We start from the raw sequence: 109,944 nt of genomic DNA on the forward strand, positions 1-109,944 counted from the left end.
GCCCGCATCGATTTGAAATCTGTTTCGTTTCCACCCTCAGGGAATCTCCGCAGCCATCCTTTCTAAGTGCACGCGAGACAAAGGATTTATACCTGTCAATATAAACCTTTGGTAAGTGCTTCCTGACCCTCTAAATCCAGCCACTTTTCCTCACAAAAGAAAGGATGAGTTTCCAGCAGGCACAAATCAAGGCCTGCTAAAACATGCGTTTACTTACCTTTAACGACAGATACGACTGTAAATAATCACCTCGGCTGTCAGGGAGTGTGAGTCAAGCCGGGCGATACATCCTCCGTCAAGATCACTCTTCTTTACAGCCAAGAGAAAAACAGGATTTTTTACACTCCCTCCCTACCCGCCATCGTGGCAGGAAAACTGTGCCTTCACTGGCACAATGTAAAAGGTTTTACCTGGAATCAAAAAAGGGTTCTCCTACAAGGACAGCTGAAGAACCCTTTATGGTTCTAGGTAGCTCCCCCTTTTCTAAGAGTGTAGAGTGACAATATGGGGTTCAGTGGACAATATCACTCTGGGAAAGTCACACAGAGCTCACTGTATTCCCACAGAGGAGATCCCATCGGATGCTATTTAATGAACATTTCAATCACTGTAATGATTTTGCATGAAAGTACGATAACAGCTACAGTATATACACTATGTGGACACCCCTTCAAATGAGTGGATTCAGCTATTTCAGGCACACCCGTTGCTGACAGGTGTATAAAATCGAGCACACAGCCATGCAATCGCCATAGACAAACATTGCCAGTAAAATGGCCCGTACTGAAGAGCTCAATGACTTTCAACGTTGCACCGTAATAGGATGCCACCTTTCCAACAAGTCAGTTCGTCAAATTTATGCCCTGCAAGAGCTGCCCCGGTCAACTGTACAGTAAGTGCTGCTATTGTGAAGTGGAAATGTCTCGGAGCAACAGCGACTCAGACGCAAAATAGTAGGCCACACAAGCTCACAGAACGGGACCACCGAGTGCTGAAGCGCCTAAAAATCGCCTGTCATCAGTTGCAACACTTACTAACGAGTTCCAAACTGCCTCTGGAAGCAACATCAGCACAAGAACTGTTCCTCGGGAGCTTCATGAAATGGATTTCCATGACCGCTCAGCCACACACAAGCCTAAAACCACCATGTGCAATGCCAAGAGGCGGCTGGAGTGGTGTAAAGCTCACTTCCATTGGTCTCTGGAGCGGTGAATCACATTTCACCATCTGGCAGTCTGACGAACGAATCTGGGTTTAGCGGATGCCAGGAGAACGCTAAAGGCCTGAATGCAAAGTGCCAACTGTAAAGTTTGGTGGAGGAGACATAATGGTCTGGGGGCTTTTTCATGGTTCGGTCTAGGCCCCTTAGTTCCAGTGAAGGGAAATCTTAGCGCTACAGCATACAATGACATTCTAGACGATTCTGTGCTTCCAACTTTGTGGCAACAGCTTGGGGAAGGCCCTTTCCTGTTTCAGCATAACAATTGAGTATGAGTCCCTGCCGGAATATCTCAAAGTAATTAACTCCCAGCCTTAGTGTATTTTTTTGGTCCTCCTTCAGATGAGATAAAAGATGCCTACTGCTGCTGCAAGGATTTGGGATGTGGCCATTTTACATTAGATGATATTACATCAAACATTCTTGCACTTAGGAACAGACAGGGACATGACTCGCTGGCATGGCTCCATGGGGCGCGTGCCAAGGATCCACTACTAACACTAATGCATCATAGTAGCCTACCATACTGTAGCTCAGCATCAGCAGCAAAATCTATTATTTATTTATCTGGCTGATCAGTGTTGTTTACGCTTTGTTGTTCGCACTTTGTACTGGTCATCCAAACTGTTAATCACAAGTGCCAAGCTTCCCCATGGAAAAGTGCACACATAGTGAACTCCTCATACATACAGTGGGTTCGGAAAGTATTCCGACCCATTGACTTTATCCACATTTTGTTATGTTATGGCCTCATTCTAAAATGGATTAAATCAAAAACATTCCTCGTCAATCTACACACAATACCCCTTAATGACAACATTAAAACATTATCTTTGGTCTCTTTGTTGCCTCTCTGATTAATGCCCTCCTTGCCTGGCCTGTGAGTTGTGGTGGGCGGCCCTATCTTGGCAGGTTTGTTGTGGTGCCATATTCTTCCCATGTTTTAATAATGGATTTAATGGTGCTCCGTGGGATGTTTAAAGTTTCTGATATTTTTTTATAACCCAACCCTGATCTTTACTTCTCCACAACTTTGTCCCAGACCTGTTTGGAGAGCTCCTTGGTCTTCATGGTGCCGCTTGCTTGGTGGTGCCCCTTGCTTAGTGGTGTTGCAGACTCCAGGGCCTTTCAGAACAGGTGTATATATACTGAGATCATGTGACAGATCATGTGACACTTAGATTGCACACAGTTGGACTTTATTTAACAAATTATGTGACTTCTGAAGTTAATTGGTTGCACCAGATCTTATTTAGGGGATTCATAGCAAAGGGGTGAATACATATACACACACCCCTTTTCCGTTTTTAATTTTTTTTAATTTTTGGGAATTTTTAAAAAAAAAAATTTCACTTCACCAATTTGGACTATTTTGCGTATGTCCGTTACATGAAACCCAAATAAAAATCCATTTAAATTACAGGTTGTAATGCAACAAAATAGCAAAAACGCCAAGGGGGATGAATACTTTTGCAAGGCACTGTATTCAAAACCTTTGCTATGAGACTCGAAAATGAGCTCAGGTGCATCCTGTTTCCATTGAGCATCCTTGAGATGTTAATACAACTTGATTGGAGTCTACCTGGGGAAAATTTAATTGATTGGACATGATTTGGAAATGCACACACCTGTCTATATAAAGTCCCACAGTTGACAGTGCATGTCAGAGCAAAAACCAAGCCATGAGATTGAAGGAATTGTCCGTATATGTCCAAGACAGCATTGTGTCGAGGCACAGATCTGGGGAAAGGTACCAAAAAATGTCTGCAGCATTGAAGATCCCCAAGAACATAGTGGCATCCATCATTCTTAAACGAAAGAAGTTTGGAAACACCAGGACTCTTCCTGGAGCTGGCCGTCTAGCCAAACTGAGCAATCGGGGGAGAAGGGCCTTGGCCAGGGAGGTGACCAACAACCCGAAGGTCACTCTGACAGAGCTCCAGAGTTCCTCTGTGAAGATGGGAGAACCTTCTAGGAGGATAACCATCTCTGCAACACTCCACCAATCAGCCCTTTATGGTAGAGTTTCCAGATGGAAGCCACTCCCCAGTAAAAGGCACATGACAGCTCGCTTGGAGTTTGCCAAAAGGCACCTAAAGGCACCTCTCTTGAAACCAAGATTGAACTCTCTCGCCTGAATGCCAAGCGTCACGTCTGGAGGAAACCTGGAACCATCCTTACAGTGAAGCATGGTGGTGGCAGCATCATGCTGTGGATGTTTTCAGTGGCAGGGACTTGGAGACTAGTTATGATCGAGGGAAAGATTAGCAGAGCAAATTACAGAGAGATCCTTGATGAAAACCTGCTCAGGACCTCGGACTGGGGCCGACGGTTCACCTTCCGACAGGACAACGACCCTAAGCACACAGCCAAGGCAACGCAGGAGTGGCTTCGGGACAAGTCTCTGAATGTACTTGAGTGAACCAGCCAGAGCCTGGACTTGAACCCGATCGAACATCTCTGGAGAGACCTGAAAATAGCTGTGCAGTGACGCTCCCCATCCAACCTGACAGAGCTTGAGAGGATCTGCAGAGAAGAATGTGAGAAACTCCCCAAGAACAGGTGTGCCAAGATTGTAGCGTCATACCCCAGAAGACTCGAGGCTGTAGTTGCTGCAAAAGGTGCTTCAACAAAGGGCTGAGTGTAGGGTTTGAATACTTATGTAAATGTTTGATTGTTTTTTTCAATGTATTTTTTATAAATTTGCAAAAAATATCTAAAAGCCTGTTTTTGCTTTGTCATTATGGGGTATTGTGTGTAGATTGATGAGGGGAGAATATTTTAGAATAAGGCTGCAATGTGACAAAAAGGGAAACTCTGAATGCCCTGTATACAGGTAACGGCCTAAATAAAGGAAACACCAACATGAAGTGTCTTTAATAAGGTGACCACGAGCCAGAACAGCTGCAATGAACCTTGGCATAGATTCTAATTAATTTGCTTTGATGCACCTGTACTGACCTCGCCTTCTGGATGATAGCAGGGTGAACAGGCAGTGGCTTGGGTGGTTGTTATCCTTGATGATCTTTTTGGCCTTCCTGTGACCTCGGGTGGTGCAGGTGTCCTGGAGGGCAGGTAGTTTGCCCCCGGTGATGCGTTGTGCAGACCTCACTACCCTCTGGAGAGCCTTAAGGCTGTGGGCGGAGCAGTTGCCGTACCAGGCGGTGATACAGCCCGACAGGATGCTCTCAATTGTGCATCTGTAAAAGTTGGTGAGTGTTTTTGGTGACAAGCCAAATTTCTTCAGCCTCCTGAGGTTGAAGAGGCCCTGCTGCACCTTCTTCACCACGCTGTCTGTGTGGGTGGACCATTTCAGTTTGTCCGTGATGTGTACGCCGAAGAACTTAAAACTTTCCACCTTCTCCACTTCTGTCCCGTCGATGTGGATAGGGGGCTGCTCCCTCTGCTGTTTCCTGAAGTCCACGATCATCTCCTTTGTTTTGTTGACATTGAGTGTGAGGTTATTTTCCTGACACCACACTCCGAGGGCCCTCACCTCCTCCCTGTAGGCCGTCTCGTCGTTGTTGGTAATCAAGCATACCACTGTAGTGTTGTCTGCAAACTTGATGATTGAGTTGGAGGCGTGCATGGCCACGCAGTCATGGGTGAACAGGGAGCACAGGAGAGGGCTGAGAACGCACCATTGTGGGGCCCCAGTGTTGAGGATCAGCGGGGTGGAGATGTTGTTACCTACCCTCACCACCTGGGGGCGGCCCTTCAGGAAGTCCAGGACCCAGTTGCACAGGGCGGGGTCGAGACCCAGGGTCTCGAGCTTAATGACGAGTTTGGAGGGTACTATGGTGTTACATGCTGAGCTGTAGTCGATGAACAGCATTCTTACATAGGTATTCCTCTTGTCCGATGACAAGCATGCCCATAACATGATGCAGCCACCACCATGCTTGAAAATACAGTTTGAAGAGTGGTACTCAGTGATATGTTGTGTTGGAGATGCCCCAAACATAATGCTTTGTATTCAGGACATTTTTTGCAGTTTTACTTTAGTGCCTTATTGCAAACAGGATGCATGTTTGGGAATATTTTTATTCTGTATAGTCTTCCTCCTTCAATCTGCAATTTATGATAGTATTGTGGAGTAACTACAATATTGTTGATAAATCCTCAGTTTTCTCTTTTCACAGACATTAAACTCTGTAACTGTTTTAAAGTGGAACTGACAGCGATTCAAGTACTTTGCAGATGTGAAACAAACAGACTATCATAATATCAGTCAAAAATATAAAATTCCCAGTTCATGCTACAAAACCAACTTTATAAGAGGATTTAAAAATAGGTTATATTTGCCTCAACATTCCATGATGCAAACTAAGGCATTGTTGGCAGAATAGATGGATGCAGTTCAATGCATGATTAACATAATTCACCAATACATCTCTTGGTAGTCCCAAAAATATTGGCGTACCAAGAAATGATTGTAAATAACAACTGGCTTGGTACATTGTTTGCTTTCTCCATTCGGGATGCACTGTTTCAGTTTCAATGGCTCAATATTTTGGACAAAAATTGACAAATGTAACTAAGACGGGGAATGTCAATACAATCAAACTAGCAAGGGCAATGATCACAACACGGAGTCTAAACACAGAGCCTAATGATAGCTAGCTAGCTTCTAGGAGGACGTCATGTCATGTCATTGGAGGAGTGGGTGAGTGACTGACTTTTTCTCCTCATATCGGAAGAGTAATGGGGATCCTTAATAAATAGCACAATAAAGTGAATTTGTGTTGTGCATTTATATCCAGTGACAGTGACAATTTTGTTGTTGTATTGGATCTGTACTCCAGTACTTTCGATGAGATTGAAGTGCAGTCTGTCAGCTTTAATTTGAGGGTATTTTCATTCCTGTCGGGTGAATTGTTTAGAAGTTACAGCACTTTTTGTACATAGTCCAAATGTATTGGAACAAATTCACTTAGTGTAAATCAAATCAAATTTCATTGGTCACATACACATGGTTAGCAGATGTTATTGCGAGTGTTGCGAAATGCTTATGCTTCTAGATCCAACAGTGCAGCAGTATCTAATAGGTAATATCTAACAATTCCACAACAAAACCTGATACATCCAATCTAGTAAAATATTAAAGTGTATTAAAGTAGTAAAAAGTTAAATATGTTGACCCATATTCATAGCACGCAATGACTACATCAAGCTTTTTTGTTGGAGGCTTCTGCTGTTTGTTTTAGTTGTGTTTCAGATTATTTTGTGCCCAATAGAAATGAACGATAATGTATTTTGTCATTATGGAGTCACTTCTATTGTAAATAACAATAGAATGTTTCTGAACACTACTAAATGAATGTGGATGCTGCCATGACTACGGATAATCCTGAATGAATCGTGAATAATGATGAGTGAGAAAGTTACAAAGGCATAAATATCATCCCCCGTTGGCCACTCTCTCCTGTGGTAGTACATCCCCTTCGGCTGGGAGACGCGCTTTACGGACAGCCACTGTGAGAGGCTGTTCCAGAAGCCTGTGGGCCACCTCTCTCTGGGTCACACTCCTGCTCTAGAGGAAGACGTTATTTCTCAAAATGTAACAGCACTACAATCCCCACTCATTTCATTCACTGTCTCCTTTCATTCTGAGCCATTGTTGTGGGAATTACTGCAAATGCTTGATTTATTGTTTTACTGTAAAGTGTGTTGCGATTTTAAATGAACGTTAAATCAAGTTTGATTTGACAGTGTATACGTGGATTATTATTTTATATGTGTAATGAATTAGATTGTGTTTAATGGTATATTGTGTATAGTAGACCTATGTGTATAACCACACAATAGTCTCTTCTTGATAATGGTATGAAATCTGGCCTATGCTACAGCTCAATTACTCAAAAAGGGAGTTGTATTGAAAGCAGATGTTTGATTTACTGTCTTGTATGGACACCCCGGGATGTTTTATTTGGTGTCAGTTGTGTTAGGCACTGAATATAGTGATTAAATCAAATATACTGAGGTGGTACTTAACAAATTAGAGCCAGCCATTCCCCTACACCAGGGTAGCTATTATGAGTCTGTTGCCATGGCCACTCCACCTCTCTTAGGTGGAGTGTGTGTACCATCTGCTCTCCAAGTGACAGCACTTTAATGGGGGTCAAGATTGACAGCTCACTAAGGAGTGGCATTATGACCAACACCTCTTGCACTCATATTAATGCAAAATCTGGGCAATAACACATCCACTCAATTTGCCCACTGATATCAAAGCTGCTCAAAATGTCCCAGAAAGAAAACTGTAATTTCAATTTGTATTTCAATACATTTCTGCAAAGTTGTTGGTTGTGGAGTTATATCCGTTGGCCCAGCACGAGCAAGAATTAAGCTTTTAGAACGAGGCCTACATTGTTCCAAGCACTCAGCAATAACTGTCTTGTAAGGGTCGGTTAGCTAAATAGAATTTGAATGATTGATTGATGTTGTCTTGTGGAATTCCTATGTTCCATCTCTGTGTTACTGAGATACTAAAGGGAATCTGTCATGATGTTAAGATTTAATCTCCCTTCCTGGGAGGACCGTTCTAAATCATCTCTGGGTAATTGCTCACTAAAACAATTATTTTACTATGTAAGTTTCTGTAAATGAACATGAAAAAGTACTACAATTATTTAATAAACATAATGTAATCATTTGCATCCTGAATAGCTGTTTATTTTCATTCTGTCATTTTCATATTTCAGTGTGTAAAGCATCATATTATCTTCTTGTAATGAAATAATGCAATATTTTCCATCTATGGGTAGTTGTGTAAGTTCTTTAATAACAGAAACGATATGGTGTAGTGGTTTTGGTCATTTGTGGTTGGTTCAAATCTCAGGAGGAGCATCCTGCCTTCTTGAACGAAGGACAACACTGTAATTTTCCGTGTAAAGTACACTACCTACCCACTGGGCACAGAAGTCAGTTCAACGTCTAGTTTTGATTTACATTTTGTTGAGTTGTCAACTAACGTGAATTCAATGCGTAGCTGTAGAAATGTAGTACCCGCAAAACACTAAATAGTACCAGCAAAACACCAGTCTCAACGTCAACAGTGAAAAGGCGACTCCGGCATGCTGGCCTTCTAGGCAGAGTTCCTCTGTCCAGTGTCTGTATTCTTTTTCCCCTTTTCATCTTTTATTTTTATTGGCCACTCTGAGATATGGCTTTTTCTTTGCAACTCTGCCTAGAAGGCCAGCATCCCGGAGTCGCCTCTTCACTGTTGACGTTGAGACTGGTGTTTTGTGGGTACTATTTCATGAAGCTGCCTATTGAGGGCTTGTGAGGCGTCTGTTTGTCAAACTAGATACTCTAATGTACTAGTCCTCTTGCTCAGTTGTGCACCGGGGCCTCCCACTACTCTTTCTATTCTGGTTAGAGCCAGTTTGCGCTGTTCTGTGAAGGGAGTAGTACACAGCGTTGTACGAGATCTTACATTTCTTGGCAATTTCTCACATGGAATAGCCTTCATTTCTCATGACAAGAATAGAGTGACGAGTTTCAGAAGAAAGGTCTTTGTTTCTGGCCATTTTGAGCCTGTAATCAAACCCACAAATGCTGATGCTCCAGATACTCAACCAGTCTAAAGAAGGCCAGTTTTATTGCTTCTTTAATCAGTGCAACAGTTTTCAGCTGTGCTAACATATTTGCAAAGGGGTTTTCTAATGATCAATTAGCCTTTTAAAATGATAAACTTGGATTAGCTAACACAACGTGATATTGGAACACAGGAGTGATGGTTGCTGATAATGGGCCTCTGTACGCCTATGTAGATATTGCATACAAAATCTGCTGTTTCCAGCTACAATCATCATTTACAACATTAACAATGTCTACACTGTATTTTTGATCAATTTTATGTTATTTTAATGGATTAAAAAAAAATGTTTTTCTTTCATAAACAAGGACATTTCTAAGTGACCCCAAACTTTTGAATGGTAGTGTTGTCACGATCGACCATGGGAGAGAGAGAGGACCAAGGCGCAGCGTGTAAAAAATACATCTTCTCTTTATTTAGGAGATGAACGAACGAAGCAAAACAACAAATAGACGACCGTGAAGCTATAACCGAACAAAATGCAAACATGCAACCTAGACACAGACACAGACCTAGACAATGACCCAACAAAAACATGATGCCTATGGCTGCCTAAAATATGGCTCCCAATCAGAGACAAATGAAAGACATCTGTCTCTAATTGAGAACCACTCAGGCAACCATAGACATACCTAGAACATTCACTCAACCATAGACATACCTAGAAACATTCACTCAACACAAACCCATACACTAAACCCAACACCCCTTTTTCCATATAACCACCCAAAACGAGACAAAACACAAACATTCCCCATGTCACACCCTGACCTAACTAAAATAATAAAGAAAACAAAGAATACTAAGGCCAGGGCGTGACATAAACCCCCCCCTTAAGGTGCGAACTCCGGGCGCACCAGCACAAAGTCTAGGGGAGGGTCTGGGTGGGCGTCCGTCCACGGCGGCGGCTCCGGCACTGGTCGTGGTCCCCACCCCACCATAGTCACTACCCGCTTTCGTTGCCTCCTCCAAATGGCCATCCTCCAACTTAACCCCACTGGATTAAGGGGCAGCACCGGACTAAGGGGCAGCACCGGACTAAGGGGCAGCACCGGACTAAGGGGCAGCACCGGACTAAGGGGCAGCACCGGACTAAGGGGCAGCACCGGACTAAGGGGCAGCACCGGACTAAGGGGCAGCACCGGACTAAGGGGCAGCACCGGACTAAGGGGCAGCACCAGGATAAGGGGCAGCACCAGGATAAGGGGCAGCACCAGGATAAGGGGCAGCACCAGGATAAGGGGCAGCACCAGGATAAGGGGCAGCACCAGGATAAGGGGCAGCACCAGGATAAAGGGCAGCACCAGGATAAAGGGCAGCACCAGGATAAGGGGCAGCACCAGGATAAACGGCAGCTCCGGACTGAGGGACGGCAGCTCCGGACTGAGGGACGGCAGCTCCGGACTGAGGGACGGCAGCTCCGGACTGAGGGACGGCAGCTCCGGACTGAGGGACGGATCCTGGCTGGATGACTCATGGTTGGTTTACGGATCTGACTGCTCATGGCTGACTGACGGATCCGGCTGGTCATGGCTGGCGGACGGCTCCGGCTGGTCATGGCTGGCGGACGGCTCCGGCTGGTCATGGCTGGCGGACGGCTCCGGCTGGTCATGGCTGGCGGACGGCTCCGGCTGGTCATGGCTGGCGGACGGCTCCGGCTGGTCATGGCTGGCGGACGGCTCCGGCTGGTCATGGCTGGCGGACGGCTCCGGCTGGTCATGGCTGGCGGAAGGCTCCGGCTGGTCATGGCTGGCGGAAGGCTCCGGCTGGTCATGGCTGGCGGAAGGCTCCGGCTGATCCGGGCTGGCGGAAGGCTCCGGCTGATCCGGGCTGGCGGAAGGCTCCGGCTGATCCGGGCTGGCGGAAGGCTCCGGCTGATCCGGGCTGGCGGAAGGCTCCGGCTGATCCGGGCTGGCGGAAGGCTCCGGCTGATCCGGGCTGGCGGAAGGCTCCGGCTGCTCATGGCTGGCGGAAGGCTCCGGCTGCTCATGGCTGGCGGGCGACTCTGGCTGGTCATGGCTGGCGGAAGGCTCTGGCTGGTCATGGCTGGCGGAAGGCTCTGGATGATCCGGTCTGGCGGAAGGCTCTGGCTGATCCGGTCTGGCGGAAGGCTCTGGCTGATCCGGTCTGGCGGAAGGCTCTGGCTGATCATGGCTGGCGGAAGGCTCGGGCTGCTCATGGCTGGCGGAAGGCTCGGGCTGCTCATGGCTGGCGGAAGGCTCGGGCTGCTCATGGCTGGCGGAAGGCTCGGGCTGCTCATGGCTGGCGGGCGGCTCGGGCTGCTCATGGCTGGCTGACGGCTCGGGCTGGTCATGGCTGGCTGACGGCTCGGGCTGGTCATGGCTGGCTGACGGCTCGGGCTGGTCATGGCTGGCTGACGGCTCAGATGGCACTGGGTAGACGGATGGCTCAGATGGCACTGGGTAGACGGATGGCTCAGATGGCACTGGGTAGACGGATGGCTCAGATGGCACTGGGTAGACGGATGGCTCAGATGGCACTGGGTAGACGGATGGCTCAGATGGCACTGGGTAGACGGATGGCTCAGATGGCACTGGGTAGACGGATGGCTCAGATGGCACTGGGTAGACGGATGGCTCAGATGGCACTGGGTAGACGGATGGCTCAGATGGCACTGGGTAGACGGATGGCTCAGATGGCACTGGGTAGACGGATGACTCAGATGGCACTGGGTAGACGGATGACTCAGATGGCACTGGGTAGACGGATGACTCAGATGGCACTGGGTAGACGGATGACTCAGATGGCACTGGGTAGACGGATGACTCAGATGGCACTGGGTAGACGGATGACTCAGATGGCACTGGGTAGACGGATGACTCAGATGGCACTGGGTAGACGGATGACTCAGATGGCACTGGGTAGACGGATGACTCAGATGGCACTGGGTAGACGGATGACTCAGATGGCACTGGGTAGACGGATGACTCAGATGGCACTGGGTAGACGGATGACTCAGATGGCACTGGGTAGACGGATGACTCAGATGGCACTGGGTAGACGGATGACTCAGATGGCACTGGGTAGACGGATGACTCAGATGGCACTGGGTAGACGGATGACTCAGATGGCACTGGGTAGACGGATGACTAGTGCGGGGAGAAGGAACAGGGCATACTGAACCCTGGATACGCACATTAGGCCTAGTGCGTGGTGCCGGAACTGGTGGTACCGGGCTGGGGACACACATCTCAGGGCTAGTGCGGGGAGCAGCAACAGGACACACTGGGCTCTCAAAGCGCACTATAGGCCTAGTGCGTGGTACCGGCACAGGTGGTACCGGGATGAGGACACGCACCTCAGGGCGAGTGCGGGGAGAAGCAACAATGCGAACAGGGCTCTGGAGACACCCTGGAATCCTGGGGCGTGGTGCCGGAACCTGTGGTACCGGGCTGGGGCGGTAAGGTGTTACAGGAGGTGTAGGACTAGGAAGGCACACAGGAGGCCTGGTTCGTGGGACTGTCATTCCCAGACGGTTAGCACGCAACTCAGGACGAGCATGAAGAGCTGACTCAGGTAACATCACATCCCGCACACGCTCTGTCGGGTGGATGTTGTGCCTCACGCACCAACACAGCAGCTCCCTCTTTTCACTCTCCTCCAAACTCCTCAATAAATCCTTAACAGTCTCTGTATCCTTCCCATTGCTCACCTCCAGTATCTGCACAACTGGCTCTGGCTCCCTCCTTTCACGCTGCTTGGTCCTGAGTGGTTGGGTCACTCTGTCACGATCGACCATGGGAGAGAGAGAGGACCAAGGCGCAGCGTATAAAAAATACATCTTCTCTTTATTTAGGAGATGAACGAACGAAGCAAAACAACAAATAGACGACCGTGAAGCTATAACCGAACAAAATGCAAACATGCAACCTAGACACAGACACAGACCTAGACAATGACCCAACAAAAACATGATGCCTATGGCTGCCTAAAATATGGCTCCCAATCAGAGACAAATGAAAGACATCTGTCTCTAATTGAGAACCACTCAGGCAACCATAGACATACCTAGAACATTCACTCAACCATAGACATACCTAGAAACATTCACTCAACACAAACCCATACACTAAACCCAACACCCCCTTTTCCATATAACCACCCAAAACGAGACAAAACACAAACATTCCCCATGTCACACCCTGACCTAACTAAAATAATAAAGAAAACAAATAATACTAAGGCCAGGGCGTGACAAGTGTAAACATACAGTATTGTACAAACGTCAACATCTCCTAAGGCACATGCCTTTCTATGAGACTGATCTGATGCTATACTAACTCTCCAGAAAGTAAAACCTCAGATAACGTTGTGGTTCCACATGTCATGCGATCGATGCCGCAGTTCCTTGTTTCCATATTGATTCACATCGACCATATGTCTCTGGATACCTATAGTCTGACATATGGTAACTTTAGCTTTGTTAATACGTTCTAATGGCATTGAGCCACATACGCTTCTATATAATTATTCCCTGATATAGTAATATTACCCTTTCTTTCTTTTAATTCTTTTTTTACACAACATTGTTTAGATGTATTTAAAGTAGTATTTGCGGTACAGGCTATATGGACAGGGATGGTGAACAGTTGTTTGGCTGAAAACCAGAGGTTACTGCAATGTTAGGGTGGGTGACACATTGCATGGGAAAGTTAACAGAAATACACTGTCAGAGAATTCCCAAAACACATCCGACACATCTCTGGTTCAACAAACAGACACTCTGAACCAACCGACATGATACATAAGACATGGACTTTATTCCCTGAACTGAGTGAGCTAGTCAGTTAATAAAAAAACACATAGGCCTGCAGCTAAAAAGCTTGTTATATAAAATCATATTTTTTGTATTTATTTATTTATATATATATATATAAGGTCCTTGTCATCTCCCGTCTGGACTACTGCGACTCGCTGTTGTCTGGGCTTCCCGCTTGTGCAATCAAACCCCTGCAATTTATCCAGAACACTGCAGCCCGCATGATTTTCAACCTTCCCATGTTTTCCCATGTCACCTCGCTCCTCCGCACACTTCACTGGCTTCCAGTTGTAGCTTTCATCCACTACAAGACCATTGTGCTTGTCTACAGAGCAGCAAGAGGAACTGCCCCTCCCTACTTTCCAGCTATAATCAAACCCTACACCCCAACCCAAGCACTCTGTTCTGCCACCTCTGGTTTCTTGGCCGTCCCACCCCAACAGGATAGCAGCTCCCACTAAGCACAGTCCAAGCTCTTCTCTGTCCTGTTCTTACCAAATCGGACTATCTTCTGTATAACACCCTTACCTTGTCACAACACAACTGATTGGCTCAAATGCATTAATAAGAAGGAAGCAAGGAAGCAAATTCCACAAATGAACTTTTAACAACAAATGTACAGTTGGCACCATACATTCAGGCAGGTAGCGTTCTCCTGAGATCCGCCAAACCCAGATTCGTCCGTCGGACTACCAGATGGTGAAGCGTGATTCATCACTCCGGAGTACGCATTTCCACTGCTCCAGAGATCAATGGCAGCAAACTTTACACCTCTCCAGCCGTTTGGCATTGCATATGGTGATCTTAGGCTTGTGTGCGGCTACTCGGCCATGGAAACCCATTTCATGAACCTCCCAACTAACAGTTATTTTGCTGATGTTGCTTCCAGGAACAGTTTTGGAACTCGGCGCTGCAGCACTCGGCAGTACCGTTCTGTGAGCTTGTGTGGCCTACCACTTCACGGATGAGCCATTGTTTATTCCAGACGTTGCCACTTCACAAAAACAGCACTTACAGTTAACCGGGGCAGCTCTAGCAGGGTAGAAATTTGACAAACTGACTTGTTGGAATCATCCTATGACGATGCCACGTTGAAAGGCACTGAGCTCTTCAGTAAGGCCATTCTATTGCCAATGTTTGTCTATGTAGATTCCATGGCTGTGTCCTCAATTTTATACACCTGTCAGCAACAGTTGAGGCTGAAATAGCCGAATCCACTAATTTGAAGGATGTCCACATACCATTGTATATATAGTGTATTACTAAGGTCAGGTTAATGTTTCATGCATGAGTTACTAGCCATTCATATACTGTATTGTGTAGCCTATAGCCAATTGGGTTATCAAATCAAATGTTATTAGTCAGATGCGCCGAATACAACAGGTATACATCTGACCTTAGTAATACACTATATTTACAATGGTATGTGGACACCCTTCAAATGAGTGGATTCGGCTATTTCAGCCTCAACTGTTGCTGACAGGTGTAAAAAATTGAGGACTGTTAGTTGGGAGCTTCATGAAATGGGTTTCCATGGCCGAGTAGCCGCACACAAGCCTAAGATCACCATATGCAATGCCAAACGGCTGGAGAGGTGTAAAGTTTGCTGCCATTGATCTCTGGAGCAGTGGAAATGCGTACTCCGGAGTGATGAATCACGCTTCACCATCTGGTAGTCCGACGGACGAATCTGGGTTTGGTGGATCTCAGGAGAACGCTACCTGCCTGAATGTATAGTGCCAACTGTACATTTTGGTGGAGTAGGAAAAATGGACTGGGGCTGTTTTTCATTGTCCGGGATAGAACCCTTACAGTGAAATGCTTACTTACAAGCCCCTAACCAACAATGCAGTTTAAAAAAAAATATGGATAAGAATAAGAGATAAAAATAACTAGTAGTTAAAGAGCAGCAGTAAAATAACAATAGTGAGACTATATACAGGGGGGTTCCAGTACAGAGTCAATGTGAGGGGGCACTGGTTAGTGAGGTAGTATGTACATACAGTGGGGAGAACAAGTATTTGATACACTGCCGATTTTGCAGGTTTTCCTACTTACAAAGCATGTAGAGGTCTGTAATTTTTATCATAGGTACACTTCAACTGTGAGAGACGGAATCTAAAACAAAAATCCAGAAAACACATTGTATGATTTTTAAGTAATTAATTTGCCTTTTATTGCATGACATAAGGATTTGATACATCAGAAAAGCAGAACTTAATATTTGGTACAGAAACCTTTGTTTGCAATTACAGAGATCATACGTTTCCTGCAGTTCTTGACCATGTTTGCACACACTGCAGCAGGGATTTTGGCCCACTCCTCCATACAGACCTTCTCCAGATCCTTCAGGTTTCGGGGCTGTCGCTGGGCAATATGGACTTTCAGCTCCCTCCAAAGATTTTCTATTGGGTTCAGGTCTTGGAGACTGGCTAGGCCACTCCGGCACCTTGAGATGCTTCTTACGGAGCCACTCCTTAGTTGCCCTGGCTGTGTGTTTCGGGTCGTTGTCATGCTGGAAGACCCAGCCACGACCCATCTTCAATGCTCTTACTGAGGGAAGGAGGTTGTTGGCCAAGATCTCGCGATACATGGCCCCATCCATCCTCCCCTCAATACGGTGCAGTCGTCCTGTCCCCTTTGCAGAAAAGCATCCCCAAAGAATGATGTTTCCATCTCCATGCTTCACAGTTGGGATGGTGTTCTTGGGGTTGTACTCATCCTTCTTCTTCCTCCAAACACAGCGAGTGGAGTTTAGACCAAAAAGCTCTATTTTTGTCTCATCAGACCACATGACCTTCTCCCATTCCTCCTCTGGATCATCCAGATGGTCATTGGCAAACTTCAGACGGGCCTGGACATGCGCTGGCTTGAGCAGGGGGACCTTGCGTGCGCTGCAGGATTTTAATCCATGACGGCGTAGTGTGTTACTAATGGTTTTCTTTGACACTCCGGTCCCAGCTCTCTTCAGGTCATTGACCAGGTCCTGCCGTGTAGTTCTGGGCTGATCCCTCACCTTCCTCATGATCATTGATGCCCCACGAGGTGAGATCTTGCATGGAGCCCCAGACCGAGGATGATTGACCGTCATCTTGAACTTCTTCCATTTTCTAATATTTGCGCCTTTTCACCAAGCTGCTTGCCTATTCTCCTGTAGCCCATCCCAGCCTTGTGCAGGTCTACAATTTTATCCCTGATGTCCTTACACAGCTCTCTGGTCTTGGCCATTGTGGAGAGGTTGGAGTCTTTTTGATTGAGTGTGTGGACAGGTGTCTTTTATACAGGTAACGAGTTCAAACAGGTGCAGTTAATACAAGTAATGAGCGGAGAATAGGAGGGCTTCTTAAAGAAAAACGAACAGGTCTGTGAGAGCCGGAATTCTTACTGGTTGGTAGGTGATCAAATACTTATGTCATGCAATAAAATGCAAATTAATTACTTAAAAATCATACAATGTGTTTTCTGGATTTTTGTTTTAGATTCCGTCTCTCACAGTTGAAGTGTACCTATGATAAAAATTACAGACTTCTACATGCTTTGTAAGTAGGAAAACCTGCAAAATCGTCAGTGTCTCAAATACTTGTTCTCCCCACTGTATAGGTAGAGTTATTAAAGTGACTATGCATAGATGATAACAGCTAGGGGGGTGGGGGCAATGCAAATAATCTGGTAGCCATTTGATTAGATGTTCAGGAGTCTTATGACTTGGGGTAGAAGCTGTTTAGAAGCCTCTTGGACCTAGACTTGGCGCTACGGTACAGCATGCCATGTGGTAGCAGAAAGAACAGTCTACGACTAAGGTGGCTGGAGCCTTTGACAATTTTTAGGGCCTTCCTCTGACACCACCTGGTATAGAGGTCCTAGATTTACAGGAAGCTTAGCCCCAGTGATGTACTGGGCCGTTCGCACTACCTTCTGTAGTGCCTTGCTGTCGGAGGCCGAGTAGTTGCCATTCAGGCAGTGATACAACAAGTTAGGATGCTCTCGATGGTGCAGCTGTAGAACCTTTTGAGGATCTGAGGACCCATGCCGAATCTTTTCTGTCTCCTGAGGGGAAATAGGTTTTGTCGTGCCCTCTTCACGACTCTCTTGGTGTGCTTGGACCATGTTAGTTTGTTGGTGATGTGGACGCCAAGGAACTTGAAGCTCTCAACCTGCTCCACTACAGCCCTGTCGATGAGAATGGGGGCGTGCTCGGTTCTCTTTTTCCTGTAGTCCACAATCATCTCCTTTGTCTTGATCACGTTGATGGAGAGGTTGTTGTCCTGGCACCACACGGCCAGGACTCTGACCTCCTCCCTATAGGCTGTCTCGTTATTGTCGGTGATCAGGCCTACCACTTTTGTTTCATCAGCAAATGTAATGATGGTGTTGGAGTCGTGCCTGGCCGTGCAGTCATGAGTGAACAGGGAGTACAGGAGGGGATTGAGCACGCACCCCTAAGGGGCCCCAGTGTTGAGGATCAGTGTGGCGGATGTGTTGTTACCTACCCTTACCACCTGGGGGCATCCGTCAGGAAGTCCAGGATATAGTTGCAGAGGGAGGTGTTTAGTCCCAGGGTCCTTAGCTTATTGATGAGCTTTGAGGGCACTATGGTGTTGAACGCTGAGCTGGAGTCAATGAATAGCATTCTCACATAGGTGTTCCTTTTGTCCAGGTGGGAAAGGGCCGTGTGGAGTGCAATAGAGATTGCATCATCTGTGGATCTTTTGGGGCGGTATGCAAATTAGAGTGGTTCTAGGGTTTCTGGGATAATGGTGTTGATGTGAGCCATGACCAGCCTTTCAAAGTACTTCATGGCTACTGACGTGAGTGCTACGGGTCGGTAGTGATTTTGGCAGGTTACCTTAGTGTTCTTGGGCACAGGCGCTATGGTAGTCTGCTTAAACATTGGTTGGTATTACAGACTCGGACAAGAAGAGGTTGAAAATGTCAGTGAAGACACTTGCCAGTTGGTCAGCGCATGCTCGCAGTACACATCCTGGCAATCCATCTGGCCCTGCAGCCTTGTGAATGTTGACCTGTTTAAAGGTCTTACTCACATCGGCTGCGGAGAGCGTGATCACACAGTTTTCCGGAACAGCTGGTGCTCTCATGCATGTTTCAGTGTTATTTGCCTCGAAGTGTGCATAGAAGTAGTTTAGCTTGTCTGATAGGCTCGTATCACTGGGCAGCTCTCGGCTATGCATCCCTTTGTAGTCTGTAATGGTAACTCTCTCGGTAGATAATGTGGTCTACAGCATATCATGAGATATTCTACCTCAGTCGAGCAATAGCTCGAGACTTCCTTAGATATCGTGCACCAGCTGTTATTTACAAAAATACAAAGTCCGCCGCCCATTGTCTTACCAGATGCCGCTGTTCTATCCTGCGTATAACCAGCCAGCTGTATGTTGATAGTGTCGTCGTTCAGCCACGACTCCGTGAAGCATAAGATGTTACAGTTTTTAATGTCCCGTTGGTAGTTTATTCTTCCATGTAGCTCATCGACTTTATTCTCCAAAGATTGCACATTTGCTAGCAGAATGGAGGGAAGTGAGGGTTTATTCGATCGCCTACGAATTCTCAGAAGGCAGCACGCCCTTCGGTCCCTTTTTCTCCGCCTCCTCTTCACGCAGATCATGAGGATCAGGGCCTGTTCCCGAGAAAGCAGTATATCCTTCGCATCGGGCTCGTCAGAGTCGTGAAAGGAAAAAAAGGATTCAAATAAAAACCCACAATCGTTTGGGGGCACGTAGGACGTCTGCTTTCTTCTCCGGCGCCAGGTCATTGAGGCTGGTCTGATGGTATTAGATTGTATTGTATTCTAAGGTATAACTTGACTCTCCAGAAGATGTATTTTCAACATTGGGTGCATGTATTGTCAAGAGGACCACATGTTAGGGTCTCCTTCCATTTGAAGCACTTGCACAACTACAATTATCTAGGACCACATCGTATTATATGCACTGGAGAGCAGCACAAAGTATATTTGTTATGTTCATGTGGAGGGTAATATTTGATCTATATGCATATTATATACATGAGACTCGTAATAAGACTAGTCAATTAGCCTATTCAAATCTTTATCTGACCCCATGTAAACCACGTGCAATTAAGTATTATGCGTTTAGCTCGCTAAGCTCAAGGAATGGTCATGAGGAGTGAATATCAAAGCAAGTATTATTTAATGAATGGATTCACAATCAAGGCATAAAGCTTAAGTCACAAGTTAATACTGACATTAACATTTCATAATTCTAGGCATGGATCATAGCCTCGACAGCACCCCCTCCGCAAACATCTTCTCACGGCCATAGACTGGATACAGGATAAGAGAGAGAACAAAACCATTTCATTCCATTTATAATATTTGAAGGTGTAACTCTTTCAACCCAAAACCAACCACCACTGACCAATCAAACGATAAAAAGTTTACAGAAACCTGACCACCAGGCCCAATCTCCACGGGGTGTCACAGCATCTAAAGGCTTGTGTAGGGGATGAGATCAATGTAAATAAGACAGAATTCCGAGAGGAACATAAACCCCCTTTGAATAGAGTAATTTAGAGTCCACCCTGTACGGAGATACAAGTTACCACAGAGATCATACATCCATACATACATACATACATATAGCTTCAGAGTCCTCTTTAGGGGACAAGTTTCAGATAGATACCAGACATGGATTCTGTAGTATTATTCTACCACACAGTCAATAGTCAGTCCTCTAGATACTTTAACAGAGAGATACATTTTGTCCCCTCAGAAGAGGAATGGCTGACTAGACCTGGGGCATTATGCGTTGTGCTTTCCTTGTGTTTCTGGACCATTTGCCATGCAGCTCCAGGTGACAGGGAGCACATAAATGAATGCCGAGCCTACATTAACAATACACAATTAATGTGATTTAAATGACTGTGATATTGAACATGTTGCGTTGCTTTTTTGAAAGTCTTGCATAAATCACTTCTTGTAGTGTGTGTGCATGTGTGCGTTTGTGCGTGTGGTTGGGCATGTGTGATTCTCTCTGTGTGTGCATTTGTCTCTGTGCCTTTCTCGCTCTCTGGTGTTTGGCTGTACAGACATTGATTGAAGTGATTGTTGTGTGATGGTGGGCTGCCCTGGGGCAGAGTAATGCATCACTCCACAGAAACCAACCGAAACCAAGATAATCCGCCTGTAACAGTCCTGACCTATTTATGTTAGTTTTTATGTGTTTTTGGTCAGGGCATGTGTTTTGGGTGGGCAGTCTATGTTACCTGTTTCTATGTTGGTTTCGGTTTGCCTGGTATGGCTCTTGATTAGAGGCAGGTGGTTTGCATTTTCCTCTAATCAAGAGTCATATTTAGGTAGGGCATTATCACTGTGTGTTTGTGGGTGATTGTCTCCTGTGATGTTCTCGTGTTTTCGATGTATTCACTTTTGGAGCTGTTTGGCTGTTCGTTTGTTTCGATGTCCGTTCCTGTTCGTGAGTTTACGTTTGTCATGTGAGTTTATGTTCAGGTTCCGTTCTACATCGTTTTGTTATTTTGTAAAGTTTTGAAAGTGTTTTGTTTTGTTTAGTCTTCGTCGTTTTTTGTAAATAAAAATGGCTTATTTCCCTGACTCCGCATTTTGGTCCGAAGATCCTTCTCTCCTCACCTCATCCGAGGATGAGGAGAGCGACAGCTATTACAGAATCACCCACCAAGATACAGAGACCAAGCGGTATGGGAAAAATGCTCGACGGAGCAACAAGGACTTTTGGACTTGGGAGGAGATCCTGTCTGGTAGAGGACCCTGGGCGCAAACTGGAGGAAATCACTGCTCTCGTGAGAAGAGTGAGGCAGCCACAGCCCAGGAGCGCTGGTATGAGGAGGCAGCTAGGAGACGTGGATGGAAGCCGGAGATTCAAGCTCGTAACCGGAATTATGAGGGGACACGTCTTGCACGGAAGCCCGAAAAGCCCGTGAGTAACTCCCAAAAATTTCTTGGGGGGGGGCTAAGGGGTTGTGGGCCAAGGGCAGGTAGGAGACCTGCGCCCACTTCCCAGGCTAACCGTGGAGAGCGGGAGTACGGGCAGACACCGTGTTACGCAGTAGAGCGCACGGTGTCTCCTGTACGTGTGCATAGCCCAGTGCGGGTTATTCCACCTCCCCGCACTGGTAGGGCTAGATTGGGCATTGAGCCAGGTGTCATGAGGCCGGCTCAACGCGTCTGGTCTCCAGTGCGTCTCCTCGGGCCGGCATACATGGCACCTGCCTTACGCATGGTTTCCCCGGTTCGCCTGCATAGCCCAGTGCGGGCTATTCCACCTCGCCGCACTGGCAGGGCGACCGGGAGCATTCAACCAGGTAAGGTTGGGCAGGCTCAATGCTCAAGAGAGCCAGTACGCCTGCACGGTCCGGTATTTCCGGCGCCACCTCCCCGCTCCAGCCTAGTACCTACAGTGCCTATATTACGCACTAGGCTACCAGTGCATTTCCAGAGCCCTGTTCCTCCTCCACGCACTCTCCCTATAGTGCGTGTATCCAGTTCGGTGCCTCCAGTTCCGGCCCCACGCACTAAGCCACCTGTGCGTCTCCCAAGTCCTGTACACACTGTCACTTCTCCCCGTACTAGTCCTGAGGTGCGTGCCCTCAGCCAGGTGCCACCAGTGCCGGTACCACGCACCAGGTATAGAGTACGCTTTGAGAGTTCAGTGTGCCCTGTCTCTGCTCCCCGCACTAGTAGGAAGGTGCTTATCATTAGCACGGTGCCTCCAGTTCCGGCACCACGCACCAGGTCTACAGTGCGCCATATCCGGCCAGAGCCATCCGTCTCCCCAGCGCCATCTGAGCCATCCGTCTCCCCAGCGCCATCTGAGCCATCCGTCTCCCCAGCGCCATCTGAGCCATCCGTCTCCCCAGCGCCATCTGAGCCATCTGTCTCCTCAGCGCCATCTGAGCCATCCGTCTCCCCAGCGCCATCTGAGCCATCCGTCTGCCAGGAGCCTGCAAAGCCGCCCGTCTGCCATGAGCCTGCAAAGCCGCCCGTCTGCCATGAGCCTACAGAGCCGTCAGCCAGACAGGAGCCGCTAGAGCCGTCAGCCAGACAGGAGCCGCTAGAGCCGTCAGCCAGACAGGATCTGCCAGAGCCGCCAAACAGACAGGATCTGCCAGAGCCGCCAAACAGACAGGATCTGCCAGAGCCGCCAACCAGACAGGATCTGCCAGAGCCGCCAACCAGACAGGATCTGCCAGAGCCGCTAACCAGACAGGATCTGCCAGAGCCGCCAGCGAGCCATGAGCAGCCAGAGCCGTCAGTGAGCCATGAGCAGCCAGAGCCGTCAGTGAGCCATGAGCAGCCAGAGCCGTCAGAGAGCCATGAGCAGCCAGAGCCGTCAGAGAGCCATGAGCAGCCAGAGCCGTCAGAGAGCCATGAGCAGCCAGAGCCGTCAGAGAGCCATGAGCGTCGAGAGCCGTCAGAGAGCCATGAGCGTCGAGAGCCGTCAGCCTGCCATGAGCGTCGAGAGCCGTCAGCCTGCCATGAGCGTCGAGAGCCGTCAGCCTGCCATGAGCGTCAAGAGCCGTCAGCCTGCCATGAGCGTAGAGAGCCGTCAGTCTGCCATGAGCGTCGAGAGCCGTCAGCCAGCATGGACCTGCCAGAGCCGTCCAAACAGGACCTGCCAGAGTCCTTCAGCCGGGATCTGCCCCTTGTCCCGGTGTTGCCCCTTGTCCCGGTGCTGCCCCTTGTCCCGGTGCTGCCCCTTGTCCCGGTGCTGCCCCTTGTCCCGGTGCTGCCCCTTGTCCCGGTGCTGCCCCTTGTCCCGGTGCTGCCCCTTACTCCAGTGATGGTCCTTATCCTGGTGCTGCCCCTTGTTCTGGTGCTGCCCCTTGTCCCGGTGCTACCCCTTGTCCCGGTGCTGCCCCTTGTCCTGGTGCTAGCTGTTTATTTAGGGGAAGGTAGTGTTAGGGTGGGCATTAGAAGGGGTAGAAAGAAGAGGGGAGTGACTATGGTGGTACGGGGACAGCGTCCTGAACCGGAACCACCACCGTGGTCAACTGCCCACCCGGACCCCCCCCTGGACTTTGTGCTGGTGCGCCCGGCGTTCGCACCTTGGGGGGGGGGTACTGTAACAGTCCTGACCTATTTATGTTAGTTTTTATGTGTTTTTGGTCAGGGCATGTGTTTTGGGTGGGCAGTCTATGTTACCTGTTTCTATGTTGGTTTCGGTTTGCCTGGTATGGCTCTTGATTAGAGGCAGGTGGTTTGCATTTTCCTCTAATCAAGAGTCATATTTAGGTAGGGCATTATCACTGTGTGTTTGTGGGTGATTGTCTCCTGTGATGTTCTCGTGTTTTCGATGTATTCACTTTTGGAGCTGTTTGGCTGTTCGTTTGTTTCGATGTCCGTTCCTGTTCGTGAGTTTACGTTTGTCATGTGAGTTTATGTTCAGGTTCCGTTCTACATCGTTTTGTTATTTTGTAAAGTTTTGAAAGTGTTTTGTTTTGTTTAGTCTTCGTCGTTTTTTGTAAATAAAAATGGCTTATTTCCCTGACTCCGCATTTTGGTCCGAAGATCCTTCTCTCCTCACCTCATCCGAGGATGAGGAGAGCGACAGCTATTACACCGCCAGCCTGAGAGTAATCGTAGACTAAGACAAAAAGTCTTCAACTTCAAAAACACTCCCCAGTCTGAGGGTAACAAGGGCCAGCTCTCACTATAACCCTTGGTTAGGGCCTGAGCTACACAGAGCACAGCTAAGACAGAGCACAGATCCCATTCACAGGCTTGGACGCTTTGTGTAAGAAATGCCTGTTGGTTTAAAACAATTATAATTGTTCTGTAATGCCACCAGGGGAAATGTCCTAATAGATTAAATCAAGGTAATCATCATCATCACGGCCTAGCACACCTCATATAAAATATCCTTGAAACAAATTGGAGTCTTTTGTATTGGGCCCCCAGTGGAATAGATACATCAATGGAGGACTAGGCGCCTTGGCACAGCATCCAGCTAAACCCTGCCATCCATGTGTTGGCAGAAGTCCAGTAAGTGTGCACACTCACAGAGCTGACTGGTTATCAATCTATGGTGAACAGATGGTTTGAAATGCTCAGATATATAAGTTTCAAGGTATTTTATGATGGCAATACAGTATCTTCAACAGACCTACTTATCAAGACCTGCTAACTTCCTGCATTTCAACAAATTCTGCCATGGGGCAGAGAGAAAAAAGTGCAGTTCATAATGTTATTCTACTCATTTTGTCATGAGTCTTGAAATGTCAATGCAGGGAGTCAGGAAGCAGGTGGAGAGTTTAATATAAACAAACACGTAACGATACAAAAACAAGGAATGCATCTGAACATGGAAACAGAGACAATAACACCTGATGGGAAATAACAACTGAGTGCTATATATAGGGGGGAGTAATCAAGGAAGTGATAAGGTCCAGGTGTGCCTGATGATGAGGCACAGGTGTGCGTAATGAAGGGTTGCCAGGACCAGTGGTTAGAAAACCGGCGACGTCGAACGCCGGAGGGGAGGAGCAGGAGTAGATGTGAAAAGTCTGAGAGAAAATGTTGCCATTTTAAAGCTAATTTCCAACAATTCTACACATTTTGCCATGGGGCAGGCAGACAAATGTCCTGTTTTATAGCTCCTCTCATGCTATTCTTCACATTTTCCTATGAGGATGAGAGAAAACGATGCAGTTTTTAAGTAACTGTCCATTGAAAATCTAACTTTTAAATGTTCGTATTCTGGTAACTCATACACAAATACTCGCATTTGTGGCCAAAGCATAAATTGGAGAGAAAAATACTTCATCCTCTGTGAGGAAATAGCAAGCTTTGTTTAAATGGTCTGTTTGAGAAATAAGTTTGAGGTGCGGTTTTTAATGTCATCCTCCTGAGGAGGATGAGCTGGCCATTCAGTGTTCTACTCGCATTCATATTTTTTATGACCGTTATACACCCACACCATTCTATTGGTGGAGTACGCCCACACCATTCCAACACAGAAAAGCTGCTTTTTAACATACTTAATTCAAAACATTTGGAAGGAAAACTATTTCACTCATATTGTAACTAATTATAGGGCATATTTCACAGAAATCTGGAAACACTGGACAGTTACTTCAAAGGTCGACTTTGGGCAAAACGCAAAAAAAGGACTTTAAACTGTATAACCGATCAATGCACCATCATACCAGGTAATGTAAAGCTTAAAAACTGAATGGATTAATGAGATATTTAGCTACAGAAGTGACATTTATTTTATTTATTTACATTTTTGGAGGTCCTAACCACCAACCCCCTCTTCGGAGGATAAAAATAAACTATATGTCTATACAGTAGTTACATAGTAAGAATAAAGGAATTTTACATACAGTACGAGTCAAAAGTTTGGACACACCTACTCATTCAAGGGTTTTTCTTAATTGTTTTATTTTTTACTATTTTCTACATTGTAGAATAATAGTGAAGACATCAAAACTATGAAATAACACATATGGAATCATGTAGTAACCAAAAAAGTGCTAAACAAATATATTTGAGATTTGAGATTCTTGAAAGTAGCCACCCTTTGCACACTCTTGGCATTCTCTCAACCAGCTTCACGAGGAATGCTTTTCCAACAGTCTTGAAGGAGTTCCCACATATGCTGAGCACTCGTTGGCTGGTTTTCCTTCACTCTGCAGTCCAGATACAAAACCATCTCAGTTGGGTTGAGGTCAGGTGATTGTGGAGGCCACGTCATCTGATGCAGCACTCCATCGCTCTCCTTCTTGGTCAAATAGCCCTAACACAGCCTGGAGGTGAGTTGAGTCATTGTCCTGTTGAAAAACAAATGATAGTCCCACTAAGTGCAAACCAGATGGGATGGCATATCGCTGTAGAATGCTGTGGTAGCCATGCTGGTTAAGTGTGCCTTGAGTTCTAAAAATATCACTGACAGTGTCACCAAGAAAGCACCCTCACACCATCACACCTCCTCCTCCATGCTTCACAGTGGGAACCACACATGCAGAGATCATCCGTTCACCTACTCTGCGTCTCACAAAGACACGTCAGTTGGAACCAAAAATCGCAAATTTAGATTTATCAGACCAAAGGACAGATTTCCACCGGTCTAATGTCCATTGCTAGTGTTTCTTGGCCCAAGCAACTCTTCTTCTTAATGGTGTCCTTTAGTGGTGGTTTCTTTGCAGCAATACGACCATGAAGGCCTGATTCACGCAGTCTCCTCTGAACAGTTGATGTTGAGATTTGTCTGTTACTTGAACTCTGTGAAGCATTTATTTGAGCTGCAATTTCTGAGGATGGTAACTCTAATGAACTTATCCTCTGCAGTAGAGGTAACTCTGTGGCGGTCCTCACGAGAGCCAGTTTCATCATAGAGCTTGATGGTTTTTGCGACTGCACTTGAAGAAAACTTCAAAGTTCTTGAAATGTTCCATATTGACTGACCTTCATGTCTTAAAGTAATGATGGACTGTCGTTTCCCTTTGCATATTTGAGCTGTTCTTGCCATAATATGGACTTGATCTTACCCAAATAGGGCTATCTTCTGTATACCACCTCTACCTTGTCACAATACATCTGATTGGCTCAAACACATTAAGCAGGAAAGATATTCCACAAATTAACTTTTAACAAGGCACACTTGTTAATTGAAATGCATTCCAGTTGACTACCTCATTAAGCTGGTTGATAGAATGCCAACTGTGTGCCAAGCTGTCATCAAGGCACTGGATGGCTAATTTGAAGAATCTAAAATATAATGTTTAATACTTTTTTGGTTACTACATGAGGGTCTCTACTGTGATTTTTGCTTATTCATCCTGAAACTTTCACTTATGATTGGCGATTATGGGGCCAACTTGTGGTTTCTCTCTGGTAAACATCGTTCTGGTCCTCCTGCTGTTGTGTGAAGGTAAGGGTCAACCTCAATTAGCCTATGTGTTATTTCATAGTTGTGATGTCTTCACTATTATTCTACAATGTAGAAAATAGTACAAATAAAGAAAAACCCTTGAAAGAGTAGGTGTGTTCAAACTTTTGACTAGTACTGAATATATATATATATATATATATATATATATATATATATATATATATATATATATATATATATATATATATATATATATATATTCATATTTTCTTTATTTTTTGGGGGGGGGGGGCAGTCGACCGTTTCTGAATATTGGGGAGGAGACATATCCCCCCACCCCGGTGACAATTTCGCCTATGCCGGAGATGGTATTGGTTTATGCTGCTCTGGCTGGACAGGAAAATACATCGCAGCATATTAGCTTGATTTGAACCTCCCCCTGCTACAGCCGGCAAGCAGCAAAAGCTGCAGAGACCAGCCTATCAATGGGACAGGGACGCCGTCAGTGAGTGAGGACTTCATTGTTTGCCCGGAGGAGCTGCGTGCGGGAAAACTGATTCTTTAATCTGGTTTATCCATAAGGTCTCTACGTGTGATTTTTGCTTATTCATCCTGAAACTTTCACTTATGATTGGCGATTATGGGGCCAACGTGTGGTTTCTCTTTGGGAAACATCGTTTTGGTCCTCCTGCTGTTGTGTGAAGGTAAGGGTCAACCTCAATTAGCCTTTATCGCATTTCATGGTTTTCTGGAAATAAAGTTGACATCTATCTAAATAACCCTATCTGAATGATTAACATAGCCTAGTTTGCATGTAGCAACATGTAGTTTACACCTTTGTTATTACTAAAATGAGTTTCACTTTACAGAATATGTGGATTTATTGTATTTCCAGGTGAAATCAGATGGAAATGTATGTAGTCAAACGAAACGTTGTTGTTGCTGTGTAGTTAATGAATAACCGTGCTTAAACGCGTTTTTGAGGATGAAAGTTTAACTATAGGGACTGAAACAAACCTGTTCTAGGTGGGGTGTAGCCTATCATTGTTTGTCCTCTGCTCAGCATCAATTCTCATGGCATCTTTTTGAGTTATTAGTCCAGATGACATTAGTCCTACTGAAATGTATGTGACGAATGGCAATTCGACTAAATGTGCACAAAATTCAAAATCTCTTTCTGCCAATTCAAATACAGTACGCTAGTTCCTAAAACATTACAAAGTTGTGAGGTCCTATGACTTAATACTCAAAGCAAATTCAGATAGCATATTTATGGACTAAAACGAATATTCAATTTGGTTCGTTTGGCGATTTGAATGGAGTTCAGTCAGTAAGTAGCCTATTTATAACAGTAAATTGTTATACAATTCTATAGAAATACTGCTGGCATACAGTATACATACATTGTCCTTTAGATCGTGATATGCATGGCATGGTACATGGTCTCTGTGAGTATAATGCATACAGCTGTATATCATAATAGTATAATCCCATTCACAATCCCACTTCCCAACTGTACTAACACTCTCCCCAACCAGACTATATTTATAGTCTATGGCTCAAGGTTTTGTAAATCGCAGTGTGTGGCCAGGTCTCTAAACGGAATGGTAGTTCAAAGGAAGACCATTGTGTAGAAGTAGGCCTTTTGATTGAATGAAAAATCTATTTCTAATAATTTAGAGCACATAAAATGGAAGGGGCGATGGGATATCAGCAATATGAGACAGGATAACCAGTTTTAGCTCTATTTAATTCACTTTTGAGATAAAGGAATACATGTGCTACGATATCTCCCTTTGGAGAGTTGAGTACGATAATTAATTAAATACTTTAAGTTGTCATAGTTGTGTAAATGTTCTTTGGTTATTTTTCATGGTGGCAGCAGTCGACATCTAGTAACGCTCTTTACGTAATTTACCACTTTGCCTTTTTATTGTTTTCAATCCGCAGGGGATATCTGTGAAGTAAACTCGCAATAAACCACGCCCAAATGGTTTTGATGGCCTGGAGTAACGATAAGTGGCGTATAGGACCGATTGGAGTGTCATAAAAATGTGCAGATTGTAACAGAAATGGCCCTGTAGACTCCATTGTTTTGAACCAACGTCCCCACGTGGTTTAGGCCCATGTAATGATGTGTTGTTTATCAAGTTGAGTAGGCCTACCCTAGATTTCGAGAGTCATTTATCAGTTATTTGTAGGCCCCAGTCCTAATTACAGAGGCGCTGAAAACACCATCCAATGATCCGCGCGCATTGGTTGGATTCTAGACATTACCAGGCTGTCAGAACAAAAGCCGGTGCAGGTCTGACGGCAGGTGTGCGGCAAGTGCTCCCGTCTCTGGGTAAACAGTACATGTTTGTTTTCCGAATAGAGAATATAGCCAGTTAAACAACTGAATCCCACCATTCTAATAGCAAATTATGCCTAAAACTCAAACTGAAGACAGGGCAGCAAAATATATGTTTTCATGATGGGGTTTTTCTTGAACATGTATGGTTGGTCAATGGCTAGGATATGCCTCTGGTGGTCACAACAATAAGGTGAGGTGAGGCCCTTAAGAGAGCATGACTGTAACTTGGCAAACAGTGGAGAGATGGAACTACAATGTCTTTTGACTGAGTTTGACTGTCGTTATTTGTAATGTAACCCCTGAAATAGGCCTTTATCCAACTTGTAAAGTAGATGACATTTTATACAAGTAGAAAGTTATCTTTCAAATGCAGATAGCAACTATTTCAGATCATAATGAAATAAAGAAAATTCAACAATTTACTAGCCACAGCAATAACAATAGCTTTAATTGAAAATGAATATATTTATATAACTTCTTTTGATCAATGAATCTGTACAGCGACTCTGCTTTAAAGGTGCAATATGTAGAAATCGCTCTGCCATTTCCTGTTAGCTACATTTCTTATAGTTTGCCTAATTTTAGATTATGTGACAAAACAACCAATGTATAGAAAATCATTGTACCTTCTAAACCACTGTGTAATATCTTTTCAATAACCACAAATATTGTATTTTCAGCTGTTTGAAGCTGTTGTACAAAATCGAAAGTAAAAGGCAGAGTGGTAAAATTTATATGTGAATTTGGTCGGGTCGCCCAAAAAGTTACATATTGCAGCTTTAAATCAAGAGCCATTGAAGAGTTGAATATTTTGACATTTAACAGTTATGTTCTTATTTTTGTAATGATACCTTGGACAATATGGCCGCCCCAAGTAACCAATTACTGCTAATCTACATGCATGTTTCCAGCTTATTAAATCAAACAAAGGAAACTGGTGATCAGTGCTCCTGTAATGGCTATCAGTGTGTTGAAATGGTGGCTGGTTGGAGAGTTTGTGCACACAGGGGAAGCCTGTTCAAAATAAATATTTTTTTTACACAAGTTACGTGGTTTGAAGAAGGCTAAAATAGTATTTCTATTTAGTCACTGGCAGAATACATTTTTTCTTTGTTCATATGTATCTGATATTTGTATATTTCCATGTGCGTCAGGAAAGCAGTCAATGTACAGGTTGTCGAAAGATCAACACTATTTGATTTATCAGGCAGTCCAGTTCTGACATGGTTGTGGTCATATAATATATGATTCAGATCAACTGACTAGTTTGCTAGCATTACTGTGTTCTCTCTCTTGTGTACACTTAGCTACCAGAAAGCCTATTAAATGTGTTATTCTTCTCAATTTAAAAATGTACTGTATTTCCTGAACAAACAGCTCCTATACTATGGGAAATATGATATACCCAGATATGATTTCAGATGTTTTCAAGTTCAAGTTACCAAGATCAGCAAAATTGAGAATGTTGGAGCTTCATCTTTAATGAAAGCCAGGAAGTGTAGTGATCTGGAGAATTGCCCCAACCCTTTCCATATCCCACTGAGACCCAGATATACATTTTTGTCCTAGTGGTCAATATCTCTGAGGCCATGCAAGCCAGTGTATTAAATCCTGTTGTCCCTTTGAGAGGACATTCTGGGCTTTTCAATGATATCACATGTGGGGGTGTGACCTTGACAACTTTATCTTAAATGATTATTAATTTATTTAAATTGATGAAAATTTTAGGGTCATTTGAAAAGAAGTGTGTGTAATTGTTAATTATCATTTTTGTGAGTTTGATATTCATATCGTTTCTAGTAAGTGAATATCTCAGGAATAGTTAAGTGAGTTGTCAGGACTGTGTAATAATTTTTTCACATTAAATAAGAACTTATCAAGAAATGTCTTACTGTACTCATTGACTGTAATGTAATTGTTTTCCTATTAACGTCCGAATGACCACTACAGAGGACAATTTTGCACTTACAATAAATGATCAATATGTATTTTTTATGTTTTACTTTCACCCCAAACACTTATGTAAAGTGTCTCAGGAGGATAATTTGACAACAATTCTCTGGGAACTGAAGGTAGCCTGTATGACCCAAGAGTTGCAGGATCAAGGCTTTAGGTTCAGGTGCGACACCTCAGTTGACCCTTTTCAGTGAAAAGGTTACGACTGCCAAAACATGTCCAAAGACCTCTTTTTGTCTGTCTCTCTCTCTCTCTCTCTCTCTCTCTCTCTCTCTCTCTCTCTCTCTCTCTCTCTCTCTCTCTCTCTCTCTCTCTCTCTCTCTCTCTCTCTCTCTCTCTCTCTCTCTCTCTCTCTCTCTCTCTCTCAATAAGAGTCTGGTAGCAGCAGTTGTGATGTGTTAGTAGCATGAATGTATGCAGTGCCTTCAGATGGTTTTCACACCCTTTGACTTTTACCACATATTGTTATGTTACAGCCTGAATTTAAAATGGATCACATTTATATTTGTTTGTCACTGGCTTACACACAATACCCCATAATGTCAAAGTGGAATTACGTTCTTCAACATTTCTACAAATTAATTAAAAGTCAATAAGTAGTTGAGTCAATAAGTATTCAGCCCCTTTGTTATGGCAAGGCTAAATAAGTTCAGGAGTAAAATTTTGCTTAACAACTGTCACTGTTGGTATCAGACCTCATAACATTTTAGTCATTTACCAATGCTCTTATACAGAGTGGCTTACAGTAGTGAGTGCATACATTTTCATATTTTGTTTGTACTAGTTGCCCGTGGGACTCAAACCCACAACCCTAGCATTGCAAGTGCTATGCTCTACCAACTGAGCCACACAGGACAACACCGTCTGCCTGACGGTACGGGAGTCAACAGCTCGTGGCTGGGTTGTGTGGGATCCTTGATGATGCTGCGGGCCTTCCTCAGGCACCGTGTTGAGTAGATGTCCTGGATGGGTGGGAGCACGGTCCCAGTGATGTACTGGGCCGTCTTCACCACCCGCTGGAGGGTCTTGCAGTTGTGGAGAGTGCAATTCCCATACCAGGCCGTGATGCAACCAGTCAGGACGCTCTCGATGGTGCAGCGGTAGTATTTGGAGAGGATTTATTCAGCCGCCTTAGGTAGTAGAGACACTGTTGCGCCCTCATGAAAAGAGTGGTGGTGTTGTTGGTCCATGTCAAGTCCTCGGTGATGTGGACCCGAGGAACTTAAACTGCCGACTCTCTCAACTGAAGTCCCATTGATGTGGATCGAGGCATGTTCCCTCGACGGCTTCCTGAAGTCAACAATCAACTCATTTGATTTGCTGACGTTGAGGGAGAGGTTGTTGCCCTGGCACCACAATGCCAGTTCACATACTTCCCCCCTATAGGATGACTCATTGTTGTTGGTTATCAAGCCTACAACTGTGGTGACGTCTGCAAACTTGATGATGGAGCTGGTGTAGTGCAAAGCCACGCTGTCGTGGGTGAACAGGGAGTACAGCAGAGCGCTGAGGACATACCCCTGGGGGGGCCCTGTGTTAAGAGTCAGTGTGGAGTAGGTTTTGTTGCCAATCCTCACAGCCTGTGGTCTGACCATCTGGAAGTCCAGGATGTGAGCACATGTGAAAGCAATACATGAACACAACAGCAGCATGGACAACTAAGGTAGAAAAGCCTCGATCTGTGGATCTGCTGTTCTGAAGGTATTACCCTATTTGTCGCCCTGGGATGACCTCTGACCCTTGAAACCCTAACCCAAGTGGTAGTGATCAGCTCCCTCCACCTCCCACAGGAAGTTTTGTTAGCAGCTGCTTAACCAGACCCTCCTCCTTGCATTAGCGTCAGCATTTTCATCAGCATCCACCACTTTTGAGAAGGACCAGACCAATAAATCTAATTTGATACATGACACTATTTGATTTAGGCCCTTATTACATTATATGATTTAGTTAAGCTTGTGTCTTGGGTTCCTTATGCAGACATAAATGTTCTAAATGTTTCACTCTTGCTGTTTTCTTTTAGTATAATTGGAAAAACATGAAGTTATTTTCTGGAGTGTCGCCCCATTTCTTTCTTTTTATTCCAGTCATAGCTTGGTTTATGTGTATTTTTCTTTGGTGAAAATCTACACTACTGTACGTACACTAGGAGAAAAACACAAAACGTTCAATGTCAGTTCGCCACATCAACAAACGAGTTTGAGACGAAAGCTCAGCTGTGCTCTACTCTTGGGTCAGTAACGACTTTGCCCATAGGCAGTAGGTCGCATGTGTCATAGGAGTTGATACACTGTCCTCAATATCAGTGTTAACACTGTTATTTCATCATGTTTACACATGGCGGCAACACACAATTTAGAGATTACCTAAATTTGATGTTCTATTGACATTTTGCGTTTGACTATAGGAATTGTCAATAAGCATACATCATTTTTAAGGGGTGGCTGTGGTTCCGAATTCTCTGGAAGTCTCTTCCCCGATAGCAACAAATCTGAAGCTTCTGCAAATGTGCGGGATTTTCTACTTTAAGCACAGTCTCTGCTCTACTTGTTCGGCTGCCCAGAGAACAGGCTACTCCGGCAACTTTCAATGATGAATGGAGAAGGGTGCTTGTTTACATTTTTTTGTATTACTTTCGGAACCACAGCCTTATCTTTCTATAGACTCCAGCTTTAAGATGTGATCATCCTCATCATATTTACCGTATTGATATTATATACGGTGAACTGTTTTTGTAATGGGTAAAGTCATAAAATTGGTCACCCAAAAACACCATCATGATTTAAATGTGCTTCTCTCTCGAAGACAGAGGTACTCATTGGATTATACTTAATTGGTTTATTGCCATATATCTACATTATGAGAGACCAAGCCCAGTGTCTATGTATGTTTAAGGTACTCTACTGTACTGCATGGATGCTACATGTACCTTACCCTGCTCTGGCACTGTCCCTGATCCTTCAGAGAGTTAAGGGTCACATTTCCAACCCATGCATGGGCACAATCTAATTTGCTTTGGTGGAAGGACAAGAAGACATTGATTGAAATTGTGTCCTCGGGGCATTTAGTGCTCTTTTTTTCCCACATGGGTCTTGACAAGTTATTTTCCTCTGGTCGGTGATGCGTGCTGTGTTTAACCAATCATTTACAACAATGAACACTACAATGACTAAGCTGGGTTCGTATTAAGCCTCTTTCTCACTATCTCTTTGACAAGCCAGGGTAGAGATGGATGTAGGAGTGGCTCGGCATTGGGACGTCTTTGGCAGTGGCATTTTGACCCTTTGGACTAATAAGATTTTGTGTTTGTTTGATGAAATTATGGATCCTCTCTTTATGTTCAGGGGCATTATGATTACATAAATGACATAGATAGCATGCCAACTCGATTGAATATGCAAGGCAAGCCTGCATGTAAGGCATTTTCTTAACAATAGTATGGAACACATTGACATATATTTTGACATGTAAATATTTAGCAATATATTTGCCCCATAGAATTTCAAATGACTGTTATTTTAAAATACAACACACCACTTAATATTACATATTAACAGGTATTTAATAGCCTGGTTGTCAAAATCAGTGATCCATCGATAAGGAAGTTGCTGTTGCTGTGACCAAGCAAGCATGAATCTTGAGAGGTTGTAAATTGTGAGAAAATGCCAAACGGAGGCAGAGCAGTCATTGCTTATGATGTTGAACACAGACAATGTGGAGGCTACTATACAGGTAATCAATAAAACATTCTTATTTTTTTTATTTTAGTCATTCAGCAGACACTCTCATCCAGAGCGACTTACAGTAGTGAGTGCATACATTTTCATACTTTTTTTCGTACTCAGTCAATAAAATGAATTTACAAAGCCCTATTTTACATCAGCTGTTGTCACAAAGTGCTCATACAGTAACCCGGCCTAGACCCCAAAGAGCAAGCAGAAGCAGAGGCACATTGGTCTGGATAAACTCCACAGACGGAAAAAACCTGCAGGTTACTGTAACATAAGGTTATTATATGTAATAACAGCATAATAGCATACCAGTATATTTTTGAAACTGGCTTTTCAACAGCCACGGTGGCGATACTGTGTCTGGACATTTCACGTGAGTGGTCTGATGATGATGAAGACATCACAATAGATGTTCTGCTACATGACGTGTCCTCTGTTTACCTTTCTAATGTCCTAGTCATTCCCAGAGGAATTCTTCAACTGGATTTGTAGTTGCAGCGAGGCTAGCTAATCCCTAAGGAGACGTTATATTAGATTTATTGATGACTTATGAACATGGAACATTGCATTTCGGTTCTTGTAGTCTTTGAGGCTAATTGGGCTACGTTATGAGGATAATTGGTTATTATGTTACGATACAAGTTAATCTACCTGCATGTAGTTTATCTATGTGCGTCAAGCAAAGAAATTGGCTAAACAAGTAAGATATCCCCTTACCCCTTACTAACTCAATTTCTTATTAAATTGCAAAGCCGTCACAGAAAGAGGCCACAGAAAGCAGTTCCAGAACACAATAGCATCTTTGCATATTCGGTCTACAGAAATCATGAATCTGTGCTTACTGGACACACTGCCTCATTCTGATGTGGTTATACTGCTTGTAATGGATGAATATTAATTAATTAATTAGCTCCATGGACCAAACAAATTCGGTCTCAAATTCAATCCAATATGCAGTAACTTGAACCCAAAACACTCATAGAACAAAAACATCACCGTGTCTATGTAATGCTCGTTCTCATGTGTATGAAATGATCATTTAACATTGTTATGGTTCTTGAATTGTTTCTCAGTTTGAGGTAGGCCTATCCTTATCAATAGTATGTTGCTTAATAGTGAGATTTAGCTTATTAGTGGGGTTTTTCATGTTCAGTGGCATTGCTGTCTCAAATCATATAAAGTCAAATATTATCATTGTTCATTACTTTTGATTTACACTGAAACATTTTTGGGGACCCAAAAAGAAGTACTGTACTCCATCTGAAATGAAAACTGTTTTGATGAATGGTTATTTTATCAAAATACAACGAGCTGGACTCCACAGTATGATGAAACAATTCTGTATATTGACAATGGAAACCAAAAACATTATAATCCATTATAACATTAATCAATTAAGTTATTGCATGATTTTCAGCCTTTTACTTAATTGGATCTTGCATAGTCCTTAGTAATTTTTCTCATTGCTCTTTTATATTTGGAAACAGAGTGATCACGACAGCTTTCGGAGTCTTTCTGACAGATTCATTTGAACTTTGAATTTGATTTATATTCTATCATTGTTGATTTCCATGCTTACTCTGCATGGAATGATGGGTTATACACATCTGTGTGCATGATGATTATGATCCATATGACTCTATTATAACAGACTTTCAGATTCCACAGTTGTAGTTTTGGTTTGGAGAAAAATATACAGTATATTGTATATTGTATATAGTATGAGGCAAAGAGCCCTATTTCATGTGGTTGAAAATGACTGTGTACACGTGTAACAGGGTTGGTTATGTTTCCATTTGCCACTAAATGTATTCAATGCTTATGTATTCCTATTGGTTGGTTGAATTTACATATGTTATGCCATTGGTAATGCTTGCAGATAGGGGGAGATCGCGAACGTCAATTTTTGCCAGTCTGATATTTCTATGCAAGCGGTAGGTCCCGTTCTGAAATACTATTTTCTATTTTCATATTTACAATGTTTACGAGTTCAGTATGTATATTTGATGTGTGTATATATATATATATATATATATATATATATATATATATATATATATATATATATATATATATATATATATATATATCTATAGTAGGCTATGTGTATGGTACCTGTTAGCTTTGGGACACAACATCGATTCTGGAGTCTGTGTATTGGTTGGACACCCTGAGTTGTGCATCGTTCTGGTGGGTGGCGACGGAAAATAACCCTATAACACCCCAAAATAGTTTTCTGTCATATGTATAATCTCTAGGAACGCTACTTACTGGACATAAAGTAAAATGTGTCTCTCACTATCAAATAAACATCTGAATCCAACTTTTGTCCAAATCGCACCATATTCCTGCTTTGTCGACAGTGGTTGATTCCACAGTAGGATTTTTAAAAATGTAACCAGGCAAATTCTTATTTGCAATAACGGCCGACCCCAGCCAAACCCGGGCCCAATTGTGCCCTGCCCTATGGGACTTCCAATCACAGCCAGATGTGATACAGCCTGGATTTGAACCAGGTACTGTAGTGACACCTCTTAAACTGAGATGCAGTGCCTTAGACCGCTACGCCACTCAGGAGCCCACTGCCTAACTGGGTTAGTTATTTCCATGCTAACAGACTAATGACGAATCTACAGCCATCAAGATACTGTTGTCCGGCACATCTAATGTGCTTCCTTCTGTCAATCGTCAGGTACATACAGTATATTTATTGTATTTTGTACTATTTTTGTCAGTGTTATGTTTGATTACAAAATGCTCAGTCTGATAATTCTATGCAAACGACAAATCACGAATCTACAGCCATCAATGTACTGTTTTTATTTTATTTAACTAGGCAAGTCAGTTAAGAACAAATTCTTATTTACTCCGGCCAAACTCTAACCCGGACAACACTGGGCCAATTGTGCGCCGCCCTACGGGACTCCCAATCATGGCTGGTTGTGATACAGCCTGGAGGCGAATCAGGGTCTGTAGTGATGCTTCTAGCACTAAGATGCAGTGCCTTAGACCGCTGTGCCACTTGTCCTGCAACTCTAATGTGCTTTCTTGTGTCTGTCGTCAGAATAAACAACAATCAACTGGGATCGCTGGCTGGGCATTCCTTTCTTTTTAAACACAACATAAGATAGTTACGAGGTACGATCGCATCTGTTACACTGGTGCCGAGATCTGTCTTTTTGTCTTCGTGGGACATCTGTTCCACATGCAATGCTAAGCTTTTCTGTAGCTCATTAGTTAAAGCAATGAGCATTTTGATTAGTATTGCTATTGATTGGCCCGCTGCCAGATGCTTGACTTTCCAATGGGTAATTTCCCGGGTACAGATTTATGAATTAATATTGACCTTGGTAGAAAGGGCATGGGCTTTGCTCTTGTCACTGTCATACAACGAACGTATTGCCCAGACTCAAGACCCTGCTAGACCCACATATCTTCAGACCTGGATTCAAATAGTATTTTAAATCTTTCAAATACTTTAGCTGTGCTTCATTGAGCTTGCCTGGCACAATGGAACCAATAGAATAGTCTAAAAACTGCAAACCCCTCCAATCTAGAATTCCAGGCTGGCTCAAGCAAATGCTTAAAATACTGTTTGAACCCTGGTCTGCGTCTATTGCAGAGGCTAGCCCCCGGGTCAGATCTCATCATCTGCACTGAGTTTGTGGAGAATTTTCAAACGTGGAGCTCCGGGTGGTAGATAGATGGGCCCCCCCCAAGCCTCCCTGTGCTCGCCTCCTGTTCAGTTTTGTCCTCACTCCTCAGGCAGATTAGTAAACAGAGAACTGTTGGGGCTGGGGCTCTTTCTCTAGTTTAGCAAATGAGCTCATAGATGGTAAATCTCTCTGGCGATGTGCGTCGTTAGATAATTGAGTTTCTGTCTTTGTCCTGAACGTCCCCAGTCTGTCTGTATGTCAGACTGGTCCAATCCTAAGCATCTTTCTTATCTGTCACTGGTGATCTGAGCATGCAGACATGTTTACAGTTTTTTGTTTATGTCCTGCAATGGATTATTGTCTTTGTCTAGGCTTCGATTAAAGGAGGAGACAAGAGAACCAATTAATTCATACCTATAGCATGTCATGGTTATGAAGTCAATATAAAGAAAAAGATTACCATAATGATAGTGCAATTGTAGTGTTCTTAAAAACCTTTAAGGAATGGATGGAAATTAAGAAAAAAAAACAATTCTGAGGAATTTCTAATTGATAATGCATAATACTTTACATTTATGGTGTATTTTATAAGGTGTTTAGTTCCGTGCATTACATGGGGTAACTCAACCCATCCAACACAAATGTATAGCACCCACCAGTTTCTGGGGGTTATGAGACCAAAGTGTTGTTTTCTAAAAGTCAGACCTTCTGGTCATAAGTCCTAGCTATGCCTTTGAGCTGGAATCAATATGTCCCTATTGCATCTCTGCGTTTGCAGTCCTAATCCTTGTCGTGGTTATGAGAGGTCAAAGCAGTGAGCACATCTACTGGAGTGACTGTGGCTAACATTGAATTTCTCTGGGTTTTTGATCATCACAGTGTAGCATTTAGGGGTCCCGAGTCACTCCAGTAGAAAACTGTCATGGTATCACTGAACAAAGAAACCTATTTGCTCCGAAGTGTGCTTGATGCATTCAATTAATTAGCTTTGAAATAAACTGCTTACTTTTCTGTTGGCTTCCATCCTGGAAATAAATCGAATTTTGACTGATATAAACCAATTGAGTAGCCAGCATATGGTTCAACCACCATGGCCAGCCTCGAGCCACAGTCAGCCCTCACTACTGAATTCTGGTTTCACGATGATGTTGTTCCTTTGTGTAAACATCGCTCAAGCATTTAGGATCAGAACTTTGTGTTCGAGCACTTTGTTTTGCAGTGTTATCTACACAGTTATCATGTTCCTTATTGCCTTGGATTTCAGGGCAGGGTGACTAATTTAGTTGTTGGATCTGAAAAAGGGAAATGTCTCCCTCGGATGGTTATTGGATGCTGCTTGGATTTGGATGCTGGATGCTGCAGGATGACATGTCACATGTCTTACTATGCTGTCCACCTGAATGATATGATCAGTGGTACTTGTTTTCTCACTACTTGATATTTGAAGAATATACTTTATGATTATGTTGCTTTGCAAAAACTGGAAGCTCTTCACTTTCTTAATCCATGACCGAATTCATGTCCAAATTCATGTCCAAATATTGTGGGTTCTACCTTTTTCAAGCACATCAAATGTTATGAATGGCTTTTATTTGAATTGATCTTTGTGTTGGATAATGTTCCCCACTAAACTTTGAGATGTGGAGTGAAATCTAGCCCTATAGCAGAATTGTATGAAGGGATATCCAGGCCAATATTAAAATGCAATATGAAAATGCTTTTGGGCAGAATTTGGCCAAGATTTTTCAGACAAGTGGACCACTAGCACTGCTGTTTGTTTTTGTTTCAGCAAGACTTTTAATAAAGAGGGTTGTAGCTTGGCTGACTGTATCTCCATCCTTCAGGAAGACTGGCAACATTTTATCTATCAATCTGACCTCCTGTCATCCAAACACAGTGAAATTAAATTAATGTCTGAAACCAGAACCAAGGCCTCAACTGCACCAACAGAAATAGAAAAATCTAGTTTCGCTGTCTGCTAATGACATTAGTGCGTTCCCTAAATGGCCACCCCCACCAACGTGAGACAGGAACATAACAGGGGTTATAATTACAGGCCGAACACTCACATCTCCATTTTTCTGTAAAATATGCATAGCCTGCTATTGTGCTTTATAGATTAGCCAACATTGGCCCCAACCCCCTCTCCCGGCTGGCAGGTAATGATTTATGACTCATTTCTTCACAGTATCATGTTAGTCCCTGTAATTAACCTTCCCAAGGTGAAACCAAGGAGAAACGGAAACCACATCCTTATTGACCATGTGAGAAATTCATTAGACAAGCTGCGTGTGTGACATTTGAGACCCTCTTTTCAATTTCCATTGACGTAGGAATAAAAGATATGCCAATAAAATATATGTATTGTATAGGTCGCTTAAATACATGGATGTTATTTTCATTTGACATGTATAGTGGCATAATTTAATAGGCCTATCAGGGAGGAGATGTCTGATAGTTGATAATGCTTTATGTGCAGGCACACCCTCAAATTAGGCAGTTAAAGAAAATGTCACAGCATTGCAAAATTCACTGACATGGTAGGTTTAAAGGCTACATTCAGAATATGTTTATCATGGTATGTTAGTATCAGGAAAGTGAGAAATAGCCTATTACATTGAGCATATGACATCAGGGGTCACGGTATTTATACTTCAACCCAACCAAAGCGAAACACTGTCTTGATAAATATATCTATTGGCTCTTGGATTGTACAAAAACTGTTAAGTTACAGGTCTTGGCTGCCACTGTAACGCTCGTCTAAGTCGTCCTCCTCATCTGACGAGGAGAGGCGAGAAGGATCGGACCAATATGCAGCTTGTGGAGAATACATGTATGCTTTATTTTAAACAAGACGAAATGGAGAATACTGACAAACTATACAAAACAACAAACGATGTTAACAGACCTGAACTTGTGAACATAAAACAATGAACGCACGAACAGGAAAGAACGGACGAAACGAAACAGTACCGTGTGGTGCAACAGACACAGCAACAATCACCCACAAACAAAGTGTGAACAACCTACCTTAATATGGTTCTCAATCAGAGGAAACGTAAAACACCTGCCCCTGATTGAGAACCATATCAGGCTAATTGACAATGAACCTAAACATAGAAACACATAACATAGAATGCCCACCCCAACTCACGCCCTGACCATACTAAACAAATACAAAAACAAGGAAAACAGGTCAGGAACGTGATAGCCACTGACAAAGAATATCCCTAGAACACTGAAAAATCTGGGAAACCAGGCCTGGTATTCACAGTTGACTTTGAAAAGCCTTTTGATAAAGTACAAATGCAATTTATATATTAATGGAGAATCTCTTATACAATGGGTTAAAGTTATGTAAAATAACCCTAGGTGTAAAATAATAAATAATTTCTCACAAAGTATTAAACTGTCAAGAGGAGTAAAACAAGGTTGTCCACTATCGGCATACCTATTTATTATGGCCATCGAAATGCTAGCTATTAAAATCAGATCCAACAATAAAATCAAGGGGATAGAAATCCAGGGCTTAAAAACAAAGGTGTCATTGTATGCTGAGGATACATGCTTTCTTTTAAATCCACAACTTGAATCCCTCCACAGCCTCATAGAGGATCTAGATCATTTTAAAATATAAATATACTAATTGGTAATAAAAAAAACATTATTGTTGGAGAAAAAATATATAAAAACGGTATAATCTTTGTAAGTCATATCATAAATAGGACTGGTGGAATTATGTCACACATGCAGTTTACAAAAATACATGCAAATGTATGCTCTATCCAAAATTACAACCACCTAATTGCAGCATAACCGCAAAAATGGAAGAGGCAAGTGGACGTGAGAGAAAGTAAGGAACTTGTCTGTTGGCCCTGCATTAAAGACCGGAATAGGTCAAATAAAATCATAAAAAAATAAAAAAGTATACCAGTTTAATTTAAGGACAAAAAAATTGTCTGTCGTGCAATACAGATTGCAAAATAGTTGGGAAGAGATTTTCAATGTACCGATTCCATGGCACATGGTTTACACGAAACAACACCGGATTCAAAACATATAATTTTTCTATGTAAATTATTATACAAAATTCTTGCAACCAGTAGAATGTTACATATATGGGGGATACAACCATCCCAGCTCTGCAGATTTTGCTGTGAAGAGACAGAATCATTAGATAATTTGTTTTGGTACGGTCCATATGTAGCATGTTTTTGGTTGCAGGTTCAGGAATTGCTGAAGAATTGCAACATTTACCTGGAGCTAACTCTGCAAATAGCACTGCTGGGTGATTTGAAAAGTCTTAGTCAATCAATCAATAATACTCTTAGAAAGAAAATGTATCTTTCATTTACAATCTGTAGAAACTATGAGAATAAAAAAGACCATCAAAACTGGATGGTCTTCAGAGATAGATGAGATGGGTTAAGGGTAGCTCAAGGATGGGACTAAAAACACACAAAATATAACTAATGTAAAATATACTGTTTCCGTAAAATGTATGTAGTATGTATAAACTGGAAGTAGAAGCCTAAGTGTTGTTGTCCAGTTGTTTAAAATAATATATATACAGTGGGGAGAACAAGTATTTGATACACTGCCGATTTTGCAGGTTTTCCTACTTACAAAGCATGTAGAGGTCTGTCATTTTTATCATAGGTACACTTCAACTATAGGTAGGTACACTTCAACAAGAAAATCACATTGTATGATTTTTAAGTAATTCATTTTTATTTTATTGCATGACATAAGTATTTGATCACCTACCAACCAGTAAGAATTCCAGCTCTCACAGACCTGTTCGTTTTTCTTTAAGAAGCCCTCCTGTTCTCCACTCATTACCTGTATTAACTGCACCTGTTTGAACTCGTTACCTGTATAAAAGACACCTGTCCACACACTCAATCAAACAGACTCCAACCTCTCCACAATGGCCAAGACCAGAGAGCTGTGTAAGGACATCAGGGATAAAATTGTAGACCTGCACAAGGCTAGAATGGGCTACAGGACAATAGGCAAGCAGCTTGGTGAGAAGGCAACAACTGTTGTTCTCCCCACTGTATGTACAGTACCAGTCAAAAGTTTGGACACGCCTACTAATTCAAGGGTTTTTCTTTATTTTTACTATTTTCTACCTTGAAGAATAACAGCGAAGATATCAAAACTATGAAATAACAGAAATCGAATCATGGAATCATGTAGTAACTAAAAACAAATGTTAAACAAATCAAAATATATTTTATATTTGAGATTCTCTTGGCATTCTTTCAACCAGCTTCATGAGGTAGTCACCTGGAATACATTTCAATTAACAGGTGTGCCAATCGCCAATCATAAGTGAACGTTTCAGGCTGAATAAGCGAAAATCACAGTGGAGACCCTCATGTAGGAACCAAAAAAGTAATAAGTATTAAACATTATATTTTAGATTCTGCAAATTAGCCATCCAGTGCCTTGATGACAGCTTGGCACACAGTTGGCATTCTATCAACCAGCTTCATGAGGTAGTCACCTGGAATGCATTTCAATGAACATGTGTGCCAATCGCCAATCATAAGTGAACGTTTCAGGCTGAATAAACGAAAATCACAGTAGAGACCCTAAAAGTTAATTTGTGGAATTTCTTTCCTGCTTAATGCGTTTGAGCCAAGAACAGCTCAAATAAGCAAAGAGAAACGACAGAACATCATTACTTTAAGACATGAAGGTCAGTCAATCCGGAAAATTTCAAGAACTTTCAAAGTTTCTTCAAGTGCAGTCGCAAAAACCATCAAGTGCTATGATGAAACTGGCTCTCATGAGTACCGCCACAGGAAAGGAAGACCCAGAATTACTTCTGCTGCAGAGGATAAGTTCATTAGAGAGTTACCAGCCTCAGATTGCAGTCCAAATAAATGCTTCACAGAGTTCAAGTAATAGACACATCTCAACATCAACTGTTCAGAGGAGACTGTGTAAATAAGGCCTTTATGGTCGAATTGCTGCAAAGAAACCACTACTAAAGGACCAATAAAAATAAGAGACTTGACCAATGGACATTACATTTAAGAATTTTGTTTCCAACCTCTGTGTCTTTGTGAAACGCAGAGTAGGTGAATGGATGATCTCCGCATGTGTGGTTCCCACCGTGAAGCATGGAGGAGGAGGTGTGATAGTGTGGAGGTGGTGACAGCTGGTGACACTGTCTGTGATTTATTTAGAATTTAAAGCACACTTAACCAGCATGGATACCACAGCATTCTGCAGCGATACCCCATCCTATCTGGTTTGTGCTTAGTGGGACTATAATACATTTTTCAACAGGACAATGACCCAAAACACATCCCCAGGCTGTGTAAGGGCTATTTGACCAAGCAGGAGAGTGATGGGGTGCTGCATCAAATGACCTGGCCTCCACAATCACCCGACCTCAACCCAATTGAGATGGTTTTGGATGAGTTGGACCTCATCCAAAGAGTGAAGGAAAAGCAGCCAACAAGTGCTCAGCATATGTGGGAACTCCTTCAAGACTGTTGGAAAGTAATTCCTCGTGAAGCTGGTTGAGAGAATGCCAAGAGTGTGCAAAGCTATCAACAAGGTGGTTACTTTCAAGAATCTCAAATATAAAATATATTTGTTTAACACTTTTTTGGTTAGTACATGATTCCATATGTGTTATTTCATAGTTTTGGTGTCTTCACTATTATTCTTCAATGTAGAAATGACTAAATGTAAAATGTAGAAAATGGTAAAACATTAAGAAAAACCCTTGAATGAGTAGGTGTGTCCAAACTTTTGACTCGTAATGTATATTTCCCCCCCAAAATATATGGGGGATTGGAAAGGACAATTACATTAATAGAAACCACAATCTATCTGCAATATTAAAGCTGATCTACCCCCTAAACAAGATAAAAGCAATTTAGAAAAATATCCCTGTCTGTTTTTGCCAACACTGCTTATTTGTTTTTCTCTGCAATCGATACACCAGTTTATAAATGTTTGTTGGTGACAATTGTTGGTGACAAAATTAATGATATTTACAAAAATGAACAAAAGGGTCATGCCAAAACAAAAAGATATTCAAACAAACGCAGGAAGACCTCATCGAGCATTACATGCACTCTCAGCATCTGCCCCAGTTGCTGCTGCCCTCTAGAGATGAGATGTGGAAGTGTACTGTCTGCCTGTGTGCCTAAGCTCGAGCTACCTCTATTCCTAACACATGGTATTTCTTTCTTTTCGCAGGGTCAGTTGGGCTCTACTTCCCCCAGAATCTGTACAAGGAGACTGTGTACGTTGGGCAGTATGCAGGCACACCCGTGCTTCAGGTTCACGCCATGGTGGAGAGCGACTCTCAACAACCCCACTTCTACCTGTGGTGGAGCACCCCCATGAAGCCTCCAACCTATGCCCCGTGGTTCCACCTGGATGAGACCACAGGGATACTCTCCATGAATAAGACCCTGGAGTGGAGTGACTTTGACTCTCGATGTGAGTTAAATAGAGACAGAAGGTTGCGCATATGTATTCTTTCCCCATTGTTTATGGGATATTTTATGAAGTTGACTGTGCAGTCCATTTACTTTGCATATACCAATTTTCAATTGTCCATTGAACACAACACTCCAAAATGTTTCCAATATACAGGTATATTTAATATTATAAAATGTGTGTGGGGAAATTATTTAAGTTGCTCAGCTTGCACGCTTTGTGCATACCAATAATGTTCACAGTAATACGTCATGTTCAGGGATCTGCTTTCAGAATCAGGACAGTAATGTAATTGCATAATAGCCCAGAAAATGCCCAGTCATCAAGAACAAAATGCACTGTGGGAAATTAAAATGGGGGCTTTTGTTTCTGCTTTGGTTCTCTTGCTGACCAGATAAGTTTTGGATACTGCCGCTGACTGTCAAGGCGGCGAACAGACCCGTGAAGAGTTTCCTCCATGGCCTCCCTACCGTACGGGTCAGACTGACCTTCATCAATGACACAGTGCCACCGTGTGGCCAGACCAGACCAGAGCTGGAGAATCTGTGCTTCCCTGACAAGGACCTGAACTCCCACATTAAGGAGAACAGGTTCCCCGGGGCCATCCGCCAGCTCAGACAGCTCACCAGGTTAAATGTCTGCCCCAACTACACCATCTCCTACAGTGTGGAATCAGGTTAGTCATGCTACACTCCATCCACCCACACTGTGTCTGTGCTTGATATTATGAGAAACATCAGACTCTTGGCAGGTCCCTACTAACCTTGGCAGGTCCCTACTAACCCATGTTCTTACTCTTGCAGAAATTTTTCTATTTTCAATTATCTTTTTCATTGCTGCTCCAGTAGCTCAGTGAATATGAGACTACAAAGTCTGGCAACATGAGATTAACATGGTATGTTGTTTACATCCTCTCTTTGTGTTCCTTTTGCCTCTAGATGTTCCAGCCCCATTTGCTATAAATGACAACACCACTGAGTTAATAGTGACCGCTCCTTTGGACCGCGAGGAGAGAGAGACGTACAGTCCCGTGCTGGTCTGCACAGTGCAGACTGACACAATGATAGACAAGTTCTTTGTTACACTACATATCAACGTCTACGACGAAGACGACAATGCACCTTATGTCAATGAAACAGACACAGAGGATGTGGTGCTTGAGTTTGATCGCATGGAGGTGACTTTATTTAACTTTACTTTGCTTTACTTTACTACCATACTGTATATCAATACATTACTATAAAATGTATAATTGATACCACTGTTGTTGTTTTTCAGGGAAGTTATTTTGGCAATTTGTTTGTCTATGATAGAGACACAACACCCAGTTATCCCGTAAACCAGAGTCAGAACAGATTTGTCGGATATATGATGACCAATGACTCATGGATAAATGAAATGTTCACCATAGAACACTCTTTCAAAGAAGAGAAGGCCATTTTTGGCAACGTCCGAGGCACTGTTCATGAGTTCTGTGAGTTGTCCAGTTACACAATCACTCTTAGGGCTGGTTTTCCGGACACAGATTAAGCCTGGTCGGTTTTCAGTCTACGACAATGTTTAATAAGTGTCCAGGAGACAAGCCCTTAAAGTGACAAACTTTCACAAAATCTTTTGATCGATTCATTAAATAAACAACCCCCCCCCCCCCCTCCCCCCCTTTGTGCTGTATCTAGGGCTTGCACTAAAGAAGCATTTGTCTGTAACCGAGAATAGGACCCTCCAGCTGGATTACCTGGTCAATGACACCACATATCCCGGTCCAGAGGGAACTGTGATGCTGCACTACAATATCACCATCTTACCTGTCCCCATCCGCTTCACCAATGTGACATACCTCTTCACCACAACACGTAGAGCTAACGTCTACGCCCAGGTACCTATTGTTCACATGCAGCCCTCTTTGCATGAGAACAGGGATACTGCTAATAAAATGCTTATGATGCAGACAACTGTTTTTAGCTCAGCATGAACTCCCCCAACCCCCCCCCCCCCGTATGATCAATGTTCCTTCTCATCTTAGGTTGGTAGAATCTGTGTGGACAACTGCCTGAAGTTCCGGGGCATCAATGTCATATACCGGCTAGCGGTAACAGACAAGACAGACAAAAATGTGTCCGGCGACATACAGCCATGCTTCACGGCGATTAGCATCGCACAGAGCCTCAAGGACATGGCGGGGGTGCTGTATGTGAACGACACAGAGGCTCTCCGCAGGCCAGAGTGCCAGGACCTGCAGTACGTGGTCATTGCTCAAGAGCAGCAGAATCAGCTGCAGGCTAGCACTCAGATCCTCATTGTGCTCGATAGCAATAGTAAGTACACTCCTGAGATAGTAAGTACTTTCCCAGCAATACTCAAGACTGGTGCTGATTTGGCCACAGAGATTACCAATGAATGAGTAATATGGCATCCATATTTGGAAGTCGTCAGTTTTGTCTGACCTCCTGATATGGATGTCGTAGTGTTGCCCCTTTTTCAAGGCTCATTCCTCATAATATGAGACCTTTTGTTGTGTACTTCTCTAGAATATGAAAAAGTAGCAGTGTAGTAAAGACATGTCAAATTATGTTAGCCTTATCCATAGCTTTTTTCAAGTCTGAGACTGGTATGACCTTCAAATCAAATCAAATCAAGTTTATTTCATATAGCCCTTCGCACATCAGCTAATATCTCGAAGTGCTGTACAGAAACCCAGCCTAAAACCCCAAACAGGAAGCAATGCAGGTGTAGAAGCACGGTGGCTAGGAAAAACTCCCTAGAAAGGCCAAAACCTAGGAAGAAACCAAGAGAGGAACAAGGCTATGAGGGGTGGCCAGTCCTCTTCTGGCTGTGCCGGGTGGAGATTATAACAGAACATGGCCAAGATGTTCAAAATGTTCATAAGTGACAAGCATGGTCAAAATAATAATCAGGAATAAATGTCAGTTGGCTTTTCATAGCCGATCATTAAGAGTTGAAAACAACAGGTCTGGGACAGGTAGTGGTTCCATAACCGCAGGCAGAACAGTTGAAACTGGAATAGCAGCAAGGCCAGGTGGACTGGGGACAGCAAGGAGTCATCATGCCCGGTAGTCCTGACGTATGGTCCCAGGGCTCAGGTCCTCCGAGAGAGAGAAAGAAAGAGAGAAGGAGAGAATTAGAGAGAGCCAAGATGACCTTGCTTGACAATTGCGTCATAGTGAAGGATACAGTGAACATGTGTGTTGTCTTCATGAACTTTGTGTTTATGTTGTGTAGTTGACAAACAGGATATAGAGAACCATTGGTTCCTCTCCTGTGCAGAGGGGAGACAGCGTGGGGACTGTGAGAACATCAGAGGCCTAGGGGCTACCACAGGGAGGTGCCAATGGAGACAGGGCTCTGAAAAAGGTATCCACACTGTACATAATTAGGGGTATTTGATGGGCACAGGAAATTATGCTATCCATATATTGTTGGTTTCTTCTATCAATTAACTGTTTTTATTTTAACTGACTATAATATTTGTCCTCTATCTTTCAGGAATATCAGAAACCTATTCCACCTGCTCCCCTGACCTCCGCACATGCCCTGATGGCTTTTGTGATGCAGTCGAAAGCAAAGATGCATCAATATGTCCTCAGGATTGCACAAGTAAGAAATGTCTCAATCATTCGCTCATTTATATTTATCTACTTTCTTGAAAACGTGTGTTTCAATACTTTCCTAATTCTTCTGACAGTATTTCAAGTGTTTTTTTTTTTCATTGTCAAAATTTTGTATTGTTGAATTCAAGAAATTTGCATGTGTTTGTCTCTCAGTTGAACCCATTATCGGAGGTCATGAGAAGGGCATCATGTCTGGCATTAGAGCTGGCTATGGAACCTGCTACTGCTACTCTGAAAAATGCTTCTGTGAGAAGGATGATATAGAGGGTGAGTTGTTTCCATGTATTGACCCATAATACCCCCCATATACGTAGGGAATGAAACAGCATTCCAAGAGATATTTCAAGATATGATATGTCAATCAAAGGTGAAATTACAGTTTGCCCTTTGTTGTCTAAGGATGGTTTACATGTTGTCTCTTTTTGACCCCTGACCCCTTCTACCCTGTCTGATCCAGAGGCCATGTGTGACGACGTCTGCAAAACCATCATTGCCACCGCCGTGCTGCTCTCCTTCATCGTCTCCATCCTCCTGTCCTCCTACTTCATCCATCGCTACCACAAGAACTCCCCCAAGCCCCCCATCGCCTCGGCTGAAATGACCTTCCGGCGGCCCGCACAGTCCTACCCCATCAGCTACTCTGCTAACAATGTGCGCCGTGGCTCGTTGGACTCTATGGAGAACCAAGTGGCCATTGACACCTTCAAAATACCTGTAAGGCCTTTAGCTAATACGACGTTTGCCAAATTCCTGAAACTTTCCCCAAATTCCCAGCAACTTTATGTTTTTTAAAGTGTTGCCTCATTGCTTTAACAGGAGGATCCCAAATGGGAATTTCCACGCAAAAACCTGGTGCTTGGTAAAACCTTAGGGGAAGGGGAATTTGGGAAGGTTGTCAAGGCGACTGCATTCCGGCTGAAAGGAAAGGCTGGCTACACCACAGTGGCTGTGAAAATGCTTAAAGGTAAGACTAGAGCAAACAATAGGAACAATTATTTTCATGCAGTGAGTCAGTCCCTAGGTGTGTGTATACTGAATATACAGTAGAAGAGCCATATTTATGTTCTGACTTTTGGCCAGACCATGATCGATTTAAGGTGAAGTAGTTTATGAAAGTATTTCATAATTCCCTCTTTTAATTTGGAACAGACCATGCATCACATAGTGAACTGCGTGACCTCCTGTCCGAATTCACCTTACTGAAGCAAGTCAACCATCCACACGTCATCAAGATGTTCGGAGCTTGCAGCCAGGATGGTAAGGCTTTTTACCCATCCACTCTGAGCCACTCTGGGGTCACAGACTAAGAAATATTGGGAACCCCTGCTCTACAGACTATCTACAGAATATCAGTAACATTTCAACTAACTATCTACTAATCCTAACCCACCATAGGAGGGTATCAATGTTGCTGAGTAACTGTACCTTCACCAATGGAGATGTGTGTGACATGAGAATATTGCCTTCAGATCACGTCCTTTATGGTAGCAATGCCTCGGAGGCCAAGTCTGATGAAATTATACTCAAAGTCATCATGAAGTTGTTGTACAATAAATTGTGGACCCAGTTATTAATGAAAACATGATGTCCTTGCAATGCTTAACCTTCCGGTGTTATACCTGGTATATTTCTGATGCATCTTTCATTCAAAACAGCCAGACACTGTAGGCCCAAGTGTGTGTTCTAAAGTGGTGTGTCTCTCCATCTAGGTCCAATGTACCTGATTGTAGAATATGCCAAATTTGGGTCACTGCGCAACTTCCTGCGTGAGAGCCGAAAAGTAGGACCCAGCTACATGTCGGGCAACGATGCCAACCGCAACTCGAGCTACCTGGAGAACCCAGATGAGAGGGCACTCACCATGGGCGACCTGATCTCCTTCGCCTGGCAGATCTCCAGGGGTATGCAGTACCTGGCTGAAATGAAGGTGCCTGTATAGCAATTACCTTCAAAATATTCGCTATTTGGGCACTTCCACTTAAGTCAAATGTTCAATTAGTATCCAATTGACATCAATGCATGACTCATTGAAAATGTGACTGAACTGGAAGTTAGAATTCTATGCTAAACTTAGCTCAAGTTCAATGTGACTCAGTGTTTTGTAAAGAAAGGAGCTGAGCTTGAGTGGCTGTAAGAAGCTTGTATTGACTAATGTCTTCCAATAGCTTGTTCACAGGGACCTCGCTGCAAGAAATGTCCTAGTTGCAGAGGGGCGTAAGATGAAGATTTCAGACTTTGGTTTGTCCCGGGACGTGTATGAGGAAGACTCTTATGTGAAGAGGAGCAAGGTAGGGATCCCAAACGTCAAATACACAATTATTAAAAATTAAAAAGAATCTCTCAATTATATTGTTTTCGAAATTGTCTCAATTATTAGAATTTTGGTAACACTATATTTGGATAGTCGATCTGTAGATGCTCAACAGCAGTGTTTCCCAAACTAGGGGTCGCATAATTTGAAAATGGGGTCGCGAGAGAAACACATTTTAAAATGTGAAAATATTTTTTTTTTTAATTCATTTTTAAAAATCGCAAATATAGCCACTAGATGTGGTTGCAATAAACTGAACGGTTTCTGTTAAACATTGTCTGTTGATCACTTTGTTTTACATGATGGGGTCGCAACCATTTTTGGATATCAAAATGGGGTCAAGGACCAAAATAATTTGGGAAACCCTGATCTACAGACTATCAGTGACATTTCAACTAGCTATCTCCAACCCTTACCTTAACCCTTATCCTAACCCTAAACTTAACCCTTACACTAACCCTTATTCAAAACCTAACCCAAACCCTTAGAAAGCAGTTACATATCAACATATAGTTTGTTGATAGTATGAACATCTACAGTTGGATAATACAGACTATCCAGATAAAGTGTGGCCATACATTTCTTTAACAGAACTGACATCACAATTTCTATTCTCTTCTTTTTTGTCTCCTCTTTTCAGGGTCGAATCCCAGTGAAATGGATGGCAATAGAGTCCTTGTTTGATCACATTTACACAACACAAAGTGACGTGTGAGTACCTTTCACAATCAACTTAAAACATCTGTCATACATATGTCCATATCCATAACCAACAATGTTTGCATCATCAAAAACCTACCTACTCAATTTCACTTGGATAAACCATACAGCAAACATCAGAATCACAATTCCATCCATGCATTAGGTGGTGCTGTTAATGTGGTGTTCTTCTGTCTCCTGCCAGCTGGTCCTTTGGTGTGCTGTTGTGGGAGATTGTGACACTGGGCGGAAACCCGTACCCAGGCATCGCCCCTGAACGCCTCTTTAACCTCCTCAAGACTGGCTACAGGATGGAGAAACCAGAGAACTGCACTGAAGAAATGTACGATTGCCACTTTACTTTAACCCAGCTTCATTGTACCCACAGTAAAACTCACTGTTACTCTATTACACGCTGATGGTAATGACATCCATGACTTGACCTACCAGCAGAAAATCCACCCCTATTCATTCTGATGTTGTAGGGATCTATTGTAAATTGTAGGCGAGCCATCCCATTCGTTTATTATAATGATCAATTGTAAATTGTCGGTAAACCATCCCATTAGTTTATTATAATTATATATTCTAAATTGTAGGTAAACCACCCCTTTAGTTGTTTTACTTCTGACCATAAGGTGGTGTATGAATGTGTTTCTGCAGGTATAATCTGATGCTTCGATGCTGGAAACAGGAGTCAGACAAAAGGCCCATATTCGCAGACATCAGTAAAGAACTGGAGAAGATGATGGTGAAAAACCGGGTAGGATCAAGCAAAACAACCAACACTCTTTCTCTGTCTAAAGTGGTCATTACACTGTTCACTGGTAGTTACAGTACATACACAGCACACTGTTATAAATGGAGTAAACAGCACAAGATTAGTCTTACGTCCAACAATAAGTTTAACCAATATCTGGTGAACACCCCCAAAATATGGCCCTGGGCAACATGTGCAAAAGTTATAATTACAATAGATAGCAGTTAGTCTTGTGTTGAGGTAAAGAGGCCAAATATACTGTAATGTTGAGGATGCCAAATACAGTGCAAAAATGTGAAGGATATGTTTAGGATTTGAAACAGAGTACTTTTAGTACTTTTTATCTCACACACAAGTAGGAAATATATTTCTCAAATATTTCCTGTTTCCTATCAAGTGTCTGTCATTGGACCTACGATCCTAACTATGAGGTTATGTTAGGTCTTAGCTGCATGGTAGGATATGAATGTATTAGCATTATGAGCCACATTCCTGATGTTAGTGATTAGCCATATTAGGTGTTCCTCTCCTGTTGTCAGGATTACCTGGACCTGGCAGCATCCACGCCAGCCGACGCCCTGCTGTACGACGACGCCCTCTCCGAAGAGGACACACCCCTAGTGGATTGTAATAACGCCCCTCTCCCACGAACCATTCCCTCCACATGGATTGAAAACAAGCTTTATGGTAGAATTTCCCATGCATTTACTCGATTTTAGAGACAGGATACACAAACTCTTTTTTTTGACATGTTGTGATTGGCTTCCTGTAGACCGTGTGTGACTGTGATCTAGGCATGCTTCCTGAAAAAGTCTCCCATTTCTTAGAAAATGAGAGTCAGTGGAAAAAGATCATCTTGTGTCTGATGATTACTATTTGGACCTGCTTCTGATGTACATGAAACCTGACCAAAGTAATGACACATCTGTAAATAGTAAACATTTCTATAATAACACTCCCTTATATGACATATTGTAATCCACATCCATTCCCACATATGTATATGATTATTAGGACACTCATACATTTTGGATGACATAAACATTCAAAACACATTCCAAAATTCCACATTGTTTGTAATAATTTGGAAAATACTATTCAAAAACAGTTTGACATTTGAAACAGGTCCTTGCTGAATCAATCATTATCTATTTCGTTTGGATTCCAAACTGTTTTAAGTTATCTGAATTGTTTGTGTGTATATAGGCTACCTATTAAGCATATAGATTGTTTCTACAATGCTGAATAGAGAAACAGTAAGGCTTTTGAATTAAACTCTTGGCTAACATAGATTAACAATACTTTCTAAAAGTATTTCATAACCTATTCCCAAACAAATCCCACTGATCCTAAGCACTTCCAGTTGATAGTTCATAAAAGTATTTAGCAATAAGATGGCTGCCAGTGACATAGTTACCATGACTAACTTGGTGTCCATGTATCCTGTTACAGTGATGCAATTATTGTATCTGCTTTATATTGAGAAAACAATTATCAATGGTGCATGAGCCAAGGAAAACATTTAGAGATCATGACATACATAAATTATCAATAATGTACCAATAATTGTTGTGTTCTTTTTCTTTGAATCATATTTAATCAATCCAGTACATTTTCTCAGTTAAACTGTACAGGAACTATGGACATCATTATTGTCTGTGAAGTGATTTCTTCATAGAATTCTAAATTGATCATCATGTTATCAGTATCATGTTCTTATGTCATAGTCAAACATCAGTCTATAATTCACTTCTGTCAAAAATGTAAAGGAAAAAAAATGAGTTTCTTTTTGAGAGCCTTACTGTCTACACTCTACTTTTTCTTTACTCAGTGCAGAAAAATGATATGTTCTCATTTTTAGGCATGTCATACCCGAACTGGCCTGAGAAGAGCCCGGTACTGCTCAACAGACTTGATGCCACTAACCCAGTCTTTACAAGATATGCCAATGATAGTGTTTATGCAAACTGGATGGCTTTGCCTTCACCTGCAAAAATTGTGGACAAGCTTGATAGTTAAAAGCAAAAACTATTGTAGAAAATAAAGATTCCTAATTGGGTAGATGTGTATATTTATATAAAAACTGTACATATACAATCTAAAGTTGGTTCCCTTTTATTTCTTCTGCACGAGTATTCCAAGTTAAAACTGGGGGATTTAAAAAGTATATTTGCTGCAAAATGGCTGGAATTTCATAAACCATGCTTCAAGCAGCTCTTCGGTATGTTAATCATTACCTCAAGGTCATGTTGGTCAAGTATCATTGCATGACCGTATACCAGGTTGTATGTCAATGTTAATGTCTTTCAAGTGCCTGTGCTGCTTCTACGATAGCCTCTAATTAGTAGTATGCGACTGTGAAGATCTTGTTTCCAGCCAATGAATTAAAGGGGAGTTCTGTACCATCACCTGTCCTATATCGTAGACCTGTGAGGTTAAGGTGGACAAAGAGTGGACACTGAGTTCATCCAGAAAAGCTGCAAAGTTTCTACTTGATAGGATCATGTTCTTTGAAATGTAAAAGCTGCTTTTGTCTTTCCCCTTTAACGTTTCCAAGTATACTTGCCAAAGAAAAATAAGAGAACCACGTTTAGTTGAAGACGTTCTTTCTTTTACACCAAAAGTATCAAAAGTGAGTGCTACTGTGTCGTTAGGACGTGAGACTATAAAATATAAAATGTGGGAATGTCAAAACTGCAGTTTGCCATTTGATTCCTCGTAATGGCAATCTTTGTGCAACAATTATCTATGATTTTGAAAACAAATGAACGTTATTAATTGTTATGTTGTTATTACATGATTATGTTGCAATCAATAAAAAGTTCAAATATGTGCAGTCTATTTATATTTGACAGCCTCCCCTTCTCTCATCTGCTGTAATAATGTTATAAATAATGGAAGCACATTGTAAATTAACCTTCTTTATTTCTAACAGGTAGATCATGACCTTTTTCAGTAACATATGCTTGGCAGAATTAGATTACCTTGTTATTTAATAAAAAATATTTTGTGTGTGTATGTTACTCTTTAAGATCGGTTTAATGGAGTTGTCATTGGAGGAGGGCAGGGAGGGAAGTCTAACCTGAACCTCAACTTTCCATGTCTACTTCCTAGACAGGTTATTGTTGTGAGTCCAACAATAGCACCTTTCATGCCTTCCAAGAGATGATTATATTTGTCACATGCACTGAATACAACAGGTGTAGATGTTACTGTCAAATAATTACTTCAACTACGCAGATTTACACATTTGAAAAATCAAAATAGTAACCCAAGAGGAAGAAAACACACAAGAATTAAGCTATATAAAGGGAGTACCAATGCCAGTACAAGATCACTGTCCAGGGGTTTGAGGTATTTGAGGTAGATACAGTTGAAGTCGGAAGTTCACATACACTTAGGATGGAGTCATTAAAACTTGTTTTTCAACCACTCCACAAATTTCTTGTTAACAAACTATAGTTTTGGCAAGTTGGTTAGGACATCTACTTTATGCGTTGACACAAGTCATTTTTCCAACAATTGTTTTCAGACAGATTATTTCACTTATAATTCCCTGTATCACAATTCCAGTGGGTCAGACGTTTACACACATTAAGTTGACTGTGCCTTTAAAACAGTTTGGGAAATTCCAGAAAATTATGTCATGGCTTTAGAAGCTTCTGATCGGCTAATTGACATCATTTGGGTCAATTGGAGGTGTACCTGTGGATGTATTTCAAGGCCTACTTTCAAACTCAGTGCCTATTTGCTTGACATCATGGGAAAATCTAAATAAATCAGCCACAAGCCTCCCACAATAAGTTGGGTGAATTTTGGCCCATTCCTCCTGACAGAGCTGATGTAACTGAGTCATGTTTGTAGGCCTCCTTACTCGCACACGCTTTTTCAGTTCTGCCCACAAGTTTTCTATAGGATTGAGGTCAGGGCTTTGTGATGGCCACTCCAATACCTTCACTTTGTTGTCCTTAAGCCATTTTTCCACAACTTTGGAAGTATGCTTGGGGTCATTGTCCATTTAGAAGACCCATTTGCGACCAAGCTTTAACTTCCTGACTGATGTCTTGAGCTGTTGCTTTAATATATCCACATCATTTCCCTACCTCATGATGCTATCTATTTTGTGAAGTGCACCAGTCCCTCCTGCAGCAAAGCACCCCCACAACATGATGCTGCCACCCCCCGTGCTTCACGGTTGGGATGGTGTTCTTCGGCTTGCAAGCCTCTCACTTTTTCCTCCAAACATAACAATGGTCATTATGGCCAAACAGTTCTATGTTTGTTTCATCAGACCAGAGGACATTTTTCCAAAAAGAACAATCTTTGTCCCCATGTGCAGTTGCAAACCGTAGTCTGGCTTTTTTTATGGCGGCTTTGGAGAAGTGGCTTCGTCCTTGCTTCCTTGCTGAGCGGCATTTCAGGTTATGTCGATACAGGACTCGTTTTACTGTGGATATAGATACTTTTGTACCCGGTTCCTCCAGCATCTTCACAAGGTCCTTTGCTGTTGTTCTGGGATTGATTTGCACTTTTCGCACCAAAGTACATTCATCTCTAGGAGACAGAACGCGTCTCCTTCCTGAGCGGTGTGACGGCTGCGTGGTCCCATGGTGTTTATACTTGCGTACTATTGTTTGTACAGATGAACGTGGTATCTTCAGGCATTTGGAAATTGCTCCCAAGGATGAACCAGACATGTGGAGGTTTACAATTTTTTTGAGGTCTTGGCTGATTTCTTTTGATTTTCCCATAATATCAAGCAAAGAGGCACTGAGTTTGAAGGTAGGCCTTGAAATACATCCACAGGTATACCTCCAATTGACTCAGGCTAATTGACATCATTTATCAGAAGCTTCTAAAGCTATGACATAATTTTCTGGAATTTTCCAACCTTTTTAAAGGCACAGTCAACTTAGTGTATTGAAAATTCTGACCCACTGGAATTGTGAAACAGTGAATTATAAATAAAATAATCTGTCTGTAAACAATTGTTGAAAAAATTACTTGTGTCATGCACAAAGTAGATGTCCTAACCAACTTTCAAAAACTAAACTATAGTTTGTTAACAAGAAATGTGTGTAGTGGTTGAAAAACGAGTGTATGTAAACTGCCAACTTCAACTGTACATAAAGGCATCATGTGCCACTGCCAACTGAGTGAAAAATACGTTTCCTTATTTATTCTTAAGTTATCACTCAAATCAAAGTTTGTCAGATGTATTTTCAGATGTTAAAAGCAGCCTGGATGGGAAATAAGGGACAATTTTAGTTGTATTTATCCTTTATTTAACTAGGCAAGCCAGTTAAGAACAGATTATTATTTACCATGATGGCCTGGTGGGTTTGTTCAGGGTACTGACCCAACGCTCTAACCACAAGGCTACCTGCCGGCCCTTTAGTTAAGAACAAATTCTTACTTACAATGACGGTCTAGGAACAGTGGGTTAACTGTCTTGTTCAGGGGCAGAACAACAGATTTTTACCTTGTCAGCACGGTGATTCAATCTAGCAACCTTTCGGTTACTAGACCAACTCTCTAACCACTAGGCTACCTGCCGCCCCTTTAAATGCACTTGCATTTATTATACTTTTAATTAACTTTAATAATTGATTGATTAACTTGAGTTGTCTTTTGTTCCTTGCTGGCTGTGTCATACGTCTTTCACTTGTGTTTAAAACTTCATTGAATTTTATAAAGATTTCGCCTATTGCTATCTGCAAATGTATGAACTTTTATTTAGAAGTAGCTACAGAAACGCCTTGGCCGCCCGGAAGTATAGTTTTTCGATCAGTCCACTTTCCTCTGTGGCGTTGTTTAGCATGCCTTTTGATGTTACTGCGTTTTATTCCTTGAAAGGAGGTCTGACTATATGAGTAAGTATTTGCTAAAAATATTATTTACTGTTCGACGTAAATATTTGTTGTTATATAGCTAGCTAACTAGCTAAACAACACTGTACCAGCTCAAATCAAGCCGTTGTTTACACGTATCTAGGTGTTAGCTAGCTTCCCAGCTAGCCAACTCTGGTTCCCTTTGTAGTTTGGTTGTTATCTATCTAGCCACAAGCTCATATAGGCTCGGCTAACGTTGTAGCTTGTTAGCTAGCTATTTTCCTATAGGTAGCAGTTACATAAGCAGACATTGCATTACCGTTTTCCTGGCAGCAGGATCGCGGAATTATCTTTCAAAATAATAGGCCCACTACAAAGACATCCTTTGGGAATGTAGATATTTTTTGGCACTCTGGTGCGGTACTATTTTTTTTCATCGCATTGCAACCACCTTTGAAAAAAGAAATTGATAATTTGACGTACTTTTAATATTGTAATATTCATATCAACATTTCTTTAGAAAGTTTACACCAATACTGATATGTTGAAAGCTATTGTGTAGTAGGCTATATGTAAATACACTTTTAATAAAATACAAATATATGTCATTGGAATTACTCAATAGTCTACGAAACTTAAATTGGTCTATTGTGCTGGACAACGGGTTTAATACAGAGTGCTGGTGACTCATTACTCCACCCACTCCATTCACTGCAATTCACTGTATAAGAAATACATATTGGCTTATAGTGAAAAAACTATTATTCGTGCCGATGTAAATGTGGGTTGGGAATACTCAGTAGGGTCTGTAGAGTCTATATATGATGTCATTTCATGGGGCACTGAATAATACGGAGTTGCTGCTACAGCAGAACAGATAGAACAATGAGACAGATATTTCCCCGGATGTATAAAGGTGAAGCGTCGGGTTTCCACTCACTACCATATACGGTAGTGAGAGGAAGCCCAGTGGCCAACATTATACAAATTTTCATCAATGAAACATTTGATCTCAATAAAGTTCTCTTTTCCCAAAACTAGAATATGTTACGTACGGAGTGGACAAAGTTTGTAGACTTTACTCTTTGCCAAAGTATATATATTTTTTCATTGTTCAGAAGGAGCGCAAAGGCGAATTGAGTTATTGCACAAGCGCACTTCAGAGTAGGCGTTCCCTAACGGAAATATGCAAATGTCGGTTAGAACGGGCCAGTAAGATCTCGCTAGCTCGTGCTTGGCTCTGCCCACCTCATTCCTTGTTCTGTCCACTATGACTCACTTGTTCCCATTGGAAAAGACAGGCTGTGGTCTATCTTGGGTTAATTATCGAAATCTTTGGCTGCAGTGTAGCCATGTTCCTAACTCAGGGTCCAGCATTAGGTCTACCTGTTTGATCTATGCCCTAACCTGAAGAACAATTCTGATCATTAGCATGTTCTATTTGTATGTTAATTGCTTTGGTAGTTCCTGTCACACCAAACTTTATTCCTTACCATCATTGGGTGTGGTGAGACCTTCTCCAAGTGAATTACCTGATATCACAGACTATTTGGACTTATTCCATGAATCTAAATCTTACACAGTTCACAGATAGGGTCTTACAGGAGGTGCGTTTAGGTCTAAAAAGAGCCTAAAATGTCCACTTTCATCTTCTCAAAAATTGAGATAGAAATGTAAAAAGCATGTCAAACATCCTTCCTCCTGATGAAGTTTCTATGTGAGAATTACCAGAACAATGTGAGATACTTAAAATATTTGAGTTTAAGTGTATTTGGCTAAGGTGTATGTAAACTTCCGACTTCAACTGTAGCCGCAAAACATGGTTAAAACTATAACTTTGATATCATGGATGGTCAGTCATTCCATCCATAGCTCTGTCTATGAATTTGAGAGTGGTACATTTCTCCAGCACCATCCCTCAGCTTTTTACTGAAACAAGTGTTTCTACTTATGATTGTTGCTTAAAATAAGACAGGACTTCTAATAAGACAAAGGCAAAGTAATAATAACTTGTATTTTCTCACAAATGACAATTGGGAGACATGGGCTGTATGATCCATGAGTTTAGGCATTTCTTAGTGAGCACATATTTTATGAGGAGACAAATAAATGTTCACACAAATTGCCAAAAAACAGAACACAGATTCCTGTGACTTTCAGTCCAGAACCTAAGCCCTAGAGGCAAACTATTTATTTGTCAGGCCAAGCAATTGTCCTGATGCAATTTTTGGCACATGTTAAGGCTGGCCTTGGGCTGATTTAAATGTATAAAGCCAAGATGCAGCTGTTTCATCAGTATTAGGTTCATCTAGGTTGTTAAAAGGTATGCCAGTCCATCATTGTTTTCGTTGTGTCTTTGAAGCAGTTGGCTTCTCAACTAATCACCTACTTATAATTAGTACTTGGCACCTCAGTTAGGCCAAGGCAAGTGTGCATGGAAGTCGGTAGCATGGAAAGGCATTTTATTACACACTGGAAGTGAACAGGGTAAGCTAAAAAAGTACTCCTAACACCACTTTTACATCAGCGCAAATAATATATCTTTATTTGAATTTTTATATAAGCCAATATATAGTTCAAATACAGTGGTTTGCTTTGTCTATCAAATGGTTGTAGTAAAAGGCCAGCAACACTCCGTATTATTCAGTGCCTCATGAAATTACACCTTATATAGATTGTACAGACCCTACTGAGTACCCAACCCCACTTTTACATCGGCACAAATAATAGATTTTTCACTATAAGCCAATATGTATTTAATATACAGTGATTTGTGTTGTGGCCTATGGAATGAGTGTAGTAAAAGATCAGCAATACTCTGTATTATTTAGTGCCCTCGTGAAATGACACTATAAAGTATTCACACCCCTTGACTTTTTCCACATTTTGTTGTTACAAATAGATTTAATTGTATTTTTCTGTCAACAATCTACACAAAATACTCTGTCAAAGTGGAAAACTTCTAACACTTGTAAAACAAAATCATGAAAAATAAAACACTAATATATCTTGATTAGATAGGTATTCAACCCAGAGTCAATATATGTTAGAATCACCTTTGGCAGCAATTACAGCTTTGAGTCTTTCTGGGTAAGTCTCTTAAGAGCTTTCCACACCTGAATTGTGCAACATTTTTCTATTATTCTTTTCAAAATTCTTCAAGATGGTTGTTGATCATTGCTAGACAACCATTTTCAGGTCTTGCCATATATTTTCAAGCAGATTTAAGACAAAACTGTAACTCGGCCACACAACAACTCCAGTGTAGATTTGGCCTTGTGTTTTAGGTTATTGTCCTGCTGAAAGGTGAATTAATCTCCCAGTGTCTGGTGGAAAGCAGACTGAACCAGGTTTTCCTCAACGATTTTACCGGTGCTTAACTCCATTCCGTTTCTTTTTTATCCTGGAAAAACTCCCCAGTCCTTAACGATTACAATTGTGCTCCCGAGTGGCGCAGCGGTCTAAGGCACTGCATCTCAGTGCTAGAGACGTCACTACAGACACCCTGGTTCGAATCCAGGCTGTATCACAACTGGCCGTGATTGGAAGTCCCATAGGGCGGTGCACAATTGGCCCGGTGTAGGCCGTCATTGTAAATAAGAATTAGTTCTTAACTGACTTGCCTAGTTAAGTAAAAAAATAAATAGCAATCTGTATTTTTAGATAGTTGTCTTAAATAGACATGTAAACAATTTTTTTTGTGTGCATTTGCTAATGAGCACAAGAGAAATCGTCATTGAGTAAAATGTAATATCTTTTGAATTAGTTTTCCACCTTGCAATGTTTTGAAATGCAGGCTTTTATTTTGAAGGTTACCATAGGAAAGTGAGGTCATCGTTAGTCCTGCTAGCAGAATAGTAGTAGACATTGCTGCTTTGTATGACACAGCCCTGAGATCAAGTCTTAAATAAAAATCATATTGAGGGAAAGTGGTTCAGAGGAAAGTCTATTCTAGTTACCTCGTATAACCTAGTAAAATATCATGAAATTCAAGTTCCTCTTGAAATCATAGCTAGGTCAACATTGCCTTTATTGCACCAGCTTTTTTTTTCTTACATAATTTGTTGTCAGCATATTGATTACTGATTTGCATTTTCTTCTAAAGGTTCCAAATACACACTGATGGGAGGAATGAAAATGGATTCCCCTCACAATGTCACTCCCCATCAAACAAGACACACGAGGTGTTCCTGACTTTATCTGAATGATGTGACATGAATGAACAAAATAGCTTTTTATAGCTGCACTCGAACAAACATCCAACTTGAGTTGCTAATATAACTTGTTAATTAAAGGGAACTTTTTAACAATCCTAGAATATGAATTGGGCCTAATTCTGTACATCTTAAAGTAGATTTCCCTGACGTTGAAGGGGAATGCAGACTTGTCGCCCATAGACCGCATGCGAGTGTGATGCCCAGGCGAAGCTTGCCGCTGCAGGGCCGGATGCGCTGGATGCTCCTGGGGCTCTTCCTGTTGCTGGTCCTCCTCCTCTTTGCTTACCTGCTGGAGTGCACTCCCCCAGCTGATGTTAGCCTGGTCCTGCCTGGCCTGGGAGGGGAGTCCCATGGAAAGGAGTACTACCAGGCACTGCTGCAAGAGCAGGAGGAGCGGCACCTCAGCCGCGCCGCCAGCCTCAAGCGGCAGATCGCCCAACTCAAGCAGGAGCTCCAGGAGATGAGTGAGAAACTCAAAGTCCTGCAGGACAGAAAGGAAGGTCCTGGGGTCCAGGGGCTGGTTGAAACCAAGGACCAGGAGCCTGGGGATCTTCTCGAATTCCTCCACTCCCAGATCGACAAAGCCGAGGTGAACACGGGAGCACGGCTGCCCAGCGAGTACGCCCTGGTCCCCTTCGAGAGCTTCACCTCTAGTAAGGTGTATCAGCTGGAGATGGGGCTGACCAGGCACCCAGAGGAGAAGCCTGTGCGGAAGGACCGCAGGGATGAGCTGGTGGAGGTCATTGAGGCAGCCCTGGACGTCATAAACAACCCAGACGAGGAGGATGGCCAGGAGGATGATGTGCCCATGCAGAGGCAGACCTACACCGAGAGCCACTTTACTGAGGGTAAGAGCGCTATACTGGGGAAATGTATAACAGTGATTCTTAACCTGATCCTCGGGGGGCCCCCCCCAGCCACTCCACATATTATTTATTCCACTACCAGCATGGCTGATTTAATTATGGGCCTGATGATAAATTGACCAATTAAATCAGATGTGCTAGTGCTGTCACATACACTGAGTGTACAAAACATTAGGAACACCTGCTCTTTCTATGATAGACTGACCAGGTGAATCCAGGGGACAAAAAATATAAGTGCCTTTGAACAAGGTATGGTAGTAGGTGCCAAGCGCACCAGTTTGAGTGTCAAGAACTGCAACGCTGCTGGGATTTTCAAGCTCAACAGTTTCCCGTGTGTATCAAGAATGATCCACCAACCAAAGGACATCCAGCCAACTTCACGCTGTGGGAAGCAACTGTGGGAAGCATTGGAGTCAACATGGGCCAGCTTTCCTATGGAACGCTTTTGACACCTTGTAGTGTCCATGCCCCCAATGGATTGAGGCTGTTCTGAGGGCAAATGGGGATGCAACTCAAAATTAGGAAGGTGTTCATAGTGTTTTGTACACTCAGTGTATGTGGAATGGCTGAGGGCCAGCATGGGAACCCCTGATGCAGATTACTATCTGCTTGTTTCATGCCGGCAAAAAATGTAATCTAGCCTGTAAAGTTGAACAATATTTGTTCCCAATGTTTGACAAAACTGATGTTTCCCCTTTATGTGGGCAGGGCTGTACAGAACAGAACGGGACAAGGGCACACTCTACGAGCTCTTCTTTGCAAAAGAGGACTCTGACAACTTCCGCCATGTCACTCTTTTCCGTCCTTTTGGTCCTTTAATGAAAGTCAGAAGCACGTCCGTAGAAACAACTGGAGTCATCATCAATATCATTGTGCCGTTGGCAGGCAGAACAGAGGCATTCTCACAGTTCCTACACAACTTCAGGTTAGTGGTGGTGAGTCACGTGAAATGGGCAATATGCAGCCTACGCCTAGTATTTGTGAAGATTGTGGCAACAGTTTTTTTTTTTTTGCAGGGAAGTTTGCATAGAACACGATAGGCGAGTGCATCTTACGGTGGTCTACTTTGGACAAGAGGGCTTACAAGAGGTGAAGTCTTATTTGGAAAAAATGTCCAGGTTTGTTGTCTTTTAATATGAAAGAAAGGAATTGTGATTTTACTGCTGTACATTTCTCACTTGTCCATATGTTATGTTATTTTCTAGTCAAGACATCTAAAGGAAGGAATCTACCCAATGTTTTGAGTTGCTTGGTTGAGTGTGACTGACTGTTACCCCTTGCTCTATAGAAAAGGGGGTTTCAGGTGCAAACCACACCTCTATTTAAATGGCATTGTTGGTTTTTAGGGAGGCAAGCTTTTCCAACTACACACTTATCCCAGTGGACGAGGAGTTTTCGAGAGGCAGGGGTCTGGACATCGGTGCCCATACCTGGAAGAAGGGTGACGTATTGATGTTCTTCTGTGATGTGGATATCTACTTCACACTGGACTATCTCAACACCTGCCGTCTTCACACCGCTCCAAGTAGGTGCCTTCTACCAAAACATTAGCCTACACATTCATGTTTCCTAATTTCTAATTATGAGTACTTAATGCAGGTGGTGTGACTCTTTTCTAAACGTGTACTATGGGCATTTTGGATGTAATTTGTACCAAAATATACTATATGTAAAACTCATCCCTTTTTGTGTTTTCTTCTTGTAGACAAGAGAGTCTTTTATCCGGTGGTTTTTAGTTTGTATAATCCTGCCATAGTCTATGGAAATCTGGAGCTGGCTCCCCCCATTGAAAGTCAACTTGTAAGTACCTGAAAATATACATGAAAAAATAGTGTATGTATGTACAGTTGAAGTCTGAAGTTTCCATACACTTTAGCCAAATAAATTTAAACTCAGTTTTTCTCAATTCCTGACATTTAATCTGAGTGGTCAGTTAGGATTACCACTTTATTTTAAGAATGTGAAATGTCAGAATAATAATAGAGAGAATGATTTATTTCCGCCTTTATTTCTTTCATCACATTCCCAGTGGGTCAGAAGTTTACATACACTCAATTAGTATTTGGTAGCATTGCCTTTTAAATTGTTTAACTTGGGTCAAACGTGTCGGGTGGTAGCCTTCCACAAGCCTCCCACAATAAATTGGGTGAATTTTGGCCCATTCCTCCTGACAGAGCTGATGTAATTGAGTCAGGTTAGTTGGCCTCCTTGCTTGCACACGCTTTTTCAGTTCTTCCCTCAAATTGTCTATAGGATTGAGGTCAGGGCTTAGTGATGGCCTCTCCAATACCTTGATTTTGTTGTCCTTAAGCCATTTTGCCACAACTTTGGAAGTATGCTTGGGGTCATTGTCCATTTGGAAGACCCAATTTGCGACCAAGCTTTAACTTCCTGACTGATGTCTTGAGCTGTTGCTTTAATATATCCACATCATTTCCCTACCTCATGATGCCATCTATTTTGTGAAGTGCACCAGTCCCTCCTGCAGCAAAGCACCCCCACAACATGATGCTACCACCCCGTGCTTCACAGTTGGGATGGTGTTCTTCGGCTTGCAAGCCTCCCCCTTTTTGCTCCAAACATAACAATGGTCATTTTGGCCAAACAGTTCTATTTTTGTTTCATCAGACCAGAGGACATTTCTCCAAAAAGTACGATCTTTGTCCCCATGTGCAGTTGCAAACCGTAGTCTGGCTTTTTTATGGCCGTTTTGGAGCAGTGGCTTCTTCCTTGTTGAGCGACCTTTCAGGTTGTCGATATAGGACTAGTTTTACTGTGGATATAGATACTTTTGTACCTGTTTCATCCAGCATTTTAACAAGGTCCTTTGCTGTTGTTCTGGGATTGATTTGCAGTTTTCGCACCAAAGTACGTTCATCTCTAAGACAGAACGCGTCTTCTTTCTGAGCGGTGTGACGGCTGTGTGGTCCCATGGTGTTTATACTTGTGCACTATTGTTTGTACAGACGAATGTGGTACCCTCAGGCGTTTGGAAATTGCTTCCAGTAGAGTGGGCAAAAATCCCAGTGGCTAGATGTGCCAAGCTTATAGAGAGACATACCCCAAGAGACTTGCAGCTGTAATTGCTGCAAAAGGTGGCTCTGCAAAGTATTGGCTTTTGGGGGGACTATTGGCTTTTTTGGGGGTCTTATTTCTTGTTTGTTTCACAGTAAAAAAATATGTTGCATCTTCAAAGTGGTAGACATGTTGTGTAAACCAAATGATACAAACCCCCAAAGAATCCATTTGAATTCCAAGTTGTAAGGCAACAAAATAGGAAGAATGCCAAGAGGGGGTGAATACTTTCGCAAGCCACTATATATACAGTTGAAGTTGGAAGTTTTCACATGGAATAGCATTCATTTCTCGGAACAAGAATAGACTTTCAGAAGAAAGTCTTTGTTTCTAACCATTTTGAGCCTGTAATCGAACGCACAAATGCTTATGCTCCAGATACTCAACTAGTCTAAAGGACAGTTTTATTGCTTCTTTAATCAGAACAACAGTTTTCAGCTGTGCTAACATAATTGCAAAAGGGTTTTCTAATGATCAATTAGCCTTTTAAAATGATAAACTTGGATTAGCTAACACAACGTGCCATTGGAACACGGGAGTGATGGTTGCTGATAATGGGCTATGCCTATGTAGATATTCCATAAAAAATCATCTGTTTCCAGCTACAAAAGTAATTTACAACATTAGCAATGTCTACACTGTATTTCTGATCAATTTTATGTTATTTAAATGGACAGAATGTGCTTTTCTTTCAAAACAAAGACATTTCTAATTGGCCCCAAACTTACACACACACAATACCAGTCAAAAGTTTGGACACACCTACTTATTTTTACTATGTTCTACATTGTGGAATAATAGTGAAGACATCAAAACTATTAAATAACACATATGGAATCATGTAGTAACCAAAAAAGTGTAAACAAATCAAAACATATTTTATGAGTATCTTCAAAGTAGCCACCCTTTGCCTTGATGACAGCTTTGCACACGGTTTGAATTCTCTCAACCAGATTCATGAGGTGGAATGTTTTTCAATTAACAGGTGTACCTTGTTAAAAGTTTGTTTGTGGAATTTCTTTCCTTAATGCGTTTGAGACAATCAGTTGTGTTGTGATATACAGGTGGTATACAGAAGTAGCCCTATTTGGTAAAAGGCCGTCCATATTATGGCAAGAACAGCTCAAATAAGTGAAGAGAAACAGTCCATAATTACTTTAAGACATGAAGATCATTCAATACGGAAAATTTCAAGACCTTTGAAAGTTTCTTCAAGTGCAGTCGCAAAAACCACCAAGCGCTATGATGAAACTGGCTCTCATGAGGACCGCCACAGGAAAGGAAGATCCAGAGTTACCTCTGCAGTGGAAGATAAATTCATTAGAATTACCAGCCTCCGAAATCTGAAATTAACTGCACCTCAGATTGCAGCCCAAATAAATGCTTCACAGAGTTCAAGTAACAGACACATCTCAACATCAACTGTTCACAGGAGACTTTGTATCAGGCCTTCATGGTCGATTTTGCTGCAAAGAAACCACTACTAAAGGACACCAATAAGAAGATACTTATTTGGGCCAAGAACCACAACCAATGGACATTAGACCGGTGGATATCTGTACTTTGGTGTGATGAGTCCAAATTTTAGATTTTTGGTTCCAACCACCGTGTCTTTGTGAGACACAGAGTAGGTGAACGGATGATCTCTGCATGTGTTGTTCCCAACGTGATGCATGGAGGAGGTGGTGTGATTGTGCTTTGCTGGTGACACTGTCTGTGATTTATTTAGAATTCAAAGCACACTTAACCAGCATGGCTACCACAGCATTTTGCAGCGATACGCCATCCCATCTGATTTGCGGTTAGTGGAACTAGCATTTGTGTTTCAACAGGACAATGACCCAAAACACACCTCCAAGCTGTGTAAGTGCTATTTGAGCAAGAAGGAGAATGATGGAGTGCTGCATCAGATGACCTGGCCTCCACAGTCACCCGACCTCAACCCAATTGAGATGGATTGGGATGAGTTGGACCACAGAGTGAAGGAAAACCAGCCAACAAGTGTTCAGCATATGTGGAAACTCCTTTAAAACGGTTGGAAAAGCATTCCAGGTGACTACCTCATGAAGCTGGTTAAGATGAATGCCAAGAGTATGCAAAGCTGTCATTTGTTTAACACTTTTAGTTACTACATGATTCCATATGTGTTATTTCATAGTTTTGATGTCTTCACTAGTATTCTACAATGTATAAAATAGTACAAATAAAGAAAACCCCTGGAATGAGTAGGTGTGTGCAAACTTTTGACTGGTACTGTCTATATATTTTTTACATTTAATTGTTACTTAATGTTGACATTAGTCAACTTGCCAATGACAAGTGTGCTTTCTGTATAGATTCACAAGAAAGATGCTGGATTCTGGAGAGATTTTGGCTTTGGAATGACATGTCAGTACCGCTCAGACTTCCTCAATATAGGTAAGCAGTGTTGACTGATAAGTATTGTTATGCGTGCTTGTTACATATTTTTACTGTGTTATATTCTACCCCTCAATTGTATTTTCTAGGAGGTTTTGACCTGGAAGTGAAAGGTTGGGGTGTGGAAGATGTCCACTTGTACAGGAAGTACCTGCGGAGCGACCTGATTGTGACGCGTACGCCGGTATCCGGCCTCTTCCACCTGTGGCACGAGAAGCAGTGTGCAGACGAGCTGACTCCAGAACAGTATCGCATGTGCATCCAGTCCAAAGCCATGAACGAGGCGTCCCATTCCCACCTGGGCATGCTGGTGTTCCGCGAGGAGATCGAGAATCACCTCCGCAAGCAGGCCTACAAGACCCAGAGCAATACTGAAAACTGAATGCCTTTTCGTTAGGTGGCCATCTTGGGTACTCTAAATCAGAACTCCTCGCAAAAAAAATAAATACAAGAGCTGAGGTACACTCATGTCGTTACTAACATGATTAAAATGCACTATATAGAAGACCAGTTTAAACAAAATCCTGTTACATTTCACAGCTCAGCTAGACACCTATGGATGTTAGTAAATGTGAAGTGTCAACTTAAACATTTCAAGAGACTGAGAATGGCACTACCTGTGTCAACAACACAAAAAGGCTAATGGTACATCTTTGAAGCTGGGGAAACTTGCATAACCTATCATTAGCAAGTCAAGGCAATGTTCTTGCCTGTGAGGTCAAGCAATCAATGGACAAGTGTTATTTTTTTTTTATCGCTACTATAACCTGTTCTCTCTATAGCCATATTGTTTAATTTGTGTAATGTTAAGCTTGGTTTAAAGTTGTACAGTGATTAAAAAAAGGGACCTTTTTATGTTAGAATATGATTTGTTCAAAGGAACCATCAGTCAGAGGCAGCGTTTATCAGCATTGAAGAAGGTTTATCCTATCAGCGTTTATTTGGAAATGTACCAAATTCTACAGATCGGACTGGATTGAAGAAGCAATTGAAACAAAGCTTTGCAAAAAGCATGCAGCACATTCATAATTTGCACAAGTGTCATTCTTCTGACATTTCTTGATTTATTCTCTGAGGATGATTCACAGTATTATTTCATTAAATTGAGCCTTGCAGCCACTCTGCCAGTTAAATCTTGAATGGAATAATGTATAAATAATTATTTTTTGCAGCCAGGGATGTCATACTTGTCTCAATATGTGCCTATTAACTGGAGATGAGGATATTAAAGATACTTTTATATATATAGTGTATGTGGACACCCCTTCAAATTAGTGGATTTGGCTATTTCAGGCACACCCATTGCTGAAAGGTGTATAAAATCGAGCACACAGCCATGCAATCTCCACAGACAGTAGAATGGCCTTAATAAAGAGCTCAGTGACTTTCAAAATAGCACCATCATAGGATGCCACCTTTCCAGCGAGTCAGTTCGTCAAATTTCTACCCTGCTAGAGCTGCCCCGGTCAACTGTAAGTGATGTTATTGTGAAGTGGCAACGTCTAGGATCAACAACGGCTCAGCCGCAAAGTGGTAGGCCACACAAACTCACAGAACGGGACCGCCGAGTGCTGAAGCATGTAAAAAAGAAATCCACTCTACCGAGTTCCAAACTGCCTTTGGAAGCAACGTCAGCACAAGAACTGTTCGTCGGGAGCTTTATGAAATGGGTTTCCATGGCCGAGCACCCACACACAAGCCTAAGATCACCATTCGCAATGCCAAGCGTCGGCTGGAGTGATGTAAAGCTTGTCACCATTGGACTCTGGAGTAGACAAAACTGGGTTTGTTGGATGCCAGGAGAACGCTACCTGCCCCGTTGCATAGTGCCAACTGTAAAGTTTGGTGGAGGAGGAATAGAGGTCTGGTGCTGTATTTCATTGGTGTGGGCTAGGCCCCTTAGTTCCAGTGAAGGGAAATCTTAACGCTACAACATACAATTACATTATAGACAATTCTGTGCTTCCAACTTTGTGGCAACAGTTTGGGGAAGGCCCTTTCCTGTTTTAGCATGACAATGCTCGTGGCTGAATGGAATAAAGTCCCTGCAGCAATGTACCAACATCTAGTGGAAAGCCTTGCCAGAAGAGTGGTGGCTGTTATAGCAGCGAAGGGGGGGACCAACTCCATATTACTGTCCATGACTTTGGAATGAGATGTTTGATGAGCAGGTGTCCACATACTTTTGGTAATGTAGCATACTAAATATTCCTCCTGAGGCTATTGATACAGTTATGAAGATGAGACTGAATGTTTGCAGCCATTCATATTGCCATACTTGTATGTTTTGAAATGGTCTAATCTTTATTAATAAAAAGAAAACATGAACTACCCATTCCAGTGTAAAAAAATATAAAATGGTAGCTTAGGCTTTTATATATATATGTAGAACAAGCAAAATGTTTGACTTATTTTTGTGATTTCAAATGGATAGCAGGTAACAGGGTTGCAAACGTACTTTATTGAATGACGATTGGAAACCGTTGTTAATATGCTGGCCCAAAGGGCAGTTACATATTTTTATTTAATATCACCTATTTAACCAGGTAGACAAGTTGAGAACAAGTTCTCATTTACAACTGCGACCTGGCCAAGATAAAGCAAAGCAGTTCGACACATAACAGAGTTACACATGGAGTAAAACAAACATACAGTCAATAATACAGTAGAAAAATAAGTCTATACAATGTGAGCAAATGAGGTGAGATAAGGGAGGTAAAGGCAATAAATAGGCCATGGTGGCAAAGTAAATACAATATAGCAATTAAAACACTGGAATGGTAGATTTGACAGTAGATGAGTGCAAAGTACAAATACTGGGGTGCAAAGGAGCAAAATAAATAAATACAGTAGGGGAAGCGGTAGTTGTTTGGGCTATTTATAGATGGGCTATGTACAGGTGCAGTGATCTATGAGCTGCTCTGACAGCTGGTGCTTAAAGCTAGTGAGGGAGATAAGTATTTCCAGTTTCAGAGATTTTTGTAGTTTGTTCCAGTCATTGGCAGCAGAGAACTGGAAGGAGAGGCGGCCAAAGGAGGGATTGGCTTTGGGAGTGACAAGTGAGATATACCTGCTGGAATGCATGCTACGGGTGGTAGCAGCTATGGTGACCAGCGAGCAGAGAAGGCGGGTCTTTACCTAGCAGGGTCTTGTAGATGACCTGGAGCCAGTGTGTTTAGTGACGAGTATGAGGCGAGGGCCAGCCAACGAGAGCGTACAGGTCACAGTGGTGGGTAGTATATGGGGCTTTGGTGACAAAATGGATGGCACTGTGATAAACTGCATCTAATTTGTTGAGTAGGGTGTTGGAGGCTATTTTGTAAATGGCATCGCCGAAGTCGAGGATCGGTAAGATGGTCAGTTTTACGAGGGTATGTTTGGCAGCATGAGTGAAGGTTGCTTTGTTGGGAAATAGGAAGCCAATTCTAGATTTAACTTTGGATTGGAGATGTTTGATGTGAGTCTGGAAGGAGAGTTTACAGTCTAACCAGACTCCTAGGCATTTGTAGTTGTCCACATATTCTAAGTCAGAACCGTCCAGAGTAGTGATGCTGGACGGGCAGGCAGGTGCAGGCAGCGATCGGTTGAAGAGCATGCATTTAGTTTTACTTGTATTTAAGAGCAGTTAGAGGCCACGGAAGGAGAGTTGTATATATGGTATGCTGCACAAGTTTGCGATTTTAGATTGTCACACACATTGACCAGGTCACATCTACCAAACGGGAGCAAACGTCTGTCAAAGGCTGGGGAATCGTGTAATTCAGTACAAACCGTCACGCAATGTAGCAAACGTTGAAGCGAACTGAATGCATCCCAGGTTACACAGTAACTTTTTTTGTATCACTAGAGTCCTCATGACAGCTTTAGAAAAAAAATTTAAGCATATTTTCTCATTAAAACATTGCTCTCTCTATATAAAAAATTGGTTTCCAGTCTTTTGGTTCTTGAAAGCCTCGGAGCTCAATTTTCCTGAAAACCTTCACTGACTGAATAACACAACTGGCCCTCTTTTCACTCCAATCCATTCAAGTAGTTTAGTGCTGCCTGATTTGTGCTTTTTGAGGTCGGTTCGGTTTTAGTTCGAGTAAAAAATATTCACGTTTTTCGATTTCAATATTTTTTAAATAATGACAAATTATTTTCATTTTAATGCATATTACAAAGCCAAAAATAAGAGTTCTCTATTCTCCCCATACTGTAACGTTGCTGTCGGGCAACAATTTTGCTAGTTTTTCAAAGTTGATAACGCATACTTTCCCGAACCGTCTCTATCCCTCGTTCCCATCGTGTTGTGTACATTTCTCTCACCCGGTGGCTTATGCGGTCGGTGTGTATCTAAACGAACATAGCAGGCATAAGTGTATCTATCTCTGTCCGAGCCGGAAAAGAACAGGCACAGTGGATTATGGTCATTGCTGTTAATTATCACGTTTGTGCGCTGAACTATGTTGAATATTTGCTTAATGAAAACTCCAACTCCCTTCAGCCCAGTGTCCCATATAGTTCTCCACTTAACTTCTCTCGTGAATGATTTGATTTCTCTCTAGAGAAACAGCGAGTTGGGCTCACCAAAAAAAAAATATATATATATAGATTCAAGTAATTGAAATGACGTCTGTCAATTAGTTGTTTAATAACCGGTTAAATCGCTCATCACCAAAGTAGTTACACCAACTTTTGTATATTTAAGCACACTAAGGTAATGGACGTTTTTGAAGCAGAAAGTAAAAGCTGTCTTCTATTTCTACCCAGATTTAAGGAGGATATGTGGAAGTCTACTTGTGCAATTTAATAAAAAGGTTTCTAACAATCAGCAATAAAAATACAACATAAAAAGCACTGAAGACTGAAAATAAGTCAAATAATGTGAAAGTAAAATGGTTTATTTTACAACTATTTTTAAACTAAATAAACCTGAGGTAAATATTTAATTTGCAGTTATGCGATTTCTCTTGTAAATGTTACATTTGGTGATTCCATAGTGTTCAGCAAGCAAACTCCATGCAAACCTCACAAGTTCTAGAAGTTAGGCTATACAAATGTAATTTCAAACAAGTGGTTTTGGAATCCACTAACTTGATCTAGTTAATTTAAGACAAATGGTATATTACAAGCGTATTCATCTTCATACAATAGACTATGAGACTATACAATAAAGGAAAATTAATATTAACAAAGAAGCAAATATAAAATTAAAAACATTTACATGGCCAAACCTGATGGGGAGATAAACATTATGAGGGTTTTTGAAAGGTTTATTATTCACTCTAATCAACCTGGTGGAACCAGCCTGATAGCTGTGTTCACCATTCCATTTAACTTACGTGCAGTGAAAGAGAATGGAAAATGTAGCAACCAGGCTGGTTCTACCAGGCTACCAATCTATTGCATCAGTGTAGAATCTGTTCTGGGTATATCCCCATGGTCATGTAAATCTCTTTTAGGAGTAGTAGGGCTGTGTCTTCGGACTCCCTGCAAAAAGAAAGGCACAAATAAATATGAATGACTACAAACTGAATTATTTGTCAAACAGAATACATCAACTTAAAATAGATCCGCTGTGTAGATAAGACAAACAATCCAAGCTATAGAGTGGGTTTCAGCCTCAGATTCAAAACTCTTAAGCAGTAGACTCAAAACCGGCATTAGTGGTTATTGAGAATAAAACATCATATGGCAAAATTTTAATCATGCTGAAGCTACAAACAACCACACACAAGTATAACCTCGTGTGGAGCACCCAAGAGGCAGAATGATATGAGTGGCTGATCCAGCCAAGGCCCACATTAAAAGTATTCAACAGTGCACAGTCACCATTTCCACCCTAATGTAAAAGTGCCAGAACCGATATTCATACCAGTAGCACAGGTGACTCTGCAGGGCGAAAAGGTATTCGTTGAAGCTCTCGATGGGCTTCTCCTGTAGGACATAGTCGATGCGGTTCCCCCCGTTCAGCATTCCTATTTTCATCTGGGCCTCCTCTTCTCTCAGCAGCTCAGGACTCTCCACTATCCTGTGTTCTGCAACTAACCAAAGTTTTTACAAGTTAACACCCTCCCCCACATACAAATAAACCAAAATACCAATATTTCATTACTTATTTAATCACTGTGCCCTTATGCTCACCGTCGCTGTGTGCATGCTTCTCCTCCTCCTCCTTGATCTGATTGGCTACCATGGCGAGCTCGGCCGCCAGCTGGGCGTTGGAGGTGTGAGCGCGGGCAAAGTCGTTGAGGGTCTGCCAGGCACTCCTCACGGAGCTGATGAAGCCGTGCTTGAGGTCCGAACCCATGCGGGACAGACTCTCCTTCAGCTCTGCCATACACAAACAATCCATCATGTAAACCCCTCACAGTCATTATCCTAAAACAAATTACCAATGGTTGACAATGGTAGGGTAAGAAATAGAAGGATCTGAGGATAAAATAGCCAGTAGTTCCATACCAAGATGCAGCCTCTTCCTCCCTTTGTGATGTGGAATCAGAACAGGTTTCAAGTCCAAGTCTGGCAAGATCATGGGCTCAATCCTGTAAGCAACTGGGTCCAGCTAAAACAAACATTTTAACATTTAGAACAAAAAACAACAATTTGATTACACCCTTGCATATGAATGAATGTACAGTATTTGCTACCCTGGTCTACTTTAATGAAACACATTGGCATTAACCATGTCACAGCTCAATCAAATGCATTTATGAAGTAATTTGTATGTAAACAGTTGTCAAAGTGCTTTATAGCTGACAGTGTATGTCATCACATACAGTATGTCATCACATACAGTATGTCATCTGCATGCACACCCATACTCCAGGAAAGATATATCTGGGAAAGATTGGCTAACCGGATGGTAAATGTTGAAGAATCCCTTGCAGGTGGGTAGCTGGTAGTTTTCCTCGATCTTCTTCAGCCCTCGCACTGTGAGGAACATCCCTATGGGAGATCCCAGGGCAAAGAAATTCACCGGTTCAAAGTCCAGAGTGTGGTACACAACAGACACCTATGGAGCAGAACACCAACACCAGACAAGACAGTGCTTTTAGATAACTACACTGAACAATATAAAACAGACATCCAACAATTTCAAAGATTCTACTGAGTTAGTTCATATAAGGAAATCAATAAATGTAAATAAATGAATTATGCCCTAATTTATGGATTTTACATGACTATGAATACAGATATGCATTTCTTGGTCACAGATAACTTAAAAAAAAAAAGTAGGGGCAATCAGAAAACCAGTCAGTATCTGGTGTGACCACCGTTTGCCTCATGCAGAGCAACATCTCCTTCGCATAGAGTTGATCAGGCTGTTGATTGTGGCCTGTGAAATGTTGTCCCACTCTTCTTCAATGGCTGTGCGAAGTTGCAGGATATTGGTGGGTGTCTGGTGAGGGGAAGTCTGTCTGGTGAGTATGCTGACCATGGAAGAACTGGGACATTTTCAGCTTTCAGGTTGTTGGATCGATTCCCCGAGCTGACAAGGTAAAAATCTGTCGTTCTGCCCCTGATCAAGGCAGTTAACCTAATGTTCCCTGGGCGCCGAAGACATGGATGTCGATTAAGGCAGCCCCCCGCACCTCTCTGATTCAGAGCTAAATGCAGAAGACATTTCAGTTGAAGGCATTCAGTTGTACAACTGACTACGTATCCCCCCCTTTCTATTACCATGCTGAAACATGAGGTGATGGCAGCGGATGAATGACACGACAATGGACTTAGGATCTCGTCATGGTATTGCTGTGCATTTAAATTGCCATCGATAAAATGCAATTGTTGTTCGTTGTCCGTAGCTTATGCCTGCCCATATCATAACCCCACTGCCACAATGTTGACATCAGCAAACCGCTCGCCCATATGACGTCCTCAGTTTCATCAGCTGTCCGGGTGGCTGGTCTCAGACGATCCTGCCGGTGAAGAAGCCAGATGCGGAGGTCCTGGGCTGTTGTGGTTACACGTGGTCTGCGGTTGTGAGGCCGATTGGCCATACTGCCAAATTCTCTAAAACAACGTTGGAGGCAGCTTATGGTAGAGAAATGAACATTAAAATATCTGGCAACAGCTCTGGTGGACATTCCTGCAGTTAGCATGCCAATTGCACCCTCCCTCAATGTAATGATCATGCTGTTTAATCAGCTTCTTGATATGTCACATGGGTCAGGTGGATGGATTATCTTGGCAAAGGAGAAACACTCACTAACAGGGATGTAAACAAATGTATGCACAAAATTTGAGAAAATTCTATTTTTGTGGGTATGGAAAATTTCTGGGATCATTTTAGCTCATGAAACACTTATCATGTTGCGTTCATATTTTTGTTCAGTGTACTTTAGAGCCACACACACACCACATAATCTTTTCATGGCCAGGTATCCCTTGGGAAAGAGGTCTTCTGATCTCAATGGGACTTCCTGGATAAATAAGGGTTAAATAAAAAATGTAATGCTTTGAGGGAAAAAGATGTGTCCTAATGAAAATGTATGCTTATGCATGACATAACAGAAAGGCTGTAGACTAACATCATTAGGTCAGGATTCTGATCAACGGTAACCTGCCTTAGCTTTTGTTTAGGCGTGTCGGAGGTGTAACTGCGTTAGAGCTGTCAAATCGGTGAGCATCTTCTCTTGTGGTCACTGTTACGAAACCACACCTGTCCTTATATCCCACCCGCGTTAGAAGTTCAGAACGAGAAAGTGTAGGCTATATAGAAATAATAACACTGATCATTAAATTAAAGCGATTTATATTAGTCTAATCGAGGTGTAGATTACATTACACATTCCAGTGTTCGAACGTGTAACGCGGCTGCATGGGATTTCTACAAATGCATCTTGGTGCATCCAATGGCAATGTCTGCAATACGTAAAACCAGGAGCCGCTTGAGGATTTGACAGCTCTAACGCAGTTACACCTTCGACACCGCTGATCTGATTGAATCCTGACAGAGGTTGAGGTTTACCTGTCCAGTGCCAACATCAAAGTAGTTGTAATCGACATGGACAGAGGAGTAAGTCCCGCCAACAGGAAGCTTCGTGGTGCCTGGCCCTGGGAGGGGCTCGCTTGATTGGGCAGGGACAACCTCTTGACTGGCCACTTTAACTTCTGCTGCCTTCTTCTCTTGTGCTACCTGACAAAAGGAGTCCGAAGATTGAAGGCACATGAACACACGATTATGTTTAGTTGTCACCGTTTTAACCATCACTGGATCGTTGTTCAGTAGGGCACACTGTAGCGAAACATTTAGCAATAGAAAACAGAACTTTGTATTCTAAGTTCAGGTAGCACCGCCCCGTTTCAAAACATTTTCTTCCTATTGAACACAGCCCTGGTGTCTGAGCGAAAAAGACAATTAAATGATCACCTGCTTAATTGCTCTTTCTTTGACAAACTTGGCTATTTTCTTCCTTGGCCCCAATGGAATGCTCATCTCTTTCAGGTCCTCAACTGTGCACATAAGCTAACAGAATATAGGAGAGAGGAAATTAGATTGCAACCACTGACTCTATGATATGGTCTAGGGAGTCATTGCAATATATTATTGAATCATTTAATTTCGGTTCCTGGGACATTTCACTCAAAAGTCAGTTATTTTCAGACCTCATATGTTGTTCTGTTCAGATAAGCCCATACCAATTTGTTTTGTAGATCCAGCTATATCCATATAGCCACGATCAAAAATGAAAAGATAAGCATAGTAAATAATATTTTCCATTCATTTGGGGTAGGAATCATGATTGATTTAGGCATAAAGCTGGATCTACACAACCAATGGCGTGACTCACCTAGACATTTGAGATCTGAAAACATCTGTCAAATGTTTTATTTTAGAGTGTAATGTCTCTTTAATAGTGTGATAAGTATTGAAAGTAAATATCAATAACTGTATGGGTTCATGACAAGCAAGGATGGTTCTTACAAAAGATTCAAGGTCAATCTTCTCCTGTTCTAAAGTGCTCTGGTACTCAGACAGGCCCAGATGTTCCAAAGCAGAAGAAAGATCGACAAAATCCTCCCCTTCCTCTTTAGGCTCCTCCTCCACAGCAGCATGTGAAGTAGCAACAGCAGGGGAAGCCACCTGCTTTAAGGAGAAGTGGGAAACTCTAGGTTATACTACTATTGTTACACTCTGTCACCTAAATAATGAAATAAACAATAGTTGGATAGTTATGGACCCACTACCTGTTTGGTGTCTGCAGGGTGGCCCCCATTAGCAGTTGGCATGGTTTGCAAAGGTAAGCCATTCTTCTGGTTTGACAGCAAGTCGAAAAGTATGAGAGAACCTGCAAACAAACATTCAGAGAGACAGGTTTGTCCAAATCTTTCTCACATGATTAAGCTAAAAGTATGAACACTTGGGGATGCTTTCCCGGACCCAGATTAATGCTGCGTTTAGATGGTATGAGGCAGACGGCAAACCGGATGTCATTGTTTTCAATGAAGGCACAATGGTAAATTCCGTCAGCCGCCACGGTAGATGGGACTTGCCGCCAGAGTTCAAATCTTTCAACTTTTGTCATCTGCTGTACCGTTGTTTCTACCGGATGTTGATTTGCACTGATCGCTTACTGAAATCCCCATAGCAATGCATACCATTGTGCTAGCTTGCTTTTGCCGTCACCCTCTTTCTTGTCCCGCTATGTCGACTGGTATGACGGGTTTTGCGTCCCCCTAAACACAGCACAAGCCTAGTCCTGGCCTAAAAAACACAAAGGTTTTTAATCCAGGACTAGGCTTTATCTGGGTCTGGAAAAGTGTCCCTTGGTGTTTGTACCTAAACTATGTCCGGATACTGAAATGTCTCCTGTGAAGTCTGGGTTCCGCTGCAAGAACAGGGCATAGATCCTGTTAATCTCCAGGGCGACTGTGTCCATGATGGTCTGGCAGTAGGTGGGGCTGTTGTAGAACAGCACATCTAGGAGGGTCTCGTTAGTGAAGTGACGCAGACGACCTGTGCTGGGCAGGGTGATCTTCTTTATCCTCCTAAAACAACAGTAGGAAATTGATTGAGTCAGAGAGATTAGCCTGTCTGAAAACTTTACTAGACATCAAATCCTTGCTTCCTCCATCCTTGTTTCCTCAATTCCTTTCAAGGCACATTGGAGGAGAGGATCTAAGGTCCCTCCCTTGGACCTCTTCCTTCAATGAACTTTGAGAGAAATTGAGGAAATGAGGACAAAGGAAGCATTAGCGAGGTTGACAGCTAGTAACATTTTGTGACACAGCCATTTGTACAAGCTTGCCACTCAGGTCAGCACAGATGTTTTGTTCTACAATATAATTTCCCTATCCCACAAAGAACAGGCCCTATTCCCAAGTGTATGAACGTGCTCAAATTCCATTAGTGTCTCCTCACTTGTCCACCCCTGTGGCATCCCCATGCAGGGCCGTGTGCCACCGAACAGGAAGGAACTCCACTCGGCTGATGACATGCTCGTCCTGCGCCTTCTTAAAGTGACTCTGCAGCAGCTTCAGCGATACACTCCGGAAGTCATCCACTGTGAACACAAGGAACACACATTTGTAATACTCTATCTGAGGTAGTATGGAGTACTAAATGGATATTCAACACAATGACATTCAATAAACGCTATTAATTATTGCTGGGCATAGTAAACAACAACATAACAGGAAGAACATAGCATGACATATACCATTCAGGACATAAACAAGCACATCCATAATACAATATTATTATAGCTCTGGGAAATATAGAGGCTATATGGAGAAATCACACATACCACACTCCACCATGCTCCTGAACCTCAGGTCACAGACTGGACCGATGCCATGCACCATGAACACCAAGTGATCCACCTGAGGGAGCTCCCCATCGGGAACTTCGTCATGGTCATCATCGATGCCCCTCTTGACCACCCTGGGTCTGGTCTGTCCATCCTGGGTCGTACCCCACTCATCTGGCATGTCGGAGGGCTGGAATTGTACTATCACCTGTTGAAAGACATAAAAAGGCATTTTCACAAACTAGAAATACAGTCATGTTTGGGTCTGCAAACAAAGTCCACTCAAAACCATGATGTTATTTTTCCTTACGGTCTTGATCAGTGTTCACAATTGGTAACTAATGGTGCTTGTTTTAATGAATTCCAAAGAACAAAACAAGTTATGAATAAGTTACTACTTTGTGATTACCATGTTACCATGTAATGTTAGTAAACACTTGGTAATTCTGCACCGTAAAATTAAGGCCTACCAACATACCTTTGGATTGTGCATGACAATGGTTTCCCCTGATGGGAACTCCAGCCGACGGTGCCATTGATTGGTTGACACAGCTTTCTTATATTCTCCCTACATAGAGAAGACAGCCAATCAAACAAAGCTCAGACATAACAGTCACCTATCAGTCCACTCTCAGGGATAAAACCCAACACACCACATGGTCAGCTGTATTATAATTTGGGTAACAGTGAGACAAAACCTGGCTATTGTTCATTAGGGCACACTGTAGTAAAAGATAGCAAAACTTTTGCAATGGAAAACAAACAAGCGTTTTCAGAAGTACATCCCTTTTTATGACCATTTTCCTTCATAATGAACATGACCCTGGTCAATACAAGGTCCTGTTTTTTTTTTAACGATGCGACAAACCTCTAGCTTCTCGCTGAACTCCTCTGAGTAGGGGATGAAGCGGCTGTCTGAGTCTCCCTTGTAGAACCAGGTGCAGCGCCGCACCTCTGTAGGTTCCTCCTCCCAGAATATAGCTGTTCGTATGCGGTCATAGAGCTGCACATCGTAGCGCCCTCCGTCTGTGCACACAATCACGTTCTCAGGGTCCGGTTGCACTAGAGGAGAATATTTTTTTTATAGTCTTTGTCTCACAGATATTTGCTTTACGTACCAGAAAATGCAGTGCAACAGGAAAAGATTCACGACAAAAGAGTTCAAATCAAAGTTTATTTGTCACGTGCGCCGAATACAACAGGTGTAGACCTTAGTAAAATGCTTACTTACAGGCTCTAACCAATAGTGCAAAAAAGGTGTTAGGTGAACAATAGGTAAGTAAAGAAATAAAACAACAGTAAAAAGACATATGCTTGACAACATACAATTTTATGAAAAACAAAAAATAACAGACTCACGAGATGATCAGGTTTCTGTGAGTGTACATAAATTAGGGTCGTGTTTATTAGTGCATGCAACGGATAATGTTTCAAAACATTTTGAAATGCTAGCTGCACTGTTTAACCAGACAGCTTTAACAAATTGCTCGGCCTAAATAAACAAGAGAGCAATGCAGAGTCAACTTGGATAACTATACTATGAATGGCTCTAATGTAGTAGAAATCAGATCCTTCATCTCACCTGAATTATAGATCTCCTCCAGCTGAATGGAGTCCAGGATACTGAAGGGAAGCCAGGCGCTCTTGGACTCCACTTGTTTGCAGAAGAACCAGTGAGGCTGAACAGCCTCGTACACGTTGTATTGCATCATTTGATTGGCTGGGACCAGTGCTCCAGCCGTGGCGGTGTGTTGGGCCATAGGGGGAGGCACATGATTCTGTGTGGGGGAGGGCTGAAGGGAGAGTAAAGACATATATATATATTAGCCTGATTGTCAGGCAATAAATAGCAAGATAAAACAGTGAATGCTAACACTCTATCAGAGTGGAGTTGTTGTTTACCTTTGTGAATGTGGAGGGTGCCGATTGGAATGTTGGAGCTGGAGAGCCCACAGTGTACGGATTTTGCTGCGGCGGTGGAAGGAATAGCGACTGGACCTCTGGAGCTGGCATATAGGGTTTGGTTCTGCTGCTGAGGGGTGTGTGACGGTACGGATTATAACTCTGATCGGGGGCTTGTGGAGGGGGTGGGGTCACTGTGCTAGGGGGAGGAGTGTAGCTTCCCATGGGTTTCTGATGAACACCAGTGCCAAATGGCTGTGGCACAGCAGGGTTGGAGTTGATTAGTGGGACAGGGGGTGTTGGGGCCATGCTAGCAACACCGGGAACAGAAGTTGTTCCCGATGTCGCGAGGGATACTGAGAGTGACGCTGGTGGTGGACATGCCGGCTGATGACCGATGGAGGCAAATGGGTCACCACTGTTCACGGGACTGGAGAAGTAGCTAAACGTGGATGGTGCTGGGGCATTTCCAGAGGCCTGGCCAAGAAAGCTGTCTTCTTCTCCGACATCTGCAGTATCATCTTGGAAAAACAGAAAATTTGAGCAACTGAGTTACTGCAGTAGATTTGAACAGTACATTCATTCTAAATGTGCGCAATGTCAACAATCCAATGTGAATCCACCCTTTGAGAAACTCAACTGACTAATTAACTACAGACAAACAAGGGTTCTGTTGATACGACAGTTCTGTTGACCTGACACTGCTGTAGATAGCTGAGGAACGCTGAACTAAATTATCTTATATCGAGGCGTTTTGATAACTGGTCTCACGATTTGCTAGCACCAACATTGAGTCACCATAACTCAATACTTATATATACACACAGCTCTGGAAAAATTAAGAGACCATTGCAAAATTATCAGTTTCTCTGGTTTTACTATTTATAGGTATGTGTTAGGGTAAAATTAATATTTCTGTTTTATTCTACAAAACTACTGACAACATTTCTCCCAAATAAAAATATTGTCATTTAGAGCATTTATTTGCAGAAAATGACAACTGGTCAAAATAACAAAAAAGATAGTGTTGTCAGACCTTGAAAAATGCAAAGAAAATAAGTTCATATTCATTTTTAAACAACACAATACTGATGTTTTAACTTAGGAAGAGTACAGAAATCAATATTTGGTGGAATAACCCTGATTTTCAATCACAGCTTTAATGTGTCTTGTCATGCCAGTCTTTTCCATTGATGTTGGGTGACTATGCCACTCCTGGCACAGAAATTCAATCAGCTCAGCTTTGTTTGATGGCTTGTCTTGATCTGGTGGTCCTCCATCCACACCTTGATTGACCTGGCTGTGTGGCATGGAGCATTGTCCTGGTGGAAAAAACAATCCTCAGAGTTGGGGAACATTGCCAGAGCAGAAGGAAGCAAGATTTCTTCCAGGACAACCTTGTACGTGGCTTGATTCATGCGTCCTTCACAAAGACAAATCTGCCCGATTCCCGCCTTGCTGAAGCACCCCCAGATCATCACCGATCCTCCGCCAAATTTCACAGTGGGTGCGAGACCTGGAGAGGCCTACAAGCCACAGTGTCTCGCACCCACTGTGAAATTTGGTGGAAGATCGTTTACAAATTTTTTTTTTTGTATGTTGGCTATTTAGAAATTGTAGAAGATTAGCCAAGTCAGTTGAATGAGAGAGAGAGACAACTGAAAACTGTATTGAAGAAAGATGCACCAGATAAACCAACTAATTTTAAATCTTCAATGTCTCAGACTCCATTCTTCTCACCCTACCCTATCCAGGTCCCAAGGTTTAAGAGGGTGCACTACATCATGTGTGTTGTGGTTTTTCAGTTTGAACTAAAGGGGTTTAAGAGGGTACTAGGCCTATACTTTAACATTGCAGAGCAAGTAGTCAACGTTGCATTATTGAGTACCATAAATTACTATGCTTTTGGTCACTTTACCCGAAAAACAGTGGGACACAGGCCCTCATCATACAATGTAAACAACTACCATGCTTACATGTTTTACTACATGCTGCTAATACAAAACCATGGTATTTTTTTCTTTGTACTACCATGGTTAATTTGGGTACCATGGTAGCTAGTACTTTTTTTTTTAAATGGCATGATTTTTTTAGCAGGTAAATACCATGGTACTGGTGTAAATACCATGGTATTTTCCTGCCATGGTAGTGACACCAAAAAATAATCTTTGTACTTCCATGGTACATTTTTGTAAGGGTCTTCACAGTCACCACTGTTCCATAAGGTGTACCTTTATATGTTTTTTTAAATCTGATTTTGCGACTTGCATGAGTTAGTTACTTGATGCGGAATAGAGTTCATGTAGTACTGTGCGCCTCCCATTGTCTTTTCTGGACTTGGGAACTGTGAAGAGACCACTGGTTGCATGTCTTGTGTGGTATGCATGAGTGTCTGAGCTGTGTGCTAGTAGTTTAAACAAACAGCTCGGTGCACAGAGCTCCTGTAAATGTGTATATTTTTTGTTGATTTTGATAACGTTTTGTTTTTATTGCATATATCTGGCGTTTTTGAGCCACAGATCTGCAGATTGACTGACAGGTTAATACTTTTTGGCTTGGCTAGCTAGCTTTTGTTTGAAAAATGTATCTGGACACAGTACCATCTTTTTTGTTTCACCTGATCTTTTGAGAACATAATTTGAGTAGTGGCATAAAGCGTGAGAATGGGAGATAGAGGAATACAGCGTTGCTGAGTGAGAGGACTTGTAGAGAGGACGACTGACTATTATTCTGAACTTTGTGTGGTGACCTTTCTGACGCCCAGAGCTGCTGAGGCGTCACCCAAGTGGTGCTACACAGAGTGGAAGAGAAGTCCAGTAAATGTAAGACTTAGGCTGGTTCCCAGACTTCCCCTCTACAAGATCATCAGCAGACTCCATCATCATCTACCATCCTCTGTCCAGCTCTCTCCACTAAAATCAAGCTTTATTTCTACATCACATTTCAGACATGGAATGCAGAAGAAAGAAGAAAGAAAAACTAGGGAAAAAAACTAGGAACATTTACTACACAACAAGCATTAGAGGATACAAAACTAAAGAATAACAATAAAAACTGAATGACTAAAAAGCAACCTATGGAAAGAAAGCTAAAAAGGTGTGTTTTAAGATCTCTTTTAAATAAGTCCAGTTTCAGCTCCCTTCAGGTTTTTCTGGTAGGCTATTCCAGATGCTGGGGGCATAGTACCTAAAGGCTGCCTCTCTATGCCTCAGTTCAAGCCATGAACAGACCCTCTCCATCTTCGGAGGATGCAGCTTTCAAAGATTTGACCCGTCACGAAATATTGCTTTTTAGTTTTTTTTGCTCTTGAAGCACTTTGAGATTCTACAAAAAGTGCTATAGAAATGTAATAAATTATTATCATTCAACATGTCAATACATTTCACAAATACATGTAGAGATGAAAACAATCTCTCCTTTGAGAGCTAAACGATCCTCAGCTAAGCTGTAGCAACTGTTATATTCTACTTATTTACCAAGCTATTAAAACAATTCCCAAAGAAATGTCCTGATATCTAATACATTGCAGAGATTTATTCACAAGTTTAAAATATGTTATGGGCTTGTGGACAGCTAGCTCTCAAACTCTAGGCGGCATTCTACCAACAGTTCTCAGCCAGCTTCGCAGCCGACTACTACCTCATGTGAACTACTACTTCTTCGATGAGGTTTAACGGCAGTTGGCATCCAATAAATGTTGCATTACCGCCACCTACTAGACTGGAGTACAACTCCCTTGTACTTTTTTTTTCTCAAGCAAATACCCTACCATCTAACACTACACTCATTTATTTTTATAATAATAAAATAACCACTATTTACATCTATTTGGTCCTACCTCAGGTCTACAACCTGAAAGGATGGAACACCACCACTTAACACACCCTGTAAGTCTTCTGATGTCAAGTCTCACACACCCAAATACCTCTCTGAAGCTGCCACCACATCCTCTATTTTCTACAACTTAGGTACCATCTCTGCAAGTACAGTTGATAATCATTGCTATAAATGCAAAAAATCCAATCTTACTGAAACACATCACTTGTTGGCCTATCCCTCTGTAGTGGTACATATCTACTATTCACACCACTCCTCTCAGGATCCCTCCCCCTTGACCCATCTACTTTCTTCACTGCTTCAGCATATGACAATTTCTGCACTACTCTAACCCTGGAAACCTCAACCTGCCTCTCTCGCACAGGACATGTCTGATCCCCAGCCCCATGGGCACCCCTACAATTAACCACTACTTTCCCCAATGTTACAGATTCCTTTGTCTCACGTCATGTGAACTACAATCCCCACGCTGCATTTGAACGTTTCGAAACGTCAATAATCAGCGAGAAAGAATCCTTAAAATAAAAAATATACACTTACTGTACCAGTTTTGCACAGATCAATACTGCTATGGGCGCCTCCATCCAACGAAACGACACTTACGCTACACCAGGGTTAAGGTTACACACAGGTGTTCAGAACATGCTAAATAGCTAATTAGCACAGGTGGTCTCCTCTTTTTCCGTAAACAAGCGGTGTAAACATGGAAATATGGCCGTGTGGGAACACTAACCATATCAAGGTGTGTATCAATTTACCCTTTTGTTTTTTTAATTTATTTGTCGCTTATTTGAAAGGTAAGGTTCCAAAACTGTACCGCCAGCGATGCATGTTCAGACCGAGCGTCGGGGATCTTAACCATTCCTGCAAAAGACGCCTTTGTCCAATGACTCTTATGAGTAATGTAACTGAGAGTCACGCATGATCAAGGGCTAGTTGACAGCTAACTAACTAATAGTTAGTTGGCTAGCTAGCTGTCATGTTAGTCATTGAATTCCTAGGGGCCCTGCTGTGCCTGGCTTGGCGTTATCTTACCTCCTGATAACACCGCTGGACCACTGGCCTGGCTGACAGGTATGACAGGTAAATTGAAGTTGAACTCCGGTGCCGCAGAAAACAGTAAATTTGCGCTGGATTTCGGCACATTATTGGTTTTCCTATCAGCCATTTTCACCCCAAATTACACGTAGCAAAGCTTATTTTACTGCCGGAGCAGCATCATTTCACAACCCGGACGTCAGACGTAGTTCTCAGTGCTGGCGTTTGCACAAATTCCCTGATCTGTTATACAAGTGATAAACTCAAGCCAAAAACAGTACAACTACGTGGTCAAGCGTTCCTCGTTAAGTCGGTGCTGAATCTCCGCAAGTTCTTTGCCGTCTTGAAGGACCGGGTACGGGAATAAATATATGAGTAAGATTCAGTGCTGCCATCTACTGCTGTGGCTGAGGTACTGTATATATATATTTTTAAAGGTTAACACAATGTTTCTGATTGACTTTACTCTCCAGTCGACAGCCAACATTATTAACAGAATACTTATTTAAAATGCAATAAAATTAAATATATTCTCGAAAATATCCCCAAAATGGTCTAATATCTAGTGACGCAGTTTTCCCGCCACTGTGAACCAGTGAGGTATAACCCGGCCCAGGAGAGAGCGAGTCGAGGGATAAAGTTATTGAGGAATAATTATTTATATTTTCTGTACTTTGTTTCATCAGCCCTCCAAAGGATTTACTGGTAAACAATGCCTTCGTCTCATGATTGGATAAACAACCCCTTGAGCGTTGTCAATGGGATGTTTGGTAAGCAAACAAATGCTGTGGAGTGGTGCTAACGAGAATATGTTGGTTCGGGAATTTAGCTAGTTAGCTAGCCACCTCAACAGCTAACTAATGTTAGCTAGCATCTAAGGATTGGACCCTTTTAAAAATGTTTTTTTTTACATTTCGCCTAAAATGACATACCCAAATATAACTACCTGTAGTTCTGGACCTGAAGCAAGGATATGTATATTCTTGATACTATAAGGGATTTGCGTCAATTCAAATCTGGTATCAGGACAAAATGTGATTCAGAGTCACCGAATATACTTAAGTATTTTTATAAAACTCAAGCGATAAATGGTAAATGCAATTTTCATATATACGGGTTCACTGTAACACCTCTTAGGGTAGAACAGGGAACTGGCAGGATGTACGTAAACAGCTGTTCTTATACTGTGATAGGCCAACAGACGGGTTAGAACTGTCTATCACATTCGAGGCTGAGCGTGGTTTAAACTTGCTCAGCCTATCGCCGGCGCTCAGGCTGGTCCCAGCCTCTTGGCGCTCCTTGGTGTCCGGCGCTGTTGCTGTGTAGATTACGCTCCCACACCCTGGAGACTGAGGTCAGACAGTTCTGTAACATTGTTTGAGCTATTTGCACCTATATAGAAAGCATATTGTTCTCGCTCAAGGTTAACCACAGCTTCTCAGCACACTATCTGGGGCAAAATGTTACTTTCCGCACACACACACAGACACCCAGGCCAACAGTTGCTAATATTATATCACATGTGATATAGTATTGGGTTATAGTGCAATAAACACAGATCCTCACAATACCATTTGAAAGGAAACACTTGGATGTTTGTAGAAATGTGAAATTAATGTAGGAGAATATAACACATTAGATCTGGTAAAAGGAAACAAACTTTAAAAAAACATGCGTTTTCTATAAAAAATGTTGTTCCATCTTTGAAATGCAAGAGAAAGGCCATACTTTAACTTCTTGAGAATACAGGGGATGCTGTTTTCGCATTAGCATAATTTCCTCTACAGATTAAACTGCCTCTTATTCAATTATTGCTCTTACTATATGCATATAATTAATACCATTGGATAGAAAACAATCTATAGTTTCTAAAACCGTTTCAATTTTGTCTCTGAGTGAAACAGAAGTCATTTGACAGCACTTTCCCTGACCAAGAAGAAGAATGCAAGATGTGTATGCTCGCTTCAACGCTCTGCCTATATATGGTCACGCCACCTATGATCCGAAACACACTTCATTCGTCTTCCTCTGGGTGTCAAGAGGACGTCAGAGGAGAATTTTTTTGTTTATCTTGTACTGACGTGAAATAAGACCTATTTCTTTGGCGTGACCGACAACTTCCGGTTCTCTGAATCGCGCGATTTGGAGGTGCGATTGTCTACTGTTTTGCTGCCGTTACAGATGAAAACTATCTCCGTCTCGAAGTTTGTTTGATACATGTGACCATATCATCTTAATGTATGTTTTTTCAATATAGTTTAATCAGATTATTTGAATTTTTTCGGGAGTTTTGCCGTGTTCCGTTCTGTGACTTTTTTTACTTTGGCCAATCGACCAGTACATATGCTAAATGAAGAGGGAAAGTTGCCATTATGAATGGATTGAACGACTCATCAGGACTAAGGACACCTTGATCAACATTCTGATGAAAGATCAGCAATAGTAAGACCCAATTTACGATGTTATTTCATAAATCTGTCGTGCATGTGAACTGGTCGGGGGCGCCCAGCTGGTTCTGGCTGGCGTGGCTATGCTAATTTAGCGCTACATTTTGTTTTCGCTATAAAACATTTAATAAATCAGAAATATTGTTTGGATTCACCAGATGTTGGGCTTTCAATATCTGTACGCTGTGTATTTTTTCTGAAATGTTTTAAGACAAGTAATTAGTTATATGACATTGGTCTCTGTAATTGTTCTGGCTGTGTCGGCACTATTTCAGATTGCAGCTGCAATGTAGAACTGTGATTTATACCTGAAAAATGCACATTTAAAAAAAAAAAACTATGCTATACCATAAATATGTTATCAGACAGTCATCTTATGAAGTTGTTTCTTGGTTAGTGGCTATATATTTTTTTATTTAGTCGAATTAGTGATAGCTACTGACGCAGGAAAAAACTGTTGGAGTAAAAAAATTGTGTCTTTTGCTAACGTGTTTAGCTAATAGATTTACATATTGTGTCTTCCCTGTAAAACATTATACAAATCTGAAATGGTGGCTTTATTCACAGGATCTGTATCTTTCATTAGGTGTCTTGGACTTGTGATTTAATGATATTTAGATGCTACTATTTAATTGTGACGCTATGCTAGCGATGCTAATCAGTGTGGGGGGGGGGTGGGGGGTGCTCCCGGACCCGGGGTAGGTGCTCGGTAGAGGATACTTTAAGATATGAGTCTAGGTGTAATTTAGAATTACAATTACTGTACAATATTTTGTATCTAATCTGTCAGGAGTTTGCCCAAATGTGACGAATTGGTCAGTTGATACAAGTACGTAACTATAGAGAACATACAAAAATGCTATGGTGATTTAAAAAAAAGTTTACACACTCCCAGGAATGACATACATGATGGATCATTAGCTTGTACACTCACTTTCACACATCTAGATGGTGGGGTGGGTGTGGAGCCAGAGACTGCAGTGGGGTCAAACTGTAGACCCCAGTTCTTACATTTGAACATACAAATGGATTTCATCAAACAAAATTATGCTACATTTTTTTATATCTGGGACCAAATCAGAGCAAGATTACTGAATGTAAGTACATTATTTACCTTCAGAGGTGAATGTATCAAACCAGTTTTTTTGTTGTTGTGCACCTTCCTCAAACAATAGCATGCTATTTTTTTCACTGTAATAGCTACTGTTAATTGGACACTGCAGTTAGAGAAACAAGAACTTAAGCTTTATGCCCATATTAGACATGTCCTATTAGATATATCCTGGAAAGTTGGCTGTTGTATACAACTTCATTCTAGTCTCATTAGCACACGTTAGCAACAACCGTCCAGGTTGAGGAACAACGATCCCGCAGAGGCTAGCTAGTGAGTGCAAACCACAGTAAGCTAGCTAGGCGGTTGATTTTTTTTTTTTCTAGGTAAACAGACTAATAAGGCATATCAGAGTAAACAAACGTATCAGACTGGAATGAGTTACTGAATTTGCTTACATGGAATTGCTTTAGTCATGTTTCAATAAACACTGGTTAATTGAGAGTTAATTCATATTTAGTGGTAATTCTCTGTATTGTGATAGTTGCTGTTGTTGCTCATGATTGGTCAATACACATTGTTTACATCTCCTCTTTACAACCATAACAGCCATGTGACTTTCTCCTGATCAGCATGCATAATGAGGATGTGGTTTCTCTGACCCGACCCTCTGTCCTGCAACCCAGAGCAACTCTAACCCAGAATGGGAAGCAAAAGTGTTGGAATACTTCAAAGAGCAGCTGAAAGAAAATGTGGCTTATACCTGGGTATGGACAGTTGAAATGTCACTGAAGAATGCAATTTATTCTCATTTGATTAACATTGGTAAATGTGAACTAGCAGCACACTAAACACCTAAATAAATAGAGTCCAGCACACCCTTCCTTTGTACATGTTTTCTGTGTGTTTGTTTTAATTTCGGGTTCCTTTGTTAAATGATGTTCCCCTACACTACTTGAAGCACCACAGCCTTGTGAAATTCCATTGTTTGGTCCAAGACATGTTTGATCCAGAGTTCTACATGGGAGTGTATGAGACTGTTGACCCCTCACCCAAGGCCAATGTAATACCTCTCACTCTTCCATTCCAATGGTACAGTAGCTGTGGAATGCACTATATTACACTGAAGCCTGCCGTCTGTGTTATCTGTGTAGACATTTGCCTGCGTGGGCATCTTCTGAGGAGACAGAGAAATTACGTTTAAAATAAATGTATTTCACCTAGCCCTGTGTAAATAATCAGTTTTAGTTCTTGTTTTGTAGATGGTACATTGTCAATGTACTTGTTGAAAGTGCATAGTCAATTTACTGTAATTGTTGAAAGTAAACTCAGCAAAAAAAGAAATGTCCTCTCACTGTCAACTGCGTTTATTTTCAGCAAACTTAACATGTGTAAATATTTGTATGAACATAACAGGATTCAACAACCGAGACATAAACTGAACAAGTTCCACAGACATGTGACCTAACAGAAATGGAATAATGTGTCCCTGAACAAAGGGGGAGTCAAAATCAAAAGTAACAGTCAGTATCTGGTGTGGCCACTAGCTGCATTAAGTACTGCAGTGCATCTCCTCCTCATGGACTGCACCAGATTTGCCAGTTCTTGCTGTGAGATGTTACCCCACTCTTCCACCAAGGCACCTGCAAGTTCCCGGACATTTCTGGGGAGAATGGCCCTAGCCCTCACCCTCCTATTCAACAGGTCCCAGACGTGCTCAATGGGATTGAGATCCGGGCTCTTCGCTGGCCATGGCAGAACACTGACATTCCTGTCTTGCAGGAAATCAAGCACAGAACAAGCAGTATGGCTGGTGGCATTGTCATGCTGGGGGGTCATGTCAGGATGAGCCTGCAGGAAGGGTACCACATGAGGGAGAAGGATGTCTTCCCTGTAACGCACAGCATTGAGATTGCCTGCAATGACAACAAGCTCAGTCCGATGATGCTGTGACACACCGCCCCAGACCATGACATACCCTCCACCTCCAAATTGATCCCACTCCAGAGTACAGGCCTCGGTGTAACGCTCATTCCTTTGACGATAAAAGCGAATCCGACCATCACCCCTGGTGAGACAAAACCGCGACTCGTCAGTGAAGGGCACTTTTTGCCAGTCCTGTCTGGTCCAGCGACGGTGGGTTTGTGCCCATAGGCAACATTGTGCCATGATGTCTGGTGAAGACCTGCCTTACAACATGCCTACAAGCCCTCAGTCCAGCATCTCTCAGCCTATTGCGGACAGTCTGAGCACTGATGGAGGGATTGTGCATTCCTGGTGTAACTCGGGCAGTTGTTGTTGCCATCCTGTACCTGTCCCGCAGGTGTGATGTTCGGATGTACCGATCTTGTGCTAGTGTTGTTACACGTGGTCTGCCACTGCGAGGACGATCAGCTGTCCGTTCTGTCTCCCTGTAACGCTGTCTTACAGGCTGACTACACCGCGACGCGAGCGTTGCAAAATACATTTTGAAATATATGTTCAATTATTGCACCCACACTGCTCACGAGCGTCTGCGAGGTCTAAAATTGAAATCAGGGGCTAAAATTGAAATCAGTTCTATTTCTGACGCAGATCGCGCTGCAAGTCCTGCCTCTCCCACCTTCTCATTGGTTTATAGGAGCAGGTACCCACGCGCCATCTCTTCATTGGTTATACCCACGTGGGTGACTGAAAGACAAACAAGGTCAGTGGCGGTAATGCACCTAATTTATGAAAGTTGGCAATCACAATATGAAGTCGAGAAGAAAAAGCCTGGAAGGAAGAGAGATGACTAGAAATGATTCAGTTGGCCGTTTTTATGTGTCGATTAATTGGCGGAGTAGAGGACCTTGTGCATTTCAGGTAAAATACCAACTCAATGTTTATATCTCAGGACAAATTAGCTAGCAACAGCAAGCTAGCTAAATAGGACAAATTGGCTAGCAAGTGCAAGTTAAATTGCCATAAATGTTTAATGCTTTTCGACCTGTCCCCAAATTAATATAATTGGTTAAGTTTGTTTTGATATTTTAATCTGCGTGTCGTGATCGCATTTGGTGTGGGGAGACAAAGTTAAATGTATGCATGATGGCGCACGAGCACAGCCGGTTTGGGTTCTGTGTTAGGAGTTTCACAGTACGGACATTGCAATTTATTGTCCTGGCCACATCTGCAGTCCTCATGCCTCCTTGCAGCATGCCTAAGGCACGTTCACGCAGATGAGCAGGGACCCTGGGCAACTTTCTTCTGGTGTTTTTCAGAGTCAGTAGAAAGGCCTCTTTAGTGTCCTAAGTTTTCAGAACTGTGACCTTAATTTATTTTCTCTGTAAGCTGTTAGTGTCTTAACGACCGTTCCACAGGTGCATGTTCATTAATTGTTTATGGTTCATTGAACAAGCATGGGAAACAGTGTTTAAACCCTTTACAATGAAGATCTGTGAAGTTAATTTGTAAAAATCCAAATATCTTTGAAAGACAGGGTTCTGAAAAAGGGCTGTTTCTTTTTTTTGCTGAGTTTGTGTGTATATGTATCCCCCCCAAAAGAGAGAATCCCCCCCCCCAAAAAAATATGTATATATTCCCCCCGAGTGTGTGTGTGTGTGTATACACACATAATCCCCCCCCCCCCCCCCCCACAAAAAATAAATATATTTTCCCCACAAAATATGAGGGATTGGAAATTATGCTGACAATTACATTGATGGAAGCAACAATCTATCCGCAATATTAAAGCTGATCTACCCCCTAAAAATATATATATAAAATCCTGTGTGAATTTAGGCCCATACTGTCAAGTGTTTGTGTTTGTTTCCAAGGATTATATATTTTGCTGCCTTGCCTGTGTTCTGTAACTAAACTGTATCAAAGGACTAGCCTATTTCTGTGTCAGAATATTAAAGTGATTCCAAAGATCCCACTCTGGCACTCACCAACTGCTCTGTTGACAGGTCTATGAGGGCTTGGACAGCTTCACATTGAACGACACCCTGGAGGTCTTTGGGATTCTCTCCATCAACCCACACAAAGCTCCCGTCGTTGCTGCTAGACCGCACAGAGTATGGCGACTCCAGAGGAACAGAGCCCACAACTTTCTGAATGCATTTTATTACTCCATATGTAACAGTCCGTCCCCTCGCCCCGGGCGCGAACCAGGGACCCTCTGCACACACAACAATCGTTACCCATCGCTCCACAAAAGATGCGGCCCTTGCAGAGCAAGGAGAACAACTACTTCAAACTCTTGAACGTGCCGTCCTTGGCCAGCTCTCCTGCTATCTCTCTCAGAATGACCTTCTTGATCCAAATCAGTCAGGTTTCAAGACTAGTCATTCAACTGAGACTGCTCTTCTCTGTGTCACGGAGGCGCTCCGCACTGCTAAAGCTAACTCTCTCTCCTCTGCTCTCATCCTTCTAGACCTATCGGCTGCCTTTGATACTGTGAACCATCAGATCCTCCTCTCCACCCTCTCCGAGCTGGGCATCTCCGGCGCGGCCCGCGCTTGGATTGCGTCCTACCTGACAGGTCGCTCCTACCAGGTGGCGTGGCGAGAATCTGTCTCCGCACCACGTGCTCTCACCACTGGTGTCCCCCAGGGCTCTGTTCTAGGCCCTCACCTATTCTCGCTATACACCAAGTCACTTGGCCCTGTCATATCCTCACATGGTCTCTCCTATCATTGCTATGCAGACGACACACAATTAATCTTCTCCTTTCCCCCCTCTGATAACCAGGTGGTGAATCGCATCTCTGCATGTCTGGCAGACATATCAGTGTGGATGACGGATCACCACCTCAAGCTGAACCTCGGCAAGACGGAGCTGCTCTTCCTCCCGGGGAAGGACTGCCCGTTCCATGATCTCGCCATCACGGTTGACAACTCCATTGTGTCCTCCTCCCAGAGTGCTAAGAACCTTGGCGTGATCCTGGACAACACCCTGTCGTTCTCAACTAACATCAAGGCGGTGACCCGTTCCTGTAGGTTCATGCTCTACAACATTCGCAGAGTACGACCCTGCCTCACGCAGGAAGCGGCGCAGGTCCTAATCCAGGCACTTGTCATCTCCCGTCTGGATTACTGCAACTCGCTGTTGGCTGGGCTCCCTGCCTGTGCCATTAAACCCCTACAACTCATCCAGAACGCCGCAGCCCGTCTGGTGTTCAACTTTCCCAAGTTCTCTCACGTCACCCCGCTCCTCCGCTCTCTCCACTGGCTTCCAGTTGAAGCTCGCATCCGCTACAAGACCATGGTGCTTGCCTACGGAGCTGTGAGGGGAACGGCACCTCCGTACCTTCAGGCTCTGATCAGGCCCTACACCCAAACAAGGGCACTGCGTTCATCCACCTCTGGCCTGCTCGCCTCCCTACCTCTGAGGAAGTACAGTTCCCGCTCAGCCCAGTCAAAACTGTTCGCTGCTCTGGCACCCCAATGGTGGACAAACTCCCTCACGACGCCAGGTCAGCGGAGTCAATCACCACCTTCCGGAGACACCTGAAACCCCACCTCTTTAAGGAATACCTAGGATAGGATAAAGTAATCCTTCTAACCCCCCCCCCCCCCCCTTAAAAGAGTTAGATGCACTATTGTAAAGTGGTTGTTCCACTGGATATCATAAGGTGAATGCACCAATTTGTAAGTCGCTCTGGATAAGAGCGTCTGCTAAATGACTTAAATGTAAATGTAAAACTTCAAGTCTCAGAGCAAGTGACGTCACCGACTGAAAGGCTGCTAGCGCGCACCACCGCTACCTAGCTAGCCAGTTCACATCGGTTACACATATCTGTAGCGTATAGTGAGTACCCCCACTAGGGGCATGGTTATTTGAATATGTGAATGGAAGTTAGGATTCAATTACTTGCAAGAGTGTTCGTTATTGAGAAAATAAAATATTTTTTGCTACAAAGCCGATAAGGATAAACCATTACATTAGACCGTTATGAGTTCGCCCCTAGAAATACGTACCCGTAGCCTAATACTTGTAGTAGGCTACAATGATCAACCGGTGTTTCGTATGAACAGGGTTGTTGTAGACAAGGACGGGGAGCGCAGCAAATTAGCCTGGCTACTCCAACTAGCAGGCTAACTTTTTCGTGTGCGTTTTCATGTAAGGCATAAAAGTTCAATGTGTTTCCATCGCATTTCAACTCTACTAGTTGTGTCACAAAAACGGTTAATTTAAAGGGCAAATGTGCCTACTCTGGTCTTGGCTAGTGTGCTCTAGCCAACAGCTCGCAGATACATTATTGGTAAACTGCGGGTAGACTAGTCTATTTGAGATTATTATGGATAATATTTGTATTTGTTAAGCATCAATCATATCACCAGAATAAGACCCTCGATATTAGAAAGGAGCATCAAGCAGACTTTACTTACATAAAAACTGGATGGAAACATGGTTATAGATGACCGATGGTAGCAAAAAGTTTGTCTAGCACGAGTCGGATTCAGTGATGCCAATTTAGCAATTTTGTTGCTAGATTTAGCAACTTTTCAGACTACCCTGGCAATTTTTTTTTGAAACAGCACCTAGCAACAAATTTAGCTACTTTTAAAAATGTATTTGGAATTTTTAGCAACTTTTGAAAAGTGACTCAAACGCTAAAATGCACGCACTTTTCCTCTAAATGACACAAAAACGATTTTCTCTGTTACACACTCAGTCACAACACGTGCCTGACGGCAAAAGTGCATTGTGAGTGACGTCAGCAGCAGGCCAGCAGCAATTTCAGTAAATTGCAAATCATTGTTGAATGACTGCAGTTACAGTAGTACGGGTTCGACGAGCCAAACCCAATGAATATACACTGCTCAAAAAAATAAAGGGAACACTAAAATAACACATCCTAGATCTGAATGAATGAAATATTCTTATTAAATACTTTTCTTTACAAAGTTGAATGTGCTGACAACAAAATCACACAAATTATCAATGGAAATCAAATTTATCAACCCATGGAGGTCTGGATTTGGAGTCACACTCAAAATTAAAGTGGAAAACCACACTACAGGCTGATCCAACTTTGATGTAATGTCCTAAAACAAGTCAAAATTAGGCTCAGTAGTGTGTGTGGCCTCCACGTGCCTGTATGACCTCCCTACAACGCCTGGGCATGCTCCTGATGAGGTGGCGGATGGTCTCCTGAGGGATCTCCCAGACCTGGACTAAAGCATCCGCCAACTCCTGGACAGTCTAGTCTGTGGTGCAACGTGGCGTTGGTGGATGGAGCGAGACATGATGTCCCAGATGTGCTCAATTGGATTCAGGTCTGGGGAACGTGCGGGCCAGTCCATAGCATCAATGCCTTCCTCTTGCAGGAACTGCTGACACACTCCAGCCACATGAGGTCTAGCATTGTCTTGCATTAGGAGGAACCCAGGGCCAACCGCACCAGCATATGGTCTCACAAGGGGTCTGAGGCTCTCATCTCGATACCTAATGGCAGTCAGGCTACCTCTGGCGAGCACATGGAGGGCTGTGCGGCCCCACAAAGAAATGCCACCCCACACCATGACTGACCCACCGTCAAACCGGTCATGCTGGAGGATGTTGCAGGCAGCAGAACGTTCTCCACGGCGCCTCCAGACTCTGTCACGTCTGTCACATGTGCTCAGTGTGAACCTGCTTTCATCTGTGAAAAGCACAGGGCGCCAGTGGCGAATTTGCCAATCTTGGTGTTCTCTGGCAAATGCCAAACGTTCTGCACGGTGTTGGGCTGTAAGCACAACCCCCACCTGTGGACGTCGGGCCCTCATACCACCCTCAAGGAGTCTGTTTCTGACCGTTTGAGCAGACACATGCACATTTGTGGCCTGCTGGAGGTCATTTTGCAGGGCTCTGGCAGTGCTCCTCCTGCTCCTCCTTGCACAAAGGCGGAGGTAGCGGTCCTGCTGCTGGGTTGTTGCCCTCCTACGGCCTCCTCCACGTCTCCTGATGTACTGGCCTGTCTCCTGGTAGCGCCTCCATGCTCTGGACACTACGCTGACAGACACAGCAAACCTTCTTGCCACAGCTCGCATTGATGTGCCATCCTGGATGAGCTGCACTACCTGAGCCACTTGTGTGGGTTGTAGACTCCGTCTCATGCTACCACTAGAGTGAAAGCACCGCCAGCATTCAAAAGTGACCAAAACATCAGCCAGGAAGCATAGGAACTGAGAAGTGGTCTGTGGTCACCACCTGCAGAACCACTCCTTTATTGGGGTGTGTCTTGCTAATTGCCTATAATTTCTACCTGTTGTCTATTTCATTTGCACAACAGCATGTGAAATGTATTGTCAATCAGTGTTGCTTCCTAAGTGGACAGTTTGATTTCACAGAAGTGTGATTGACTTGGAGTTACATTGTGTTGTTTAAGTGTTCCCTTAATTTTTTTGAGCAGTATAGTTGGTCACGAATGTTTGATCTTGAACAGAACTTACAACATCAATCAAAATTGTACAGAAAAAAGTGGGAGTCTGTACCTGAACAAATGTCAAATCATATTTTTTACCGAGATGGTCAGTCAATTTGAGTAATGTTATTGTGAATTCTACGTAATGACCCAGTTTTACGTTATCACGCAATGACATGACAAAGTCATTTAGCAACAAATCAACCTGCCTCTAGCAACTTACCCTGAAAATTAGTTGGCAAAACTGGTCGGTTTAGCTACTTTCTCTCTTCGTGCCACACTGCTCCTCTCCATAAAAACATTTAAAAAGAAGAGTGCAGCGCACCTGATCTCGAACGAAAGAGTCCCAATTTAGAAAAAAAAATGATGGTTCCTGATAGTGATTGTGTGGGTCTCTCATCACAGGTATACATACACCAGATGTCCTACCTCTGGGTAAATTCAGTGGCTGTCTGCTCAACTCATACACAGAGCGACTCTTATCAGATCATCCAACTGCTGGTGCCTTGTATCAAATCCATATCAAATCAAAACTGAGTTGACTTATTTGATATTTGAATTGAGCGTTAACAGCATATGTGGGTGCCGCTTTAGTAATTGAGATAAATTTAATAGAACACTAATATGCAACTCTGGCCTGCAGTACAGTTTCTTCATTGTCATGACTAAATTCATTTTGCCCTCCTCTTAAGGTCAGTATTAGATTTGTTTCTGACAATACTGAAAGAATGCATACTTTGTAGATATCTATGCTGAACAAAAATATAAATGCAACAATTTGAAAGATTTTACTGAGTTCATGTAAGGAAATCAGTCAATTGAAATGAGTTCATTAGGCCCTAATCTATGGATTTCACGTGATTGGGCAGGGGTGCAGTCAATGAGTTTTTCCCCCAAAAAAGGCTTTTATTACAGACAGAAATACTCAGCACACCCCTCAAACGATCCCGCTGTTGAAGAAGCTGGATATGGATGTCCTGGGCTGGTGCGGTTACACGTGGTCTGTGGTTGTGAGGCCGGTTGGATGTACTGCCAAATTCTTTAAAAGGAGGCAGCTTATGGTAGACATTCCTGCAGTTAGCATGCAAATTATGCACTCCCTCAAAACTTGATACATCTGTTCCATTGTGTAGTTTTGTCACACAACACATTTTAAAGTGGCCTTTTATTGTCCCCAGCACAAGGAGCACCTGTGTAATAAGTGTTTAATCAGCTTCTTGAAATGCTCACTAACAGGGATGTAAACAAATTTGTGCAAAAACTTTGAGAAATAAGCTTTATGTGTGTATGGATTAGGGAATCATGGGCTTGAGAGTAACATTGGGTGTTCCAAATCTGAGTGGAGTGGCTTTGAAGTTTGACGGTTTAATTGTGTTGCGCAACATACATCACAAGTCTTAATTGTACAGACAGTTTATCAAAGTATGTTAAAGTAACTGTGGTTACTGTTTTTTTTCTTCTCTCCGCTAGTCTTACCATCTCAGTATGAGCCTCCACACATTGAACAGCCTGCATCTGGTGCCCAAGCAGGACTCCGTGGCTAACCAGCTGGTGAGTGGAGCCTTGCAGCTGGCCAGGAACACCGCCCTCTTCCTGGATGAGATGCAGCTGGAGCAGGGTCAACTGGACACCTCGGGTAACAGGAAGGGGGTTCTGGGAACCACAGGGAACATTGAGGAGCAACTAGGGCCAGAGTTTGACCCTGAGCCACTAGGCCCAGGGACGAGGCCCTGCCCAGAAACAACCTCTAGCCTAAGACACTTGTGTAGATCAGAGAGTATTTGATAGATGTACACATTGGGGTAATTGCTCCACCTTGCTCTCTGATAGGCTGGGTAGAATTCTAGACATTGCTTATAGCTGTCTTATTCGCTCATATCTCCAAGTGGGGGGTAGGGAGAAGGGTTGTTTCTGGGCATGCTGAAAGATGTACTGTATGGACTGGGAACTAGTTTAAGATACCCACAGAAGTGTCCCTAGCTTTTTGTGCAACAGCCATGGTATATTCATTAATTTAGTATACCAATTGCAGTAGTGCAATGTCATGTAATCCATTGAATAGCCTTGTGTTGTCGTAATATGTTCATAGAAATGTGTCCTGTTGTAGGTGTGTGGAACATCCCGGCTCTGGGGAACCTGATCTCCTGGCAGAAGGTTGATTATGACTTCAACAAGATGGAATTCCCCTGCAATATTAACGTGCTCATCACGTCAGAGGGCAGATCCCTGCTGCCGGTGAGGACAGACAAAGGCGTCAAATCAAATTTTATTGGCCACATCCGCAATACCATCTGATAAGTATGTGTGTGTAGTGAAATGCTTGTGTTCCTAGCTCCAACAGTGCAGTAGTATCTAACAATTCCCAATACACACAAATCTAAAAGTAAAGAATGGAATTAAGAAATATATAAATATTAGATTGAGCAATGTCGGAGTGGCATTGACTAAAATGTAGTGTATACTTATGAGATGACTAAAGCAGTATTTAAACATTATTAAAGTGACTAGTGCTCCATTAAAGTGGCCAGTGATTCCAAGTCTATGTATATAGGGTAGCAGCCTCTAAGGTGCAGGGTTGAGTAACCGGGTGGAAGATGGCTAGTGATGTCTATTTAAGTCTGATGGCCATGAGATAGAAGCTGTTTTTCAGTCTCTCGGTCCCAGCTTTGATGCACCTGTACTGACCTCGCCTTCTGGATGATAGCGGGGTGAACAGGCTGTAGAGAGGGTTGTTGTCCTTGATCTTTTTGGCCTTCCTGTGATATTGGGTGCTGTAGGTGTCCTGGAGGACAAGTAGTTTGCCCCCGGTGATGCGTTGGGCAGACCGCACCACCCTCTGGAGAGCCCTGCGGGCGGTGCTGTTGCCGTACCAGGCGATGATACAGCCCGACAGGATGCTCTCAATTGAGCATCTAACAGTTTTAGGGGCCAAGCCAAATTTCTTCAGCCTCCTGACCTCTTCACCACACTGTCTGTGTAGACCAATTCAGATCGTCAGTGATGTGTATGCAGAGGAACTTGAAGCTTTCCCGTTGATGTGGATAGGGGTGTGCTCCCTCTGCTGTTTCCTGAAGTCCACGATAAGCTCCTTCGTTTTGTTGACGTTGAGTGAGAGGTTATTTACCTGGCACCACTCTCCCAGGGCCCTCTCCCCCTCCCTGTAGGCTGTCTCGTCATTGATGGTAATCAGGCCTACTACTGTTGTCGTCTGCAAACTTGATTTGTGAGTTGCATGGGTGAACAGGAAGGGGCTGAGCACGCACGTTTGTGGGGCCCCTGTGTTGAGGATCAGTGAAGTGGAGCTGTTGTTTCCTACCTTCACTACCTGGGGACGGCCCGTCAGGAGTCCAGAACCCAGTTGCACAGGAAGGGGTTCAGACCAAGGGCCCCGAGCTTAATGATGAGCTTGGAGGGTACTATGGTGTTGAATGCTGAGCTATAGTTAATGAACAGCATTCTTACATAGGTATTCCTCTTGTCCAGATGGGGTAGGACAGAGTGATGGTAATTGCATCGTCTGTGGTTCTATTAGGGGGGTAAGCAAATGTGAAGTGGGTCTAGGGTGTCAGGTAAGCTAGAGGTGATATGATCCTTAACTTGCCTCTCAAAGCGTTCATGATGACAAGTGAGTGCTATGGGGTGATAGCAAAGGTAACTGAACTAAATTAATTTATTGCATGTAGCGTTTATATTTTTGTTCAGGGTATATTTCCAAAGAAGAGAGGCATGCATGAGAATGACTAGAGGTGGGGTGAGATAAGGGCCACTATGGATTTGGTCCCAAATATATAACCAATATAATTTAAAAGAGCTGGGTGAAAATGTTCATGCTTCAACTCATTAAACAGGTGAACAGTTGGACATGTAAAATAATTGTCATCTTTAATTTACTGAAATTCTTTGTGTGTAGATAGTATTTTTCATAGACCCAGGAAAAATCATTTATACGGTAGAAATAAGAAATATATTTTAATATTCAATCAAATTTGAGTACAACATAAAAAAATGACAAGTCAGTTGTTTAAGAGAGGTGAAGTACAACCACAGACATTCAGACATGGGATTATCGCTGGAAAATGTGTTTAAATGCAGTGCAATCGTGTTTAGTCTAGTCACTCACAATGACGTAAATGTAACATCGTAATCCCGGTTCTATGATAATGAGTGAGATGTCTCACAATTGGTATTCGCACAGGCAGATTCTCTAATACAGGGTTTCCCCAAGCTTGGTCCTGGGGCCCCACCTGGGTGCACGTTTTGGTTTTTGCCTTAGCACTACACAGCTGATTCAAATGACCAACCCATCATCAAGCTTTGACTATTTGAATCAGTTGTGTAGAGCTAGGACAAAACCAAAACGTGCACCCTGAGAATGCCCCAGGATCAAGTTTGTAAAACCCTGCTCTAACGAAAGAACCAATCACAGCCTCTGCTGGAGACAGACGGGTCGAGAGGAGAGCCTCTCTCTTCATAAGATGCCACTCGCTCCGTCTCTGGTCATTCTCACGCCTGCCGCTCTTCCTTGTGAGCAGGGAAATGCAGTGAGATATCTCACTCATTATCATAGAACCCGGGTTATGCAAGTAACCCCAAGTTCTATTTCAAATATATCACTTCACTTTCTCACAATGGGGATATAGAATAGCCTCATAGCGCCCACTTGCTCTCCGAAGCCAGACTAGTCCCAACAATATCACCCCTGAGGCACCAACACGGAGGACAGTATGCACCAACGAAGGAGCAGAAACATCCAGCTATTAAAACCTCAAACGTATGAGGGGTGGCCCAACGTGCAGTATTGCAAATCTCTTGCAAATAAAGGCCCTTAAACAGTGCCCAAGAGCTAGTGGAATGAGCCTTCAAGCCCTCATGGGGCTGCAAACCCTTACTACTATAATAGCCTCCACTATCCAATGGGATAGCCGTTGACAAGAGCGGGGCCATCTTGCAGGAGGGGCACCTAGGAGATGGAGAGTTGGTCACTCTTACCATGCTCTCGTTCTGAACAAAAATATAAATGCAACATATAAAGTGTTGGTTTCATGAGCTGAAATAAGATCCCAGAAATATTCAATACGCACTAAAAGCTTATTTAAAATTGTACACAAATTTGTTTACATCCCGGTTAGTGAGCACTTTAACTCAAAAATGTTTGCATGTTGCGTTTTGTATTTTTGTTCAGAATAGATGTGCAAAGCTTGTACAGGACACAAACGGTGGAGATGCTCTTCTTCCATAGAAGTGAAGGGCGGTGGGTGGAAAACCATAAACTCCAAGACTAGACAATTGTAATTGCCGCTGACCTTAGGCATGAAAGCAGGGTTGGGTTACAGTGTTACCTTGGATAACCCCGGGGCAAACTGTAGGCATGAATGTTGAACTGACAGTGAATGCAGCTTACTCACTCGTTTTGCACTATGCTAGGGCAGATATTTCATCTGAACACTTTCCAGCAGCTGCTGGGAAATTGCCTCAAGCACAATAGAAAAGTACCAAGACTGAGTTAAAGGCTTGGAGAAGGTGTAAACGACGCACTCTCTTCATAAAACATAAGAGGGCGTTTCCCTACTGTTTGAAGCCTATATGACAGGCAGAGATAAGGGCTAAATAAACTTTAGTGGAGAATGCCTTCCCTCTGTCTAAAATCCTGCTAGAAGCATACAACCTTGGATACAGAGCATTGGTAAGGAATTCTGTTTCTGTCTGGTCACACCACTTCTCAAATACGCACCACTTGTTCCCATACAGTGAGGATCATGGTTTCCGGGTAAGGGTGGAAAATCTCACTGTTCGCTTGGGTCAGTAGATCCCTTGCGTAATGGTAGCTGCCAGGGCTCGTCGTAAAGCGAGCTCTGCTACCCAGAGCTTTCATGGCCGTCGAGGGGCAATCATGATGAGGGATAAGCGTTGTTCCCTCACTCTGTTCAAAGAGGGGAGGATCAAGCATAGTGCAACACTCTTGGCCAAGGGACAACGGAGGGTGTGTGTCTTTCTGCGAAGCGATCTACGGTAAATCTCCCAGATCTGGGATTCCCCCTGGACAACAAGTCCGCTCCCACATTCAGTACATCAATCACGCGTAATGAGAGATGTGCACTGCTCCACAGAATACTCTTGGCAGTCTGTGTAAGCGCAGAGAGCAAGTGCCATCCTGGTGGTTGATGTATGCCACCAGTAATATTGTCTGTTCTGACCAGGATGTGACCATTTCAAATGAAACACTCAGCAGTTTGAGGTAATTTATACGAGCTTGGCGGAGCTGTGGAGACCGCAGTCTGTTTATTGCTCTTCCCTCGTGAACTGCGCCCCATCCTTTGACTGATGCATCTGTCGTCACCTCCTTCCTTGTTGACACTACCCCTAAAGGGAGTGCCTGAAACGAAGATCGAGGGGATCTTTCAGTGACGGAGAGCTGAGAGAGAATCCGTGGAAACCTTCATCTTTCGATTGAGGTGCCGACGTGGACAGTTTTTACCCAACGCTGGAAGTGTCATTCTCAGTAGTCCTAGTGGTACTACTGAGGTGGACGCCATCAACCCAAGCACTCTGAGACATGTTTTGAGCATGGCCGTCCAATAGTGTAGCCCGATAAGAGGGAATCCAGCTTGACGCCTAGGTATTCTATTCTCTGAGCGGGCACCAAACAGCTCTTTTTCTGGTTGATGTTGAACCCTAGCTCGGTGAAGTGGTATACAAGAGAAGCCGTGTCTAGTACCGTTTTGCTTCTGTGTAGGGGAGCAAAGCAGGTAATTGTCTATGTAAGAGGATACTTTTAACCCCTCTGGGGGTGCTAGAGCCGCCTCTACACACTTGAACGTTCGGGGAGCCAACGCTAGCCCGAAGAGAACAGCGAGGTATTCAGAAGCTTTGCCTTGAAAGGCGAAACTGAGAAACCTCCTGTGTGTCGGCAGAATACTTATGTGAAAATAAGCATCCTGTGACAGCCTAGCAGTTAGGGCCGCTGCCGTGGGTTTGAATCCGGTACAAACAGCTCTCCAATCTTTGTCTTAAGGTCTCTATCCCCAATAAACATATGAAGTGCCCTCCTTAAAAAAAAATCAAAAGCGCCCTTGCAGGTTGACTGAAATGAACCCGTCGCCTCAACAGAGCGAGACCCCACATTGAGCGTAAGCATACAGAACATGTACTTTCTGGATCCACGGATCCTCAACAGATTTCTGAGAATGGGGCGGGCATTGACTGCACATGCTCGCCAGTTTCCTGCAGCGAGTTGCTCACAAGTCAGATGACTCATGCTCACCAGTGGTGGTCCCTGTGAGCAGATGCATAGAAGTGCACCGCTGCACGAGTGGTAGGGTTTTAGGAGTACAGATGTGCCTCTGCCCCATAGTGATCTGTTGGCTGCCTCTACTGCCGGGCACGTACCCCTAGGTCAGACGCCCCTCCTTCCCTCCAGGTGGGTGGGACCTCGATGCAGTCGCAGCGACGGACCGCTTCCCCCACTGTCGGCCTCTGGGAAAGCCGAAATGTGGGTTCACAGCCTGCTGCGTAGCTGGGGGTTTTGCGTAGCAGCGGCAGCAGGCTCAATAGCTCTGCTGTGATTGGTTTTTCCATTAAAGAATCTGCCTAAGACAACGCCCATTGTGAGATATCGAAACAGAACTGTACTTCGTCTATGGGCAGGATCCTTAATGGTACATATCTGGCAAGTGACGTCAACCATTGATGACAAATGAAAGGTGGTTTCAAAAGCACTTGGTGTAAAAAATAAATAAATAAAAAACTCCCATCTGGTAAATGTAAGGATTATACCCACTCCTAACTTTAAAACTCCATATGGAAGGAGTGTTAACACTAAAAGAATCATGTTTTTACAAATCGGTACCTAATTCAGGTAAGAACGGTTTCTGCTCCGATTTAACTGCTCCAGTGCAGCGCATGCATTCCTAAATACAATATCAAATACAACCCTTAGCCCTGCTTAAAGCCTTATATTCCTATTGCATTACAGCTGTCATATTAAAGCTTTGGCAGTGCCAGACAATATCAGCAGGCTACTAGGAAATCATTCGGCACCCACATTTCCGAGCACAGAGAACCATTTCTTGGTTTTCTGATCCATATCTGTATTCCCAGTCATGTGAAATCCATAGATTAGGGCCTAATGAATTTATTTCAATTGGACTGATTTCCTTATAACAGCTCATTGAAATTATTGCATGTTGCGTTTAAACACGACGTGGCCAATGTGGATACCTGCTCATTGAACATCTCATTCCAAAATCATGGGCATTAACATGGAGTTGCTATAACAGCCTCCACTCTTCTGGGAAGGCTTGCCATTAGATGTTGGAACATTGCTGCGGGGACTTGCTTCCATTCAGCCACAAGAGCATTAGTGAGGTCGGGATTGATGTTGGGCGATTAAGCCTGGCTCACAGTCGGCGTTCCAAATCATCCCAAAGATGTTTGATGGAGTTGAGGTCAGGGCTCTGCAGGCCAGTCAAGTTCTTCCACACCAATCTCAACAAACCTTCCCCAAACTGTTGCCACAAAGTTGAAAGCACACCAATGGAGCTCATGTCCAGAGCATTGAACACCATTTAAAAACATAGGCCAGAGGATGGAATATCCCAAGATAAAGCTGACATTACCCTGAACATGATCTAATATACAGTACCAAGATCAAACAAATTATGCAACATCATGATGGAATAAACTTAACTCTAAAGGTAGATTTGCCATAAATACCTGATACAATCTCCCACTTTCATGTCCTTTTAAGGCTTACACTTTAGATTCAGGAGTGCATAAAGCATTGAAGTGTGTTTTTAATAAGCTATGGACGGACCACATTGCATATATTCTATATGCCACTGTACAGTATTTGTCAAACGTGACGGACTTAGGGCTACAGACCTAATGCAGGCATTAGGTACAACCATTTGTATGAAAATTCAAATGAAATCCTATCAATCCACCAATGCTTACGGAATCTCACAAATGATTTTGGTAAGCTGTCAGTTAATAGTGACTATTGGGTATGCTCAAACCCCTTCGGAAATGTTCAGCAGCAGTGCATCTAACTCTAGCATCAACATGATCAAAAGCCAAAGTGTACGGAGATATAGTTATATGTCCATAAATATATGTTGGTCAATGAAATGGTTATAACTTAGGG

The 109,944-nt window shown here is 42.8% G+C and overlaps 4 protein-coding genes across 7 annotated transcripts; 3 read left to right on the forward strand and 1 right to left on the reverse strand.

The window, feature by feature from the left end:
• The first annotated feature begins 27,842 nt into the window (after positions 1–27,842).
• Positions 27,843–56,852, forward strand: LOC129853560 (proto-oncogene tyrosine-protein kinase receptor Ret-like). The gene is made up of 20 exons (XM_055919719.1): positions 27,843–28,150; positions 46,367–46,612; positions 47,007–47,288; positions 47,551–47,789; positions 47,891–48,086; positions 48,289–48,488; positions 48,636–48,927; positions 49,853–49,984; positions 50,117–50,227; positions 50,395–50,508; positions 50,699–50,955; positions 51,058–51,205; positions 51,391–51,498; positions 51,951–52,168; positions 52,407–52,529; positions 53,193–53,263; positions 53,457–53,594; positions 53,915–54,014; positions 54,551–54,698; positions 55,873–56,852. Exons 1-20 carry the CDS (start codon positions 28,087–28,089, stop codon positions 56,028–56,030), a joined length of 3,345 nt encoding a protein of 1,114 aa, XP_055775694.1. The 5' UTR covers positions 27,843–28,086; the 3' UTR covers positions 56,031–56,852.
• Positions 56,853–59,768: 2,916 nt separating this feature from the next.
• On the forward strand, positions 59,769–72,751 carry LOC129853588 (chondroitin sulfate N-acetylgalactosaminyltransferase 2-like). The gene is made up of 8 exons (XM_055919784.1): positions 59,769–59,884; positions 63,948–64,907; positions 65,634–65,850; positions 65,942–66,043; positions 66,272–66,450; positions 66,631–66,725; positions 70,337–70,418; positions 70,508–72,751. Exons 2-8 carry the CDS (start codon positions 64,256–64,258, stop codon positions 70,798–70,800), a joined length of 1,620 nt encoding a protein of 539 aa, XP_055775759.1. The 5' UTR covers positions 59,769–59,884; positions 63,948–64,255; the 3' UTR covers positions 70,801–72,751.
• Positions 72,752–75,280: 2,529 nt separating this feature from the next.
• Positions 75,281–89,262, reverse strand: LOC129853571 (SEC23-interacting protein-like). Of its 4 annotated transcripts, none has more exons than XM_055919774.1 (17): positions 88,931–89,262; positions 84,059–84,579; positions 83,739–83,949; positions 83,025–83,218; positions 82,635–82,724; positions 82,154–82,364; positions 81,769–81,910; positions 81,187–81,395; positions 80,595–80,695; positions 80,332–80,490; positions 79,777–79,872; positions 79,375–79,542; positions 77,260–77,415; positions 76,863–76,965; positions 76,545–76,733; positions 76,276–76,438; positions 75,281–75,890 (listed from the first exon to the last, which is right to left on the reverse strand). In XM_055919774.1, exons 1-17 carry the CDS (start codon positions 89,061–89,063, stop codon positions 75,809–75,811), a joined length of 2,928 nt encoding a protein of 975 aa, XP_055775749.1. In that variant the 5' UTR covers positions 89,064–89,262; the 3' UTR covers positions 75,281–75,808. The 4 variants fall into 4 exon arrangements, with proteins under 4 accessions (XP_055775749.1, XP_055775730.1, XP_055775740.1 ...); XM_055919755.1 differs by having other exon boundaries at positions 76,276–76,444; positions 88,931–89,261; XM_055919765.1 differs by having other exon boundaries at positions 80,332–80,493; positions 88,931–89,261.
• Positions 88,417–103,381, forward strand: LOC129853597 (mini-chromosome maintenance complex-binding protein-like). The gene is made up of 3 exons (XM_055919793.1): positions 88,417–88,637; positions 102,273–102,438; positions 102,910–103,381. Exons 1-3 carry the CDS (start codon positions 88,599–88,601, stop codon positions 103,095–103,097), a joined length of 393 nt encoding a protein of 130 aa, XP_055775768.1. The 5' UTR covers positions 88,417–88,598; the 3' UTR covers positions 103,098–103,381.
• Positions 103,382–109,944: the final 6,563 nt, after the last annotated feature.

The sequence above is a fragment of the Salvelinus fontinalis genome, chromosome 1 (assembly GCF_029448725.1).
Source record: "Salvelinus fontinalis isolate EN_2023a chromosome 1, ASM2944872v1, whole genome shotgun sequence".
Classification (NCBI taxonomy): domain Eukaryota; kingdom Metazoa; phylum Chordata; class Actinopteri; order Salmoniformes; family Salmonidae; genus Salvelinus; species Salvelinus fontinalis.

Bases quoted from the DNA above. Each gene is read 5' to 3' on its own strand.
- LOC129853571 (XM_055919746.1), bottom strand. From the start codon at position 89,063: ATGGCTGATAGGAAAACCAATAATGTGCCGAAATCCAGCGCAAATTTA. The intron at 83,950-84,058 runs GTAAACAACAAC...CTCTCCCTTCAG, and splicing joins CACCCTCCACATTCACAAAG to CCCTCCCCCACACAGAATCA. The intron at 80,696-81,186 runs GTACAAACACCA...GTTTGTTTGCAG, and splicing joins AGTATCCGGACATAGTTTAG to GTTCTCTCATACTTTTCGAC.
- LOC129853560 (XM_055919719.1), top strand. From the start codon at position 28,087: ATGGGGCCAACGTGTGGTTTCTCTTTGGGAAACATCGTTTTGGTCCTC. The intron at 46,613-47,006 runs GTGAGTTAAATA...CTTGCTGACCAG, and splicing joins GAGTGACTTTGACTCTCGAT to ATAAGTTTTGGATACTGCCG. The intron at 48,489-48,635 runs GTACCTATTGTT...TTCTCATCTTAG, and splicing joins GAGCTAACGTCTACGCCCAG to GTTGGTAGAATCTGTGTGGA.
- LOC129853588 (XM_055919784.1), top strand. From the start codon at position 64,256: ATGCCCAGGCGAAGCTTGCCGCTGCAGGGCCGGATGCGCTGGATGCTC. The intron at 66,044-66,271 runs GTTTGTTGTCTT...GTTGGTTTTTAG, and splicing joins TATTTGGAAAAAATGTCCAG to GGAGGCAAGCTTTTCCAACT. The intron at 66,451-66,630 runs GTAGGTGCCTTC...TTCTTCTTGTAG, and splicing joins CCGTCTTCACACCGCTCCAA to ACAAGAGAGTCTTTTATCCG.
- LOC129853597 (XM_055919793.1), top strand. From the start codon at position 88,599: ATGGAAATATGGCCGTGTGGGAACACTAACCATATCAAG. The intron at 88,638-102,272 runs GTGTGTATCAAT...TCTCTCCGCTAG, and splicing joins GGAACACTAACCATATCAAG to TCTTACCATCTCAGTATGAG. The intron at 102,439-102,909 runs GTAACAGGAAGG...GTCCTGTTGTAG, and splicing joins GGGTCAACTGGACACCTCGG to GTGTGTGGAACATCCCGGCT.